Here is a 137,614-nt window from a genome sequence, read left to right as displayed (position 1 = left end):
GGGATACTGCATATAGCCATTTTCCTGCTTCTCCCTCCTTTCTCTAGAAGTCCTCCAGAAACCCCTGCAACAACTGCATCATTTGCCTGTTGAGTACTGATGTCAGGCTGTCTCCGTCACCCACTTCCTCCCCTAAACCAGTGCCTCCCCCTCCAGGCCCCTTCTCTGCCCTCTCAGGCTCGCTTTGTCCTACTCCGAGTGAGGCTCGACCTCCTCCCAAGGCTCTCCCAAGTGCTTCTGCCGCTCCTGCCCCAAGCTTCCCTGCCTTGCCCACTCTTCCCTCTCACCCTCTCTGTTGGCCAGATCCCACGCTTCCCAGCCCCCCTGTAGGCCCTACGCCCAGAAGCCCCTGCCCCTCGCCGGCTGCCCAGTGCCTGGAGTGCTGTCATTTGGCTGTAGGACACCTCCGTGGGCCCCAGTTTCCTCCTCTGTAGAATGGGGTCTCTGTGTTGAGGGAAGGAGCAGGGAACCGCCGTGGGATGCCCAAGTCCCAAAGCTCTGCGCCAAGATGAGTCAAGGCCCCTCACCCCCCAGGACCGGGCAAACCGATGCGGGGAGCGGTGGGCAGGCGCGCCCCCGCGCGTAGGAGAAGGCACGCCGGCCGGGCAGTCTCAGCGATGCCCCGCGGAGATAGGGGCCCGGCCTTATGTAATGGGAGATGGGGCTGATAAACGCGATCCGCCCCGCTCGGCCCTCCTCCGCGGCCTCGGGCGGTGGCGTTGCCCCAGGGAGGGATGAGAGCGCCGAGCCGACTCCACCGAGCTGCGAAGCGCCCGCCCCCGCCGCTGGTGCGCTCGGGTCCCAGGCCGGGCGAGGGAGCGGCCAAGGTGGGACTGATGGGACCCAGCGCCAGGCGGGGCTGCAGCGCCCCAAGCGGCGGCGCGCACCGGCGAGGGGGGCGCGCGGTCGGGCCCGTGCACCTGGCGGGGGATCTGCTGGCGCGGAGGATGCGGCCCACCTTTTCTCCCAACCCGCTACCAAAGGCATCGGGGCCGCGCCATCCGACCGGGGCTCGGGTGACCGGTCCTGGCCTTCAGCCCCGAGACGAGCCCCCACTGGCTACGTCCTCCGTCTCTGTTGGTATTTCTTGACTTCCAAGGGGGCTCCGTTCACACCCCGGATAACTTGTGAGCAACACTAACTACGAACGGGCTGCTCCACGCCCTCAACACACATGGATGGCTTGCAACTGTCCTACAGCCCGAGGCGTGGGCGCCCGATCCCGGCCTCGCAGGTGCAGGATGCGCCCTCGTGGACACGGGGGAACCCGCCCGGGAGGCGCGGCCGGGACCAGGCGCGGCGGCCTCAGGGCCTTGCTCTCGGCCCGGGTCTGATCGCAGGGGTTGAGACCGCCCTGCCTCGGGAAGAGCCCGCTCTGCGCGAAGTTCCGCAAAACATCCTTTCCCAATTTTCGCCCACGTTGTTTCTCCTTTGGAAAGAAAAGATCCCCAGTCAGTGGCGAGTTGTTTCAATAATTTAAAACATCTAACTTAATAGGTTTTTATTTTTATGAAGGTTATACGTGTGTGCAATTAAAAAAAAAATCATTCACGGTGGTTGATTGTAAAAAAACGGCAGTTTTGAGTATGAGTTCCCGTGGGTCTGTTGCATTTCTGTATGACTTGTGAGCGACGCATTAAGTGCCCCTTTTCGTTCCTCAGTATCTTTTTAAGGATGTTTGTATAACATACAGCCTTGGACACAGCAGCATCTTCTTCACCAACAAAAGGCAGGCCGACTTACTGTCCATTGTTAAAACTTCATTTTCCCTGAGCTCAGTCTTCTTTTCCTGCAGTGCAACCCACTGGGTGCCCAGGTGCTGGCTGGCTTCCTTGGTACCATGCTGTGAGAATTGGGGTTCAGAGGACAAAATAAAACAATAATACTGTCGTTGTACATAATAACTTCTGTCTCTGTTCTCCAGGTGTTGTGTCTTCTGCCAGCATCCATGAACTTGTTAATTGGTTACCATGCAAGTTAGATAAAATCTCAGAATCTTCAGTTGTTGACAAGCAGCCCACCCCCCACCCCATTAGCTTCTCCAGAGGAACCATGATTTTAACTGTTTCTTTTGGTATTTACCTCCTCCCTCTTTTCTAAATTTCTTGATTTTCAGGCGTAGGCATTTTCTGTGGCTTATGATGAATATTTAATTCTCTTTCCTCCTTGCTATCCTTCTTCCATTTGCATCCTTCCCTTTTTCTCATCCTCCTAGTATAGTAGATGAGAATTTGGGTCAATCAGAAGCCCTGTTCACCATTTGCATAATAATACCAATATATTCAGGCGCCTGGGTGGCTCAGTTGGTTAAGCGACTGCTTTCGGCTCAGGTCATGATCCTGAAGTCCCTGGATCGAGTCCCGCATCGGGCTCCCTGCTCAGCAGGGGGTCTGCTTCTCCCTCTGACCCTCCCCCCTCTCATGTGCTCTCTCTCTCTCATTCTCTCTGTCTCAAATGAATAAATAAAATCTTAAAAAAATAATAATACCAATATATTCAAAGCCGGAACATGTAGTTAACTACCATTGCTTTTATTTCCCTTCAAAGCTTTTTTCCTCTGGAGTCAATAATAAGTTTTTCTGTTTGCTTCATTTTTTTCTGTTTCTCTGTGATCTGACCTTCAATTCCTGGCTGCTTTTATAAATCTCTTCTCAGCAGATTTGGGTAAATGAGTTATTCTCAGAATCACATCTTCCCGGGAAAGTGTGCCCTGGAGCCTGCTGCTGACCTTCTCTGGCTGCGTGGACAGCGCCCTCTGACAGCCTGTGAAGGCTGTAGTCCTGAGGTCTCCTGTCGCCCCTGTCCTGGGACTTCCTTTCCCCTCTCCCCTGTGCGACCCTCCTGATCCTTGCATCCCAGGTCTTCCTTTTTCTTGGGGAAACACATCCTAACAAACACAGAATTTCAGGCAGGAAATAATTTTCTTTCAGAATTTTTAATGCCTTTGCTTTTGCATGCTGTCTCCCAATATTGCCATTCAGAAGTCCAAAAGCATTTGAATCCAGATCTTTTCTAACTGTCTCTCTGGAAATTTGTAGGAAATTTTCTGGGCTCCCATGCTCCAACTCTTACAGTGATGCACCTCAGGGTAGTTTTGTTTTCATTTATGATGCCAGATGCACAGTGGGCCCTTTTAAACTGAAAACATGTCATTAAGTTTTGGGCAATTTTCTTTCTTGTGAAAAAATTAAAACTTCTGTTATTTTATTTTATTTAAAAATGTTATGTAAAGTCATTGTTTTATTTTATTTATTATTATTATTTTTTTTTAGAGCAGCTTAAGATTCATAGCAAAATTGAGCAGGAAGTCCAGAGTTACCATATACCCCTGGCTGCACACACACACGGCCTCCCCAGTTACCCACATTCCCTGCCAAAGTGGTACATAAATCTACAGTGACACATCATTATCACCCAGAATCCATAGTTTACTTCAGGGTTCACTCTTGGTGTACATTCTGAGTTGTAACAAATATGTAATGGCAAGTATCCACTGTTATAATATCATACGGAATAGTTTAACTGCCTGCAAAATCCTCTGTGCTCCACCTGTTCGTCCTTCCTTACCTCCTAACCCCTGGCACCACTGATCCTTTTACTGTCCCCATAGTCTTGCATTTTCCAGAATGTAGAATGTCATATAGTTGGAATTGTACAATGTTTAGCCTTTTCAGATTGGCTTCTTACATTTAGTAATATGTATTTAAGTTCCTTCATGTCTTCTCATGGCTTGATGACTTGCTTCTTTTTCGTGCTGAATAATATTCTGTTATCTGGATGTACCAAGTTCATTGACGCATTCACCTACTGAAGGATATCTTCGTTGCTTCCAAGTTTTGGCAATTATGAATAAGGCTACTGTAAACATCTGTGCAGGTTTTTGTGTGGGCATAAGGTTTCGATTCATTTGCATAAATACCAAGGAATGTGATTACTAGATCATATGGTAAGAGTATGTTTAGTTTTGTAACTGTCAAGTGTCTTCCAAAGTGGCTGTACCATTTTGTGTTCTCACGAGCAACAAATGAGAGTTCCTGTCACTCGACGAGGGGCTTGATCTCACGACCCAGAGATCATGACCTGAGTCGAAATCAAGAGGCTTAAAGTGACTGAGCCACCCAGGTGCCCCAGCTTGTCATTTCTTTCTTTTGTGGACTGTGCCTCTGTGTTGCACATAGAAAGTCATCACCACCAAAACCGAAGTCATGTAGATTTTCTCCTATATTATCTTCTAGAAGTTTGATAGTTTGTGTTTTATATTTAGGTCTGTGATCCATTTTGAGTTAATTTTTGTGAGAATGTGTAAGGCCTGTTTCTTTTTTTTTTTTTTTTTTTTTGCCTGTGATTATCGGGTTCTAGTACCATTCATTGAAGATTGTTTTCTTCAGTGAATAACCTCTGCTCCTTTGTCAAAGATCAGGTGACTCTATTTACGGGGGTCTATTTCTGGGCTCTGTATTCTGTTCCTTTGACCTATTTGTCTAGTCTTTTCCCAGTGCCCCACTGTCCTGATTACCATAGCTTTACAGTAAGTTTTGACATTGGGTAGTATCAGTTCTCCAGCTTTGTTCTTTTCCTTCAGTATTGTGTTGTCTATTCTAGGTCTTTTGCCTCTCCATCTAAACTGCAGAATCACTTTCTTGATATCTACAAAATAACTTGTTGGGATTTTGATTGGGATTGTATTGAATCTATAAATTAAGTTGGGAAGAACTGACATCCTGACAACATTGAGTTTTTCCTGTCCATAAACTTGGACTATCTCTCCATTTATTTAGTTCTTTGATTTCTTTCATCAGGATTTTGTAGTTTTCGGGTGCCTCGGTGGCTCGGTGGATTAAGCATCTGCCTTTGGCTCAGGTCATGATCCCAGGGTCCTGGAACCAAGCCCCACATCAGGCTCCCTGCTCAGTGGGGAGCCTGCTTCTCCTCCCTCTGCCTGCCATTCTCTCTGCTTGTGCTCTTTCTGTCAAGTAAATAAATAAAATCTTTTAAAAAAAGGATTTTGTAGTTTTCCTTATATAGATCTTATACATATTTGTTAGATTACATATATAAATATTTCATTTGGGGGTTGCTAATGTAAATAGTATTGTGGTTTTAATGTCATATTCCACTTGTTTATTGCTAGTACATAGGAAAGTGATCAGCTTTTGTGTATTAACCTTGTATCCTGCAACACTACTGTAGTTGCTTTTTAGTTCTAGGTTTTTAAATTTGACTCTTTTGGATTTTGTACTTAGATAATCATGTCATCTTTGAACAAAGACAGTTTTACTTCTTCCTTCCTAATCTGTATACCTTTTACTTATTTATTTTTTGGTCTTATTTCATTAGCTAAGAATTCCAGTACAATGTTGAAAAGCAGTGGTAAGAGGGGATATCCTTGCCTTGTTCCTTATCTTTGTGGAAAAGCTCTGGGTTTCTTCCCATGAAATATGATGCAAGCTGCAGGCTTTTGTAGCCTTTTTTTTTAATCAAGTTGAGGAAGCTCTCCTCTATTCTTAGTTTATTGAGGGTTTTTTTCTTGACTTGGTGATGGATTTTGTCAAATGCTTTTTCTGTGTCTATTAATATGATCGTGTGGTTTTTCTTCTTTAGCCTGTTGATGTGATAGATTATATTAATTTATTTTTGAATATTTAACCAGCCTTGCCTATCTGGGATAAATCCCACTTGGTTGTGGTGTACAATTCTTTTTTATACATTTTTGGATTTAATTTACTAATATTTTGTTGAGGATTTTTACAAAGATCTTCATAAGAGATATTGGTGTATAGTTTTCATGTAATGTTTTTGTCCATTTTGGTATTAGGTAATACTGGCTTCATAGAGTGAATCAGGAAGTATTCACTCTACTTCCATCTTCTGAAAGAGATTGTAGAGAATTGATATAAGTTTTCCTTAAATGTTTGGAGAATTTACCAGTGAACCCATCTGGGCCTGCTGCTTTCTGTTTTGGAAGGTTATTAATTATTATTAAATTTCTTTAATAGATATAAGCCTATTCAGATTGCCTCTTTCTTCTTGTGTGAGTTTTGGCAGATTGTATCTTTGAAGGAATTGGTCTATTTCATCTAGGTTATTGAATTTGTTGGTAGAGAATTGTTCATTGTATTGCTTTATTATCCTTTTAATGTTCATGAAGTCTGTAGTGATATCCCTCTTTCACTTATTGGTAATTAATGTCCTCTCTTTTTTCTCTTAGCCTGGCTAGACAATTATTGACTTTATTGATCTTTTCACAAAACCAGGCTTTGGTTTTAGTGATTTTCTCTATTGATTTCCCACCTTTAGTTTCATTGATTTCTACTCTAATTCTCATTATTTTGGAATGCCTGGGTGGCTCAGTCAGTTAGGCATTTGCCTTCAGCTTGGGTCATGATCCTGGGGTCCTGGGATCGAGTCCTGCATTAGGCTCCTTGCTCAGCAGGGAGCTTGCTTCTCCCTCTGCCTGCCATTCCCCCTGCTTATGCTCTCTCTCTCTCTGAAAAATAAATAAAATCTTTATTTATTTTTTAAGATTTTATTTGCCAGAGAGAGCGAGCGAGCACACAAGCAGGGAGAGCGGCAGGCAGAGGGAGAAGCAGTCTCCCCTCTGAGCAAGGAGCCCGATGTGGGGCTCAATCCCAGGACCCTGGGATCATGACCTGAGCCAAAGGCAGACGCTTAACCGACTGAGCCACCCAGGCATCCCTTAGATGTTTGATTTTTTATCTCTCTTCTTTTCTGATATATGCTTTTAATGCTGTAAATTTCCCTCTATGCACTACTTTCACCACATCCGACAAATTTTGATAAGTTGCATTTTCATTTTCCTTCAGTTCCATTTAATTTCCCTTGAGATTACTTTTTTGACCCATTGTCATTTAGAAATGTTTTGTTTAATCTCCACATATCTTGGGATTTTTCAACTATCTTTCTGTTACTTTCTAATTTAATCCCATGAGGTAGGCATTGTATGATTTCTACAGATGGTGTCCAACTTATAGTGGTTTGACTTATGATTTTTTGACTTTATGATGGTGTGAAAATGATATACATTCAGTAGAAACCACACGTCAAATTTTCAATTTTGACCTATTCCCAGCCTATCAATATGTGGTGTGATGCAGTCTTGTGATGCTGAGCAGTGACAGTTGTATTTCCCAGTCAACCACACAATCACAAGGGTAATTGACAGATACACTTCAAACCATTCTGCACTCAGACGCCATACTGGTTTTTATTTTCAGGATGGTATGCAATAAATTACATGGTATGTTTAACAGTTTATTATAAAATAGGCTTTGTGTTAGATGATTTTGCCCAAATGTAGGCTAATGTGTTTTGAGCCCATTTAAGGTAGGCGAGGCTAAGCTATGATGTTCAGTAAGTTAGGTGTATTAAATGCATTTTTGACTTACAATGTTTTCAACGTACAATGGGTTTATCAGGACATAACCCCATTGTAAGTTGAGGAAGATCTTTATTCTTGTAAATTTGTTAAGGTGTGTTTCATGGCTCAAAATGGTGCTCTATCTTAGTGAACTTTTTGTGTGAGCTTGAGAAGAATGTGTATCCTGTTGCTAGATGACATAGTCTATGGGTGTCCATTAGGTGCAGTTGACTGATGGTGCTCTTGAATTCACTATATCCTTAGTCTCTTCTCTGGGATATTTCTGTAAGATTATCTCCCATCCCAAGGGTATTATACTCTTCTCTGAATATGTCTGTGTGTCTAATAGCACCATATTCTTGTTTCACTGATGGGATATCTTAGTAATCTGAGGATTTTACTGACAGTTTTTTGTTTGTTTGTTTGTTTTTAAGTGTCTCTCTTGCTAGGAAGTCTTTATTTCCTTCACATTTTTTCTTTTTAATTTAATTTGATCTTTTTCTTTCATGTTACAGGTTTTCCCTGGATCAGGTGATCTCAGTGCTCATATTTAAGAGTGGGGGGTTAATAGCAGACTGGAAGCTAGAGAGAGAATGTGTGTGTAGGGGTGAGGGAGTTCACTGTAGGGCCACTGGCTTGGGTTTCACTGGGGGACCTCCCATGCCAGATTCTTTGGGTCATTTTTTAGCAGGCTGAGCAGACTCCTAGAGAAGAATCTCCCTGTCTCCAGCCTGGCTAACAGCATTTTGGCAGCCAGGGGCAGGTAGAAGGCTGGGCGTGGGGGATCTTAGCATCTGTTAATTGTTCACTTAGTGCCCTGATTTCAGCGTAAGTAGGCCACCTTCGACTGTGCCTAGTGCTTCTTGCTCCAGATACCCTCTTCAGAAAAAAAATACTTCTGTCTTCTGTTGGAGAGGAGGACTTCACCTTTGAGGAATGGAAATGGGGATCAAACTGCTTTTTTTTTTTTTTTTTGGTAAAGATTTTATTTATTTGACAGAGAGAGACAGCGAGAGAGGGAACACAAGCAGGGGGATTGGGAGAGGGAGAAGCAGGCTCCGGCCCGAGCAGGGAGCCCAATGCGGGGCTCGATCCCAGAACCCTAGGATCAGGACCTGAGCTGGAGGCAGATGCTTAATGACTGAGCCACCCAGGCGCCCCTCGAACTGCTTTTTAAACCATGTTTCAACCTATTTTCACCACTCCTCATCCAGAGGTGCTTGGTCTTCTGCCAGCTCCCGAGCATGTGGGGGCATCTGTCTCCATCAGTGTAGGCCTCAGCTCTCTGCAGCTTTAGGAATCCCTTTTCTTAGGTTAGCCAGATTGTCTGCCTGTGTCAGTCTGCTTTCCACCTTTCAAAATGCTGTTGCTCTTGCCTTTTTCTCCCATTTTCGTGGAGTTAAACCTTTTAAAAATTCAGTTCCTGTCATTTTACCAGATCATCAGGTGGGAAATTACATGTCCATTCACTGACGTGACTTAGAATATATGTTTTCAACATAGAGAATTTGTTGAAGGGACAAGCACTGAGAAGCAAACACTAATCTTTGCACCCCTGGCACTGATGACCCCTTAGGATGTAGTCACAGTCCTTTTTTAATGCACATTCATGTTTTGTGACAAACATGGGATAATACATTATATAATTTTCACCTTTTTTTTTTTAAAGATTTTATTTATTTATTTGAGAGAGAGAATGAGATAGAGAGAGCATGAGAGGGGGGAGGGTCAGAGGGAGAAGCAGACTCGCTGCCGAGCAGGGAGCCCGATGCGGGACTCGATCCCGGGACTCCAGGATCATGACCTGAGCCGAAGGCAGTCGCTTAACCAACTGAGCCACCCAGGTGCCCTCACCGTCTTTTTTCACTTAAAATATATGAAGAACATTTTCCCATATCAGTGTTCTGCCCTTTAAAAAATTACACAAAAATGTTTTGTGTGAAGTGCAGATATGCAAAGAAAGAAAAATACCCCATAATGTCAGCACCCAGAAACAATCATCACTGTAATGATAAGTACTTTCTCCCTGAGCTAAAAGTGAAATCTTGGGGCGCCTGGGTGACTCAGCCCGTTAAGCATCTGCCTTCAGCTCAGGTCATGATCCCAGGGGCCTGGGATTTAGCACTGTGTTGGGCTCTCTGCTCAGTGGGGAGTCTGTTTCTCCCTCTCCCTCTGACCCTCAACCCCCCCCCACTTATGCTCTCTCTCGCTCACTGTCTCCCTCTTTCAAATAAATAAATAAAATCTTACAAAAATAAAGGGATTTGCAAAATAAAAAGGCATATGTATATGTTGTTTTTTTATACATAAAACATGAAGGGGGAGTTAAAATGAAGTTATTTTAGAATGTGTTTGAAATTAAGTGACCCTCAACTTAAAATGGATGGCTGTATGCTTAGGATATTATATATGAACCTCATGGTAACCACAACCAAACCTATAATAATACACAAAAAATAGAGAGAAGGAAAACTAAGCCTAAAGAAATTGATCAATCACAACAGAAGAGAGCAAGAGAAGAAGAAAGGAACAGAGAAGAACTACAAAAAACAACCAGAAAATAATTAACAAAATGACAGTAAGTACATACCTATTAACAATTACTTTAAATGTAAATGGTCTAAATGCTCCAATCGGAAGACAAAGGATGACAGAATGGATTGGAAAAAAAAAAAAAAAAAGATGCCTCTACGTACTGCCTACAAGAGAGTCACTTCAGACCTAAAGATACGTACAGACTAAAAGTGAAGGGATGGAAAAAAATATTCCATGCAAATGGAAGAAAGAAAGAAAAAAAAAAGCTAAGGTATCAAGACTTACGTCAGACAATATAGACTTTAAAACAAAGACTGGGGGCACCTGGATGGTCATTGGTTAAGAGTCTGCCTTGGCTTAGGTCATGATCTCAGGGTCCCAGGATCGAGCTCCATGTCAGGCTCCCTGCTCAGCAGAGAGTCTCCTTCTCCATCTCTCTCTGCCCCTCCCCACCCTGCTTGTGTGCTCTCTCTCTCTCAAATAAATAAATGAATAAATTCCTTTAAAAATAAATAAAACAAAGACTGTAACAAGAGATAAGAAGGGATGATAAAGGGATCAATCCAACAAAAGGATATAACAAGTGTAAATATCTTTGTCTTCAACACTGAAGCACCTAATACATAAATCAAATATTAATAAACATAAAGAGAGAAATGAGGGCACTGGGGTGGCTCAGTCATTTAAGTGTCTGACTCTTGATTTCAGCTCAGGTCATGATCTCAGGGTTGTGAGATCGAGCCCCGCATTGGGCCCTGTGCTGGGTGCTTAAGATTCTCTCCCTTCCCTCTGCCCCTCAATAAAAGGGAGAGTGAGAGAGAGAGAAATGGAGAGTAATATAATATTATTAAGGGACTTTAAAACCCCACTTACATTAATGGATTGATCATCCAGGCATAAAATCAACAAGGTAACATGTCTTTGAACAACAGATTAGACCAAATGGACTATATATATATACACACAGAACATTCCATCCAAAAACAACAGAATACACGTTCTTTCCAAGTGTACATGGAATATTCTCAGGATAGATCACATGTGAGGCCACAAGACAAATCCCAATAAATTTAAGAAGACTGAAATCATATCATGTATCTTTTCCAACCATAACAGTATAAAACTGGAAATCAATTATAAGAAAAAAAACTGGAAAAGACACAAACATGTGGAGGCTAAACAACATGCTACTAAACAACCAATGAATCAGTAAAGAAATCAAAGAGGAAATAAATACCTGGAGACAAATGCGAATGAAAACACAATGGTCCAAATTTTTGGAACAAAGTAAAAGCATCTGTAAAAGGGAAATTTATAGTGACTCGGGCCTACCTCAAAAACAAGAAAAATCTCAAGTCAATAATCTAACCTTACACATCAAGGAACTAGAAAAAGAAGATCAAACAAAGCCCAAATTAGTAGAAGGAAGGAAGTAATCTAGATCAGAGCATCATCATCAGAGATGATACATAAATAGATAGATAGATAGATAGATGATAGATAGATAGATATAGGCAGATAGACAGACAAATGTAAAAGATCAATGAAACCAAGAGCTGTTTCTTTGAAAAAATAAGAAAAGTTGATAAATCTTTGCTCAGACTTATCAAGAAAAAAAGAGATAGGAACCAAATAAATAAAATAAAAGCCAAATTAGTCCAGGAAAGTCACTAAGCAAACAGCAGCAAAATCAAACATCAGCAATTACAAATGCTCTTATTTTCAGACTTGACAGATTATATTATTTAAAACGTCCAATTTCTGGGGCACCTGGATGGCTCAGTCGGTTCAACATCTGACTCTTGATTTTGGCTGAGGTCATGATCTCAGGGTCATGAAGTTAAGCCCCATGTCAGGTTCTGTGCCAGGCATGGAGCCTGCTTAGGATCCTCTCTCTCCCTCTCCCTCTACCCCCACTCCCTCCCTCTAAAACAAACAAATAAATAAACAAATAAAAAATCCAATTTCCAACAAAGGATTATACAAAGAAACAGGAATATAGGGCCTATGCATAGCAAAGGGAAGAGAAGCAATCAATAAAAACTGTTCCTGAAGAATCCCAGGTAAAGACTTTAAGTCAGCTATTATAAATTATGTTCAAGAAACTAAAAGAAACTATGTCTAAAGAACTAAAGTATGAAAATGATGTCTCACCAAATAAAGGATACCATTAAGAAGATAGAAATTATTTTTAAAAACTCCAAATAGAAATTATGGAGTTCAAATAATAATAACTGAAATAAAAATACACTAGAAGAGCTCAACAACAGATCTGAAATGAGATAAGAAAGAATCAGTGAACTTGAAAACAGCTCAATTGAGAATACATCAGTCTGAGAAACAGAAAAAAAGAATGAAGAAAAATGAACAGAGACTCAGACCTGTGACACACTGTCAAGTATACCAACATACCCAGTTTACCAAGCATAATGGGAATCCCAGAAGGAGCAAGGAGAAAGGAGCAGAAAGAACATGAAGAAGTAGTGGCCAAAAACCTGCCAAATTTTATGGAAAACATTAATCTTCCTATTCAGGAAATGGAACAAATTTCAAGTAGAATAAACTCAAGACCCATAACTTACATCATACTCAACAGTGAAAAGTTGAAAGCCTTTCCCCTAAAATAAGGAGCAAGACAAGGATGCTCATTCTTTCACTTCTTTCAACACAGTATTGGAAGTCCTAGCCAGAGCAATTAGACAAGAAAAAGAAATAAAAGGAACCCAAATCAGATGGTAAGAAATTTGCAGATGATGTGATATCATATATAGAACACCCTAAAGACTCCACCAAGAACTACTGGAACTAATAAACAAAGTCAGTAAAGTTGCAGGGTACAAAATCAACATATACAAATCAACTGCATTTGTATGCACTAATAACAAACTCTAAGAATGTGAAATTAAGAAAATAATCCCATGTACAATTGCACCAAAAAGAAAATACCTAGAAGTAAATGTAGCCAAGACCGAGGTGAAAGACCTGTACACTGAAAACTCTAATACACTAATGCAAGAAAATCAAAGAGGACATTAAATCGAAAGTTATTCTGTGCTCATGGACTGGAACAATTAATACTGTTAAAATGTCCCTATTATCCAAAGAAATCTACACATTCAATGCAATCTCTAACAAAATTGCAATGCCATTTTTCACAGAAATAAAACAAACAGTCCTAAAATTTGTAGGGAACCACAAAAGACCCTGAATACCCAAAGTAATCTTGAGGAAGATCAAAGGTGAAGGCATCACACACCTTGATCCCAAATGATAGTACAAATCTATAGTAATCAAAAGAGTGTGGTGTTGGCATAGAAACAGACACACAGATCAAGAGAACAGAATAGAGAAGCCAGAAATAAACCCACGCATCTATGTCAATTAACATATGACAAGGGAGCCAAGAATATACAATGGGGAGAGAGCAGTCTCTTAAATAAATGATACTGGGAAAACTGGACAACCACATGCAAAAGAATGAAACTGGACCACTATCTCACATCACACACAAAAATTAACTCAAAATGGATTGAAGAGTTGAATGTAACACCTGAAACCTAGAACTCCTAGAGGAAAACATAGGCAGTAAGCTCCTTCACATCAGTTGTGGCGATGATTTTTTTGGATTTGACACTAAAGCAAAAATAAACAAGCAGGGCTGCATCATACTAAAAAAACTTAACGTATGGCAAAGGAAACCATAAACACTATGAAAAAGCAACCTACCAAATGGGAGAAAATACTTGCAAATCACTTATCTGATAAAGGGTTATTATGCAAAATATATAAAGAACACATACAACTCAGTAGCAAAAATACCCATTAAAAAATGGACAGTAGGGCGCCTGCATGGCTCAGTTGGTTAAGCAACTGCCTTCGGCTTAGGTCATGATCCCAGGGTCCTGGGATCGAGCCCCGCATTGGGTTCCCTGCTCAGCGGGAAGCCTGCTTCTCCCTCTCCCACTCCCCCTGCTTGTGTTCCATCTCTCGCTGTGTCTTTCTCTGTCAATTAAATAAATAAATAAAATCTTTAAAAAAAAATGGACAGTAGATCAGACTGGACAGTTTTCCAAACACATACAAATGGCTAACAGGTACATGAAAGGGCGTCAACATCACTAATCATCAGGGAAATGGAAATCAAAACTCCAATGAGGTATCACCTCATACCTGTTAGAATGACTATTATCAAAAGATATGAAATAACAAGTGTTGTCAAGAATGTGGAGAAATGGAAACCCTTGTACACTGTTGGTGGGCATGTAAATTGGTGCAGCCACTATGTAAACAGTATGGAGGTTCCTTAAAGAACTAAACACAGAACTACCATATGATCCAACAATTCCACTTCAGGGCACTTATCTGAAGAAAATTAAAATACTAACTCAAAAAGATATCTGTACCCAGTGTTCACTGCAGCATTATTAACAATAGCAAAACATGGAAGCAACCTAAACATCCACTGATAGACGAAATTTTTAAAAAGATTTTATTTATTTGTCAGAGAGAGGGAGAGCACAAGCAGGGGGAGTGGGTGTCAAGGAGCTTGATGAGGGACCCAATCCCAGGATCCCGGGGATCATGACCAGAGCCAAAGGCAGAAGCCCAACCAACTGAGCCACCCAGGTGTCCTGATAGATGAATTTTTAAAAAACGTATCACACACACACACACATGCACATGCACACCCACACCCAGACGATGGAATATCATAATATTATTCAGCCATAAGTAAGTAGGAAATCTTGCCAGTTGAGACAACATGAATAGACTGAGGCCATTAAACTAAGTGAAATAAGTCAGAGGATGACAAATATTGTATCATCTCACTTATATGTGGAATCTAAAAAATAAAAACAACCAAAACTGGGCTCAGATTGGTGTTTCCAGAGGTGGGGGTTGGGGGAGTGGTAAAATGGGTGAAGGTGACCAAGATCGTTAAAAGTGAAATCTTTGCTTTTAAGTATTCAGCCTCCTATGGGAGACATATTTTAAACAAATAATTACAAATACTTCACACAACAATTATAAGTTCATTCATTCATTAAGTAAATGTTTATTGTATGCTTACTATATATACATGCCAGGCACTAAAAAAAACACAGTCCTCACCTTAGAGATACATTCTAGTAGGTGGAGACAGATACATAGATAGATACTATGTCATGTAGTGACAAGTGCAATGGAAAGGAAAAAAGGCAGGGGACAGGCAGAATGGATATTTTATGCTACTCTATATGGGATGGTGAGGTAAATTCCCCCTGAGGTGTTATTGGAGCAGAGACCGAAAGGAAGTAAGGGAGTGACCATGCAGATAACTGGGGGAAGAGGTTTCCACACTAAGGAAAAGCAAGTGCCAAGTCCCTGCCGCAGGAAATGCCCACTGTGTTGAGGATTAGCAGGGAAGCGCACGGAGCTGGAAGGAGTTAGTGGGGAGCGTGGTAAGAGACTGTCAGAGAGGTCGGTAGGACCAGAGCCTGTGGAGCATCGCGAGCCATTGTGAGGACAGGGGCTTTCAGATGGGTAAACTAGAGGGCCAGTGGAGGTTTTGAGCAGAGGAGTTGCATGACTTGATTTGCACTTTTTTCTTTTTCAGAAGAACTTTTTATTTTGACCTCGTTTTAGATGTATAGAAAAGTTGCAAAAATAGAACAGAGAATGTCCTTATTCCTCCATAGCCAGCCTCCTCTAATGGTAAGATCTTACCTACACATAGAGCAGTTACCAAAGACAGAAAAATTGACATTGGCTTATTATTATTATTTTAAAGATTTTTATTTATTTATTTGAGAGAAAGAGCGTGCACACAAGCAAGGGGAGGGCCCGAAGGAGGGGGAGAAGCAGACTCCCTGCAGAGCAGGGAGCCCGATGTGGGGGTCGATCCCAGGACCTGGGGATCATGACCTGAGCCGAAGGCAGACGCTTAACCGACTGAGCCACCCAGGCGCCCCTGGCTTATTATTATTAAGTAAACTGCAGACCTAATTCTGATTTCCACAGTGTTTCCACTAATGTTCTTTTCCTGTTCCAGGATCTAACTGAGGACCCCTCATTGCATTTGGTCATTAGTTCGCTTTAGTCTCCAGCAGTTCCTCGGCCTTGCATTTATTTCATCACCTGACCCTTGTCCAGAGTAGTGACCAGTAACGCTGTCACAGTTTCCTCAGTTGTGACCTTCCTCAGTTTTCTCATAGCCGGAGTGAAGTTACACATTTTTGGCAAGAATCTCATGGGAATGACATTGCGTCCTTTTCTCAGTGCATGTCCTGGGGTTCATGATACTAGGGTGATGTCGACTTTGACCACTTGGTTCCATTGGTTTCTACCAGTTTTCAACCCTGTAGAGTTACTGTCTTCCCCTTTTTATTTCATAGATATGCTGAGGAGGCAGCTTGAGAATATATCATTTCTGTCTCTCCTCAAATGTGTAGCCCCTCATATTCACACCCGTCAGTGGATCTTGCCCCGAGTAGTTTTTACTGTGGTGTTTGCCTAATGGTGTGACTTTTCGATTTCCTTCTTTCCTTTCACATCCATAATTTGTAATTCTACTATAGATGAAAGTTGCCTTTGTCCCTCTTTATCTGCTTAAGTACTTGTTCATATCAGTATGACCTCGTGACCCTAGTACTTTCAGATCTAGACCCTGAAGTGGAATTGTCAGACCTTGTGGTGATTTCCCTTTTGTTTTCCTTGAGGAATTGCCACAGCGGCTCCATCGTCTTACGTTCCCGCTAACAGGGCACAGGGGTTTTGGTTTCTCCACATCTCCACAGCTTTCTCCACAACATATTTTCTGGGTTTTTTTTTTTGCAAGCCATCCTAACAGATGTGAGGTGGTATCTCATTGTGGTTTTGCTTTGTGTTTTCCTAAAGATTACTGCTACTGAACTTCTTTCATGTGCTTTTTGGCCATTAGTGTAGGGTATGGGTTTTAATGGCAGCACCTTCTCTCAATACCGCTTTCTGTCTTAGTTGGTTTGGACTACTGGTAAGAGAGACTGGTATTTTTAATATCAGCAAGTGGCTTAAACAACAATTTGTTTCTGGAGGGAGGGAAATCCATGATTAAGGCACTGACAGATTTGGTGTGTGGTGAGGACTGGTTTCCTGGTTCCTAGATGACCATCTTATTGCTGTGTCCTTACATGATGGAAGGAGAAACAGAAGCACTCTGGGGTCTCTTTTATAAGGGCACTAATCCCATTCAGGAGGGCTCCATCCTCATGACCTAATTACCTCCCAGAGGCTGCATGTCGAAATACCATCCAATTGGTGATTAGAGTTCAACACATGAACTTTAGGGAACACATTCAGTCTGTAGTAGGAAGGTTAGGTTATTGATTTGAGATATTGTTTTCTTTTTTCTTCTTAAATGTAGGCATTTATAGCTATGCATTTTCCTCTAAGCATTGCTTCCACTGCATTCCGTAAGTTTTGGGTGTGGTATTTTCATTTTCATTCATCTCAAAATCTCTTATTTCCACTGTAATTTCTTTTTTGACCCATTACTTACTCAGAAGTCTGTTTTTTTTTTTTTTAAATTTCCACATATATATGACTTTCCCAAATGTCTGTCTGTTGTTGATTTCTAATATCACTCCATTGTTAGAGAACATACTTTTTATTTTTAAAATTTTTAAAAAATTTATTGAGGCTTGTTTTATGGCATAACAGGGGGTCTATGTTGGGTAATGTTCCATGTCCACGTGAGAAGAATATGGAATGTTCTAGAAGTGTCTGTTAGGTGTAGTTGGTTTACAGCGTTCAAGTCTTTTATTTCCTTATTGAACTTCTTTTTTATCCATTATGAAAAGTGGGGTACTGAAGTCTCTATTACTGTCAAAATGGTCCATTTTTCCTTTTCATTCTGTCAGTTTTTGCTTCATATATTTTGCATTCATATATCTGTTGTTAGCTGCATGCATGTTTATAATTGTTATGTCTTCCTGATGGATTGACCTTCTCATCATTATAGAATGCCATTCTCTATCTTTGGTAACAATTTTTATCTTAATATCTATTTTGTCTGATATAGTACAACCATTCCAGATCTTTGGGTACTATTTGCAAAGTATTTCTTTTTCTATTATTTTATTTTCAACCTGTTTGCATCTTTGAATCTGAAGTGTGTCTGATGAATCACTGACCTCTACCTCTGAAACCAGTAATACACTGTATGTTAATTAATTGAATTTAAATTAAAAAAATAAAATGTGTCTCTTGTAGACAATATATAGTTGGGTCATGTCTTTTTTTTTTTTTTTAAATCCATTCTTCTAACCTGTTTTCTGTTACAGTGTTTAGTCCATTTACATTTAGTGCAATTACAGATAATATAGGATATATGTCTGCCATTTTTGTATTTGTTTTCTGTCAGTCTCATGCATTTCTGTTTTTCTTAGTACTCCATTACCACTTTCTTTTGTATTAGGTATTGTGTTAGATATTTTCTAGTACATCATTTTAATTACTTTGTTTCTTTTGCTATACATTTTTTGGGAGGGTTATTTTCATACTGGTTCCCCTGGGGATAATATAATACCATCTTAACTTAGATGAATATCAACCTAATTTGTATTTCAAAAGCTCCTATATAGCTCTGTCCTTTCCTCTTTATATTATTATTATCACATAAATTGCATCTTAAATTATAAGCCCATCAATACAGTGTTTAAATTATTTTGTAATGCAATTATCTTTTAAATCAGATAGGAAAACAGACCAAAAAATATTTATACTTTTATGTTACCTATATATTTACATTTACTGGAGATATTTATTTCTTCATGTGGATTTAAGTTTAGTTTCATTTCAACCTAAAGGATTCTTTTAGTATTATAGGGCATGTCTACTTGATACAAATTATCTCAGTTTTCTTGATCTGGGAATGTCTTAGTTTCTCTTGTTTTCGAAGAATAGTTTTATTGGATATTGAATTCTTGATTGCAATCTTTTTTGGCACTTTTAGTTTGTTTTCCCACTGCCTTTGGCCTCCACTGTTCCTAAGGAGAAATCAGCTATTCATTTTATTGAGGCTATTTTGCTGCTTTCTCTTGCCACTTCCAAGATTTTCTGTCTTTGATTTTTGACACTGACTGTGATGCATCTAAGTGCAAATCTCTTAGAGTTTTTTTCTTTTATTCTTTTTTTTTTAAGAGATGGATAGAGAGGTGGAGAGAGAGGGAGAGAGACAGTCTCAAGCAGGCTCCATGCCCAGTTTGGAGCCTGACACGGGGCTCAATCTTACAACCCCGAGATCATGACCTGAGCCAAAATCAAGAGTTGGACATTTAACCGACTGAGCCACCCAGGGGCCCCACTTTGAGTTTTTTAAAAATTGAGATATATAATTGACATATAACAGGTATTTAGTTTCAGGTGTATGGCATAATCATTCACATTTGTATATATATTGCAGAATGATCACCACAATTAGTCTAGTTAACATCAATCATTATACATAGTTAAAAATTTTTTTTCTGTGATGAGAAATTTTAAGTTCTACTCTCTTAGCATCTTTCAAATATGTAACATAGTGTTATTAACTACAGTTACCATACTGTAACTTACAACCCCATGACTTATTTATTTTACAACTAGAGGTTTCCACCTTTTTAAAAAAAATTTTTTTATTTTACTTTATTATTTTTTTAATTTAATTTGTTTTTAAAGTAGGCTCCATGCCCAGTGTGGATCCCACCACAGGGCTTGAACTCACAACCCTGAGATCATGACCTGAGCTGAGATCAAGAGTCAGACATTTGGGGTGCCTGGGTGGCTCAGTCAGACTCCTTATTTCAGTTGGCATCTTGAGTTCAAGATCCCAGGACCCCAGGATCATGACCAAGGCAGACGCTTAACTGACTGAGCCAGCCAGGCACCCCTCTGTGAATCCCTTTAAATACTTTTTTAGATATAATTGATTTTGCTCCTTTTGCCTTTTAACCTTCATACTAGCCTTTATAAGGGATTGTTTTAAGGGGTGCCTGGCTGGTTCAGTCAGTGGAGCGTATGACTCTTGATCTCAGGATTGTGAGTTCAGGCCCCATGTTGGGTATGGAGCCTACTTAAAGAATAAAATAAAATGCTACTTGTAAGTGATTGTTGTACTACCTTTACTGTACATTTGTTTTTACTCATGAAATGTTTCCTTTCATAGTTTTCTTCTAATTGTGGCTTTTTCTTTTCCACTTAAAGAAGCCTCTTTAACATTTTTTGTAAGACCACTTTAGTGGTAATAAATTCCTTTAACTTTTATTTGTCTGGGAAACTCTTTCTCTCTCCTTCAATTACAAATGATAACATTGTAAGGTACAGTATTCCTAATTTTGGTTTTTTTTTCCCCCCAGCACCTTGAATATATAATGCCATTCCTTCTTGCCTACAAAGTTTCTGCTGAAAAATCAGCTGATAACCTAGTGGGGTTTTCCTTGTACAGTACTAGTTTCTTCTGTCTTCCTGCTTTTAAAGTTCTCTCTTTATCTATTAACTTTGACATTTTAATTATCATATGTCATCATGTGGACCTCTGTGGGTTCATTTTGTTTGGAAGTCTCTGTATTTCCTGAACCCAGATGTCTGTTTCCTTCCCCAGGTTAGGGAAGTTTTCAGATGCTTTTTCTTCAAATAAGATTTCTACCCCTTCCTCTCTTCTCCTTCTGGAACCCCTATAATGCAAATTTTTGTTCACTTGATGTTATCCAAGAAATCCCTTAACCTATCCTCATTTAAAAACTTTTTTTTTTTTTTTTTTTTTGCCATTCACCTTGACTACTTTCCATTAACCTGTCTTCCAGATTGCTGATTCATTCTTCTGCATCCTCTAATATACTGTTGATTCTCTCTAGTGTAATTTTCATTTTGGTTATTGTATTCTTCAACTCTGATTTTTTTTTTCCTATCTCTTTGTTGAAGTTCTCACTAAGTTCATTTACTCCTCACCCCAGTCTGGTGAGCATCTTTAATGACCATTACTTTGAACTCTTTATCAGGTAGATTGGTTATTTCCATTTCATTTAGTTCTGTTTCTGAGGTATTGTCTTTTTCTTTCATTTGGAGCATGTTTCTCTGTCTTCTGATTCGCTTGACTTTTGTGTTTGTTTCTGTCAGTCATGTGGAACGGCTACTTCTCCTATACTTGAAGGGATGGCCTTATGTATGGTCATCCCCTGTATAGACTGTGTAAGCCTGGTACTTTTGGCTGGCCAGCTGGAGCTGTGGCGGGCATGGGCTGGGGTTCCCAGGGCACTTCATGGTCCTGAGGATCTCCACATAGTGGGTACCCTGACAGACAGCTGAAGCTGAAGTGAGTTTAAGCTGGGGATTTCCCTGGGCTCTCCACGCAGAGGGGTCCTTGACAGCTGCAGCTGATGTGGGTGCAAGCCAGGGTGTCCTGGCTGGGTGGCTGGAGCCAAGATGTGTGCAGGGTGGCGGTCGTCCACCCAGGGGGTGCCAAAGGAAGTCATCTGTAGCCAAAGCAGTGTGGGCTGGGAGGGTTTCTGGGTGCCCTGCTGCTGTCACCTTGGCATGATGGCTGGAAGTGTAGTGAGTACTCACCAGGGGTGTCCTGGTGTGTGCCACCCTGGGGCCTCCTTGGCAGGGTAGTTTGGGCCAGTGTGGGATAAAGGCCCAGGGCTCACTGAGGAAGTAGACTGGGAATGGTGCCCAGAACCTGCTCCCATCCACCTTATCAAGGTGGAAGGGGGACATAAACCTTGGTGCTCGCCAGGCCCTCTGAGCCAGAGAGAGTTCCAGCAGCTCCCCTACCATTTGGCAGAGTTCTGGGGCTTGATCTTTTATATTCTAGTTGCTCTTTTAGGCCAAGGTTTTTTGTTTTTTGTTTTTTGTTTTTCCTGTACCCCAGGGCAGCTGAATCTGCTCCTGGTCTCTCAATACTGTCCCTGCCCCTGCAGCTCACAGGGTCAGGGGTAAGTTTCGTTTCAGTACTGTGTATACGTCTGTCTTGTCAGTCTCGATGTGGTTTCTCTTTTTTTGTGCAGAAGCTGTTCATTCAGCCCTCAGTTCTTCAGGAGGAATTGTTCTGTAAGTAGGTGTGAATTTGGAACATCCGTGGAGGAGGTGAGTTCAGGGTCTTCCTACATCATCACCATCTTGGACCTGAAGCCTCCTTTCCTGGACTAATTTTGCAAAGCTATGTTCTTTATGAGTGGTCACTGAATTGTCAGCTTAGTGATGTTACTGATTGGACAGAGATTTCATTTAATGTCTTGAACTAAGTTTCCAAGCCTTTGTTGAAGGGCTGTGTCTGGGTACGTGTCTGTGTGATGGAGAGAATTTGTTCTGTCCATGTCCTCAGTGCTTCAGCAGGCAATCGACAGCCATGCCGTCACCTTCGCTGATTGCATGAGGATTTTCAAGGTCAGAGCTTAGGGTCTTCTCAGGGCCTTCCTGAATATGCACAAAAATGTGACACACATATGAACTTCTAGATTCCCAGAAATACGTGGTAGCTTGTCAAAGCCACCAGACATCTCCTTCTCTAGTTTTTTCTTCCAGGTTTTTTTGGTTACCTTGTTGTTGGCTCCAATTAGTAATGCTGCCTGAGGCAGCTGCAGTGTTAGCTGAGGACCAATGATTGCCTACAGCAGTTAGGGCTGTTTGCAGAGTGAGCTTGAGTCAGGTCAAATAAAGACCAGCCCTGAGGATGGCGATTTTCAGTGCTCCTGTCAGACAGGTCAAATAGGGGCGGTTCTCTGCGGCTGAAGGTTTTGGGGAGCTCCAATCCATTCAGAGCCTTCCAGTCACTGCTGGTTTTCCCAGGTACTGTAGTTATGGGGCTTCTGGTTTTCAAAGCTACCACAGAGACAGGGAGTGGGGCAAAGCCACTGGCTTTTCTGAGATTGTTTTCCTGGAATAAACACTGCTTGGCTTATTGCAAGCCTTTAGTTAATTTCCAAAGTTCTGAAAAAGTTTACCAGCTTTTGCTATTGTTCTCATTGCCTTTATGGAGGACCTGATTTTTGTCAGTCTTGACTATTCCCTACCTACTCCCCACCCCTTATTCCCTTCCTTTACTTCCCTAAAGGAAGTAGAAATTCTTTATATACTAAAGCTGTAAATTTACACTGACACTTTGGATTCAACCCAATACTTCAGGGTTCTTTGTATAGCCTTTCCTCTTTCCTGATAGACAAAATTCTCTAACAGTGAGAAACTTGGTCCTTATTATCTACAGTATATGTGCGTGTTTGATTTTTGTGTATAAAGTCATTTCAGAATTGCTAACCCACACCCCTGAGAGAAACCCATGGAGTTGGTTTACTCTTACAAAGATGACTGCCAGCTGTGTTGAGAATGAAGGGCCGGGCTCAGGGCCAGCCAGTTAGAATAGTTAGGTAGCTCCTCAGATTATTCAGCTTCGAGATGATGGTGACTTGGGCCAGAACAGCATCTGTTAAGAAGGTAAGACATGGTCAGATTCTGGATGCATTTTGAAAGTTGAACCCATAGTATTAAACTGCTGGGTTGGATGTGGGACATGAGATAAACAAAATATGAAGGATGATGGCAAGTTTTTGCCTGAGCAACTGAAAGAATGGAGTTGCCATTAACTGAAAGCCTATGGGAGGTGCAGGTTCTGGGGGAGAAGACTGATTATGGTCATTTGAAGTTTCAGATGTCTGTTAGATATTCAAGTGCAACTCGATGTCCAGAAGCAGCTGATTCTGAGTCAGGAGTTTAGACAAGATCTGGACTGGAGGCCCATCTGAGTAGTCAGCATCGAGGGGATTGGGGAAAGCACTGTCAGTGCCCTGCCTCTATCATAAGAACTTCCGCTGTTGTCTGCCGCCCTTAACTGTATCTTTGTCCAAAGGCTTTTCTTTCTTCGTCCGTGTTTTTATTTTCTAACTGTGGAAGGTGCCCATGGCATGTCAGTAGCCGACCTGCGCTGGGATGGCCCTTAGTGACTCTCGGGGGCGCAAACAGCCCAGCGCTCTTGCCCCCCACGTGGGACAGCTCTGAGGCAAGTGTTGTGCCACATTGCCCAGAGTGTCCTGTGGATTAAACTACAGTTGCCAACTGTGGTAACTGGCTTAAGAACACACTCTTCGTTGGCTGATTTCTCTTAATAAAATTCCCCTAGTCTCCTGTTTCCTTTCCCTGGAATCGTTTCAGGTCCTACTATGGGCAGAACTCAAACGAAGGTAATTTCAAAGCCGTGAGGGAGATGAAAGCTCCAAACAAGTGAGTGCCGAGAAGCCAAGAGGAGCGGACCCAGACCGAGCACCAGAGGGCTGCCCCCCCTGTAGGTCGGGGAAACTACATGTGCAGGGAGAAGCGGGTTCTCCTTCGGCAGCGTGGGGGGTTGGCAGAACGTGGGCAAGCAGTCAGGCGTCGGTGCAAGACAGTGACAGGATGATGGGCTATGGAATCTAAGCTGTAAAAGGAGAGGAAAAGGTATGAGGGAAGCGAGGACCGGAAATCTTGGTGGACTCAAAGAATTGCTAGGGTTGGAGTCCCCAAGAGTGAATTGTCAGTCTTGACTATTCCCTACCTACGTAGGGAACGTACCAGGGGCTTTTTTGGAGACCGAGGTGCTCAACAGTGCGGTCACGGAGAGTTGCAAGTTTTGTTACTGGAAGGACTGGACTCTGGAGTAAGACTACGGAGTGTCTTTTCAGTGCAGGAAAGAACAGGAGCTGAGAGGCCAGGGGTTATGTTATGTCACCATTTGAATGCTGAAATCACTGTGATTATGAAATCAGTCTTGGGGAATGACCACACACTGGGAGCTAAACTTGTCCACGAATAAGGGGGAGTGAGCAGGCTGGGGGCTGAGAAGAACAGAAACAGGAAAGGGTAAACTAAAGATAGGTTTTTCTTGAACAGACCTGGTACTTACTTCTGTGCCAGGCAGTTCTAAGCAGTTTATAGTCATTTAATCCTCATTAACACCCCCCCACCCCCGCCAGGATAGGAGCTGTTTTACCTACGTTAAAGATACGGAAACGGAAGTAAAAGCGAATAAATGACTTGCCCAGGGTCCCAGAGCCAGTGAGTGGTGGTGCCCGGATTTAGCTTATGACTTTGCCTCCTATTCTTCAGTTTCACACTGTGATGCCTATTCATCCCATGTGTTGAATGAGAGTGATCTAGAAGCAGCAATGAAAAGAAGGGCACCTGCCCCACTTCCATGGCCCAGATACAAGGGGAATGGAAGCTGAAATGGGAAACCTTTTTTAACTGTAAATAACTGTTTCATTGCCTGTATTTACCTCGTATCGCCCTGTCGTTCCATGTTGTAATGACTAGAGCTTTCAGAAACATGTTGGTAGAAGATACCATGTTTTTTATTTAATGGGAAAGGCTTCCTCTTTTGCTATTAAGATGACTTTAATTTTGATTTGATGATAAATAACGTTAAGAAAATATTTTGGGGGTGCCTGGGTGGCTCAGTCAGTTAAACCTCAGACTCTTGATTTCTGCTCAGGTTATGGTCTCAGGGTTGTGAGATTAAGCCCCACATCAGTCTCTGTGCTCAGTGGGGAGTCTGCTTGAGATTCTCTCCCTCCTTCTCCCTCTGCCCCTCCCCCCACTTGCACACTCTCTCTTAAGAAAATCTTAAAAGATTCTTCGCAAAAGTTTAGTTTTGCTAAAGCTAGGAGATACTGAATTTTATCAAAAGATGGTGTTTGTGGTGTCTATCAGTCAGAACTTTTTCCTCTTTGGCTTTATTATGGTGATGACTTATGAACAGATTTATCACCTTTTGAAATATTCTTGCATTCTTGAGCTACTAATAATTGTGTATGCTTACTGTATGGCTGGGATTGAAGGGCTTCTAGTTAATTTACAAAGTCCTGGATCTTTGCTCTGAGACTGGTGTTTTTCCTCCTGGTACCTTTGTGGAGATCATGCTAGTTTGATAAATAGGGTAATTTTAGTTTTTCAAAGCAAATTAGGATGGCTGACCCTTGTCAGTCTGTGGACAGGAAGCAGATGGCTTGAGTGGTGGCTCTGCTGCTTGGCTCTTTGATCCAAGGATTGGGTGAGGGTCTGGACCGGGCTTTCTCAGCCAAGGTTCTTCATGTGAATAATGGAACACAGAAAATGGTTCAAGGAACTCTTTTTTAAGTTCTCCCACAGAGAGTATGTAACTATAGTTGCCCTTGAACGATGAACCCTGGGAGCTAGGGGCACCGACCCCTTCAGCGCAGTCAAAAACCCATGTATAACTTTACTGACTGGAAGCCTGATATCAGCAGTTGATAAAACACGTATTCTCTATATTGTATGTATTACATACTGTATTCTTAGCGTGAAATAAACTAGAGAAAAGAAAATACTAAGAAAATCATAAGGAGAAGGAAATGCATTTATAGTACTGTACTTCATCGGGGGGAAAAAAAACCCACGTATATATAGTGGACCTTCGCAGTTCAAACCCATGTTGTTCAAGGATCAACTGAGAGATCACTTTAGATGCACAGAAACGGATGACAATGGGTACAGTAGGAGGTTCCTACTGCTATAATAAATTAGCCCACAGACAAAACAACACAAAGCGATTCTTACACAGTTCGGGAGGTCAGAACCCCCAAATCAGGGCTCTTAAGTCAGTGTCGGCTGGTTCCTTTTGGAGGCTCTGAGGGCAGAGCGTTCCTTTGTCCTCAGCCTCTGCTGGTTGCCTGGAGTGCGCGGCTTGTAGCCCTCCCTCCTCCTCCCAAGCACCGCACTGCAGGCTCGGCCTCGGTCAGCACCCTGCTCCTCGGGCAGCACACACGCTCTGCTTGCACGTGGCTTTCCGTGATTACACTTAGGGCCCACCAGGAAGATCCCGTCTCAAGCGCCTTACCGTTAATCACATCTGCCAAGTCCTCTTTGCCACACGAGGGAACATTCGTAGACCCCAGGGATTAGGACTTCGCGAGCTTTGGAGGGCGTTCTCTAGCCTACGGCAGATGCCCGAGGGCCTCGGGGCTGGATTCTTTGCACCCCCTGGTCGAGGAGCACTGCCCCTACCACGTACTTGGTAGTCACAGGTGGTACAAAACTGCTTGTGCCACGTGACTGAGATTCAGAAAGCTGGACCTCCATGGGCTCGTTCCAAAGCGTGTGACTTGGTAGCATTGTGTGTGTAATGCTTGGGAAAAGCTTCCTGGTGTCAGCCGGCAATCCCAGGATAAAGGTGTGACTGGACTTCGGTTAGAAATGACCTCTGGAATGAGAATAAGCCCTACTCTTCCAGGTCTGGTTGGACCCCACTGGGAGGAGGCCAGCACTTGGTGACTCTTGCTTGCCTTCCACACTGGAACGCACACTGGACGAACAATCAGGATTGAGGGTGAAGCAGAGATGATACACAGGACAGATGTAGAGAGGGACAGACTTCTTCATGATGGCAGATCACGCCCCAAACCAAGGGTGGCCTGCTCTCGATCAGGGCTTTCCAAAGGTGGATGTGCACAGCGGAGAACTTCGTCTGTCTAGAGAGAGCCCCAAGTTTGGATGGCTCCCTGGCAGGGGCACGTGGGGAGGGAAGATGGTAGGTTCTGAATGACATGATTACTTAAGGTTCCTTCAAACCCTGGTGCCCCATGTGACTACTTTGAATTTTACTTGGGGAAACAGTCCCAGTGAGGGCGGTCACTTCCTGGATTTATAAAGTTCAGAGCAGAGTGAAATATTAAAACCTCTTCATTTCTGGTCTTTAGATATGAATGCTTGCTAATAACTCAAATTATCAAGACAGTGAAAACCTACTTCTCAAAAGTCCATTGAAAAGTGGAAGTTGAGTGAAGTAACCTCAGGTACCAGGAAGCATTCATTGATGCTGGGAAGGGAAGCAGGGGAGTGGAGTCCAACTGTGTTGCTATTGAGCCCCCCCCCAGGCCCATCAGAGGCTGCCTGTAGGGGGTTGAAGTTCAGGAAATCAGTCCAAATTTCATGTGAAACAATTTTTTTTTTTAAAGATTTATTTGACAGAGACACAGCGAGAGAGGGAACACAAGCAGGGGGAGAGGGAGAAGCAGGCTTCCCGCGGAGCAGAGAGCCCGATGCGGGGCTCGATCCCAGGACCCCGAGATCATGACCCGAGCCGAAGGCAGACGCTTAACGACTGAGCCACCTGGGTGCCCCCATGTGAAACAATTTTAATGATGGTAGAACCTCTCAGACATTCAAAATCCTAGACGCAAAGCTCCTCTGAGAGGACAGATTTTCCTACTGACTCAGTTGATACCAGAAATAAGCAGTTGCCTGAGGACTTGTGTTTCCAAGGCAAAATCTTGACTACTTTTAATGAACATAAGACAGGGAGCTAACACTACATTTCACAATCTCTGAGCACTGATCGATGTTCTTCTTAATCCTGTAGAATTTCTCCACATATTCAGAACGGCCTAAGAGCTCCACAAAATCTTCATCGTGAGTGATGACCAGGAGCTGGAAGTTACGCTGCTGTGAGCGACTCTTGATTATCCTGAAACAGTATGTTTAGAATGTTTTATTACTGGAGAGCACAAAAATCCTTTCCTTTATATAGAAAGCCACTGAGAACCTTGTTGGAAACCTGACACAATGTGCCAGCCCTGTAGGAAACTGGAGAGGGGTGGGGTGGACCGAGGCCTTCACACCTGCCAGCTAGGAGTCCCGTCTGAAGGGATTCCTCACCTAGGTCTCACACAGGCACTGGGAAGAATACACGATGTAGGTTCTTCCAGAACACACATTTCTTCTTACTAAAGCAGGCAGAAATGTTTTACTTAATTTTCCTTAATATCTGTGCTGTTCGACTTTAGTAGGAGTCTGACTTGTCTGGGGTTTTTGTGACCTGTCACTGATTCTGTCTTGCGAGACACACACACAAAAAAGACCAACTACAGGCAAGGGAAATTACATCTGCGAGCCCCTCTGCCTTCTCAGGAGCTGGGTCTACTTAGAATTCTGCCACCACCAGTCACTAGATGCATCATTAGTATGACACACAGGAGACCTGAGTGGGTGTACTGGGAACATTTTTGCTCAGTATCTATATGCTGAGGTAACTAGCTACGAGACTGGAATCAGGCTTTTTCTTTTAACTAACCATTTATTTATCCCTTGCCTGCAGCTGGATGCACTTAGCTTTCAAAAGCAGTACCCCTTCCGCGCTGGCCACACGAGACTGCGGGACATGGCTGAGAAAGGGGTCCCCGCTATCATCTCTGCCAGAAAGAATGTATCTGGAGCCAGAGTACCCAAAACAGCTGCTCTAGCTTAGAAGAAGGGCCTTTCCTCTGTCAGCAGTCTTTCAGCAATGGGTGCCTATCCCTGGAGCCTCTACCAAGGGCATGTGAGTGTGGCAAAGGTGTGTCAATTCTACTTTCTAGACTCTACTTAACCACTATGACACTTTTTGAATAAGAGCTGTCATTCCTCATAGGGCTGCGGCGATGGGCCCAAATCCACTGTTACCACCTACAAATGTTTTAGCAGGGCATGCTAAGTCCTCTACATGACACGTGGGCACCGCTGGGGGGTTTACAGAAAAACCAAACCAAGCCAGGAAACCCTTCAGTTTCCCTATGAACACACTCGGGGAGATGCAGGATGTGTCTGGGACTGCTGTTCACTACCTAGTTCTTTTTTAAGCATCTGAAGAATTACTATCAAAGGTAAAGCCTAAGATCTGCCACCAACCAGCTTCCCCAAGGAAGACACAGCTAGAGAGGATTTTCACCATAGTTTTTAAGGTAAGATGAAGAGTTCTATCATAACCTGACCCCAAACTGGAGATACTTACTCAACAAGAGCATGTGCAAGAGACTCAATGTTTTCTCGGTCAAGATTTGTTGTTGGCTCATCCAAGGCCAGGATGCCACAGTTCAAGCAGAACGTTTCAGCCAAGGCCAGGCGAATGATGAGTGAGGCTAATACCTGGAATAAAGCACCAGAGCTGAGCTGTACTGCACAGACCTTTTCCTCATGCACTTTTAGGAAAGTAGGCAGACCTGGCCTACTGTCTTTGTCAGGGAAAGGGAGCAATGTCATGGGCTCACTGACCTTAGGTAAATCACTGCTCTTCGATCTGGGAGAGCCTGGCACTGTGACCAGACTCTTAAACCCTTCCAGAAGGTGAGCCATCTGTCAGTGGCAGTGAAATAAAACGCTAAAAGCAATGGTGATCTCACTATCCCCAAATGCACACAAATCTTGTCAGCTATAATGAAACTTGAAGGCACAGGTTTGAATCTGAAATGCATTACTGTTTATCTGTAACTAGTAATTTGAGTAATAGTATAAGATTAACAACGTTAAAAATTCAAGGCCTGGATCTTTTATTTTCCTGATGAGATTAGTTAGAAAACATGGACACATGACAACTTCCAGAGTCCCACACACACCTTTTCTGAGTTATCTTGAAATCTCTATGTTCCGTGGTGCAAAAGGGGCACCAGATACTGCACTTAAATGTCTGCGTGCAGGCAGGGGCTTGCAAATGTAATTTCTCTCGCCTTTTGAGCAAGCTGAGATAGAGAAAGAATATTCCTGGGCCAATGTATCAGGAGTACAGAAGTATGTTTTATTTAAGCTTACCTACAGGAAATCCAAGGAACTGACACTTGGAGGCACTTTCTTGGTTAATAGAAACCCAACACTAAAACCCTCAGATGCAGCTGAAGCCATCTGAGGGCATAAGGGACACAGAATTAAGAATGACAGAGTAGTCTAGGAAGTATAAAATACTTATGTGTGAGCTGTCAATACCCCGTCCCCCGAACCTGCGAACAAAGGGGCATCAGTGCGTGACAGAGCAGTTTACAGCCTCTGACGCCCAGGGCAGGCTGGCAGACCGCAGAAGGCAGGATCACAGCTGGGCCCTTTGGGGAAGACCCTTCCTTCCTGGATTTGAACCCTACTGTGGCTGCCACCTCTACCACCAAGTACTCAGAGTAGAGTTTAAATGAAGCTCCTGGCCCACCTCTACGAAACTATTAGTCTGTCTTCTCCCCCAACACCAAGGAAGCAATTATTGCTAATTTTTACAATTTAGAGTATCTTTAGGAAATCTACTTTGTTCAGAAAATAATTTTCAAAGTATTCTTAATCCAAGGGACAGGTTTCAAACTCTGTATTTTCTTATTCATAATTACCACTGAAAATCAAAGCAAGTAGGAATACTGATTATAGATCACAAATTTCTCATTTTTGCAAACTAGGATTAAGATAATAATCTGCATGTACCTTAAATTGGTATCTGCTGTCTGGGCTGACAACAAAATACATACACACAGGATTGTCTTAAAGCAAAAACTGAAAACTATGGAATACCTCAGAGAATGTGAGCAGCCATTTCGAGAACTGTTAAGATTTTGTTAAGAAAATTGGGGGTCTAGAAGTGTTATCAAATATAATCTGCTTCTAATCTGAAAGGAGGAAGCTCAAGAATCCAGACCATCTTGTTATAAACTTGCACACAAAGGACCCAGCCTCGTTCCCAAGGATGCAGGTCCAATTTTCCTGACTCGTTAAAGCTTTACTCCTCTTTCGGATTTGCTCTGTGCTCCCTATCCAACATAGCCTATTCTGCCACAGCCTCATGTGGAGCTAAGTGGCCCGGCCCAGCAGCTGGGGGTGGTGGTTGTGGTGGGTGGGTGGGTGGTGTGTGTGTGTTGTGGGTGTGTGTGTGTGAGAGGCAGCTGTGGGTGTTATGGCTTCTGGTCTAGCAGACCCTTCTTTTAACATTTTTAAGCAACCTCTACAGCCAACATGGGGCTCAAACTCACAACCCCAAGATCAAAGGTGTATGGTCTACCAACTGAGCCAGCCAGATGCCCCCAGCAGACCTTTCTTTTAGAGGATGTACAGGCCCAAAGGCTAGGCTGAAGGCGGAGAGGGGCAGGGACTCAGTCCTGTGATGGGGCTGCTTTCTCAATGAGAGTTTCATATTTTAATGCCTCATCTGGCTCAACCTAGGATCTGGTTTGGTAATACTGCCTATCATTGTTTCTAACATCCCTCCCCGACCTTTGATTGCTCTGAAATCAGGATGCACTCTTACAATTACAGTTGCATTTTTTTTCTTTCTTGGTGGCACATAAAAGTGTGTCTTACAAGTGATGACACAGTAACTTTATTCCCACAAGGCGTGTTATGAAACAATGGTTGTTAGCTGCTTGATCTGCATAAGGCCTATCACGTGAGAATGCTTCAGACCCCCTTCTCCTAAAGGACCACCCAATGGTGCAGGAAATGCTGATTAGAACTGGACGAGTGGAACGGGATAGCTGAGTCTGATCCACTTTATGTGGCAACACACAGTGCTCCGAGGAGCTTCCCACCATTCCCGGGCAGCCCTGGGTGCTTTCATGGCACCAACAGTACTTTCTCCCTGTCAATTCTCTGTGCACAGGTGGCGCCCGAGGCTCTTGAGATACCTGCCTTTTGTCCAGCACTGCATCGTCCTCGCATATCCAAGGCTGTGTCTCCCTTTAGCATCACCACGCGGTAGTTATAGTTCCGCCTTTTATCAGAGGCTGATACATTTTCATCGGCATCGGACCGAATTTCTATGTATTCAATATCTGACACAAAAAGATTATTATTTCAGAGGAACCTACACTCTGTAGCCTTTTGTCACTTGCAGATACTAAGTAAGCCTTCCATGAAGCAGTGTGTAAAGCTGACATTACCAAACTGGTTGAGGGGGTTCAGGAGGCAAAAGCAAGCCCGATGCCCCAACCCTCAGTCTCAGCTCTGCCTTTCTTAGTTCCCCTATTAAGAGTTTCCTCCTGCTGGTTTTCTTCTTATCGCCTTTCAGCTTATCCCTATCTACACTTCAACAGAATCTATTAGGTCATCAGTTAAATATAATATGTACATAGCCAAATATGTAAGTCCTGTCAGGCTCTGGAATAAAAAACCTTGCATTTTTTTTCCTGCTACAAGATGTTGTCAAGATAAGAATTCTTAGAAAATCTCAAAGAGATGTTCAGAAAGGGGTCCAGGTGATAGTGCTGGCATGATGAGAGAGCCTATGCGGCAAGAGCTAGGGACGAGGCTTTGGAAAAAAGCATTCACGACAAATCATGTCAATTACCTTGTCCACGATAGGTACTTCGCCAAAGGTCACGAATAATTTTGTTGATTTCTTCCATTTTCATACTGTGAAATTTCATGATTGCTCTGGAAAAAGAAGCCATTAGTACTTAAAAGAAAAATAATGAAATAATGATATGTAATAGTATATTTTAAAATTATGAAATAGATAATGTATAATAAAAGTAACATCTTAACAATCTCATGAAATTACGGGTATTTCCAATGATAAAAGCAGAATACAGGAAGAGCTAGAAACAATAACCGGAACATTGCTGCACAGCTACTAGTGAATGCAGCCAGGCGTGCCCCCAGGGACTGAGTGCTGACCCTGCTCCATTGTCACTCGTGACAGGACAAATACCCCCTCAAAGAAGTATTTAAATCCTGTGAAAATCTCAGAAAATTTGGACACCTTTTCTTAGGCTTACTGGAAGGACTGTAGCCACTGAGGCCCACCAGGTACAGGAGGACCTACCTGCGGAATAAAGGGATGGCAGGCGAATTAGAGACGGGAGGGGAGGTGTACAGGGTCCCCTAGTCTATGGGGACATACGCGCAACTCTGAAATGTGGCCTTTTCATTTCTGTTACTAGTAAGGTTTACCGAAAGTCAGCCTAGCCTCTTCGGGTGTTTTAATTCCTCAGATGTTTGAACTTTTCACCAACCAGAAGGGATGGCTGAGAGAGCAATTTAGAGACTTAAGCTGAGATGAACCTCAAAACTTCTATTTTTCCTTCCTAGTTGAAGACTAAGAAATCCTAACTCCAAATATATGCATTAATTTCCATTTGTCCTGTCAGCCTCCCCACCCCCACTCCACAACATACTTAAAAAACTAGTACTTTCTAAATACTAAAGAGAAGGAAAGAAACGTTTGTAAAAACAAAAGTAGCCTGTTAAAAACTTCATTCTTACTACAGTCACCTTTCCTCAAAAAGCCCTTAGGTTCTTTGGAAATGGGTTTATGAACTAATAAATGTTGCATCAGTGACAAAAAGGCAAACATCACTGCCATGACCATACAGAGGATGTGAGGTGGCCCTACTTCCATTTGCAAACCTCTTATCTGATATATACAAAAAAAGAAACTGAACGTAATGCTACTGGCTCTGCAGAATCATTTCATGATCTTTTGGTTCACCAGCAAGAAAGAAAGAAATGACTCAACATAAATACATTTTAAATATCAGATGAAGGATTTTTAAGTAATAAGACTGGAAAAAACCATATTGTGCTTGCTGGTGAGAATGCTGCAAGCCTCCATTTTCTCATTCATAGGTCGATCCCAGCCTGACATTTTACACTCCTGTCAAAAGGACTGAGACCAAATTTCTAAGTATTTGCCAAATAAGCAACAAAACCCCTTGAGAATGTTCTTAGGACCAATCATGTAATCCACAGCTCTTCATACATTACAATCCTGATTTTTTTTTTAAAGATTTTATTTATTTGACAGAGAGAGACATGGCGAGAGAGGGAACACAAGCAGGGGGAGTGGGAGAGGGAGAAGCAGGCTTCCCGCGGAGCAGGGAGCCCAATGAGGGGCTCGATCCCAGGACCCTGGGATCATGACCTGAGCCGAAGGAAGACGCTTAATGACTGAGCCACCCAGGCGCCCCCTATAATCCTGATTTTTCAAATAATTAAAAAAAAAAGGTTATCTTCGGGGCACCTGGGTGGCTCAGTCGGTTAAGCGTCTGTCTTCAGCTCGGGTCATGGTCCCAGGGTCCTGGGATCAAGCCCCGCATCGGGCTCCCTGCTCAGCGGGGAGTCTGCTTCTCCCTCTCCCACTCCCCCTGCTTGTGTTCCCTCTCTCGCCGTGTCTCTCTCTCTGTCAAATAAATAAATACAATGTTTTTTTTTTTTAAAGTCATCTTTCCATTCAACTTAAAGATCTTTCATAACTAACCTAAATGATCATACCCAAGGTGGAGAACAAACTCCATGTGTCCAAGATGCACACACACAGCCCCTGCCATGGGTTCCTTGCACAACAGAGGTGGTGCATCCTTATCTGCGAGAGAGAGAGCACTGCAAGTAGCAGCTCTAGTCCTGAGGGAGATCTGGACTCCCAAAGGGGTGTGTCATGCTGAGCTGATGCCTAATGTTGTTGGCCAGACCATAAACTAATCTTTGCATCATCTCTCTCCAGTATGGAGTTTACCACCCCACTTGCAACAGCAGGGGATGATTAAGATAACCATTAGTTGTTAGTACTAATGACCATTTAAATCTGTGAGGCATAATTATGGTAAGCCATTATGTCATTTAATCCTTACAACAATACTGGGAGTTAGCTTTAGTTATCCCCATTTTACCGTTAAGAAAACTGATACTTTAACAATGAATTTTTCTGAAAAAGAAATTGATCCCACCTATAATAGCATCAAAACCAATAAAATACTTATGTACAAATCTAACCAAGGAGGTCAAAGATCTCTACTCTGAAAACTAAGACACTGATGAAAGAAATCAAAGACACATATAAATGAAAAAGTATCCCATGTTCATTGATTGGAAAAATATTGTTAAAATACCAAAAGCCATCTATAGATTCAGGGCAATCCCTGTTAAGATCCTACTGGCATTTTTTACAGAAATAGAGGAAACACTCCTAAAATTTATATGGAACCACAAAATACCCCAAATAGCCAAAGAAATCCTGAGAAAGAAGAACAAAAAGCAGGACGCATCACACTTTGATTTCAAGCTATAGTCTTGAAAACATTATAGCACTGGCATAAAAATAGACAAATCAGGAGAACAGAATCTAGAGCCCAGAAACAAACCCAAATATAAACAGTCCAACTAAAATGTGCCAAGGGAGCCAATACTCAATGGAGAAAAGGTCATCTCTTCCAATAAATGATGCTGGGATAAATGGATATTCTCATGTAGAAGAATGAAACTGGACCCCTATGTTACAACACTCACAAAAATTAACTCAAAATGGATTAAAAGCTTAAATTTGAATATAAGACCTAAAACCATGAAACTCCTAGAAGAAAAGATGGGAAATAAGTTCTTTGACATGATTTTTTGGAAATCATACCTGAAGCAAAAGTAACAAAACAAAAAATAGGGGTGCCTGGGGGGCTGAGTCAGTTGAGTGTCTGACTCTTGATTTTGGCTCAGGTCATGATCTCAGGGTCATAGGATCGAGCCCCACATTGGGCACTCACCAGGGAGTCTGCTTATTATTCTCTCTCTTGCTCTCCCTCTGCCCCTCTCCCTGCCCTTTCTGTCTCAAATAAATAATCTTTATTAAAAAATAAATAAATAAACAAGTGGGACTACATCAAACTGTACCGCAAAAGAAATCATAAATAAAAAGACAAACTACAGAATGGGCAAAAATATTTGCAAACCATGTATCTGATAGAGGGAGTTAAGATCTAAAATATACAAAGAACTTATTAGGGGCGCCTGGGTGGCTCAGTCAGTTAAGTGTCTGCCTTCAGCTCAGGTCATGATCCCAGAGTCCTGGGATGGAGCCCCAAGTCAGGCTCCCTTTTCAGGAGGTAGTCTACTTTTCCCTCTGTCCCCCTGCTCGTGTTTGCTTGCTCTCGTTCTCTCTCAAACAAATAAAATCTTATTTTATATAACACACACACACACACACACACACAGAACTCCTATAATTCAACAGCAAGAAAAAAGTTGACTCTTGAACAACACGAAAGTTAGGGGTGCCAAGTCGTCACACAGTTAAAATTCAAGTGTAACTTTGCCCTAAAACCTAACTAATAGCCTATTGTTGACTGGAAGAAGCCTTACCCATAACATAAACAGTTGATTAACATATACATGTTATATGTATTACATACTAGAGTCTTAAAATAAAGTAAGCTAGAAGAAAGAGAATGTTAAGAAAATTACAAGAGAAAATACATTTATGGTACTGTACCTTATTTACTGAAAAAGATACACATTTAAGTGGACCCACACAGTTCAAACCCATGTTATTCAAGGGTCACCTGTAACCCAATTAAAAAAAAATGGGCATAGGACCTGAACGGACATTTTTCCAAAGAAGATACACAGATGGCCAATAAAGTACAAAAAAGTACTTTTTCTGATTTTACATAAAAAGATGTGTCACTAGTCATTAGGGAAATACATATTAAAACCACAATGAGATAATACTTCATAGCTGTTAGAATAGCCATCATCAGGGCTCCTGGGTGGCTCAGTTGGTTAAGCGACTGCCTTCGGCTCAGGTCATGATCCTGGAGTCCCGGGATCGAGTCCCGCATCGGGATCCCTGCTCGGCGGGGAGTCTGCTTCTCCCTCTGACCCTCCTACCTCTCATGCTCTCTGTATCTCATTCTCTCTGTCTCAAATAAATAAATAAAATCTTAAAAAAAAAAAAAAAAGAATAGCCATCATCAAAAAGACAAGAGATAATAAAAGCTGGCATGGATGTGGAGAAAAGGGAACCTTTGTGCACTGCTGGTGGGACTGTAAACCAGTGCAGCCATTATGGAAAGCATTATGAAGGTTCCTAAAAAAAATTAAAAATAGAACTACCATATGATCTAGCAATTTCCACTTCTAGGGATATATTCAAAGGAGATGAAAACAATATGTCAAAGAGATATCTGCACCCCCATGTTCATAGCAGCATTATTTACAATAGCCATGACATGGAAACAACCCAAGTGTCCATGGGTGGATAAAGATGTTATATATTCAATGGATTATTATTTAGCCATTAAAAAAATGAGGAAATTCTACTATTTGGGACAATATGGAAGGACTTGAAGGCATTATGCTAAGTGAAGTAAGTCAGAGAAAGACAACATTGTATGATCTCACTTATATGTGGAATCTAAACAAAACAAAAACACCAAACTCACAGGAAAAAGGGATCAGATTTGTGGTCACCAGAGGTAGAGGATGGGAGGAGGGAGAATTGGAGGAAGGTGGTCAAAAGGTACAAATTTCCAGTTATAAGTAAGGACTAGGGATGTAACATACACCATGATGATTGCAGCTAACACTGCCATATGATATACAGGAAAGTTGTTAAGGGAATACATCCTTATAGTTGTCAACACAAGGAGAAATTTTTTTCTCTCTTTTTTTAAAGATTATTTATTTATTTGACAGAGAGAGACACAGCAAGAGAGGGAACACAAGCAGGGGGAGTGGGAGAGGGAGAAGCAGGCTTCCCACCGAGCAGGGAGCCCGACGCGGGGCTCGATCCCAGGACCCTGAGATCATGACCTGAGCCGAAGGCAGACGCTTAACGACTGAGCCACCCAGGCGCCCTGCTTTTCTTTTTATTGTATCTATATGAGAAAATGGATGTTAGCTGAACCCATTGTGCTAACTAATCATTTTGCAGATATGTAAACCAAACCATCATGTTGTACATCTTAATACAGTGATGTATGTCAATTATTTCTCAATAACAGTGAAAAAAAACCTGAGGTCTCATGACATTAGCAACTTGGTCACAATTAGAGAAAAGTGGTTATGATGTTAACAGCCCTTGAATATCATAATTAAAATTAAAAAGGCAGCCAAAATGCCATCTTGAAAGACACCAGGCTCAGATAATTTTATGAATAAGTGCCAGCTCTATATAAAGTATTACACAGCAAGGAGAGATATAAGAAAAAAAAGGAAAAAAAGTACAGGCCTAATTATTTTGCTTATGAATACAGATAAAAATATTCTAAATAAAATCAAATTTAGTGGTAAGGCATTAAAAAGACCAAGTAGTATCATGGTATTAGTGGTATCATGATCAAGTAGCATTTATCCCAAGGAAGCAAGACTAGTACAACAGGAAAAATAATTTAACTAACTGCATTAACAGATTAAAGAAAAAAATGATTATCTCAGTAATTGTCAAAGTATTTGATATAAACACTGAGTTTTGATAAAATATTCAGAAAGTGAAAAACAGAAGAAATTTTTTTAACTTGACAAAATGACTATCAGAAATCCACAGCAAGCATCAAATTTAATGTTAAAATAGAAAGGAGTACTTCTAAAGAACAAGAGAAAGATGCCCCTTCTTATGGCTACTCTACAATAATGTCCTAGAAATCCCTAAAAATTCAGTAAGACAAGAAAAATGAGGGGAAAACAACTTATTGTTTCTGCAGATGATATAATTGTGCACTCAGAAAATCTAAGAAATCAACTGAAAAATTATTAAGACTAATAAGGTGGTCAGATATAAACATAAAAAAATTAATATTACGTAGTAAACAAAATCCAATAGGAAACCTAATAGAAAAGAAGATCCTATTCACAGTGGTAATAAAAATTATGAAATACCTAGGAAGAAATCTTAACAAAATGGTATAGGATCTAGAGGGAAAAGCTATAAAAGCTATAAAACCTTACAAAAGAACAACCCTTACCACAGAACAAAAAGAACTGATTAAGTAGGAGAAACTTACTGTTGAGTGTAAAATGGGAGATTTAATATTGCAAAGAGGTCCATTCTCCCCAAGTAATCCATTAAATTAAATGCAATCCAAATAGAACTTCCAGTAAGATTAAAAAAAAAAAAATTGACATCCACAAGGTAACCCTAAAGTTAGTATCAGATAAAAGAATAAATCAAAGTACTGGGACAGGAATCAAGATGAAATAAACCCCCCCCCCAAAATAGAGAACTTTTAGTCTATACCTGGTATTTCCCACCAGTGGGAAAAGTTTCAATAGTTTGGGAAGAGGGAAAGATTACATCTCTATTTTTACTTTTTATTTTTTTAAAGACTCAGAGAGAGCAAGCGAAAGAGTGAACACACGCACGCACACACACACCCAGTAGGGGGAGGGGCAGAGGGAGAGAAACTTGAGCAGACTCCAGGCTGAGCATGGAGCCCAACATGGGGCTTGATCTCATGACCCTGACATTATGACCTGAGCTGAAATCAAGAGTCGGACACTCAACCAACTGAGCCACCCAGGTGCCCCATACATCACCATCTTTATTAAACCTCAAAATCCAAATGAATTAAAGGATTAAAAGTTAAATAAAACTATAAGAATAAATTATTAATAATTATAAATAAATAAATAAATAAATAAAACTATCAGTTTTATAATCTTAGGACTGGAAAGCCTTTCTAAGGGAGAAGCCATAAAGAAGAAGGCTTAACGATTTGCCTACCTAAAGATTAAGTCACTAAAAGTACCATAAAGTTAAAGGTCAAATGGGAATAACTGGGAATAACTACTTGCAATGTATGAGAAAAGGATTACATCGAAAATCTATTAAATCTATTAAAAAAAAAAGTGGTACAACTCACTAAGAAAAAGATAACCTAATAGAAAAGCTGGTAAAGAGATATGAACAACAATTCTCAGAGAAGAAATACAAATAGCCAACATATGAAACGACGTTTAACCTCACTAGTAAACAAGGAAATGTAAATTCAAGTGGGAACATTTTTTGTGCAACAGACTGGCAAAAATTAAAAAGGTTGATAATATGAAATGCAGTCATGGAGAAATGGGTACTTTCACACACTACTGGTGGAAACACAAATTCTGTGTTTTGGGAAGGCATTTTGGCACTAACAAGTTGAAGATGCACATACCCTCTGTCCCAGTAACTCTGTTTCTTAGAAGCTATCTTTCTGGTCTATCTGCCCATGTGCGCAAAGACTTATGCTGTAGCATTAGCTATAGTATCAAACATTTAAAAACTTCCTAAAAGTCCACTGGTGGTTAAATCAAGCAGGTAACATCCATTTCACAGAGTATTATGTAGCCATTAAAAATAATGACATACCTACATATATATAAAAGATTTTCATCACATGTTCAGGGACAAAACAGAAAAATACCTACAGTGTGATACTATCCACACAAAACAAAGACCTATTTGTGTGTACATAACATGCAAAAAGCATGGTTAGGGAAATGACAGTGTCATCACTGTAATAATATTTAAGTGCGCAATAAATTCTAGTCATTGTCATGGAAATGAACTGAAGTCTAATATGAACCGAGCTGTGTAGTGTACACAGTAATGGACAACAGGGCAGCATAAATACCTGCAATACAAGGCTAAGTGGTACAAACACCATGGAGCGTAAAGGAAGGAAAAATTACATCATTCGGGAAGGGCTTCAACAAGGTAACGTCCCACAGAGGAGCAGGATCACAGGAAACTGTGAGGCGTCTTAAGGGAACAAAATGGTTCTGTTTGGGTAGAACACACTGAATAGTGAGAGACAAAATGGGGAAGACCAGATGTGGAGAGTATTTCTTCATATCAGAAGTGAATAGGGGGCGCCTGGGTGGCTCAGTCGGTTAAGCGTCTGCCTTCGGCTCAGGTCGTGATCCCAGGGTCCTGGGATCAAGCCCCGCATCGGGCTCCCTGCTCAGCGGGAAGCCTGCTTCTCCCTCTCCCTCTCCCCCTGCTTCTGTTCCCTCTCTCCTCGTCTGTCAAATAAGTAAATAAAATCTTAAAAAAAAAAAAGAAGTGAATAGGGACCACCGCCTTTAGGAAAATAAAGCCTGGTAGAAGTGTAATGGGTGGGAAGGGACAGTACAGTGCAGAACCCTGTGGGAGCTGACTAACACAGGCCCGAAGATTAACTTCACAACACACCCTGTAGCCCCTGGACTTTACAGGTAATGAATATTTAAGAATGACCTTGAAAATTCTTGACCTGTAGTAAACTATCATTCTGCTCAGAGATATGTATTTCACTGACTGGAAACTGTTGCGGGTAAGTGGTCATCTGAGTAGTTGCACCAGCCCCACCGTGTGCCTGGAGTGTGTATGTCACTCAGTTACGTTTATCCTCACTCCCGTGAAGTAGTAGGTTTTGTGAAAAGTGACTCCCAGAAGAAAGTGAAAAGGTCCAAGGTCGAAGACAGTAGTGGTTTATAAGTTATTCAGTCTTATATTTAAATACTCTTTTGCATGTGGAAAGAGTTCCTTAAAAATTTCAGTAATAATCAGTCTCATTTTAAGAGGACAAATGATGGCTTTAGTGGTATTTATATTTTGATGCTCTATCAAAGTCTTAAAATGTGATCCTCACACACGACAAGGGCTTAACACATTATCCAAACCCACAGAATGTACAACACCAAGAGTGAACCAAATGTAAACTACAGATTTGGGGTGATCTGCTGAGGGATGGTAACGGGGGGCTGGGGGGGGAGGCTACGGTTGTGGCACAAGAGATTGGTGGAGAGGGGGAGGGGATATGGCAAATCTCTGTACTTTCTGCTCAGTTTTCTATAGACCCAAAACTGCTCTAAAATAGTGTATTTAAAAAGAGAGAGAGAAAGAGAGAGATCTGCGCCAGCAGAGCACGTGAGCTGTTTCCATCCATGTCCCTCATCCTTTATATGCCAGGCTGACTGGACTGTCCTTCAGCACCTCTTTGCACCACGGCTTCTGCCCAAGCAATGAGATAATTTTTTATTTTGTTCTAAGTTGTCTAACTACCTCCCACACTTGCCCCCCACTCTTGGACCTGAGTTACTGTCTTCTTAAGTATACATGGGTTCCAACTTGATGTCACAAATGTAGCTTATTAGGCCTCCCCAGGACAGTAGCTCAGGGTTTTTGTTGCTTCTCTGAGTCCATTTTTTAAATAATTTTGGGACCCAGCCATTAGCAGAGAACTGAACACCTGAAAAGGAGTCATTCCAGAAAGCAGGTATCTTAAGGGTTGGAAAAATGTCACCTAAACAGACCAAAACCTTACCTGTCAGGAAAAGACCTTTCCAGTTCTTACCTCCTTCATTATTTAAACCATAACCATGGCTCAAGATCCTGAGATAGAAAACTACCATTCTGCAAAATTTGAAGTGATACTCAAAATCCGAGGAGCACATAAAATAGCAAGTGGAAGTGGATCTCCCCCCTGGTCTCAGCTAGTTCACTGCATAAAACATTAAGTAAAAGGGCCAAATACATGAGTCTTATTAATAAAAAAAATTAGTTCAGAATTACGATAAAAACTACTAACTTAGTGAAAATTTACCACGTTGGAAAAAAGCAAGAAAGATTATACTTGCAAAAGACATTTTCCAACATTATCCTCATCCTTGTATTTAAAGGTGTACCAAATTTTGAGATATATAAATTGCTAAAAAAAACTGGCTATGACCACTGCTATTTGTGATCACACTGGATACTCTTTCCTATTGCTCTGGTACTTACCACAGTGACAACTTCCTGTCTCCCTATATTTCGGTCAGTGGAAGCACTCTTCTACAAGGGAATGATGAGTGTCATGTTCTACTGAGTATCATGTCCCAAACTAACAGGGACTTTCACTACTTAGCAAAACTCAAAATCTGTTATTTACCAAACTGAAGTTGTACATTTAAAAGAAAAAATGACCTCTTTTTCTAGATGAAACCCTTAAAGACTATTAAACTCATTTCCTGTTAAACTTAAAACTATTGAACTAATTTCCTTTAGCCACACTCTCAAATACCAGCTTTTAAAATTCAGGCAGTGGTTCAACTACTGTTGAAAGATAAGTATTTGGTTAAAGAAATCTGCAGTGAGTGAGAAATGAGAAACCAGCTATCTTTTGGTTTTGCTTGATGCTAGTGAGGTTGCTGATGTGGAACTGTACTGTATTCACTGTGAGGGCAAGAATGGTGGCTGTGAGGTGAGCCCTGAATCAAGCCCTCATCCCTAAGCTCTCCTCAAGCACAAGGAGCCAGGCTCTGAACAGACTCACAGAGCTGGCTGCCTTGGCTGTAAAACAATGAAAGTTACGTGTTTTCACGGAGTTTCATAAGTGTGACTTAACATGCAACATTCTGTATTTGGGGGAAAATGACAGTGGAAAACTTGGGGCACAGGACAGAACACTGTACTCTGAATGATATATTCCAAAAATCACAGGGCACTGGGTGGCTCAGTCGGTTAAGTGTCTGCCTTCAGCTCAGGTCATCATGATCCTGGGGTCGAGCCCCACATCGGGCTCCCTGCTCAGTGGGGAGTCTGCTTCTCCCTCTGCCCTTCCCCCCACCCCCGCTCTTTCTCTCAAATAAATAAAATCTTAAAAAAAAATCATTTTAATTGATGCCTTCTTTTTAAAGGGGTAAGGGGCAATATATTCTAAAAGGTACAGTTTTCTTCCCTTCTCATCTAGTATGAGTGTCTCTGACCACTGGCAAGCTTATAATCAGTGATGTTTTTAGATGATTACTAATAACAGATGGTAATCGGCTTTTCTTGAAAATGCACTGCTAATTTCCTGTGTTACCCTAAATAGACAGCTGAATGCAACAATTACACTGATTACATGCTTCATTCTAAGAGGTGAAACAATGAGGGAAATTTTGGACCTTTCTTCTAGGTGAGAAGGCAAATTTAAGGCTCACAATATGAACCTTAATAAGGCCACCATTTGCCAGCAAAGCCCCCAAAGACTCAATTTTGGGGAAATCTGTACCACTTCTTTTCTTCTCATTTAGAAGAATCCATCTGATTACCAGATAACAGAACTCGGTAAACAGCCTGGCTTTGTTCCTTAAGGCAAGCCTAAATTGCTGGAAAGCACCTCTGCACCTCCCCGCCCCCAACAAACTCCTCCTGACCGGCCCCATCAAGCCCCCTCACACACCCTCACTCTGCTCAGTGTGATGGCTCTGGCACCGAGGTACTTTTTCTCTACTGAAGTGCCCTCTGTTCATTATCCAAGGCCAAGGTCAAATACATCAAATACAGACTGTGGAGTACCTACCATGGGCTCCCCTATTGGACCATTAGCAGTCTGCAGTAGGGACAGGATATGATATTCCTGTCTTCCCATAGCCTGACAAGAAAACACTAACAGGGATTTCTGAATGAACATGTGCCTGATAGAGGGAATCCCTTTCCTTCCTGCTGTCAAGGCGTCCTGGGGTATGCAGGGATAGCTGGAGGGCTCCTAGGTATAGTTTCCTATTCAGTTAACACATATGAAACCCCAAGTCTGCAGGTCAATGTACTATGAGGAGGAGTTACGTTGTAGCAGAAGACATACAAGTAAAATTTAAAAGAAGCATCAAGCAAAACCTACCTTGGCCCCACAGTCCCTCTGCCTATCACCCCACTTTTCAGCTCCCCTTCACAGAACTTGTTAAGAATTATCTCTACTCACTGTCTCCACTTCTTACCCCATTCTCTCCTCATCCAACTCCAAAGCTTCAGTTCAAGCCACTGAGATTGCTCCTCAAAATCATTAACACCTCCATCTGTCAAATTCAAGGATCACTTCTGAGTCCTCATCTCATCTGACCTCTCAGTAACACTAGATTCTTGAAATAACTTTCTTCACTCGGTTTTCAAGATACTGTACCTTTTACATGTTTCTCCTACTTCATCAGCTATTTCATTAGATTTGTAAATCTCTTGAGTCTTGGGACCCTTCCCTTCTCTATCTACAGTTGTCTCATGTAATCTCACTCTGTGGTTTTAAATACTACATATATGCTGATGATTCCCAAATTTATACCTTACTCCTCAATTCTAGATTACACATCCAACTGCTTTAAGTGCCTACAGGTGCCTTACACTTAAACTGTCTAAAACAAAACTCTAGATTTTCCCCTCCCCAATCCTGCCATTTCAGGGAATGGCACTTTGCTCCCCCAACATCTTATTCCTCAAGTCAAAATATGTAGGAGCAATCTCTGATTCTGTTCTTCCCTTTTCCTCCGCTACGTTCAATTCAGAAGCAAGGCCAGTCAACTCTATATCCAAAACAAATCTTGAGTCCATCCACTTCTCTTCATTTCCACTGCTACCTCCCTAGTCCAGTCCACCACCATTTCTTGGATTATGACAACAGTCTCCTCACTGGTCTCCTTGTTTCTATTCTTGCCCCTCTACGATCCATTCTCCAAACATTCTTCAAACTATGAATCAGATTATATGACTTCCCTGCTTCAAATCCTCCAGGGACTTCCTATCATACAGAGAATAATTATCGAACTATTTACCAAGGCTACAAGGGCACCACACACTCTGGAACCATCTATCTCTGACCTCATTCCCCTGCTTACTATATTCTAGCCATGCTTCCTTTCTTAATCCTTCAACCCCTCCTGTTCGAACTGGTCTTGGGGCCTATGCATCAGCTGGTCTCTCCACCTGGAAGGCTTGCGTCTCTGCTTTCTGTGTGTATGTTGCTCCCTCTCATCAATCAGGTCCCAGCTCAAATGCCACATTCTCAGAGAAGATCCTGCCTTTGAAAGGGCTTAAAGTGGCCCCTCAATTACCCCCATCACCAAAGTTAATTTTCACTGGGTAATCCTGGACAGTCTTCTTAATCTTTTTGATAAATACTTGGCCTTTACAGGGTAGATGCAATAATTCAATTAGATTATAGCTAACAAACAGTAAGAATTCAATCAATATTTTTTTTTTTAAAGATTTTATTTATTTATTTGAGAGAGAGAGTGAGAGAGAGCGAGAAAGAGAGCACAAGAGGGGGGAGCGGGAGAGGGAGAAGCAGACTCCCTGCTGAGCAGGCAGCCCGATGCGGGACTCGATCCTGGGACTTCAGGATCATGACCTGAGCCGAAGGCAGTCGCTTAACCAACTGAGCCACCCAGGCGCCCAAGAATTCAATCAGTATTAACATCCCGTCTGTACAGCTCCCACCCTTGAAAAATTTAGTCTCAAAGAACGTTTTTTTTTTTAAAGATTTTAAAGAGGATTTTTAAAAAATTGGTAAACACGAGGGTTTATCCAAATAAGCACTGAGGATGAAACCACTGTAGTGATTATTACTAATTTGGGATGATATAAAAACACTGCGAGGGGCACCTGGGTGGCTGTGTCGTTAAGCGTCTGCCTTTGGCTCAGGTCATGATCTTGGGGTCCTGGGATCGAGCCCCGCATCGGGCTCCCTGCTCAGCGGGAAGCCTGCTTCTCTCTCTCCTACTCCTCCTGCTTGTGTTCCCTCTCTCGCTGTGTCTGTCAAATAAATAAAATCTTAAAAAAAATAAAAAATAAAAACACTGCGAAACTAAAATACTAGACAATAGAAACACAGCAGACAAGATCAGTTGTATTCAGGAAGAAGATCAAAACAATTCACAGTAGAGCCATGGTTTTAAAACTCTGATGTGCACTAGAATCACCAAGAAGTGTTGTTAAAACACTGCCTGTTGGGCCTTGTCCCCCAACATTTCTGATCTGTCTGGAGTAGAGGCTGAGAATTTGCATTTCTAACAAGTTACAAGGTGGTGCTGATAATGCTGCTCCAGGACCTCTTTGAGAACCCACACATTTGATTTTAAGTCAAATAATCAAATACACATATTAAAAATTTAAAGCGGGGGGGCGGGCGGCGGGGTGGGCAGGGGGTACCTGAGTGGCTCAGTTGGTTAAGTGGCCAACTCTTGATTTCAGCTCCGGTCATGGTCTCAGGGTTGTGAGATTGAGCCCCATGTCTGGCTCTGTGCCTGGTATGGAGCCTGCTTGAGATTCTCTCTCTCTTCCTCTTCCCACCCCTCCCTTCCTCTCTCTCTCTCTTAACAACTACAACAAAAAAAGTAAATACCCAAATAACTAAAGGAGACTGTATCATTTATAACCTAAAGAAGGGGAAAAGGAGGAATAAACAACAATAAATCAATTCCAGAGAAGCCAGGTGTAAGTTGAAAAAAAAGGGGACAGAACTAAATACAACTATATTAAGTCATCACTTAAAATGAATTAAAAGGACAATTTTAAAAAACTCTGCTATTTGTTGAACATATCATAAGGTTGTAGTAATTAAGGCAGTCTCAGTAATGGCAAAGAGTTAGACAAAGTGACTAGTGGCACAGAACAGAAAACCCAGAACCGACTTGTACACATAGGGAATTCTGATATATAATGGAAATGACACTGCAGATCGTTAAGAAAAGGATTAGCTACTCAATAATTAGAGCCAGGATGGCTGGTTATCAAGGGAAAAATGAAACTGGATTCCCACCTCACAATGTATACAAAATTCAATTTAGAATTAAATACTTAAATGTACTTAAATGTAAAAAGCAAAACTAAAACTTTTAGAAGAAAAAATAGCAGTAGGACAGGATTTCTTAAGACACAAAAAGCTAAATAGACAAGATTTGTAAATTCAACCACCTTAAAATCAAATCTGTTCATTAAAAGGCACTGTAGTAAGACAGTGGAAAGCTAACCATAAAATACTTAAGATATTTATAATACATGTAACTGAAAAAGAATTAAGATGCAGAAGAGATAAAGAACACAGGCAGATCAGTACCACCACCAATAAGACATTAAAAATGGGTGAAAGACACAAATGCTTCAAAGAGGAAAAACAAAATTAAATATGAAAAGATGTTTAGCATCATTAGAAATCAGGGCATCGCCGATGAAGACCACAATGGTTTACCACTGTACACCCACCAGATTCACAAAATTAAGAAACTGACAAAATCAGTGTCAGAGGATGCATCAGAGAAAACCCTTATATTTTGCTAGCACTGCAGATTAGTAAAACTATCTTGGAAGACAATTTTACATTATTTTGTAAAACTGAGTGCAAAAAGTTTTACGTGTACATATACCCTAGAGAATCTCTTACACCTTTGCTCCAGAAGACCTCACAAGAATGTTCCTAGGAGCAAAGGTTGATTAGTAAAGACCATATACCATACAGTATGGTATATTCCCATGACAGAATTCTGTACATCAGTGAAAATGAATGAACTATAGCTCTAAGCAACATGAGTATGTAAAAACAAAACAAAAAAGGCAATTCCTAGAAGAGTACACAGAATACTGTTTTTAAAAGCTCAAAAAATAAAATAGAACCCTACATATGATTTTTCTTTTTTTTTTTCCCCAAAGCACAGAAAGCAAAAATCTGTGTCAGTAGTTATAGGGAGTAGGGGATGACAGAAGGCTGAGATGAGAAGGAGGAGCATCTAAGTGGATCCCAGTTAGTGACAATGAAGAGTTCTTGGAATGGCTATGCAGGGTGGTATCCAGAGTACTCCTTAAGATGAATATGCTGTAAAACTTAACTTCATAACTTAAGTAAGCATGCATGTGTGTGTATATACACACCACATATTTTCCCATTCTTTGATATATATTAACTATATTTAAAAACTAAAAAAGAAAAAAGAGGAAAACATGACTAAAATATGCTAGTTGATACTGACTGCAGTGGGAACCAAATCCCCAGTCCAATACTTACTGATCAAGGGTCTTATAATAAATGTCCAGATCCTTGTTCACAAGCTCTGTTGTTCTCATAACAATCATCATTTCCCTGTACTTTTCCTCCGCATCCCGAAATTGAGGTTCTCGAAGTTCTCTCTTAAAATGAATAATTTCTTCCTCATAGCCTTTCTGTCGCCCTATTGCCAAACTGTGATTTCTTTTTATACTGTCTATTTTTTCTTCCAACTTCTGATGTTCACTATAAAAGGTAAACATGACAATTAAGGACCATTTTTAGCTTTTAGCAGCCTGAAGTGGAAAAGCCCAGATCTCTCTAGATATACAGTAAGTCTCTCCTTGCTTTTTATTTAAGGCTTTAGTACGAAAGAAAAATTTCTTGCTTCCCAAATCTCTGAAGCATCCAGATTTGTGAACAGCTGATTTCTGTGTGCTGAACAAGGAACTCTCATAACACATGAACACTGAGCAAGGTGGTCCTCACTTTTAGACACTAACCTAAAAAAAGTACTCTTGGTGATTAAATTACAAATTCACAAAATTCTGATTGTGAACTGAGAATGCACAATTACCAACGTTGAGAAGTTACTGAGTAATAGGTGTCATCATTCTGTTCACAATACATCAAAGACAAAATACAATTTCATCTCAAACTACTAGTTTCTGTGTTAATACTTAGTAAAGGTTTGTACTCTACGAAAACAAAATTTCACTTGCACAAGTATAAGCATAATAATGACCAAAAAAAGTAAAATACACAAACTTTTCTGGTAACTAGGGAGATAATACAGATTTGTGTGCTTTAAGAATCTTATTCACTTAACAATTACTTATTAAGCACCCTCTTATTAAGCAATGCTCCGCAGTTTATGGATATCCATACAGAACTGGCCTTATTATCTGTTTTGCTGACATTTCTGTTGCATTCTAGTTGAAGACAGATTTGGAAAAGAGGAGTTGTACTTAGTAGTCTGAATGAATATAAAAAATCATTGTAATGTACCAAACATAGAAGAAATTTAAAAATATCTGGTTTTGGTCTTCAGTAGCAAAGAATAAGTTGTTTCAATTGTATCTTCTAAAAGCTTCACTCTTTCAACTTCCCACTGAGAGCACTAACATTACAATGTTAAAGAGCTGAGGCTTGGCAGCTAGGATATCCAGGTCACATTTCAGGCTTTTGTCGTAACTTCCTGTGGATTTTTTTCTGGATCTCAATGTCCTAATGCTTTAGAAATGAGACTGAAGATGAAAAGCTCTTTCAGTTATAAAGTCTGATTTCTTCAATATATGAAAGATATTTTAAAACAGCTAAACCAAGAGTACTTACAGTAACATAAGATTAAACCATTTGTTAGGTTTTATAAAGTAAATTAAAATTTCATTACAACATCTTTTAAAAAAACTTAGGTATTCTTTGATTCAGATTTAAAGTCAAGAAAACAAATGAAAAATCTGTAAGAAGTGGCTGAACGAATGGCCTATATTTAGCTACGGTGATTCAAAAATCTATTTGGCTAGTACAGCCTTTTATACCAGTCTAGTGCCTTAGCATTGACCAGTTCCTTAGAGAATTCCTAAGGCAACTCTAAGGCACACAAGGCAAGAACAAAATCATTTCTGCTCTAGCAGAAAGGTAGCAACTAAAGTAAGTATCAAGAAAACTAGATGAAAGAAGCAACAGACTAACCTACCAAAAAAAAAAAAAAAAAAAAAAAAGCAGCTCTGGTTGGCCTGCAATTACGACTGGGACCATCTACAATGGGTCTCCAATGACAGATCACTTTGGCAATAAGTCCACTGGCAGTATTAGAGATTGTATGAGCTGGGACACAGGCTTGGTCCACAGGCCATATGTGCTCTTTATGCTTGATACCATTATCTTGTGAAGCAGGTTAGCAGAAATCTGGGACTTTGCATATTTAATCCTGCCCATCAATGCAGTAGGACTACAAATTCTCTATCACTTCTTCAGTAATTCAATTCGTAAAGCATGACATATGGTTGAATAAAAACTCTGTCCACCTTCCTGTAAGTCTCACGGGACATTTATGCTAAGATTCTTTTTTAAAAATACGTATTGAATATTCTTCACAATTCAATAAAAAGACTTTATTTAAACTAAAGACTGCTTTTAAAAACATACTTCTTCATTTGTAAAACCTGCATTTGACCCATTTCCTTCAAATGCTGTTTTCTTTCTTCTTCAACTTCTTTTAGTTCCTCATTTCTTTTTCTTAAAGTAAGGTTATCCTGTAGCCATCTCTCTTGTATCTAAATAATATTAAATTGGTTAACAAAAATAATCAAGTTACCAACATGTGATTCATAATACACAATTGCTGAAAGGTAGTACTGATTCTGCCTTCACTTAGAATCAGGTTAAACTCAAAAGAGGGAGAAGCCAGGGTGAGGCTTGGAATAATCTGGACAGCCCATAAATGCACAAAACAGATATTTAAATGATGAAATAAAAGAATATAACTAAAGGCTATACCCCATTGGGATCATCTTGCATAGGAACCCCACAATAAAGCTTACCTTACGTAAAAGGTCACAAGAGAGCAACAGACTATCAAAGTCTCAACTCACTTTTTTTTCCTAGTTGTATTTATCTTTTTTTTTTTAAGATTTTATTTATTTATTTGACAGAGAGAGACACAGCGAGAGAGGGAACACAAGCAGGGGGAGTGGGAGAGGGAGAAGCAGGCTTCCCGCAGAGCAGGGAGGCCGATGCGGGGCCCGATCCCAGGACCCTGGGATCATGACCTGAGCTGAAGGCAGACGCTTAACGACTGAGCCACCCAGGCACCCCTGTATTTATCTCTTAACATTTGCCAAGGCTGAGATACTGTTAGGTATGTTAGATAAGATCTTTACCTTCAAGTTGACAAGTTGACAAATGATAGTCACAAGGCAGAAGTTTCACAAAGATAGTACTATCTACATACCTGATGACACTTTCCCTGGGCATTGAACTGAACTGAAAATATAAGAAGTTGACTGGTTCTGAGTAGGTCTGTCCTTAAAAGAGACCCAATCACGCAGCAGCACCAACACCAACAGAATTATTTCAGTAACCTTCCTGGTGATTATGAACTATGTTGTCAAGAACCAAATAGGAAACAGTTTATAAGCTGACTCTTCGGAATGTAGAAAAAATAATTACCCGCAGAAATAGATTTGGCTCATAAAAGTCTGAATACAGAAAACTCTTCCCAAGTTCAGAGTCCAGACTTCTCAAAGAGGAGGCTAGGACCCTCCTGTAATAACCCTTCCAACTGAAATAAACCCAGTGTTATGGAAGTGGGAGGGAGGGGAAGACCTTTGGCAGAATCTTGCTGCCAACAGAAACGGCACAGGACTTACTAAGGAGTAAGGATTTGGGAGGTGGGTCAGAAGAAGGGAAGCCAAGCACTTCTGTCACACGCTTAATCTTGCCCATCTATGCATCACCATTTTGAGGTGTTTTTGTTTTTGTTTTTAAGCTGTCATTAAGGTCACTTTCAGTTTTCCTGCAAATAGTAGTACAAATACATACAACACATCTATCAAAGGGCATTCCTATAAGCAGTTAAAAGTAACGGAAATGGTATGGTTGTAAATGTCCTTTTGTTGCCAGGCAACCTAATGTATCACTGCAGCTGTTGTCACTCTCAAAAAGTCTTCCCTAGGAGACCCCACTTGGGCTTCTTCCTTATTAGGCACAGAAACTAGGCATTTCTTTCTTTCTTTTTTTTTTTGGTCAGCTTCTAGTTGCTCTTAACGATAATTTTGAAAGACAGTACACAGCACAGTAGTTAAACAGCACAGGGTTTTAAGTTAGGTACACTTAGGCTTAAATCTCAGCATTACAACATTTTTTTTTTTTTTTAAGATTTTATTTATTTATTTGAGAGAGAGAATGAGAGAGAGAGAGCACATGAGAGGGGGGAGGGTCAGAGGGAGAAGCAGGCTCCCTGCCGAGCAGGGAGCCCGATGCGGGACTCGATCCCGGGACTCCAGGATCATGACCTGAGCCGAAGGCAGTCGCTTAACCGACTGAGCCACCCAGGTGCCCAGCATTACAACTTTCAAATTTGATGACTTTGGGCAAATTAGCTTAAATTCTGAGCCTGTTTACTTGTATAAATGGTGATGATAATACCACCTGTCATATAATGCTGATGTGAAGATTAAATGAGTGAGCCTGTGTGTAAAGTAATCAACACAGTGCCTAGCTCAGTAATTGATAGTGAAATGCTTTTTGGATCAAATCTGTCCTTGTATTTTAAGCAGTGAGAATTCCAATTATAGTCTACAAAATACAAAGTTCAGAGAAAGAAGAAAGAAAGCCAGATACAATTAAAATACAACAGAATTGTTTTTCTGTATGTAATACTAGCAATCTGGCAATGTTACGTCAAGTTCTACTTCTGTTACTCACTACTTTTGTGACCTCAGGCAAGGCAGGTCACCTCCAGTTCCTTTCATCTAAAAAATGAAGGAGATTATTTAACTTCCAAATTTCTTTTCTGTGGACTAAATTTAGTAGAGCTCAAGCATGTAAAGAAGGTACTGTTAGGCTCAAAATATTTAGCTCAGATGACAGTTAACGTACACAGTGGGGTACCTAAAGCAAACCTAAAAATTAGCTGCATTCTAGGTAACTGTGATGGAGTAGCACACTGAATTGACTGCAGTTCAAGATCTACGAAGTCTAGCTGGGAAAAATGCCATTAATTACAGAGGATGGCCTGAAAGTTCTGCAATGCTCTGGCTCAGTGACTGTTACATCAGAACCCCTGGGGAACTTTAACAAGGCATAGTTGCTTCTGCCCTTGCCCCAGAGATTCTGACTTATTGGCCTGTAATGGAGACATAAACATGTATATTTTTAATAGCCCAGGTGATTTTAATTGAGAAGTAATTCATATACCATAAAGTTCACCATTTTAAAGTGTGTAATTCAGAGGTTAGTATATTCACAGGTTGTGCAACCATCACCACTGATCCCAGAACATTTAACACCCCCAAAACAAACCAAGTACACATTAGCAGTCAATCTATTCCCTTTCTCTCTCCTTCCCTTAACCCCTGGCAACACTAATTTGCTTTTTGTCCCTTTGGATATTCACATTTCATATAAATCGAATCATACAGTATGTGGTCATTTGTGATTGGATTCTTTCATCACGTAGCATGTTTTCAAGGTTTAGCCATGTTGTAGTATATATTACTATTTCATTCCTTTTCATGGCTGTATAATAATATTCCCTTTTACGATGTGATGGTTAATGTTACACGTCAACTCAGATGGGCCACAGTGTGCCCAGACATTTGGTTGAACATTATTCTGTGTGTGTCCTGGAGGGTATTTCTGAATAAAATTAACATCTGATTTGGGAGAATGACTAAAACAGGCTGCCCTCCCTAATGTAGGTGAGCCTCATAAAACAACTGACGGCAACCCGAATAGAAAAACACTGAGTAAAAGGTAACTGCTCCTGCCTGAATGTAGGAGCTGAACAGTCGTCTTTTCCTGCCTTTGGACTTGAACTGAAACCTCGGTCTCCTAGTTCTCAGACCTTGAAACTCAGACTAGAACTACACCATCAGATCCCCTGAGTCTCCATCTTGCCAACTACAGATCCCGGGAGTGCTCAGCCTCCATAATCATGTGAGCCAATTCCTTATAATAAACTTCTTTATATAAATTTGTGTATGTGTATATATCCTGTTGGGTTCTGTTGCTCTGGAGAACCTAATACATAATGGATATACCACACTGATCCATTCATCAGTTGATAACCATATGGGTTGTTTCCATATTTTAACTAATGTGAATAATGCTGCTATGAATACTCTTGTACAAGTTTTTATGTGAACATGTTTAAAATTTTCTTGGTTGTATACCTAGGAGTGGTAAACCCAGGTGATTCTGATGGGTACCTCTAGCTAACCTCTGCTCCCCAAAACACTCCAACATTTATTTTAGGCTTCAATCACACAACCTGCTGAAGACCCTCAGTAAGGGAAGATAAAAAAAAGATGCTGAAACACACTGTGGGGGGGGGGGGGAAGAAGAAAAAGAAAAGAAAAAGCCCCATGAGGTTTGTTAAAGACAACTTAAAAAAAAAAAAAAAGAACTTGGGGTGCCTGGGTGGCACAGTCGGTTAAATGTCTGACTCATGATTTCGGCTCAGGTCAAGCGTGACCTCAGGGTCGTGAGATTGAGCCCTGCAGTGGGCTCCACGCTCATTGTGGAGTCTGCTTGAGATCTTCTCTCCCTCTGCCCCTCCCACTCATGTGCACTCTCTCTCTTCTCAAATAAATGTTAAAATAAATAAATAAAAATCTTAAAAAAAAAAAAAGATTTTTTTATTCGTAAATAATCTCTACACCCATCATGGGGCTTGAACTCACAATCCTGAGCTCAAGACCCACATGCTCCACCAACTGAGCCAGCCAGGCACCCCTAGATGGCAGAAATTTACTTCTAATATTCATATATTTGAAATACCTGGCACTATGGCCAGGGGCCCTGCAGACAGCTGATATGGCTAATCTTCAAACAGATTTTAAATCAGCATTTATGACCAAATGATTAAAGTGTTCATATAGCAAATTTTGTTAATAACAGCAGGAATAGAGAAATGGTGTAAAGGAATGATGAAGATAATTTCTCAATGTGATTTTAATTATAATGGTAGAAATTAATTTCCTTCATAGGGAAAATGATAGAGGAATCAACGGGAAAATGACTGGAAATATATAGATATCTTACTTACAACTTTTATGATTATTATACTTCCATCCTTGTTTTGTGTGAATTTATCTTACATTAAGAAAGAAAAGGGGCGCCTGGGTGGCTCAGTCGGTTAAGCGACTGCCTTCGGCTCAGGTCATGATCCTGGAGTCCCGGGATCGAGCCCCACATCGGGCTCCCTGCTCGGCGGGGAGTCTGTTTCTCCCTCTAACCCTCCTCCCTCTCGTGCTCTCTCTATCTCATTCTCTCTGTCTCAAATAAATAAATAAAATCTTTAAAAAAAAAAAAAAAAAAAGAAAGAAAGAAAAGAAAGTGAGAAAAAAATAGAAATATATGTAGGATATTCATTGCCACCATTTGCAGTAAGAAAAAAGTGATCAACTTGTGGCACACCCACAAAACGGAGTATTTCGTGATCATTAAAAAGAATATGGTGGGGATGCCTAGGTTGCTCAGTCAGTTAAGCATCGGCCTTCAGCTCAGGTCATGATCCAAGGGTCCTGGGATCAAGCCCCGCATCAGGCTCCCTGCTCAGCGGAGAGCCTTCTTCTCCCTCTTCCTCTACTGCTCCCCCTGCTTGTGCTCTCTGTCAAATAAATCAATAAAATCTTAAAAAAAAAAGTCATGAACTCTTAATATAAGTATACAAAATTATTTAAAAAAAATGGTGGATCTGTGAGTTGACTTGATATATAAGATCAAATTGCATTAAGTGAAAAAAGCAAGGTGCAGAATATGAATAGTATGATCTCACACATAAAAGTAAATATACACATACACACAGATATATTATTGATCTATCTACCTGCTGATATGAGTAAGAAACTTCTTTAAGAACAAACAAAAAACTGTTAACAGTAATGACATCTAGGAGTGAGCTGAGAATAGGCAGAAGGGGAGAGAGAATTTTAATTTAAACTCTTTTTGTTTAAATATTTATATTTAAAATTAGCTTTGGGGTGCCTGGGTGGCTCAGTCAGTTAAGTGTCTGACTCTTGGTTTTGGCTCAGGTCATAATCTCAGGTGCATGAACTCAAGCCCTGCACTGGGCTCCATGCTGGACATGGAGCCTGCTTAAGATTCTCTCTCCCCCTCTACCCTGCTCACGCTCTCTCTAAACTAAATAAATAAATAAAGCCTTTTATGTTTATACTTTTACCAAATGGGTCTTTTATTAAAAATAAAATTGGAAAAAAGGAAGAAAAGGCTATGTTATTAGAATTGCTTTTCTCTACTGTGTGCATTTCTACTCAACGGATCTATTGAAAACAAAAGTAGAAATTAAAACATAAACAGAAGAATGTTATTGGTATGATATCATAAGCCACTAGCAAAAAAGACCTACCTTCTGTGTATCAATATCTTGTCTCATGATTCCCATTTCTTTATTTATATTTTCTTTGTGTCTCTCGCATTCACTTAGTTGAGCTATTACTTTATTAAGTTCATTTTCTTTTTGCTACAAAAAAGAATATTCTTTAAGCACAAGAAATAAAAGTATAAACAAATAAATAATTTTAAATTTTAAATTACCTTCTTATAGTCATCTTTCCCATCTTGAATATAATTCTCAATGTCTTTCATATAACCATGAATATTTTTAACCTTTTCTTTGATATCATTCATCTGTGGGAAAATATAATTCTAATGTTTATACATTGGTTGGGACCAGGGCATTTAAGAAGATTTATAGCCAAGGAAATACATATCAAGGTAACAAAAACTTAATAGGCAAGCACAGTGGAACAGTGGCTTGGAAGTTGGAGCCTTGGGTTCCACTTTCCAACACCACCAAATTTTATAATCTGAGAAATTCCCTGTATCATCTATGGGACCAGATTAAATAGTCTCTCTTCTCAACTTCTATTTTAGATTAAGAAGCAAAATAATTTTAATCTTTATTCTTTTTTTAACAAAACAATTGTTTACGTTAACATATAACGTATTATTTGTTTCATGGGTACAGATCTGAGATTCATCAGTCTTACATAGTTCACAGCACTCACCATAGCACATACCCTCCCGAGTGTCCATCACCCAGCCACCCCACCCCATCCCTCCGACCCTCCACTCCAACAACCCTCATTTTGTTTCCTGAGATTAAGAGTCTCTTACAGTTTGTCTCCCTCTCTGGTTTCGTCTTGTTTCATTTTTTCCTCTCTTTCCCTACAATCCTCTGCCTTGTTTCTTAAATCCCACATATTGAGATCATATAATTGTCTTTCTCTGATTGACTTATTTCGCTTAGCATAATACCCTCTAGTTCCATCACGTCGTTGCAATTAATCTTCATTCTAACAAGAATTTTTAATGTCTAATATGTCACAAATCTGCAAATACTATTTACCTTACCATGTTTTTAATTTCATATGAAATACTAGGGTCCAACATGGTTCTCTGAACATTAAGTTTAATATATGTATTTGATAATAAAAATATAAATGAAATCTTACTTTATCCTGGGCTATTTTGTTGCTTTTATTTTTTTTGTTGATTAATTCTTCTTTTTCCTGCTGGAACTTCTCCAATGTTGTTTCCAAAGGGCTTAACTGCTCTTTAGCATCCTAAAAATACAAAACATAGTGCCTTATATTCCATTATCTTATTTCAGGTGTCAGATTTTATAGTCATAATAAAAGCACTTTCTATGTGTCAGGCTTTAAAAATTAACTCATCTGCTTTTTCCAACAACCCTATGAGGAGCCCTACCATTATTTTCATCCCTATTTCAGACTAGTTTATTTGGGGTCACAACAGCCAGTAGTAAATGAAGGATCCGGTATCCAAATCTTGTCCAACTCCAGAGTCTTTCTCTTAACCTCTATGCTATATGGCATTACCACTAACTTGGTTCCTAATCCAGGCCATGTGCCCCCAATTATATGAGCATGTGGCTTTAGGTATAAGTTTTTATGAGTTTGTAGGGGCACACGTCAGCTCTGTGTGACCAAAGAAGAGGTTCAGTTCAGGCCTCTCTTTTACAGACGGGAATATGACTTTTGATACAGGACACTTTTGTCCCTAAGCTTAGTTTGCTAAGGGCTAAGTAGTACATATTTTATGGTATAAAAACATATTGGTACATTGATGTTGGTGTGTCCACACCTATTTTGGAAGGAAAGGGGCTTTGAAGTGACAAACTATTTTACTAATCAGGAGTCTACATTGTTCAGCCTTATAACATCTCTATAGCATAATTACACGATTACCACTGTAGAAAACAATGATACTCAAGCTAAGATAATGACTATTTAACGAACCCATAAAAGAAGAAACAATTCCTTAGTATTACTTCAGGGTAGATGTATTTTTGTATTCATATTGAGAAAAGGTATGGTGTGGTAGGAAGTCAAATGTAATAGACATTGAAGAGCTACCTGAAAATAAACCCTGCCTCCTACTAGCTGCATGACCTTGGCTAAGACATGAAGCATCTGTCTCAATCTCTTTTTTATAAAAAGGGGACTAAATCACCTACCTCAACAGGGTTACTGAGACACTGAACTGTTTAATGTCCAAGGGCTTCATAAAGAGTAAAAAAAATTACACAAATGTAAGATACTACTATTTTATATCATACTCTAAATACTTCTGTAACATTTACAGTAATTAATGACAGATTCAGTAATATACTTAGTGCTCACTGAATGTTTGTAATGATGAAAAGCTAGGTAAGACTTTTATTTCTAAAACTGTTCAAAAATTTGATTTGGTCTTAGATGTGATTAATCTAGATGAGGGATGCCAAATGGTTTCCATTCCAGGTAGTAACTCAAAGCCTGCTTACTACAGTGGGAAGGATTCTGAGACTACACCTGGAATCAAACAGGAAAAGTGCTAAGACTGAGAGGCAGTATCTTCCATGGATACAAGATCTGCAGGTGAGACCAATATCCCATATAAACAGGACTCCTTATAGGTAGTTAACCAGACACCTGACCACCCCCAGTAACAGGAAGTTCACTAATTAACCAGGCAGCCAATTCTTCCTTATTACAGCCAAAATCTTCTCAGACCCTTTACCTATTAGTACAAGTTTGGTCAACACAGGAACCACAAAAAAAAATTATACTATTTTTTATTTAATTCTCACAATAACCATAGTTTTAGTCACTACACCAATAAAGAGCATTTCACATATTTGAACTAATTTAAAAAACAGGTATGTGGGGCTCCTGGCTGACTCAGTCAGTAGAGCATGAGACACATGATCTCAGGGTCGTGAGCTCAAGCCCACGTTGAGCACGGAGCCCATTTAATTAAAAAAAAAACAAAACAAACAGTTTTGTATGAATCTTCTTACCTTTATCTCTCTGAATAAGGACTGAACTTCAGTGGATAATTCCACAGTCTGCTCCTCTAGCTGCTGACGACGTTGTAAATTAGTAGATATCTGAAGTTTCTCTGATTTAAGTTCATTTGTTGTACTTTTTAGGTGTTGAATCTGTTCCTGCTGGTCCTGTATAAGCTTACGATTCAATTCCATCTTACTGGAAACTACACAAAAACATTCACACAGTGACTAAAGTAAGGATACAGAAAATACTACGGACAGCTAGCTTCCATTTTTATAGCTCTATGGAATTCACAAAGGCTCAGCTTCCATGGATCCCACCCACTGCAAGAAAAGTGCTACAGAACCCCTCCTGGCCACTCATGGACCATAGGGTAGTTATGACTAAGAAAAAGTAGAGCTCATCAGATATCCATCATTCAAAATCTCCCATCGTTCCAAATCTTTTGTGCAAAGCAAGGAAACAAGTGAGGCTTTGAGAAAAGAGGGTGAATATACTATGAACTGGAAGAAAGACAGTTCCTTGTCCACATAACAGATATAAAATTTATGATAAAAAGCATATGCTGGGATGTTGAAGTCTTTATGGGTACATGAAGAAACAGACTATATTACCTGTATCTAATTTGTGTTGCTTTTCTTGTTTTTCCTGGTTTACTTGTTGAACAGTTCTATCCAAATCTAGTCCTTGCAGTTTAGCTGCTTGTTGTGCAATTTTTCTTTCAACATCTTTAAGTTCCATCTTAAGAATAAAACAAAGTTATTTCTTTTTTTTTTTTTTAAAGATTTTATTTATTTATTTGAGAGAGAGAGAATGAGAGAGAGCACATGAGAGGGGGGAGGGTCAGAGGGAGAAGCAGACTCCCCGCCGAGCAGGGAGCCCGATGCGGGACTCGATCCAGGGACTCCAGGATCATGACCTGAGCCGAAGGCAGTCGCCCAACCAACTGAGCCACCCAGGCGCCCCAAAATTATTTCCTTTAACAAACTTACTACATTATCATTATTCAGTATCTTTAAAAACTATTATTTTAAAATCTGAATTTGTAACTGATTTCAGATTTAATTTTAACAACGTTTAAAAGAATAAAATGGGGTGCCTGGGTGGCTCAGCTCTCTAATACATAAATAAAATCTTAAAAAAAAAAAAAGAATAAAATGAATTTTAATAATTTAAATATATAAACAAAAGGAAACCAACTAAAAATGAAAACAAACAGGACATTTCTTAATTCTCGTATTTATGAATAAACAATCCAAAACCAGAAACGTAAACTAAGCAGTACTCCCCTCAGATTATCTGCAATTCAGGACCGGGAACTCTAAACTCAACCCATACCTGTATACTATCTGTTTGTTTTTAACACTCGCACATTTCACATTCAAACCACCATGAAACAAGTTTTATTTGGCCTTCAAGTATAATAAACTTACCTGGAACCTCTCCATAATTGTAACATCCGTCAGGCAGACTTTAGCACTGTCTTCTTCAGGCATTATTGTGCCCAAGAGTGTTTCCTGTTCCTCTATGTCATTCTTTAAGCGCTGTATGTCTCTATTGACATTCTGCAGTTTGTTTCTTAATTCTGGTATTTCCTTCTCCTTCAAATCAATTATGCTTTGCCTAAACAGAGAACACACAATTAAAAATAAGCTCTCTAATGTTTTCTTATCATGAAACGGAGGTTATGCATTTTTGGCAAAAGTATCATAAGTGATTGTATCCTTCTCAGGGCATCATATCAATGGGCACATGATGTCATTATATTTTATTACTGGAGATGTTAATCTTACTCACTTGGTTAACATGGTGTCAGCCAGTTTTATCCACTATAAAGTTACTATTTTTGTCTTTATAATTAATAATGATCTTAGGAGAAATATATTGGGACTATGTCAGTATCTTGCTTCTCCTCAAACTTTTGCCGATTTCAGTATCCAATTCAGTATCCCCGCTGCTATGCCGATCCCCAGGGGATATATTCCAAGACACCCAGTGGATGCTTGAAATCATGGATAGTACCATGGATAGTACCAAACCTTACATATACCGTTTTTTCCTATAGGCATATCTGTGATGGAGTTTATAAATTAGGCACAGAGATTAACAATACTAATAATTAAATAATGACAATATACTGTAATAAAAGTTATGTGAATATGGTCTCTCTCACAACATCTTATTGTACAGGGGCACCTGACTGGCTTAGTTGGTGCAGTGTTCGACTGGTGATTTCGGTTCAGGTCATGATCTCATGGGTCATGGGATCGAACCCTGAGTCAGGGTCTGTGCCAGTGGGGAGTCTGCTTGAGATTCTCTCCCTCTGCCCCTACCCTCATTCAAGTGTGCACACTCTCTCTCTCTCTGAAATAAATAAAATTTTAAAAAATATCTTTTGTACTGTACGAGGCCTCCCTCCCTCTTAAGGTAATGTTATATGATAAAACGCCTATGTGATAAGAAGTGAGGACAATGACGTAGGCCTTGTGACTTCAAGTTGGGCTACTGTTAACATAATGACAGGTCAGGAGGATCATCTGCTTCTGGACCACAGTTGACCTCAGGTACCAGAAACAGTAGAGACGGAAAGCACAGATAAGAGGGACTACTGTATTACTGTGATGTTTGCCAAACTGAGAGATTTTCTATAAATTAACTGACTATACTGACCAGAAGTGTCAAGATCATGAAAGACAAAGACTCTGAAGAGCTGAAGACTGCAGGAACCTAAGGAGAAATAACAACTAGTTGCCATGTGGGATCCTGGGTTGGGTCCTGAAACAGAAAAACATTAATGGAAGGACTGCTGAAATTCTAATATGCTTTGTAGTTAACAGAGACACACAAATGTTAATTTCTTGATTTTGATAACTTATTTATGGTTATATAAATTGTGAACATCAAGAAAAGTGAGGTGAAGGGTATAGGTGGATTCTCTGTACTCTTTTTGTAATTTTTCTGTAAGTCTTAAATTATTTCAAAATAAAAAGTTAAAACAAATAATGGAAAGGAAGGAAGGAGACCACTCAACCAAATGCTACATGGGTTTATAGTAAAAAAGCTGCTAACCAGTTTATTGCTGCTACTACTGTGAATGGATTACAATTCCTGTGGCAGGTACTGGCTCCCTATCTATTTTTGTTGACACCTCTGAAACAATAAAACTTGTATTTAATCTTAAAAAAAAAAAGCTATCAACCTGATTTCTGAAAAATTCTAAATTCTTAATTATAAATTAGTACAATAAATTAATTTCTAATGGAGTCAAAGGAAAAACCAGAAACTCAAGGGTTAGCTCTTGCAAACTGCTACTACTTAACGATTTTTTAAAAAGTCCACACTATGACCAAGAAATGCCAACCTGAACTGATCTGGGGCGACAGAAGACCTAGTTTGTTATGCCACTGAGATGAAAAAATTTCCTGAGTAAATTATGAAGGTATACAGATTATGAATAGTTCCATACCCACATTACTTCCTGAACCCTGTGGTCATAGCCCAGTTGGTCTTAAAGTATGTTCCCAGTGCCTAAAAAGTGACATAGCTAGGACAGCCTAATGACAGTCAAGCATTCACTTGAATGGGGACATCTTTGTGGAGAATTATAGGTATCCATTCAATTTTAACCCTATTTTTACATTTTCACATGTACACTTTTAAATAACCTCTTATCAGTGTGGTCTGGGGTTTTGGTGCCTTCTTTTCTGATGATTACCTAAGATGCTAAATGCTAAAATAAGTATAAGAAAGAGTGAAGATGTTTCCCAAAAGAAGGGGTTATTGAGATCTATTAGGATTCTATTTTGTTTTGTAAAATTTTCACAAACTCAGTTCATCTGTTTTTGTGACAGCATTCTCTTTCCAAGGGGATTTTATGTAAAAGAAACCAACAAAGATATGGTTGGTTGAAAAAATCTTTCAAAGAAACGGAGCAAAATACTGAGTTTTTATTTAACTGAAATGTTATAATAAACCTGACTCAGTACTAATAAGCAAAATGATAAACAGGTATATTTTAATCTGAGATTTCATTCACAATGGTAGTCTTACATTAAGTGTTGATGAACTTTGGCCTTTAAATGAAAATATTTTCAGGCGCCTGGGTGGCTCTGTCATTAAGCAACTGCCGCCTTTGGCTCGGGTCGTGATCCCGGGGTCCTGGGATCGAGCCCAGCATCGGGCTCCCTGCTCCGCAGGAAGCCTGCTTCTCCCTCTCCCACTCCCCCTGCTTGTGTTCCCTCTCTCACTGTGTCTCTGTCAAATAAATAAATGAATTCTTAAAAACAAATAAATAAATGAAAATATTTTCCTCAGAGAGGGTAAGCCAGATGTGGCTCCTCACTAGCTCTTTGAGCTCACCTTCAACCACTTTTCCCTCTGGCCTCAGGGATTCCGTACTGCCTGGAACACTCTTCTCCTGGACAAATGCATGGCTAGCTCCCTTACTTCTCTCAGGCCTATACTCAAATGCCACCTTCATAGCAATTCCCCTCTCACCAACCCTCAGTTAATTCTCTACTTCCTTATCCTGCTGTATTTTTTTTCCAAGGCACTGATTTACCTGTCCGACTACACACTTATTTTTCTAGCTTCAGGTTACCTTACTTTGTGTGTCACGGTGACCAGGATGGCACGTAGGTGCCACTCCAGATCCCAGGGTACTGTATGGATTAAAGTTAGCCACAAATACTTTGACACTCCTCCCAATGAGAGGTGGAGTCTGTGTCCTCTCACTGAATCCTGGCAAGCTCCAGGACTCCTCTGACCAACAGACAATAGCAGAAGTAACAATGCCAGTTTCTGGGCCTATGCCTTCAGATACCAGGAGCTTCCACTGCCTGTCTTTTGGACTTCTTGCTCTTAGGATCCTTCATTTGGAAATCCAACCACTATGCTATCAAAATCCCAAGACACACATGCAGGCAATGCTAAGGTACTGTGTTCGACAGCCCCAGGTGGGCTCCCAGCCAACAGAGTCACTGCAAATCATTTCAGTGAGCCACCTTGAACACTGAGCCTAGGAGAGACTCGAGATAACCGCAGTGAAGGTCTGACTGCAACTGCATTATCAGTTTCCAAATGGTACTCACTCATGTGGTTGAAGGCCTCAGTTCCTTGTCAAGTAGGGCCCTTCACAGGGTGGCTCACGTGGCAGCTGGCTTCACCCACATTCGATGAGAAAAGGAGAGCAGGCAGCCGTAGTGCCTTACAGAACCTAATCTTGCTATCACTTCTGTCATAACTTACCAGTTTCACAGACCAGTCTTGGAACATGCGAGACTATACAGGAGCATGAATACCAGGAGGCAGGGATCACTGGGCATCATCTTGGAGGCTGGCTATCACAAAGCATATCTTTGTAGACTCTTCCTGAAATTCCTCTTCCCAGTTTTCTAGACAACATACCCTCCTGGCTTTTCTGCTTCCAGAGTTGTCTCAGTCTTAACCATTCAATATATTAACATAAGATTAATTTCTTAAAACACGTTTTCCATTAAATCCCCTATCAGTGAGAGTTGTAACTAGGCCTGAACATAACACAGCCCTATCTTCTCAACTTATGGGAATCCATCTCCCCAAATGGTTCCTCCGACTTTAGATCACCTTTCTATTGCAGCACAGCTCAGACTCTCCTTCCCTTTACACAGAGTGCTCTCATTTCTCTCTACATTGTTAACGGAGTCGAACCAACTTCCCTATGCTTCACATTCCCCTCCTATTATGGTCTCAAAATCTTATTCTCATTCTGTAGTCAACTGGCTTCTCTCCTCCTAACTAATGTATTTATTTGTCTGAGCCAATTAAGAACTTTATTAGGCCCAGCTTTCTAAATATTCAATTCTGAGAGCTTGTCTCCTTACTCAGACCGCTCCTTGAAGATTATGTCATACTGGTCTCTGTGACTAGCTTTATGATCTATGTTGTGGAAGACCCCAAGGCATCATCATATACTTTCTGACGATTTTATTTATAAACAGACCATCATTTGGATTTCTTGAATAAGTGAGAGAAAAATAAGAGAAATCATGATGATTCATTCTTTTTGAAAGCAGGAAAGACATAAAAATAGAGTTTAAAATTCATCTGTTGGGGGAGGTTTTTAGTACTTTTAATTCTTTTGAATTTAGAAAGTGACAGAACAGCAAACAGTTCTCAATCTGTCAAAATTTCTGCCCTCAAGCCAAGTCTCAGGAATTATATTAACACACACGCGTGCACACACACACACATGCACACACAGAAAATAGTAAAGATTATAACTACCCTGTGACTAGTTTAAGAAGTTTGTTTACTTTTAAATAATTTTTTTTTTTTAAGATTTTTACTAACTTGAGAGAGAGCAAACACAAGCAGGGGAAAGGGGCAGAAGGAGAGGGAGAAGCAGACTCCCCGCTGAGCAGGGAGCCCGATGTGGGGCTCAATCCCAGGACCCTGGGACCATGACCTGAGCTGAAGGCAGACACCTAACTGACTGAGCCACCCAGGGACCCCAATAATTGCTTTGTCTTATAAAGAACACGAGATGGGGCACACTGGCTCAGAATCTTGACTTGAACTTTTATTCATTCAACCCATTACTGAACACCCACCACATGCCAGGGACTGGAGGGGCACCTTTTACATTGCCGCTGTTCATGTACAGTACCAGTAAATCCCTACTCTCACCTCACGGGGACAAGTCCCAGCATTTCGTCACGCCGTTTTTCTTTTTTCTTTAGTTCAGATTCTGTTGACTTCAGTTTATCTGGAGCAAGCCGCAGCTTAGACTGCAAATCACTGATGACTTCCTGTAATTCAGCTTCTGTCTGAAAAACCCTCTGACAGACAGGGCAACATGATTGGTTTTCATCTGTTAGCTGAGTAATGAATTGGGAGTATACTGCTGTGGCTCCAGCCAGCATGGCTATTTTAAGAAAATAAATGTATTACCAGTGAGAAAAAGATAAAATACAGTTTTGTCATTATGGTTCTATCATTTTCCATATATATAGGATCATTTATAAACATATTATGAAAGAAATAAAAATCCTCTCATATTTACATATTCTTTGAAAGGGTACGATACATTCAGATTTGTATAAATTACTTTCTGGTAACACACAAAAAGTGTAACAAAATTTTGGGAGCATACTGTGTACCAGAAATTGTTCTAAGAGCTTTATACCTATAATCTCATTTACTCTTTTTTTTTTTTTAAGATTTTATTTATTTATTTGAGAGAGAGAGAATGAGAGACAGAGAGCATGAGAGGGAGGAGGGTCAGAGGGAGAAGCAGACTCCCTGCCGAGCAGGAAGCCCGATGCGGGACTCGATCCCGGGACTCCAGGATCTTGACCTGAGCCGAAGGCAGTCGCTTAACCAACTGAGCCACCCAGGCGCCCAATCTCATTTACTCTTAACACCCCTAAGTGGTAGGTAATTATGTCCTGAGATGAATCTGAAGTAAAGGAATCATTTGATAATTTGCCCAAAGTCACAAAACCATTAAGCTGTAGAACCGGGATTGAAACTTAAGCCCTTTGCCTCCAGAAGCAAATTTTTAAATCTCCCATCCTTATTAGCTATTGATAAGTGAAAATTCAAGTGTCAAAGCACCTTGATAATATAAAGAAGGTAACTTACCTCGCTGTTTTGAGGATTTTTCAATTTCTTCTTTAAGCCTGTCTAAATCACTTTCAAAATCCTGGCTACCACAAACATCAAACAGCTTGTCTTCATAACTGGACAACTGCTCTTCTTTCCTTTTTAGTTCATTATTTATATGATTTTTATTTTGCTCAGCTGAAGCTAGTTCTTTGCTAAAATAAGAACAAATATGGATTACAATTTTACTACATGAGAAATGAGTTTGAAAAGTTTGAGGAGGTAGATACAAAACAAATTCTGCCAATAAATATTACAAAGGTTTGCTGTGACTAAGTACTTTTTTTAGAAGTCAAGGTAATAGTCCACTTCTGCCTGAACTCCATCCTGGACACTGATCACTTTCTAAACCTGGTCATGGGCCTGTGTGATTCCTGGGGCTTCACGGTCTTAGATCTTAGGTTAGGAACCTCAGCAAGAATATGCTTGTGGGACATACTGGAGAGAGAGAGAAGAGAAAAGGAGAACATTCACCTGATTCCCTTTGGACCCTTTCACAGTATCACTTCCCTTCACTCCTGTAAGAACTTCTCCTTTATCCCTTCCTTGTTGCTGTTATCTACTTACGTCATCATCCATTTCCTCTCATTCATCAAAGACTTTGCTCACTAATACAATTCATCTCTATTCCAACTTTTTTTTTTTTTTAAAGATTTTATTTATTTACTTGACAGAGAGAGACACAGCGAGAGAGGGAACACAAGCAGGGGGAGCGGGAGAAGGAGAAGTAGGTTTCCCGCAGAGCAGGGAGCCCGATGGGATCTTGGGATTCCCGCAGAGCAGGGTCCTGGGATCATGACCTGAGCTGAAGGCAGACGCTTAACGACTGAGCCACCCAGGTGCCCCTCTCCATTCCAACTCTTAAATATCATCCTAGCCAACCTTCACACCAACATAAATCAGGGTTTGCAGGTTATGATGCACTGGGAAAGCCATGTAATCAATATAATAGATCATATTCGTAATCTTAAAAAAAATTAAAAAGAATAAAATACATTGGAGCAGACTGAGCATAATTAGGACACATGCTATTTTGAGAAACTTGTTTCAGATGAATGTGTATGAGTGCATGTGTGCTACATCTTGATACTTCCCATTTTGAGAATCACAGTAAAAATAAGGCAAAAAGAAATAACAATATAGGTGATGCTTTGACCATCCTAACCATGGAGCCATGCTCATCAACATCACTATCTTAGCACCTAACAATGCTGACCCCCTCCTTGAAGGTCTATTTACTCAAGGTGTCAAGAACTACTCCGGTCTGGCTCTCACCCTAGCTCCCTGAATTCTAGTTTCCTTCATTTGCTCCTCTTGCGTTGCTTACCAACAGTAAACGCTGCTGCTTCCCAGGCATCCGACTATAACCGTTTTTCTTCTTTGCATAACCCCTTTAAGGTGATACGGCCTATACAAATGACTCTAATTATTACTTACAAAGCAACAACTTCCAATCTCTTGAACTTCAAACTCCAATAACCTATTCCCTAAGACACATTTCCCTAAGAAACAAATGAAACATGGCCAAAGCCAGATCCACTACCTTCCTCAAATATCTGTACAGAATTTTTGACTCTTTTACCCAACCACCAAAGTGACATTAAAAAACGTGATCACGTCTTTATTGTGGCAAAAACCAAACATTATATAAAATTTACCATCTTAACCATTTTTTAGGTGCACAGTGCAGTAGTGTTAACTATATACACATGGCTGTGCTACATATCTCTAAAGCTTTTACATCTTGTAAAACTGAAACTCTGTAACCATTCCCCTTCCCCCGCTCTCCCACTTCCTGGCAATCATCTTTCTACTTTCTGTTTTCAAGAGTGACTACTTTGGGTACCTCACGTAAGTGGAATCACACCGTATTTGTCCTTTTGTAACTAGCTTATTTTACTTAGCAATAATATCCTCAAGGTCCATCCAAGTTGTAGCAGGACAGGATTTCCTGCCCACCCCCACCCTTGGGTAAGCTTTACACTCATCGTGGGGCTTGAACTCACAATCTGGAGCAAGAGTCACATGCTCGACTGAGCCAGCCAGACGCCCCCAGGATTTCCTTTTTTAAAGCTGAGTAGTATCATTATACACAAACACACACTGAATCTTTATCCATTCATCTGGCTACTGAGAATAATGCTATAATGAACATGGATTTGCAAAAATCTCTTCAAGATCATGTTTTCAATGCTTTTGAATATATACTCAGAAATGGAACTGCTGGATCATCTGGTAATTCTCTTTTTAATTTTTTTGAAGATCCTCTATTTTCTCTATCAGCTGTACCATTTCATACTCCTACTAACAATGTACAAAGGTTCCAATTTCTCAACATCCTCGCCAATATTTGTTATTTTGGTTTTTTTTTGTTTTTGGTAGTAGCCATCCTAAACTGGTGTGAAGTGATACATCATTGTGGTTTTCATCTGCATTTCCCTGATGAATTAGGCACTTTTTCATTTGCTCACTGGCCATTTGTATATGGTCTCTGGAGAAATGACTATTCAAGTTCTTTGCCCATTTTTAAATCCAATTATTTGTTTTTGTGTTGTTAATTTTAGGAGTTATTTACATATCCTAAATAATAATCACTTATTAGATAAGTGGTTTGAATATTTTCTCCCATTCCGTCAGCTGCCTTTTCCCAGTTGTTTCCTTGCTTTGTAGAAGTTCTTAAGTTTGACGTAGTCCCATTTATCTATTTTTGCTTTTGCTGCCTGTGCTTTTGGTGTCAGGCCCAAGAAAATATTTATCAATTTCAATATAATGAAGCCTTCCCCCTAAATTTTCTTCTAAGAGTTTTATAGTGTCAGGCCTCACTTTTTATAAAGGAGAATTTTAATCCTCTAAGTTCTGCAAACTTTCAAGGAACAAAAGGCCCAAATTAATGTCATCACTTTACTTGACTGATAAAATACAGCAGAACCAAAGTCAATTAACGTAAGACATACCACTTTATAACAATAAATAATAAAACAATTCAAGCAATGAAAAATGAGAATCTGTAGTACATCTCCAAGAGATCTGTAGTACATCTCCAAATGTGACAATTACTTACTTCAATTTGGCAAGTCTGTCCCTGGTCTGATTAATTTCTTTTGATTTACTATGAAGCCAGTCTTCAAGCTGTTTTTTGTTGGGAAAATATCCTAACAATGAAGTTAATTCATCACTGTGTCGAGATTTTATTTTTCTGATTTGTTCATCTTTGTCAGCCTATAGAAAAAAAAATTTTTTTAACCAACTGAGCCACCCAGGCGCCCGAAAAAAAAATTTTTTTAAATAAAGTCCAAGATCTCCATATTGTATCAAGAACAAAAATAAATTCGAATTCACAACTCTGAGATCAAGAATTACATGCTCTACCAACTAAGCCAGCTATTAACAAAAATAAATTCTAGACTACAATTCTAGGCTTAAAAAAATAAAACAATGAAAATGAAAGAAGAAAATGCAAAATTTCAGAAGTCTCACAGTGGGAATTGCCTTTCTGTGCCATAAGAGAAAAAAGTAACAAGTCTGACAATAATAAAAATTAAAACTTCTGTATATGATAAATATTAATAGCAATGGGCATGTGTATATATACTTCTGTATTATTTTTTGTAATTAGAAAACAGGTTTTTAAGCTCCAAAGTCTTATAGAGTATTAAGCTCACTTAACTCCTAAAATATAATGCCAACACCACTTAAATATTTCGTAGTGCATCTATTACAAATGTAAATTATTTTAAATACCAGAAAGTATAATTAAAACACAAAGAAAGGTCATACTTTGTCTTTGGTCAGCATCTCCATCTGGGTGCGTGTTGTTGTATGATGGTTTAACTGTTCCATCTCCTGGTCCAACTTACGCAGGGTCCTGTCTAGGTCTGCTTTCTCATTTTGAAGACTTATTACTTCTGTTTTTAGAGCTTCTACATTGCTGTTTTTCTCAGCCTTGCTTAACTCACGTTCCTTATTAATAATTCAAACATACAAGTTTATATGTTTTGTGTTAAAACTATGACAAAATGTATTAGAAATCAACTACTCCTCAGAATGATCAAGATATTACTGTTTGCTTTTATCCAAGAAGAGAAAAGCATTTAAGAAATAAGATTTTTAAGGAAAATCTTATAAAGTTATCTTACTAGGTTATAATGGTAGAGAAATAGTAAACAAATCTGGGAAGGTGAAACAGGAGGGAAAACTCAGAATGTAGTGTAAAACTGAGAAAAATACATCTAAGTATACAGTTTAGTAACTCTTTAGTTGGTATTTAAGTATTTATCAAGGATCCATGGAAATTCACTACATTGTCTGGCATGTAGAACCCATAAAATAGTGTGATGTGATCTCTGACCAGTGCTTTCCCATCACAAGGCAATATTGTGACAAACTGCTAAACTGACAAAAATGTATGCTAGATGCTAAGTTACAGAGCAAATAGAAATGTTTACTTAAATTACCAAGATGGGTTCTGAGAGGGAGATCTGCCCCATTTTAGGATGCCTACTTGGTGGCAGAGATATGAAGGAAGGGGACAGATTAGAAACGAGGAAGAGAATTTGGAAATTCATGAAAATAGATGGTCTAAGAAAATTTCTATCGAACAAAAAGTGGTAACATGGCAAGAATCATATAAAATCTACAATGTGTGGAACCTAGAGTGAAAATACTTGTTTTTTTAAACTTAGGTAAGTGGTTCTTAACCAAGGTACTCATAACAATCACCTGGTTTTGTCTGGAACACACATTTCTATTCCCCACTCTAGAGAGAACACGGACTGAGTGGGGTGAGGGCAAAGGGAGAGGCAGACTCCCCACTGAGCAGGGAGCCCGATGCAGGGCTCAATCCCAGGACTCCGGGAACATGACCTGAGCTGAAGGCAGACGCTTAACCAACTGAGCCACCCAAGTGCCCCAAGTCTTTTTTTTTTTTTTTTTTTTAAGATTTTATTTATTTATTTGACAGAGAGAGACAAAGCGAGAGAAGGAACACAAGCAGGGGGAGTGGGAGAAGGAGAAGCAGGCTTCCCGCGGAGCAGGGAGCCCGATGCGGAGCTCGATCCCAGGACCCTGAGATCATGACCTGAGCTGAAGGCAGACGCTTAACCGACTGAGCCACCCGGGCGCCCCTAAGTCTTTTTTTTTTTTAAAGATTTTATTTATTTATTCATGAGAGACAGAGACAGAGAGAGAGAGGCAGGGGGAGAAGGAGGCTCCCAAGGAGCAGGGAGCCCGACTCGGGACTCAATCCCAGGACCCTGGGATCATGACCTGAACTGAAGGCAGACGCTTAACCAGCTGAGCCACCCAGGCGCCCAAGTCTAAGTCTTTTTTATTTTTATTTTTTTTAAGATTTTATTTATTTGACAGAGAGAGACACAACGAGAGAGGGAACACAAGCAGGTAGAGTGGCAGGGGGAGAAGCAGGCTTCCTGTGCCCGATGCAGGGCTCGATCCCAGGACCCTGGGATCATGACCTGAGCCGAAGGCAGACGTTTAACGACTGGGCCACCCAGGCGCCCCCTAAGTCTTTTTTAAAAGCTTCCTACGTAATTCTAATTTTCAATCCACCAGTTCCAGAATCAAGGAGTTGGTATGATTATAATATTCACGTTTTCATTTTGTATGAGATTCACAGACAAGGTTGATGTTTTTATTGAAATGCCATAATCTTAAGATTAGCAACAGATAATATACTTCAGAATATAAGATTCTAAACGTCTTACACCTTAAAATTATTAGATTACTCAAATAATATCTTACAGCTTTTGAGAGCTCCTGGTCCAGTTCAAGAATCCTGTCCGAAGATCCTTCCAACTGCTGTAATTCATACTTCACATTTCTCAGCTCATTCTGCTTCTTAGTTAGGATTTCTGATTTTAGCTCAATTATTCTTCCCAGTCCAGTTTTCTTATCCCTTATCTCATCTATCTGTTTTTGTTTCAGAGTCTCTTTTTCTGTAAAGTCATTCTACATGAGAAGAATGAGCATTAACAATTTTTTTCACTGAACAATTTACTAATAAAGTTTCCTGAATGCAAAATTAACACATGCACACTAAGGAAAATATAGGAAAGTACAAAAAAATGCAATGACCATCACCCAGAGATAATCATTATTAACTATGAGCAAACTTTTTATGATTACCTTTAAAAAGAAATTTTGGAAGACAAACACTATATGATCTCACTTATATGTGGAATCCAAAAACAAAACAAACCCAAAGAACAAACAAACTCAAAGAAAAAGAGATCAGACTTGTGGTCACCAGAGGCGGAAGGTGGGAGGAGGGAGAATTGAAGGAAGGTGGTCAAAAGGTTCAAATTTCCAGTTATTAGTACTACAGATATAATGTACACTATGATGACTACTGCTAACACTGCCATATGACATAGGAAAGTTAAGGAAGTACGTCCTGAAAGTTCTCATCACAAGGTAAATATATTTTCTTTTCTTTTATTATATATATATATATATATATATATATATATATATATATATATATATATATATGGGGAAACGGGTATTAGCTGAACCTACTGTGGTAATCGTTTCACAATACTCGTGCCATATGCCTTAAACATAGAGTGGTACCTGTTAAATTATTTCTCAGTAAAACTGGGAAAAGAGAAAAAAGAAATGCAACTTAAAATCAGATTTAAAATGTAACCTGTATTTTCTTCATATTTTTATCCTTAAAAACTTCAGACAAATTGCTTCCGTGAGGTTTTTTTCTATCTCGTAAAGATTCTATCCTAACACTAACCCAAAATTTTGACAATATGAGGTCCACCCTAAAATTAAAACAATGTAACTAGAGAATCTGATACCAACAAAAGAATATAGCAATATTTACCATCAGCTGGCTGGCAATTTCTGCTTCCCTTTCTTGCCTCTCTCTCACAAGTTTGTGAAAATTTTTAATATGTCTTTCATTGAATGGTCCACGCTCAAAGCCATCTAATTCTAGCTGTGTTGCCAAAGACTGAATTAATGAATCTCTCGCTTGGATAAGTTCTTGATGGCGATCCGCTTGTAGCTGCAGACGACCTTTAAAAAACACAACCATAATAATTCAGTTTTCAAGTGATTATTTTTAAATTAAAAAAACTGTACATTCATAAGCAGCTATTTAAAAAAACAAAAAACAAAAAACAACAAACACCCACAGCAGAATCTCTTATAACCTTTGCCAGTTTCCCCCACTGGTTAACTGTGGTTTTGTGACATAATAAAAAATATGTATTTAGTCTTTGTCCTTGGTTCCTGGCACAAAGCACCCAAAACTCTTAGAATTTCTGAGTGATACAGGTGAAAAGAGCATCTTTTGTTACTCATTCTAAGTCCTTTTCAGCCATACTTGAGTTTATTCTAATGAGGTGACTCTTAAGAGGATGGGAGCTGGTAGTCAAAGGAACAAACTATGTGATTAGAGAGTAGGAACTTTCAGTAACCACCTCCTCAACTCTACAGAGCAGCTGAAGATTGGGTTCAATCACCAATGGCTAATGATTTATTCAACCATGCCTATATAATGGAACTTCCATAAGAACGATGAACAACAGCATTCAGAGAGCTTTCAGGTTGGTGAACACATCAAGGTGCTGGTTTCATGTGTGAGTGATGCAGATGGAAGGCGTGGAAGCTGAAGACCTCTTCCCCATACCTTGCACTATGCATCTCTTCCATTTGACTGTTCCTGAGTGGTATCCTTTATAATAAACTGGTAAAAAGGTTCCCTAAGTTCTATGAATCATGGTAGCAAATTATTGAACCTCAGAAAGGGTTTGTGGGAACTCCTGATTTATAGCCAATTGATCAGAGATCAGAAGTGTAGGTGACAGACAACTTAGGACTTGCAACTGGAATCTGAACTGGGTAGGCAGTCTTGTGGGACTCCACAGGGAAAGCACTGACTCCAGACAGTGTCAGAACTGAATTCTCTTTTCCAAGAATTAGAGAATTGCTTGGTGTGGAAAAACGCACATATCTGGTGTCAGAATTGTTGTGAGTAAAAAAACAGTGCTTCCTTTAGTAATATTTTGCAATACTACAGTATAATTTCATAGTCAGGATACTGACACTGATACAATCCATCAGTTTTATTCAGATTTCCCCAGTGTTACTTTTATCTATTTGTGCATATTAAGTTCTATGTAATATAATCAACTGTGTTAGTTCATACCTCCACCATGACAGTGAACATAATGAACAGTTCAACTACCACAATAAGCTTTTGTAATCATAACCATACTTATTTACTTATTTTTTTTGCTCTTGTTGCTTTTACAACCATAACCATACTAACCTTCCTCCTGTTCCTCCTCCTACTCAGTAACCCTGGCAACCAATAATCTGTCCTCTGCTTCTGAAATTTTGACATTTCAGAGATGTTATATAAATGGAAGCATGCTGTATATTATCTTTTCAGATTGGCTTTTTTCACTCTGCATAATTTCCTGGAGATTCATCATTCATGCAGAAAATGCATAATATTATAATAGGAAAAAAGACCAAGTTAACATTTTGTCCTACCCTGCTCAACAAGCAGTTCTGATTTTTCCTGATTGAGAAGCCTTGATTCTTTATTTAACTTTTCCAGTTCACGCTGACAGTCTACCAGTCTCCTTTCTTTCTCCCTTACTGTTCTTTGGTGATTGTGATATAAATCATTTAGTTGCTCATCAGTCCCTTGAAAAACCTGTGCAGAGAACAAAATAAAGAGCTTTAATGAATACATACAAGAAGTTATCACTCTGAAGTACAAACTATGAACCAAAGCTTATTCAATATCCTTCCTTTTAACATATATATGGAAATAACACAAACATCAAGATTTGTATTTTTTTCTGAAATGGGTGGCAAAATGGATTCAAATGAGGTTCATTATAATAATCTCAAAATTTTGAAGAACAAAATTCTACCACCACAGACCTTCTCCATTTTCTGTTCCAGTTCACTATTATCTTTCTCCATTTGCTTCTTCCGGCTATCCAAGGCTTTAATTTCATTGTCAAGTCTCATTATTTTAGAGAGATTTTGTTCAATTTCTTTTAGACGATTCTGAAAACAAACAAATACTGTACATAAATTTCACTACAGTTTATACTGCAAATGAATGGAAAGGAGTAAGATGTCCTGGGTTAGGTACTTAGTAAAAGTGACCTCTCATTTAGTGCTAACAATGCTAAAAATTATAAGAAGCAAAGAGAAACCAAGGATCAGAGACATTAAATAATTTGCACAACTCCTAACAGCTACTAAGACAAAAAAAAAAAAAAGCAGTAATTAAACTCTTCTTTTTTTAAAAAAATATTTTATTTATTTATTTATTTATTTATTTATTTATAAATCAGAGAGAGAGAGAGAGAGAGTGAGCACAAGCAGGGGAAGTGGCAGGCAGAGGGAGAAGCAGGCGGCAGGCAGAGGGAGAAGCAGGCTCTCCGCTGAGCAAGGAGCCCAATGTGGGACTTGATCCCAGAACCCTAGGATCATAACCTGAGCCAAAGGCAGCCGCTTAACCAGCTGAGCCACCCAGACGTCCCTAAACTCCACTTCTAACTTCAAAGCCCACGTCTTGCCCTCAGCAGCTCCCACAGGTCATTCATTCACTGGGCAGCAGAGTCACATTATGTAAAGTACCACTTTATAAAAACTTAAATCTTTAATAGGCTGTTTTTAAAAAACAGATCTACTGTGTGGGCTAGAAACTCATGAGTCACGAGTGCATTCTGAGGCTGAAGGCAAAATTTACACGGAAAACTATATTCTGACTCAAAGTCTGCTCAAGCACACAGAACTCTGAACAACTGAAGTGTGACAAGTGATTTCACTGGCGGGCTTCTAGGGACAGCTGGTTGCCTAATCTCCTAGGAATATGTGCAACCAGATTCAGTGTTCTCTTCCTGGAGTGATACTGAAGATACTCTTCTAATGTTTGCCTCTATAATTCCAAGGCTGACCAATTCCTCTTCTGAGATATTTTTAGAAACTTATTAAACTACCACACTATTAGAGCGCTTAGATATCAACTGTAAGCTTTCACTGCTGCACCAAAATGCACCCTTAACTTTAATGTCATTTAATAAAATTATAGTAATACCATATCTTGTGATTTGTAGTATTTTTTTTTTAAAGATTTTATTTATTTATTTGACAGAGAGCGAGAACACAAGCAGGCAGAGCAGCAGGCAGAGAGAGAGGGAGAAGCAGGCCCCCTGCTGAGCAGGGAGCCTGATGCGGGGCTCGATCCCAGGACCCTGGGATCATGACCTGAGCCGAAAGCAGACACTTAACCGACTGAGCCACCCAGGCGCCCCCTTGTGATTTGTAATATTAACAAGTAGCATGTAATCACCATAAAAACAGGAACTTTGTTCACTAATGTATCCCCAAACACAAGAGACTGGTGTTCACTATGTGAGGTAAATGGAAAAATGAGTAATTTCACCAATAATAATTCGTAACTTTCATTGATTGAACGCCTACTATATTGAAGACATTGTGCAAAATGCTGCTATACATTCACTCTAACCCTTATGAAACTACTTGCTAAGCAGGTGACTTGGAAGAATCAATGTGCATAAAGTCACATTCTTAATGATGAGAGAGGTAAGACTGGAGGCAGGGTGGTATAATGGTTAACACTGTAGGCTATGGGGACTGAAACAAGGTAAACCTCAACTTCACCTTGCACCATATAACCTTGAAATGAAGCATATACTTAAATGTAAGAACGCAAACTATAAAACTTCAAGAAGAAAACACAGAAGAAAATCTGTGTGATTTTGGGTCAGGCAAAGATTTCCTAATTAGGAAACCAAACAAACTGTACAAGCAAAAAAATGATAAATTAGATTTCATCAAAATTAAAAACTGCTGCTCTTCCAAGAGCAGTTAATAAAATACAGTATTTGCAAAATGCTTATATAAGGGCTTGCATCCACAATAAAAAGAAATCTCACAGCCACAAAAGACAAAAATCCCATTCAAAACAAGCAAATATCTGAACAGAAACTTAGCCAAAGAAGATACATAAAAAGATACTTAACATCCATAAGCATTAGAAAAATGAAAATTAAAACTACAATGAAAAAAAAAACACTCAGAGATACTACCATGCATCTACTACAATGGCTAAAATAAAAAAGACTGACAATACTAAGTAGTGACAGGACGTAGAGCAACTGCATTCTTAGATGTTGTTGGCAGGACTACAAAATGGTACAGTCACTTTCAAAAGTAATTTGGCAGCTCATAAGGTTAAACATACACTTCCATATAACCTAGCAACCCACCACTAGGAAGGTACCCAAGAGATTTGAAAAGATCTCTCGAAAAGCCTGTACACCAAAGTTTATAGCAGTTTTATTCCTAATAGCTAGAAGCCGGAAAGAGCCTAATATTCATCAACTAGGGAATGGATGAACAAATTGTAATATATCCACACAATCTGCCCTGGATATTAACACCTCAGCTGTGGTACTACACTCAGAAACTTCTCAGCTTCTATCACTGCCTCTTGCTGGCATTATCTGGGCTGGATCTATCGTGACACCTCTATTGGCTTCATTCTTTAAATCCAGCCAGTCCACTAAGTCCGGAAAATTCCTTCTTTTTTTTTTTTTTAAAGATTTTATTTATTTATTTGACACAGAGAGAGCAAGAGAGAGAGACAGAGAGCAAGCACAAGCAGGGGGAATGGCAGGCAGGGGAGATGCAGACTCCCTGCTGAGCAAGGAGCCCGATGCGGGACTCGATCCCAGGACCCCGGGATCATGACCTGAGCCGAAGGCAGACGCTTAACAACTGAGCCACCCAGGTGCCCCCAGAATACTCCTTCTTTGAAATCTGCTGTCTTTAAAATTTATTTTAATTCCAGTGTAGTTCACATATAGTGTTATGACATCTGTTCAGTCCCTGCAGCACAAAACCCAGGTTCTATTCCCAGAGCACACCACCTAGTAAAAGAAGCCAGGACAAACAGAACAAAAAATATAGCAGAGTATTTAAAGCTGAGGTGTTAGTGTGAAATGAGACAATGAAGAAGTCGGGTTATCAGGTATACAAGAACCATGAACTTCTGTATGGAAGAAATAAGTATGCCAGAGGTGTTTTCTGAATTTGAAAACAAGTTTCTCAAGCAATTTCCACCCGAAGGCAAAATAGGGCCAGGGTCAGGACAGAATGTGGTGGGACGAGAATAAAGTAGTTTACAACAGAATTCCTAAAGACAGAGGGAATCTATAAAAATGAGAAAGCATGAATGCAGTATTTGAAATGAAGCTGTCTTCTAGATGGCTCCAGGGAAGGTGATCTGACTCAAACCTTATGTTTAGTTCCATGAAGGGAATAAACCTAACCTTGTATGTCAAACCAAATCAAAACCAAACCAAACCTTTGAAATCAACCACTTAATAAATATTTACTGAACCACCTGCTATGTGCCAGGCACTGAGCTACGCTATGAGGACACAGAGAATAAAATTAAACCCATGGAGAACTAGTCAAAACTAAACACAAATAAAGAAACAATATATATATGTGTGATGAATCACTAAATTCTACTCCTGAAACCAGTATTACACTACATGTTAATTAACTAGAATTTGAATAAAAATTTGAAAACAAACAAACAATACCTCACTATTTGCTACAGCCTTAGAATCCTGGCATCACTCAACAAATACCAGTTATCTCTTTGCCATACCTTCACATTCTTTCCTTACAATAAATGTTCCATTTCAACTATATGGATTTCATTGATACTGTTCAAGAACAGCTTGCTTTTTCACTGTCCCTACATCTCTAATTACTTACCCATTTATGATCAACAAAATCATATCCCCAATTCACTCCAATGTAATCCCCTCTGGCCATCTCAGACAAAATTCTCTTTCTTATTCCTCAGAGCCTTACGCCTCTTGTCTTTTCTACCTTATGTGTGCCTGTCATCTTTCTAACCATGCTGCTTCTAAAGAAGATAAAATGTGTTCCAGGGTCTTGGGTATTACCATACAACATCTATACACAGTAATCATAATAACTCATCCTAACATTAATCATAATTTATCATTCTTTTGTCTATTAAACTAAATTCTAAGTCCACTGGTTCTCCATAATCTGAATGCAATTCCCTCTCTCATTTTATCCTGGTTTACTTAACCTAGGCTCTTCCTTACGTGATTCTGTTTTGATAAGCTGCATGTGTGAAAATATATAAAAATGTGGATGTAAATACATTTATAATGTATTTATACAAAAAAAGAAAAACTGCTGATAGGCTGTATTTGGAAGGTCAGAAATGAGTTGGAAGAGCACCTCTTACTTTTCAACTCGTATTTTCCTATAATTTTTTTTCACTGTGAGCACATACTACTTTTAAAAGAAAAAATAAAAATACAAACAAACATACAACGCCTTCTACTGTCAGTTTGATTCTTTCCCATCCTTTAAGGCCCAATTCAGCCATCCCTCCTCCCCTGAAGGCTTTGTGACAGATTTCTCTTCAAGACCATCCCCCCTTTTTTAACAGCTTTACTGAGATAGATTTCACATACCATATAACCCATCTGTTTGTGTATTTTTTTAAAGATTTTATTTATTTATTTGACAAAGAGAGAGAGAGAGAGCGCACAAGCAGGGGGAGTGGCAGGCAGAGGGAGAGGGAGAAGCAGGCTCCCCGCTGAGCAGATAGCCCTATGTGGGGCTTGATCCCAGGACCCAGGGATCATGACCCGAGCCGAAGGCAGACACTTAACAGACTGAGCCACCCAGGTGCCCATAATCCACCTGTTTAAAGTGTACAATTTAACACTATTTAGTATATTAATAAAGTTGTGCAACCATTACCACAACCTAATCTTAGGGTATTTCAACTTCCAAAAAGGAAACTACGCCAATTAGCAGTCACTGTTCATTCCTCTCTACCACCTACCCTACACAATCAATTTTCTGTCTCTCTAGATTTGCCTATTTTGGACATTTCAAATAAATGGAATCGTGTAATATGTGATCTTTTGTAATTGGCTCCTTTCACTTAATGTGTTTTCGAGGTTCTTGCCTGTTGTAGCATGTATCAGAACTTCATTCCTTTTTATGGCTGAATAATATTCCAATGTAAGGGTATGCCACATTTTATTCAGCAGTAAATGGACAACTGAGTTGTTTCCATTTTTTGGCTATTATGAATAATGCTGCTATGAACGTCCCTACACAAGTTTTGTACAGATGAATTTTTTAAATTTCTCTTGGGTAGAAGATTTTTTTTTTTTTTTAAGATTTTATTTATTTATTTGACAGAGAGAGACACAGCGAGAGAGGGAACACAAGCAGGGGGAGTGGGAGAGGGAGAAGCAGGCTTGAAGCCTGATGTGGGGCTCGATCCCAGGGATCATGACCTGAGCCGAAGGCAGACACTTAATGATTGAGCCACCCAGTCACCCCTGGGAGTAAGATACTTAAGGAGTAAAATTGCTGGATCATATGTTAACTCTATGTTTAACATTTCAAGGAATTGCTGAACTGTTTTCCAGTGTCGGATGCATCATTTTACATTCCCACCAGCATATATGAGGGTTCCAATTTCTCCCTATCCTTATTAACATTAATTATACATCTTTTTGATTTACAGCCACTCTGTGATTTTGATTTGTATGTTCCTGAAGAATAATGATGTCAAATATCTTTTCATGTGTCTTTGGACACATAGATACCTTCTTTAGAGAAACATCTATTTAGATCCTTTGCACATTTTCAGTTTGTTATTTTTTTAATTATTGACTTTATATAGAGTTCGTTATAGATTCCAGAAAAAGGTCCCTTTTTAGATATATGACTGGCAATTATTTTCTCCCTTTTTGTGGGTTGTCGTTTTGCTTCTCGATGATGTAGTCTGCAAAACAAGTTTTTTATTTCGAGGAAGTCCAATTTATCTATTTTTTCTTTCCTCACTTGTGCAACAGACACCACCTTTTAGCTCCTGAAGAACCTATGCTTTAAACGATATTATTTGCATAGCTCTTCAAATTACTCCTTTGTGACCCTATCTTCTTAAAAAGTTTCCTTGTTTCTCCTAATAGATTTTAAGTTCTTTAAAAGCAAGGTCCAAGTTTTTGGCCTCATCATCCCCAAGAGCACCTGGCACAGTGCTACGCAAAAAACAATATTCACTAAATAATGCAATAATGTCAATGGGTACTGGAACAGAAATAAAACCAAAGCTTTTCTAGTTCACAATTCAAAAATCTATACCAGGAGGTTGGAAGATGGCAATGGAGTAGGAGGACCCTAGGCTCACCTCACCCCACAAATACAAGTAGATAACTATCAAATCATCCTCAATACCCCAGAAATCTATCTGAAGTCTGGCAGAACAAACGCCACAACTAAAGGTAGAGAAGAAGTCACAGTGAAGAAGACAGGAAGTGCAGAGATGCAGTTTATGGCCCCTGGGGTGGGGAAGGAGAAGCAGTCACTGAGAAGGGTGAGAAGATAGACTAACACTCAGGGAAGCACACAAGAGAAAACAAATCCCCATAGCAATTCAGCTGGAAAGCAAGAGGGCCTGAATTTTTTGAGTTTTTGCAACTAGTGGAGCCTGGAGTTTTAAAGGTCAACGTGTTTGGCTCTGGGAAAGCTCAAAGGGCATTGGGGCTGCTCTTGGAGAAAATGTGGGGCAAACAGCCACGGAAACAGCAATTTGAAGAGCTCCTGGGGCACACAGTGGGGAGGTTAGTTGCTCCTCTCAGAGCATGTCCTCAAGAAGCAATGTTCATTCAGAGACCACTCCGGGAACAAAGGAACTGGCAGGCACCATTTCCCTCCCCATCCCTAAGCATAAGCAGAGGGCCATCTGCAGGAACCAGCCCAGCCCTGACACCTGCTACCTAACTTACTTACACTAAGCCATGCCCCCCAACGCCCCAGTGGAACCTCTGCTCCCAATCACCCTCACCTTAGTCCCAGTGCAACAGGTCCCCTCCCCAAGAAGACTGGCCCAAACCCCTGCCAAGATCGCATCTCTCAACGCAGGAGTTTTGCGGAGCCTCGGTTCCAGTGGCAGTGGTGATAGATCTCATTTCACAAGCAGAACAGAGTACACCTAGTTAAAGTACACCTAGTGCCACAATCAGGCCAGGAACCCAACAATGCCCACAACAGGTAGAGACAGCCTCTGCAAATGACTGGTTTGAAGGATAAAGGGGCTAGGATACAAAAGTGGAGCACATGAAGCACACATAGGAGATGCTTCCAGAAGCACCAGGCTCCAGAGAACAGGGGACACTACACTGCAGGGCACTACAGGACGACCTCTTCTTCATAAAGGCATTCCCCTCAAAAATAGGAAACACAGCTGACTTTCCTGATACACAGTAACAGGCACAGAGACTTAGACAAAATGAGAAGACAGAAGTATTTGTCCCAAATCTAAGAACAGGACAAGGCCACAGCTACAAATCTAAGTGAAACAGAAATAAGTAACATGCCTGTTGGAGAATTTAAAGCAATGATGATAAGGATACTCACTGGACTTGGGAAAAGAGGGGAAGACATCACTGAGAGCATTAACACAGAGATAATGAATAACATAGCAGAGATAAAGGGCTCAATAAATGAAATGAGAAACACATTTGATGGAATGAACAGCAGGATGGAAGAAGCAGAAGAAAGATACAGTGACCCACAAAAGAGACTAATGGAAAGTCATCAAACTGAATAAAAGGAAGAAAAAAGAATTATGCAAAATGAGAACAGACAGGGACGCCTGGGTGGCTCAGTCAGTTGAGCGTTTGCCTTAGGTTCAGGTCATGATTCCAGGGTCCTGGAATCAAGTACCACATCGGGCTCCTTGCTCAGCGAGGAGCCTGCTTCTCCTTCTGCCTGCCACTCCCCCTGCTTGTGCTCTCTCTCTGACAAATACATAAATAAAATCTTAAAAAAAAAAAAAAAGAGAAAAGACTTTGGGAACTCAGCGACTCCACCAAACATAACGTTTGTATTATAGGAGTCCCAGAAGAAGAAGAGAGAGAAAATGGGGCAGAGAATTTATCTGAAGAAGTAATAGCTGAAAACTTCCTTAATCTGGAAGAGATTAAGGAGATAACAGATTCAGGAGGCACATCTTTTCTGACCCCAAAGCTGTGAAACTAGACATTAGTCACAAGAAAAAATGTGGCACTAAATACAGAGATTAAATAACATGCTACTAAACAATGAATGGGTCAACCAGAAAATAAAAGAAGAAACAAAAAAGTACGTGGAGGGGTACATGGTAGGCTCGGTTGGAGAAGCGTGCGACTCCTGATCTCAGGGCTGTAAATTCAAGCCACATGCTGGGTGAAGAGATTACTAAAAAAATAAATAAAACTTTTTAAAAAAGTACATGGAAACAAATGAAAATGAAATACAACAGTTCAAAATTGTTGGGACATAGCAGAAGCTGTTCTAAGAGGGAAATTTATAGCAATAGAGACCTACCTAAAGAAGACATGTCTCAAATAAACAACCTAACCTTACACCTAAAGGTGCTAGAGAAAAGAGCAAACAAAACCCAAACAAACCTCTTCCCCCCTCCCCCGCCAGTTCGTGATTTCTCTCTCTCTCACAAATAAATAAATACAACCTTAAAAAACAAAACAAAACAAAAACTCCCAACAAACAAAACTCCAGGACCACATGGCTTCACAAGTAAGTTCGACATACCAAAACCAGATAAAGACACCATAAAAAAAAGAGAACTACAGGCCAATATCTCTGATGAACATAGATGTAAAAATCCTCAACAAAATACTAGCAAACCGAATCCAACAAAAAATAATCAGGGCACCTGGGTGGCTCAGTCAGGTAAGCATCTGCCTTTGGTCTCCCTCTGCCTCCTCCCCACTGCTCATGCTTCGTCTTTCCCTGTCTCTCAAGTAAATAAATAAAATCTTAAAAAAAAAAAAATCATTCACCACGATCAAGTAGTATTTATTTCTGGGTTACAAGGTTGGTTTAATATTTGCAAATCAATCAGTATGATGCATCACATCAGTAAGACAAAGGGTAAGAACCTTATGATCATTTCAATAGACGCAGAAAAAGCATTTGACAAATACAACATCCATTCATGATAAAAACTCTCAAAAAAGTAGGTTTAGAGGGGACATACCTCAACATAATAAAGGCCATCTATGAAAAACACACGGCTAACACCATCCTCAATGGGGAAAAACTGAGAGCCATTCCCCAAGGTCAGGAACAAAACTTTTATTCAATATAGTAATACAAGTCCTAGCCACAGCAATCAGACAACTAAAAGAGACAAAAGGCCTCCAAACTGGTAAGGAAGAAGTAAAATTTTGACTATTGGCAGATGACATGATACTATATATTGTAAATATATGGTATGCTATATACATACTATCGTCAACATACTAAACAATACACAGTGTACATACTATACATATATGTGTATACATGTATATACTCACTACATATATGTATATAATACATATGTACATATATAACCAGAAAGACCATCAAAAAACTATTAGAACTGATAAACAAATTCAGTAAAATCAAAGGAAACAAAACCAATTATATTTCTATACACCAATAATGAAGCAGCAGAAAAAGAAATTAAGAAAACAATCCCATTTACAATTGCACCAAAACCAGTAAGAGACCTAGGAGTAAACCTAACCAAAGAGGTGAAAGACCTGTACTCTGAAAACCATAGAATACTGATGAAAGAAAATGAAAATGACCCAAAGAAGTGGGAAGACATTCCATGCCCATAGATTGGAAGAACAAATACTGTTGAAATGTCTATACCACCCAAAGCAATCTACAGATTTAATGCAATCCCTATCAAAGTACCAACAGCATTTTTCACAGAACTAGAATAAACAATCCAAAAATCTGTACGGAACCACAAAACCCCAAAGAGCCACAGCAATCTTGAAAAAGAAAAGCAAAACTGGAGACGTCGCAATTCCAGACTTCAAATTATATTACAAAGCTGTAGTGATCAAAATAGTATGGTACTGGCACAAAAACAGACACACAGATCGATAGGACAGAAAATCCAGAAATTAACCCACAATAATATGGTCAACTAATCTTCGACAAAGCAGGAAAGAATATCCAAAGGAAAAAAGACTGTTCGACAAATGGTATTGGGAAAACTGGTCAGCTACATGTGAAAGAATTAAACTGGACCACTTTCTTACACCATACACAAAAATAAAATGGATTAAAGACCTAAATGTGAGACTTCAAACTATAAAAGTCCTAGAAGAGAGCACAGGCAGTAATTTCTCCAACACAGGCCACAGCCATTTTTTCCCACACAGGTCCCTTCAGGGAAGGGAAACAAAAGCAAAAATAAACTATTGGGATTACATTGAAATAAAAAGCTTCTGCACAAAGAAGACATCAAAACTAAAAAGTAACTTATGGAATGGGAGAAGATAAAACATATAAAGAACTGATACAACTCAACACCCGAGAAACAAATAATCCAATTAAAAAATGGGCATAAGACATGAACAGACATTTCTCCAAAGAAGACATCAAGATGGCAGACACATGAAAAGATGCTCAACATTACTGTTCATCAGGGAAATGCAAATCAAAACTACAATGAGATACCATCTCACACCTGTGAGAATAGGTAAAATCACAAGATGGTACTGAGGATGTGGAGAAAAAGGAACGCTTGTGCACTACTGGTGGGAATGCAAACTGTGGCAGCCACTCTGGAAAACAGTAAAAAGTTAAAAATAGAACTACCTTATGATCCAGCAATTGCACTACTGGGTATTACCCAGAGTATACAAGAACACTCATTCAAAGGGATACATGTTTATAGCAGCATTATTTACAATGCTGAGATATGGAAGCAGCCCAAGTGCCATCGACTGAAGAATGGATAAAGATGTGATATATAGAGACAATGGACTATTACTCAGCCATAAAAAAAGAATGAAATCTTGCCATTTGCAACAACATGGATGGAACTAGATAGTAGAATGCTAAGTGAAACAAGTCAGAGAAAGACTAATTTGATTTCACTCATACATGGAATTAAGAAACAAAACGAACAAAGGCAAAATAAAAAAGGAGACAAAATAAGAAATACTTTTTTTTTTTTAAAGATTTTATTTATTTATTTGACAGAGAAAGAGAAAGAGCAAACACAAGCAGGGGGGAGCGGCAGAGGGAGAGGGAGAAGCAGGCTCCCCACTGAGAAGGGAGCCCCATGTGGGGCTTGATCCCAGGACCCTGGGATCATGACCTGAGCTGAAGGCAGGCGCTTAACCGACTGAGCCACCCAGGTGCTCCAAGAAACAGACTTAACTATGGAGAACAAACTGATGATTACCAGAGGGGAAGTGGGTAGGAGGATAGGTGAAATAGATGATGGGGATTAAGGAATACCTTTGTCATGATGACCATCAGATGATTAATATAAAAACTTTTTTAAATGAATGAATGAATAAATAAATAAATAAAAATTAAAAAATAATCTATACTAGTATTTAGAGATGAATTTAAGAGCCAAATCAGTTAACTTTTACATAATTAAAAAAAAATTCTTCTACTATTTGAAACCTAGAAAATGGCCATTTTCAAGGATGCTCTTACTTATTTAGGCTAGGAACACTTTAAGAGCAAGGACATAACTGTAGTTCTCCTTGTACCTGTAACCCCAAGCACAGTATACCTTGTATGCCCCTTGCACACAGGAAATAATAAATGTTTAGGAAGCGTACATTTTTATTTATGGTCTTTATGGCCTTTCTTATAAACCACAAGAGTTTAGAAAACTGTCAGATATATCAACATGTTATGCATCAATTCCAAATTTTATGCAATGTCAAGAAAATCCTGAAAACTATAAAAATTCCCTGGAAAGATGTGTCAATTAAAAAAAAAATCTCAGGGCACCCGGGTGGCTCAGTCCTTAAGCATCTGCCTTTGGCTCAGGTCATGATCCCAGGGTCCTGGGATTGAGCCCCGCATCAGGCTCCCTGCTCAGCGGGAGGCCTGCTTCTCCCTCACCCACTCCCCCTGCTTGTGTTCCCTCTCTGGCTGTCTCTGTCAAATAAATAAATAAAATCTACAAAAAAAAAAAATCTCCTTAAGAATACAGTAATGTGGAAGGTTGGGTCATTATTCAACAACTAAAGATGTACCTCAGTAACTTAGTATGATGGTACGAATTTGTTTACTCTCAAATTCAAGCTCTTTGGGCAATTCTAAGACTAACCACCCAATACAGAATTAAGATATTAACCATAACATTATAGAGTGATATTTTTTTCAAGAAATATATACAACATCCAAATTTATATAAAAATAAAGTGCTTTAAGGGATGCTACCATGATAAAAGGTGACCTTCTTACCTTCAATGGATCAAGTTCGTTCTCATAGGATTTGACAATTTCCTTTGATGATGTTAACTGGGCTTCCTTACTAGTAATCTGGTCACGTATCTCACAAGCTTTTTCCTTATTTTGCTTCAAATATTTTAGTTCTGTTTGACATTCTTTTACTTTCTGACCCTGTGTCTGTCGTACCTGCCGCAGTGTTTCCAAGGCTTTTATGTACCTTTGGAGATATTAAATAAAAATCAAACTTCTGTCCAAGGGAATTACAGTAGATTTAAACAATGGAATATTACATAGTTGTTAAGATGACATTTACAAAGAGTTATTAATAACTTAGAAAATGCTTAGGATGTAATGGTAAATGAAAAAGTTACATATAAATTATCAACAGGTCAATAAAGATGTACAGAATGAAAACAGAAAGGAAATATGCCTAGTGGTTGTTATTGGATGACAGGTAATAACTAATGACTTTTTTACTTTTAAAACATTTTCTCTTTTAAAAAAGAAGCATCCAAATTGCAACCATGGCTCAATAACTTAATGGGTTTTTATAAAGTCTCGCAAAAGGTTACAAACCTTGTTGCTGAAAAAATCTCATCAAATTTTTGCTTCAGAGCCTTTCCTTCACTTAAAGGCCAATTAGAGTCTTCTTGGTGACAAAAAATGACATTATTTAGCACAGACCTGGAAACCCCAAGAGAACTTATCATCTCTCGGTCAATTTCTGCACACTTAGAGCTGACACTGACCTTCTCACCATGCCTACAGAAAACAAAAATCGAGAATTTATGTAAAAAAAAACAAAACCCAAAACCCCTCCATTTGTACCTGTTTAATCATTCCTTTACACTGTACTTGTTAAAAAAAAAAGAAAAGAAAGAAAAAGAAAAAAAAAAAGAAGGAAAAAAAAAAAGTCCTCTCATCCATCCCATTACAATAGGTTCCTCATGGTAAAAAGTTTAAATGATTCAGCAGTTCAATGATGAAAAAGTATGTAAAACAGCACAGGACAGGAAATGAGGCCAGAATTAATTTTTTTTACATGTTTGGACTTCGAAATACAGTAATTTAAAATATTTATAGACAATAAACAGAGGAAACTATCTTCCATCCCCAGAATTTAAAAATAAGAAAAGAAAGAGACTTAAAAGAATAAAACAGGATGATCCACAGCAGATAGGCAACAGTGCCTTAAACAAAGACATCTAAAGACTGTATTGTTTAGATAGGGACTGTTCAGTAAGAGACACACTGTAAAGAGAGAACAAAGGCAAACTTTAGTGATGCTCACCGAAGCAAATCCAAGGAGGATTCTTAATCAGTAGACCTCAACTTCTAAGGTCACACTGACAAAGCAATCCAACAGACAGAAGTATCTTAGGGTCTTTTAAAAGATAAGTTCCCCTCAAAAAATAAAAATAAAAAATAAATAAAAGATGAGTTCCCTACATAATTATAAGTAGGGCCAGGAGCATCCCTGCCCTTGGATTCCAAGAGATGTCTCAGTACCTTTCATAAGAAGGACATATTCAACATTTTCTTTCCTATCTTCTGTGCAGAATGTGTTAATAACTAGATTAGGTGGGCAGAAGTAGTGTCTGTATTTACTATCATTTATATATTCCAATACGTGTTTTGAAAATACTACACTGAATACACCGAGAATGTTTTGTAGGGGTATAGAATGGACACAGAACAGGAGGTTATTACATTAGACCAGGGAAAGATGATGGTAGCTTGAACTAGAATGGTCATTGCACAGATGGAAAGACTCAAGAGACATTTAGGTTAAATCCATAGGACCTGATAATGAGGTATCAAGAGAGACAGGTTACTGGTTTGTGTCAGTGGACTGACGGGAGTGCCATTCACTGCGATGAGGAGCACTGCAAGAGTATCAGGTTGTGGGAGGTTTTTTAGGTGTCAAGGGGAAAGACTCATGAGCTTGGTTTTGAACTTTCTGAATCTGAGGTATCTTTGAAAGAGCTGGTAGAACATGAGAAAGGCAATTGCGTACATAAGTCTAGAAATAAAGGTCTGGAGACCTAAATCTCTGAGTCACCTATGAATATACAGTAATTTGAGCAATGGATATGGATGAGATTAACTAGGAAGAGAATATAGAGCAGAAATAGGAGAGGATCTAGGAGCCTGTCCAACTCCTACCTTTAGTGGCTGGGTAGGATGCGGCCGTGAAGAAGAGAACAGTGTCGTGTCATGGAAGACTATTAAAGATTTTCAAGAAGTTATTAACAGCTACCATTTACTGAATTACAGTGCACAGAACAATGGCCCTTCAAAGATACTTACATTCTAATCCCTGGAATTTGTGAATCTGTTGGGTTACATGGCAGGATAACGATTATAGATGGAGTTAAGGTTGCTTATCACCTAGACCCTAAATAGAGGAATTACCCTGGATTATTTTGGTGGGTCAACACAATCACAACGGTCCTTAATTGGGAGAGGGAGGCAGAAGAGAAGGTCAGAGTGATGTACGGTGAGAACTCTGCCCACTATTGCTGGCTTGAAGGAGGGCCATGAGCCAAGGAATGTGGGTGGACTGTAAAAGAAAGGGCACGGAAATAGATCTTCCCTGGATCCTGCAGAAAGGAACACAGCCCTGCCAACATCTTGATTTTAAGCCAGTGAGACCCAATTCAGATTTATAAATTACAGAACTATAAGATAATAAATGTGTATTGTTTTAAACCACTAAGTTTGTGGTTTGTTTCGCAGTCATGGAAAACTAATACGTGAGCTCTTACTACCTGTTAAGTGTTTTATATGCATTAGCTCAATCCTTAAAACAGCTAAGATATATGTAGTTATTATGAATCTCCATTTTACAAATAAAAAAACACAGGCTTGCTATGAGATCTATTTTGTAAAGCAATAGCATTATCCTAATTAACGCAGAAGGTACCTGTGACCTTAGTTAGAACTGTTTCAGTAGAGGAATAGAATTGGGCTGGAGGAGGAGTGAGGAGGAAGAACAGAAATGGAGACAGTATCAACAACTCTTCTTGAGAAGACTGGCTGGAAAGGGGAAGTTGGAGGCAGACAGTAATTGGCATGGAATGAAATTCAAGGGGTGTGGGAGAGACCTGAGTGTGTTTACATGCCAAGGAAACAAACCTGCTTAAGGAGCCAGTAGCTAAAATCCTGCCTCTAGCAAATAATAGGTGCTAAACGTTATTAATTAAAGGAATTACTTCATTAGTTGGAACAAATAAATGAACAAGTAAAAGGGAGGGGCAAGGAGACAATTAAGTAATGTGCTCAACAAGGATAATAAAGCTTTGAAGCCAGGGCAGGCTAATTCCAAAATCCATCCCCATTACAACATACCTCCCTCCAACAAAGGTAACAGTCGAAAGGGACGAATTCTCTTTCCTATTGGTATGCTTCTCATCTCACCCACTCCTACACATGATACTAGCATTTTCCATTCATTCAATCTATATTTGAGTGATTGTGCACCTTCAACTGAGCAACTGTTCAAAAATTACTCAAAGGAATGTAGCATTATCACTAAATTTTTAATGGGATCATTCTGTTTAACTGATAAATAGATCAAACAACAAATGTTCATAGCGGATGAAGCTATACATATGAAGGGGCAGGGAGTACACAGGAACTCTACTTTCTGCTCAGTTTTGCTGAGAACCTAAAACTACTCTAAAAAATAAAGTCTGTTTAAAAAAATTAACATGCTCCCCTAAAATAACGGGAAAAAACCCATTAGGTTCTTATGAACCTAAATGACTGAAAATGAAGAGATATTCAAATATAAATAAACACCTACTTTGTTCTAGTAATGACTCCTTCCAGGGTTTTAAATTCTGTCTTTTTGCTTTTCTGAGTACACACCATAGACCTCTGTACAGCTATAAGTTCTCCATTGACATCACGAAACTGCAGACGAATCTGGGCTCTAACATCTGTTTCTTGAGCAACCTTTGAAGATAAACGGAGAAAAATTATGCTACCTTAGTAAGTATCAGAACATTTGTTCTAAAAGAAAAGACACAAGCAATCTTACCAAAAATTAGAACAAAAAAAAGAAAAACTTAAACATCCAAAATGAGTGACAGTTTTACATGCTACTCAATATATAGGAAGAAAAGGATACTCTTTAATTGATCTACTAAAATTGTTTATTTTCTGTTATTCAGTATCATTAGGAGATCAGGTATGTAGATTTTTCAAATAAATAAATTTTACCTTCTTACCAAAGTGTTTTCCAACAGATTTTTAAAAGCATACACAAGCTTACAGAAAAGTAAAAATACAATATATAGAACTTTTCTCCCCTGAACCAATTGAGATTAAGTTGCTGATTTGATGTCCCATCAATATGTCCTATAAAATAGGGACACTGTCAAACATAAAAATCAGGAAATTTAGAGTGATGTATTACTACCATATGGTCCCCAGATTCCATTCAAGTTTTGCCGATTGTTCCAATATGCCCTTTACAACAAAAGGATTATATAGTGTATGACAGGTCAGAATTATATATTGTATTACACACTGTTCAGAATTACCTATTGTTGTCATGCTTCTAGTTTCTTTCAGTCTGGGACAGTTCCTCAGATTTTCCTTGACTTTCATGACTGATAACTTTGAAAATTATAAAACAGTATTTCAGAGACTATTTCCCAAAATTTGGGTTTGTCTAATATTTCCTCATGACTAGAATAAGATTATGCACCTTTGGCAGGAGTATTACAGAAGTGACGTGTGTTCCTTTCATTGCATCTTGTCAAATGGGACATGATTTCAATTTATCCCACTATTGGGATAATGGTGGTATCTGTCACACTTCTCTACCATAAAATTATTTTTTATACTTCACTATTAATAAATATTTGGGAGATACATGGAGACCATGTTAATATCTCATACCTCATCACACTTTCTTCCACTAGTTTTAGCATCTATTAATGTTTCTTACCTGAATGAACTATTTCTATGATAGCTATCAAATAGTAATTTTCTAGTTCCATTATTTCTCCTACATTTATTTGTTAAGATTCTACTATAAGGGTTTTGTCTTTTCCTCATTTTTTATTTTCATTTAAAAAAATATTACTATAGACTCCTACATTCCTCACTTGGACTCCAATTCCCAAACAGGATGCCACAGTTAGCTTCTGTGGATGCCTTCCTCCCTCAGCTTCACCAACTGGCTTATGTACTGAATGAATTAGGGATGAAGGAAGGTGCTGAGTTTTTACCATGAATACTGAATTTATTTTATTTTGTTTTTAAAGATTTATTTATTTTAGAGAGAGCGTGAGCTCAAGCACAAGCGTGTGGAGAAGAGGAAGAGAATCTTCAAGCAGACTCCCTGCTGAGCAGGGAGCCCACCATGGGGTTAGATCTCATGACTCATGAGATCATGACCTGAGCAGAAACCAAGAGTCCGATGCTCAGCAGACTTAGCCACCCAGACACTTCATGAATTTAAATGTTTTTGTACTTACTGATGCTCATATGATTTTTCTCCTTTATTCTGTTAATCAGTGGCAAACTACATTGATCGGTTTTCAAATGTTAAACTTGCATTCCTAAGATAAACCCAACTTATTCATGGTATATTATTTCTATTTGCATATTAATGAATTTGGTTGGTTACCATTTTCCTATGGATTTTTGCATTTTTGTTCATCAGGGGTATCCATAGTTCTCCTGTAATGTCTTTGGTTTTGGTATTAGGGTACTGTTAGCCTCATAAAATGAGTTGGGACATATTTCCTCTGCCTCTCTTTTCTGAAAGTTTGTGTAGAATTGACATTATTTCTTCCTAAAATGTTTGGTAGAATTCAGGGAAATCATCAGGTCCTGAAGTTCTCATCATGAGGTTTTAAACTGTTAATTTCTTCAATAGGAATATTTTTTTCTTGGGTGACCTTTAGTAGTTGGTGTCCTTAATAGAATTTGTCCATTTCATCTAAGTTGAATGTACTGGCATAAAGTTGCTAACAATATTGTCTTATTACCTATATAGTGCCTGTAGGATCTGTAGTGATATTGCCTTGTTTACTCTGAATATTGATAATTTCTGTCTTCTTTTTCTTGATCATGCTGCTTAGATGTTTATTAATTTCATTTTTTTTTTTTTAAGAAAGAAACAAGGTTTCACTGGTTTTCTCTGTTGTCTTTGTATTCTATTTCACTTATTTTTGCTCTTATCTTTATTTAATTTCTCCCCTTTGCCTATTTTGAGTTTAATTAGCTTGTCTTTTTCAAGCTTCTTAAGATGGAAGCTCTCAGGTCATTAATTTCAGATATTTTTTCTTTTCTAACACTTGATTCTATAAATTTCCTTTTTTTTTTATTATGTCAGTCACCATACAGTACATCATTAGTTTTTGATGTAGTGCTCCATGATTCATTGTTTGCATATAACATAGTGCTCCATGCAATATGTGCCCTCCTTAAATCCGATCACCAGGCTAACGCATCCCCCACCCTCCTCCCCTCTAAAACCCTCAGTTTGTTTCCTGGAGTCCATAGTCTCTCATGGTTCATCTCCCCCTCCGATTCCCCTGCTTCATTTCTCCCTTCTCCTAACGTTCTCCATGCTATTCCTTATGTTCCACAAATAAGTGAAACCATATGATAATTGACTTTCTCTGCTTGACTTATTTCACTTAGCATAATCCCCTCCAGTTCCATCCATGTTGATGCAAAAGTTGGGTATTCATCCTTTCCGATGGCTGAGTAATATTCCATTGTATATATGGACCACATCTTCTTTATCCATTCATCTGTTGAAGGGCATCTGGGCTCTTTCCACAGTTTGGCTATTGTGGACATTGCTGCTATGAACGTTGGGGTGCATATGGCCCTTCTTTTCACTACATCTGTGTTTCTGGGGTAAATACCCAGTAGTGCAATTGCTAGGTCAAAGGGTAGCTCTATTTTTAATTTTTTGAGGCACCTCCACATTGTTTTCCAAAGTGGCTGTACCAACTTGCATTCCCACCCACAGTGTAAGAGGGTTCCCCTTTCTCCACAACCTCTCTAACATTTGTTGTTTCTTGCCTTGTCAATTTTTGCCATTCTAACTGGTGTAAGGTGGTATCTCAATGTGGTTTTGATTTGAATTTCCCTGATGGCTAATGATGAACATTTTTTCAAGTGTCCGTTAGCCATTTGTATGTCTTCTTTGGAGAAGTGTCTGTTCATGTCTTCTGCCCATTTTTTTTATTATGTTATATTAATCACCATACATTATTACATCATTAGTTTTTGATGTAGTGTTCCATGATTCATTGTTTGCATATAACACCCAGTGCTCTATGCAGTACGTGCCCTCTTTAATACCCACCACCAGGCTAACCCATCCCCCCAACCCCCTCCCCTCTAAAACCCTCAGTTTGTTTCTCAGAGTCCATAGTCTCTCATGGTTCGTCTCCCCCTCCGATTTTCCCCCCTTCATTTTTCCCTTCCTGCTATCTTTTTTTTTTTTTTTAAATATATAATGTATTATTTGTTTCAGAGGTACAGGTCTGTGATTTAACAGTCTTACACAATTCACAGTGCTCACCATAGCACATACCCTCCCCAATGTCTATTTTTGACTTATTTGTTTTTTGGGTGTTGAGTTTGAGAAGTTCTTTATAGATCTTGGATATCAGCCCTTTGTCTGTAGTGTCATTTACAAGTATCTTCTCCCATTCTATGGGTTGCCTCTTTGTTTTGTTGACTGTTTCCTTTGCTGTGCAGAAGCTTTTTAATCTTGATGAAGTCCCAAAAGTTCATTTTCGCTTTTGTTTCCTTTGCCTTTGGAGCCGTGTCTTGAAAGAAGTTGCTGTGGCTGATGTCGAGGAGGTTACTGCCTATGTTCTCCTCTAGGAGTCTATAAATTTCTAAGCATTATTTAGCTACATCCCATAAATTCTTCTAAGTTATGCTTTTATTTGAAGTATTTTCTAATTTCCCTTATGCTCTTTTAATCCATGGGTTATTTAGAAGTGTGCTACTTGAGATTTTCCAGTTAGTTTTGTTACTGATTTCTAGTTTAATTCTAGTGTAGTCAGAGAACACACTCTGTATGACTTCAATCCTTATAACTTATTTACACTTGTTTATGGTTCAGAATATTTGTGAATGTTCTACGTGTGCTTGAAAATAATGTATGTTCTGTTGTTCACTGGTGGAATGTCCTATAAATGTCAATTAGGTTAATTTGGTTAATAGTGCTAAAATTTTCCATATCCTTACTGACGACATTTTGCCTCCTTTTCCTGTTTTTCTACCAGGAAGGGTGTTGAGATCCACAACTATAGTCGTACATTTGTTTATTTCTCCTTTCGGTTCCATAGATTTTTTATCTTCTATATTGAAGCTTTACATTTAGAATTGCTGTATCTTCTTGTGAACTGACCCCTTTATGATCATAAAATGTCTTTTACCCCACTAATATTACTGGTTCTGAAGTATACTGTCTGATATTAATATAGCCACTTCAGTTTTCTTATTAGTTGGCATATTTTAGTATTTTTTTCCCCATCTGTACTATATTTAAAAAGTTACTCCTTTTGCTTTATTTGGGTCTTTTATCTTGCATTTTTCTCATTATGCTTATGTTTTCCTTTACAACTTTCTACACATTTATAAGATTTGTAATAATGTTTTAAGGCTGTCTGATAATTCTATCATCTCTTTCATTTTTGATCTGATTCTATGACTGAATTTTCTCCTGTTTATGGGTTCCCTGCTTCTTTGCATGGCTGGTAATTTTTTACTGTGCATTTTATATTGTTGAATAAAGAATTTTGTTTTACTCCTTTAATGAGTATTGAACTTCGTGCAGGCATGCAGTTGAGTTTCTTAAGGTTTGATCCTTATGAGCCTTTGTTTTTAAAGATTGTAAAGGGGACTAGAGCAACCTTTACTCTGAGACTAATTTAGTATCATTTCCCCTTAACCTCAAGAAACTCCTTTAACATTTCTTGTGGCACAAGTGTGCTGATGAACAAGTAACTGTCACTTCTAAAAAAAATCTGAAAATGTACTCCATTTCATCTTTATTTTCTGAAGGATATTTCTGCTGGATATAGAATTTTAAGCTGAATTTTATTCTCCAGCACTTTGAAGATATCACCTCATTATCTCCTGGCTTGGATGGTTTTTGATGACAAGTGAGTTGTTATTGTTTTTCTCCTCTGCATAATGTTTTACTTTTTCCTCAGTCTGCTAAAATCCTTTTATCTTTGGTTTTCAGTAGTTTGAATATAACATAAATGTGTTTTACACTATTTGTGATGTGTTGAGATTCTTGGGTCTTTTTTCATTTTCTGTTGAGATTGTTCTCTACACATATGGCCATGTTTTCCTTTAAATTGTTGAACTTATGTATCCTTGTCTGCTAATTCCAAAATCTGTTACCTCTAGATCTGTTTCTCTGCATTTTTTTCCTCCCAGTTATGGATCACATTTGCTTCTTCATATATCCACTAATTTTTTTTTTATTACATCTTAGACTCTCGGACACTGTAGATGCTACACTGGGAGTTTGGCCTGTGTCAACTTCCTTTAGAAAGTACTGAGTTTTGTTTTAGCAAGCGTTAATTTATTGGAAACACACCTTGATTCTGTCAAAGCTTATTTTAGATTTGTTAGGATGGCCTTTCTGAGGTCTCAAAAGAACACTAGGGTTCCAGAAGACCTCCCTACTCTGGCATATCAAAACTCAAATGTCACCCAGCAGTGTGTAACCTCTAGAATATCCATTCAGCTCACAGTCCCACTCCACTACCCCACTAGTTGTTCTCTGCTAGCCCTCACTGAATCCTGTCCTGGACACACGTAGCTTAGTATCTAGCCAAAGATTCAACAGTCCCTTACACTGATTTCTGGTGCCCATCTCTGCAAAGCAATCCCACTCCTGTATCTTTCCTATGATCTTCAGTCACCTCAGTAAACCCACACTTCTACCTTTGTTTCATCTACCTGGCAATACCACAATTCTCTGTTGGGTTCTAATTCCATGTATAGAAAGCTAGAATGAATGCGTAGTCACATCATCTATTTCTCTATTCTCAAGATCACAGCCCTGCAGCATCTGTTGTCCAATACCTAAAAACAGTTGCTTCAATTATTTGTTCCAGTTTTATAGTTATCCTGGAAGCAAAAGTATAATACTTATTAATCTACTGTAACCAAAACACAAGTCCTGCATCCTGCCTTTTTTTTTTTTAATCACAGACTATCTTTTGTTGGCCTTTTAATAACTTTTTGTCATAAATCTAACTTTGATATTAATTCATCAAATCATTAAAAAATGATCAAGCACAAATTTATTAAGCACTTAGAACTTCCATGTGTTGTTTTGGTTTGAGAACGAAGGACATTTTTTCCTGTGACATATGGAAGACAGGTTAAACAGAAGAGTAGAAGAAGAAGTGTTAAACATCATCTTAAGAGACATACAGGATGCTCTGGAAACACAAAGCAGGCGCATCTAATCTACCTAGTAGAGCTCTGGGAAGGTTTCCTAAAGGAAGTGAATGCTTAAACTGAGAACTGCCAGATGGGCAGGAGTTAGGCAGATGAAAAGATATGAGTCACTGAACAGTTAAAGTAATTTCAGAAAGTATGGTGCAGAAAGTAGGGGAAAGGGGAGTAAAGACAGGAAATGGCTCCAGTAATTAAGAGCCTTCTGAAACATGTTAAGGGCTTTGGACGTAAGGCAATGGAAAGTCAATGAGGAGTTTAATCCAGGAGAAATGCATGTAGTAGATATGCATTTTAGACAAATCACTTAGCCTTCAGGATAAACAAACTGCCCTGAGGCAAGACAGGAGGTAGGAAGTAACCCAGGAGAAACGGGAAGACAGCCTGCATAAGAGCTTCAGAACTGAGGATGGAGTTGAGGGAGAAGTCGCTGGACTGGCTGCTCAGAAGTTGCAGGACTCAAATTAATATATAGAAATCTACTGCATTTCTATACATTAATAACAAAAGAGCAGAAAGAAAAATTAAGAAAACAATCCCATTTACAATTGCACCAAAAAGAATAAAATGCCCAGGAATAAATTTAACCAAGGAGAAGAAAGACCTATACTCTAAAAACTATAAGACAATGATGAAACAAACTGAAGATGACACAAATGGAAAGATATGCCATGCTCATGGATTGGAAAAATACTGTTAAAATGTCCATACTACCCAAAGCAATAGAGAGATTCATCGCAACACCTATCAAAATACCAACGGCATTTTTCACAGAACTAGAACAAGTAGTCCTAAAATTTGTATGGAATCACACAGACAAGACCCTGAAAAGCCAAAGCAATCTCGGAAAGGACAAAGCTGAAGGTATTACAATCCCAAATTTCAAGAAATACTACAAAGCTGTAGTAATCAAACAGGATGATACTGGCACAAAAACAGACACACAGATCAACAGAATAGAAGCCCAGAAATAAACCCATGCTTATATGGTCAATTAATCTACAACAAAGGAGACAGGAATATACAATAGGGAAAAAATAGTTTCATCAATAAATGGTGATAGGAAAACTGGACAGTTATATGGGAAGCAATGAAACTGGACCACTTAAACCATACACAAAAATAAACTCAAAATGGATTAAAGACCTAAATGTGAGACGTGAAAGCATAAAACCCCTAAAAGAAAACATGGTAATCTTGAGGACATCAACCCTAGCAACATATTTATGAATATGTCTCTCCTCAGGTAAGGGAAAGAAAAGCAAAAATAAACTAATGGGATTATATCAAAATAAAAAGCTTTTGTACAGCCAAGTAAACCATCAAAAGAACAAAAAGGCAACCTAATGAATGGCAGACAATATTTCCAAATGGTATATCTGATAAGAGGTTAGTATCCAAAATATATCCAAAAAACTCATACAACACCAAAAAACCCAAATAATCAGATTAAAGAGAGGCAGAGCACCCGAATAGACAGATATTTTCCCCAAAGACATACTGATGGCCAAAAGACACATGAAAAAATGCTCGACATTACTCATCATCAGGGAAATGCAAATCAAAACCACAAAGAGACACCACCTTCACTCCACTCCAAATGGCTAGTATCAAAAAGGCAAGAAGTAATAAGCGTGGGCGAGGATGTGGAAGAAAGAGAACCCTCGTGCACTGTTTGGTAGAAATGTAAATTGGTGCGACCATTGTGGAAAAAAGTATGGAGGTTCCCTAAATACTAAAACCAGAAATATTATATGATGTAGTAATTCCACTAGCAGGTATTTACCCCCCAAAAATGAAAACATAATTTGAAAAGATAATAATGCACAGCTATGTTTATTGCAGCATTATTTACAAAAGCCAAGATATGAAAACAATCAAAGTGTGCATCTATAGATGAATGGATGAAGATGTAGTATATACATATGATGAAATATTACTCTGCCATAAAAAATGACATCTTGCCATCTGTGGCAACATGAATAGATCTAGAGAGTATTACGTGTAAAATAAGTCAGAAAAAGACAAATACTGTATGATTTCACTTATTTGTGGAATCTAAAAAACAAAACAAATAATAAAAAAAAATAACCAGAAACAGACTCATATATATGGAGAACTGGTGTTCACCAGAGGGGAGGGAGGTAGGGGAATGGGTGAAACGATTCAAGAGGATTAAGAGGTACAAACTTCCAGAATAAGTAAGTCAGAGATGAAAAGTACAGCATAGAGAATGAGGTCAATAATACTGCGATAACATTTTAGGGTGATGACAGATGTTAACTACAGTTATAGTGCTGAGCTTTGCACAACCTAGAGAACTACTGAATTACTACGTTGTGCACCTGAAACTAATATAACACTGTAACAACTATACTTAAACTGTAGAACTTAAAAAAACAACATACAACTTAAACAAAAAAAGGAGCTGCCTCTTGGGATATAGATGTGTCAGTGAGGAACTGACAAGATGTTGATATTCAGCTTTGAAAGCCCAGGGACTTGATGCTCTCATTTCAACTCAAGGAAAGTAGTTGCTGAGGTCTTAATCCACAGTAGTTAAAGGAATTATGCATCTATGTACTAGAAAATGAGTTAATTTTTTTTAAAGATTTATTTATTTATTTATTCATGAGAGACAGAGAGAGAGACCGAGAGAAAGGCAGAGGGAGAAGCAGGCTCCCTGCTCAGCAGGGAGCCCGACGCGGGACTCAATCCCAGGACCCCGGGATCATGACCTGAGCCGAAGGCAGACGCTTAACCATCTGAGCCACCCAGGCGCCCTGAGTTAATTTTTTTAAACATGCCCTACCAGCAGGTCAAATAAACATTCATTCTCCTTGGCATCTACCTTTCTAGGACTTAGCTACCAGTCAAGTATTAAATTAGTAAGGAGAATTTTAAGCAAAGGCTGTCTTGTAGCATTTCAATCACGATATTGTTGGTGAGCATACTGAGGAAGAGTTTCTTCAAAAGGAGTAATTCAGGGGATACCTGGGTGGCTCAGTCGGTTATAGCATCTGCCTTCGGCTCAGCTCATGATCCCAGAGTCCTGGGTTCCAGTCCCGCATCAGTCTCCCTGCTCAATGGGGAGCCTGCTTCTCCCTCTGCCTGCCGCTCCCCTTGCTTGTGCTTGAGCGCACTCTCCCCCCACCCGTCTCTGACAAATAAATAAAATCTTTTTTAAAAAAAGGAGTAATTTAGATTTTTTAAGGCAATGAAATAAATACATTTTAGAACAATTTCTATCCAAAAGAATAAAACAAAACAATTTAAGCCCTTCCCTTTCCAAACAATCTAGTTGGAAAACCATAAGATAGGGTAGAAGAAGGTATGTATTCATGCTGGCTGAAGGTGGGGGGACATGGCAACTCAGCCTAGAGCAAGATGACTGCATAGGCTGAGAAGGGTGTCCACATGGGCAGACAGCTTGCCACAGGGTTTCAATAGTCCAAGGGTGTCAGAGTTCAAACAGGACGAAAAGGGCATCCATGAGTAGGGATGAGCCAGCTCAAGGGGAAGGTGTCCACTTTGGGGGAAAACAATGTAGGAATTCAGAGCTGGACAATGTTAAGGAGGGAATCCACAAGAAGGAAAGTGTGCTGGGATAATTCAGATTCCCGATGAGAGAGGACATCCCTGTAAGAGTCCACCTAAAGATTATCAGAGATTGAGAAGGGTGAGTAAGATACCCATTGGGAGAAATGGGGAGGTAATCTAGCATGGGAAGTCAAAGCAGGATGGGAAACCATCCATATGAGGGGACCAGCATGAGGAGTTAGAGCCCAAGCAAGGTGAGGAGGGCGTTCACATGGGGTAGCATCAGTCCAGCCTGGGGTGTTGGGAGCTCTACTACAGTGATGGGAGATTCATTACAAACATGGGGATTGATCAAATAAGTAAATATATTAAGAATATAGTCAATTCCTTGCTTCTCACTGTCTTCACTCTATTTACCAGGCAATGGATTAAATGCTACTTTCCAATTTACTCATCCCTTGATGAAATCCAATTTTCCAACTTGCTCAGTGCTTACCATTGAGCCACTGAACTAGACAGAAAAAACACAACCATGATGACTGGTCTTCTTACAAACTTTCACCCACAAACCTCAAGTGACCCAATGACACCATCATGTAACCCTGTAACACTTCCCTAATCAACTTACCTCTGAGCTAAAAACTACCTTACACTTTTTCAAGCCTCTATAAACCCCTTTTCCCACAGTCAGCCAACAATTTCACTTCTTTTTTCCACTTAGAATATAGAAACAATCCAAAGACAACTGATTTATTCTCTCACTTCTAAATTTAACAATTATATATGTGCCTGCCATCCTCTTACAATAGATAAACAGCTTGTACTCCGATTAACTCCTTCAGTCAAGCAATGGATCCTATCTCTTCTTGCCTACTCCAGGATTTAACTCTGCAATTATCCCTTCTCCTGCATCAATTTTTTTGCTCTGTCCAGGGTCATTTCTATCAGTCCAGAAATGCTCTATCCCATATATTTGCTTTATCCCATATTTATCCCACATGAGTTAAATCCTATAGTGCTTAAAAACACATATATGGGAGCGATATGTGACAAAGAAACAGCTGTAGAAATAAGCATCTGGTTAATTTACAGTATCAACCAGAAGCAAAACAAAGCTAATGAGATGCAGACAACAGAGCTGAGCTTCTGAGGGTTCAGGTCAACCGAAGAGATGTGAATGAGGTCAGAGAATGAATGGGAGGGACTGAGGTAGTCACAAGTTTGAAACAAATAGAGGAGAAAGGGGGAAGGTAAGCAAATGGAGCAATATAGAAGTCAAAGTTCCTAAGAAGAGAGAAACAACTGAAGACAGGTAAGAAAGATTGGTGAGGAGCAGCCAAAAAACTCAGGTGTTTAAGATAAGGTAAACAGTATTAGGTGCAGGGACAAATTAAAGCAAGGAAAAGAAAAGAGAAGCTAAATATATAAGAGGAACTGAAATGATGAGAAGAACATAGTAGGATGGGAAAATTGAGGGGATGTGGGCAATTCAGGTGAGGGGAATGACTCCCTCCGTAACGGCAGGTATGAATGACTCAAGAGAGAAGAGCTGAGGGCGCCTGGGTGGCTCAGTCGGTTAAGCGACTGCCTTCGGCTCAGGTCATGATCCCGGGGTCCTGGGATCGAGTCCCGTGTCGGGCTCCCTGCTCTGCAGGGAGCCTGCTTCTCCCTCTCCTACTCCCCCTGCTTGTGTTCCCTCTCTCGCTGTGTCTCTCTGTCAAATAAATAATAAAAATAAAATCTTTAAAAATTAAAAAAAAAGAGAGAAGAGCTGATGAACAAAACAGTATGGGTGGGAGCTCAGAACTGGGAAATGAGAGCAGCTGAAAAGCAGGTAGTGAGGAAAACTAAACGACCAAGGCCAGAAGAATCAGAGGGAGGACATGAGCAGACAGCTGAGAAAAATAGCTCTAGAAAGACAAAAGCATTAGGAAGGGGAATGGGTGACTGACAGACTGAGATTGTCAGAGATGCTAGAGCATCAATCAACACAGAAACATCCAGAAGAACAACAAAAATATGTAAGACACAACAAAACAATAGTCAACAAAACTCTCCTTGATCCTGCAAACATTTTCAGCTACTTCCTTCCTTCCACTCAAAGCAAACTCATAAAACAATTCTGTGTTTCGCTTTATCTCCTGTTTTTCCACATTACTGAGACTGTTTTTGTCAAGATGACCAATGGCCTCCATGTAGCCCAACCTTCCTGACTTGAGCTAGCAACATATTTGACACAGCTGACGTCTCTTAACTTCTTGTTAATACTTCATCCTCTTGTCTTCCAAGACCCCCACTCTCCCAGTCTTCCCTACTTGAGCAGTTATTCTTTTAGCATCTTTTGCAGGTGCCTCCTCCTTGTCCCTATTGCTACATGTTAATGTGCTCTAGTTAAGATTTTCCATCTCGGACACCTGGGTGGCTCAGCTGGTTAAGCGTCTGCCTTCAGCTCAGGTCATGATCCCAGGGTCCTGGGATCGAGCCCCACATTGGGCTCCCTGCTCCGCGGGAAGCCTGCTTCTCCCTCTGCCTGCCGCTCCCCCTGCTTGTGCTCGCTCTCTCTCAGATAGATAACATCTTCAAAAAAAAAAAAAAAATCTCCCATCTCTCCTCTATATTCACTCCTTATTTGGGCCCATCTGGTTTTAAAATAACCGTATACATCAATGATGCCTAATTTTCTTTCTCTAGCTCAGAACTCTCCCCTGGACATACTTCTGTTTGCCTACTGGACATTTTGGGTATCTCACACACATCCCAGATTCACACGTTTAAACCAGAGCCACCCAAAAGTCCTTTTCCAGAGTTTCCTCATTGTGATAAACAGTGACACTACTTTATTTGATTTTTCAAGTCAAAAAACTTGAAGTTATGTTTGATGCTTCTACTTCTCTTATACACCATTACTCAAACCATCAACTCATCTGCTGGTACTCCCTTGAAAATGTGTCCCAAATCCAAGCATTTCTCAGCATTTCTACCATTACTACCTTAATCAAAACACCAATACATCTCACCTGGATTATCACAAATCTCCTTTATTAGTCTCTACCCTTACCACCTACAAATAGTCTTCTCTCAGCTGCCAGACTGATTGCTTTAAAATACACACGATGCGCTTCTCCTGCATTATTTCTTCCAAAAGATTCCTGTTTAAATGAGAACAGAACCCAAAGGCTTGCAGAACCTAGTCCTAGCTCTCTGATTGAATTTTCTACCAGGCATCTCACCATTTTGCTCCTCCTTGTGATTCCTTGAACACATCAAGAATGCACCTACTTAAGGGACTTTGCACTTAGTATTAACACTAACTGGAATGTTACTCCCAGACTGTGAACAACTCATTCCCTCTAGAATGAGTATTTAAAAGGTGACTCTGATTGCTGTGTGGAAAAGAGAACTTTGAGAATGAGGGCAGGAAAACCAGTTTGAAGACTATCAGAATAACTCAAAGGGAAGAGGAAGGTGGATTAGACTGGGAAAGGATCAGTGAAGATGGAATAAAAGGACAAGTGCTCGCTTCAGCAGCACATATACTAAAATTGGAATAAAGGGACACATTCTAGACATATTTTAGTGCAATGGATAGGCCTTACCCTGGGAGAACCACCTTCATGATCATGGTATCTCCCTTGCCAGGTAAGTATCCATGGACATACTTGAAAAGACTAACTACGGACTGCTTATCAACTGGCAACAGGGGGAGATAAAGCAATCAATCAAAGGATAACACAGGTTTTTGGCATTAGCAAATGTGTGGATGGTGATATCATTTATTAAACTGGAGAGTATGGAGGTAGTACCAGACTTTGAGACCATGAGAGGAATAGGGGGAACAGGGAACCATGAGTTCTGTTTTGAACACGTTAAAGAGATGTCCATTAAATATCCAAAGAAACAGCTGGACATATGTATCTAGAGTTTAGGAAAGAAGTCTGGGCTAAATATATAAATCAAGAATAATATGCACATAACCAGTACTTAAAGCCATGAGAATGAATGAGATCACCCAGGAAGAGTAAGGCAAAAACAGACTCAGTAAAGGAGACTAAAATATGGCCAGTGAAAAAGGAGGCCTGAGATAATGGTGCTATGGAAGCCAAGAGCAATGTTTTTTAAAAACGGAATAAGAAGCTGTATCAAATCTTCTGAGAAGTTACTGAGAATTACAAAATGACCACTTTATCTGGCAACATGAAGATTATTGGCAGCCTTATAACAGCAATTTTAGTGAGGGGGAAAAAAGAAAATCTGAACAGAGCAGGCTGGGGACAAAATGGGAAGCAATAAAACGAAGACGATGAGTACATACAACTCTTGTGAAGTGAGCTATAAGCCTGAACGGAGGTAGTAGCCAGAAGGTGATCTGGAGTAAAGGGAGAGTTTTGTTTGTAGACTAGAGCTACCAAAGCATGCGGATATAAATGATCTTATGAAGAGGGAGAAACTGCTAAAACAGAAGAAGGTAACTGCAAAGCAAAACGCTTGCATTGACAAAAGGGACTGATTGGTTCTAGCCTCCAAGAACAGTTGGTTGCCTTTGGATAAAACAGAAAACAATTTACCCTTAATACAAAAGAAAAAAACAGTACCGGTACAAACGAAGGGTAGTTTGGAAGATTTGAAGATTGGAAAATGAGGTACTTTTTGTCCGATTCCTAATTTTTCAATAAATTACAAGGCAAGATCATCAACTGAACAGAGCAGATTGCAGGTTTAAGGAAACAGAAGGCGTGAAATCGTCATTGCACAGAGGGCTCAATGTACTAAATGATTTTACTATCTCTAAAAGAAAAGCTTATAAATTTTTACACAATTACAGTTACCTTTAGTCATATAAAAGTGGGAACACCTTAAATGACCACCAATAGGGGGTCAACTGAATAAACTATACAATATAAACTCAGTGGATTAGTAATTTTAGTAATTAAAACCAGTGAAATAAAAGTGTGTGTATACATATTAACATATGTGTAGCATGTCACTAAAAATTTGATTCACACAATAGTATAAAATGCTACCGGTGTTTTGAAATATTTACATTTGAGTGTATTTATATCCACACACAAGTATGTTTTTATAAACACAGAAAAAAGCCTGAGAAATATACAACAAACTATTAAGGAGGACTGGTGGGTAACTGAGAGAAGCACATGAAACCACTATATATATAAAACAAGAAAAAACTGTAAGCCAAAATATGTAGTATAGAAAATCTATGTCCTTTACACTCAGTAATGGTATAAACACTGTAATTCCAAGATTTGTACACAAAGACTTAAATTATGGCACATTTTAACGAAAAACTAAAAGCAATCTAAGAAAATTATGCAACTATTAAAAATGTTAATAGGTTACACGTTTTAAGTAGGAAATATTTCAGACATACAAAAAGTATGAAGAATAAAAGAAGCACCCATATGCCCAAAACCTAGATTAAGAATTTAATGTATTCTTTAATGACAGGGGACCTTATGATAACATTAAGTGGGAAAAAAACATGAGAATGCAAAACTAGGGTATGACTTTAGCTATGTAAGACTATATGTACAGGAGAATAAAATACATGAAAATGTCAACAGTGGTTGTCACTGGGTGCTAAGACTGTGTGGACTTTCCTATCTCTTTATATTTTTCCACTGCCAGGTTTTCTACAATAAGCCTTATTTTTATAATTATAAAAATTTTATTTTGAAAATACTTAAGTTCAGGGCACCTGGGTGGCTCAGTTGGTTAAGCGTCTGCCTTCGACTCACGTCATGATCTCCAGGCCCTGGGATTGAGCCCCACACTGGGATTCCTGCTCTGCAGGGAGTCTGCTTCTCTCTCTCCCTCTGCCCTTCCCCACTGCTCATTCTTTCTCCCTCAAATAAACAAATAAAATCTTAAAAAAAACAACTTAAGTTCACTAGCACCATTACCTTGGGATCATGAACAAATGTATTTCCTTTGGTTCCAGGAGGAAAATCTCCAGTACAAATATATTTTAGACATTCAATGATGGTCTAAAAAAAATTAAAAATTGTATTATTTAGTAATAAGAGAACCAGAGAAGTTTATCATAAAATGTTAACTTGTTACAGAAACTATAAAAGATGTAAGATAAAATTTGATATTCTAAAACCTGTAATATGGAAAAACTTAATTACAAAGGTATACTAATATAAAAAATTATTATTTAAAAAGTCCTCTATTTCCAATTAAAACCTTTCAAACTAATTTAATAATAACAATGGCTAATGTAAAATACGGTTACCATAATTGATAACACCGTTTTTGTATAAACAAAATTTGCTGAGGGTAAAACTAAAAATATTCTTACAAAAAAAGAGGTGATAGATGTGTTAATTAACTAGATAGGAGGGATCCTCTCACAATGTACAGTATATTAAATTACCCCGATAAAGGGGTGCTTGCGTGGCTCAAATGGTTAAGCATCTGCCTTCGGCTCAGGTCATGATCTCAGGGTCCTGGGATTGAGTCCCACATCGGGCTCCCTGCTCGGCGGGAAGCCTGCTTCTCCCTCTCCCACTCCCCCTGCTTGTGTTCCCTCTCTCGCTGTGTCTCTCTCTGTCAAATAAATAAAACCTTTAAGAAAAATGAAAATAAGAATAAATTACCCCGATATACTTTAAATATCCTATAATTTTATATATGAAATCACACCCCAATAAAGCCAAAACTTTTTAAAGTTAAATTTTAAAAAATGGCTAATAGTTACACAGGACTTACTATGTGCCAATATTACTAACCACCCACCTTTACATACATTAACCACTTAATTTTCACATTAATCTTAGGTTGTAGAAAACTTTATCTCCACTTTATGAGAAAACTAAAGCACAATGCATTTGGCTCACTCTTGCCCAGTCGCACAGCTAATAAAAGGTGAAGCAAATTATATGTATTTGGACAGCTAATGTTCATAAACACTATGCCAGTCTCCCTTCCAGTAGAGCACTTCATACAATTCTAGGTACACAACAGGCATTCAATAAGTAACTTTTTCACGTAAGCACAAGTAGACAAGAGTGTGGCATTCAATGCTCAACTCGAAACCTCTCTTTCTGTATCCTTTTTGCTTCGTTTAGTCTTCTCTGTTACACAGACAACGCCCTGCTTTTTCTCAAGCCACCCTTGAAGAGTAGACAGTCTCTTGGGCACCTGGGTGGCTCAGTCAGTTAAGCCGCTGCCTTCGGCTCAGGTCATGATCCCAGGGTCCTGGGATCCAGCCCCACATCGGGCTCCCTGCTCAGCGGGGAGCCTGCTTCTCCCTCTCCCTGCCTACTTGTTCTCTCTGTCAAATAAATAAATAAAATCTTAAAAAAAAAAAAAGAGTAGACAGTCTCTTGGCTATCCTCTTCCCGTAACTGCATGCCACTCCAGGGTCCAACTCAAATTTCTAAACATTCCCTGGGCCTTAAAAAGTCAAAGTAAATAAGCTGTGCTCCAATTTTCTATTATGACTAGGTCAGAGTCCTAAACTCTTCTCAGAAGGTCCCAGTTTATCATATAACTTTTTAAGTAATTCCTATAATGGGACAACTGCCAGGAAGTGAATGCTATGTTTTGGGAGCAAGGAGAGTGTTTAAAAAAACAACAGTGCAGGGCGCCTGGGTGGCTCAGTTGGTTAAGCGACTGCCTTCGGCTCAGGTCATGATCCTGGAGTCCCGGGATCGAGTCCCACATCGGGCTCCCTGCTCGGCAGGGAGTCTGCTTCTCCCTCTGACCCTCCCCCCTTTCATGCTCTCTCTCTCTCAGTCTCTCTCTCTCAAATAAATAAATAAAATCTTAAAAAAAGGGGCGCCTGGGTGGCTCAGTTGGTTGAGCGACTGCCTTCGGCTCAGGTCATGATCCTGGAGTCCCGGGATCGAGTCCCGCATCGGGCTCCCTGCTCAGCAGGGGGTCTGCTTCTCCCTCTGCCCTCTTCCCTCTCCTGCTCTCTCTCTCTCATTCTCGCGCTCTCTCTCTCAAATAAATAAATAAAATCTTAAAAAAAAAAACAAACAACAAGAGTGCAGACTAAAAGGCTTCGTACAAGAATTAAGTTCGCTGAGTGAGCGAGCGGGATTCTCAAGTAAACCTTGTCCACCCAACAAGCCTGGATACCCTGACGAGACTGGGACTGGTCGCCTCCTAAGGTCGCCGGGGCTTGCAGGCGACACCAGGCCACGCCCAGGGGCCGGGGCCCCACCCGGAGGCCCACGCACTTCCTGGGGGCCCGAAAGCTGAGCCACAGGAACGCCTCCCCTCTCGTCCTTATCATTATTCTGCGCTCCCCAGATATTTCATTCTCCAGTTCGCAAGATGCGGCGGCCCGTAAACTGAAGGGGGCTCCTAAGGACTTACCGTCTTCCCCGCCCCATTGGGTCCAACCAAAATTGTGAGGGGGCTGAAAAAAGTGATAATTTGCTTATCTTTGTCCTCTATTCCAAAACTCCGCACGCCCAAAATGCTCATCTTTTCGATCCGGGACATGTTTGCAAATGTTTCTTTTCTCAACACCTGGAGCCTAAAGCCCCGTCCCACCAAGACTTAGCTGTGACGCCGGAGCAGGGCGAGCACCGGCCGTGAGGACCCGCGAGTCTCCGAATTGGGAGGCTCCAGGCAGGAGCGAAGGCTCTGGCTGGAACTCTTCCTCCCACACCGGCTTCCTTCCCGCCTGACGAGCGAGAGCGGGGGTGGGCCGGGCCGGGGCCGCCCGCGGTAGACACGAGACGCAGACCCAAGGACCCCGCAGCAGGGCGCACTCACAGATTCCCGCCGCGGCCTCCCCGCGGGTCACGTGGGTCGCTAGGACCAGCGTGCATTTACGCCGCAGGCCAGGGGCACGCCGGGAAGTCGGAGGCTCGCGGTGCGCGCGCAGCTCTGGCTTCCGGGAGCCGGTCGGGCCCGGCGGGTCTTTTGCTGGTGGCCCCGGAGTTCGCCTCCTTGCTGGGTGCGGGGCAGCCCTAAGCCCTAACTCTGAGGACGGCAAACGCTTGTGACAAACTGGTTATCGAAGTGTGATCCTGGGATGCCTGGGATGAAAGGGAGTGCGATGTCGGCGAATGTCAAAACTATTTTCTAAGAATATAAAGACGTCCCTCCGTTTTTCATTCTCTTTCGCTCTGTAATGTACGCACATGACGTATGGTGACGCCATCGCAATGATGGCTGAAAGAATGTGTGCTTGTATATTTCTTGTGCTAAAAAAAAAAATCTCAATTTTAATTTCCCAATTGAGTAAATATTGATAGTTATAACTCACATCAAAGCTCTTTGGGGTTCGCAGTAATTTTTAAGAGCGTAGGTGTCTAAGATCAAAAGTTGGGGAACTGCTGTAGACCAAAAGCCAAATGCTGTTACAAAACTATAAAACGTTATGCAAATATGATGTGAAAGAAATCCCTTCCTCTGAGTACCACCACAAGAATAGACACCTTTAAAATAAGAGATTCGGTTATGCAAGATGAACAATGAGAGACGTCCTGTACCGTAATGCCTATAGTTAACAATACTATATTGTGTAACAATACTATATTGTGTACTTAAAAATTTGCTGAGAGGGTAGATCTTGTGATAAGTGTTCTTATCACATAAACAAAAATAAGTTAAAAAGAAGGAGGGTGCAAACTTTAGGAAGTAATGGATATACCAATGGCACTGACTATAGTGATGGTGTCACTGGTGGTGTATACTTACCTCCAAAGCCATCAAGTTGTATATATTAAGTATGTACCGCTTTTTGTATGTTTAAAAAAATTTAATGTTTGTATGATAAAAAATGTTAAGTAAAATAAGAGAAACAATGACTGAATATTGCTTTTTGGAACCCAGCTTATGGAGGGCTATCACATGCAAGACCTACAGGAAAAATGACAGAAATTACAAAACAATAGTGGAAGACATTAAAATCAAAACAAAAACTTTGGATTCTTGATCTAGAAAAATGTAGGAAATGGCCTCCAATCACAAAATCCCCAATCATTTACAGAACTTAATACATAAACTAAAATATTCATGTCAAAGGATGCAAGTGGGGAAAGCCAGTGAGTACTCTCTTGCTGTACCAAGGAAGAAACATGAAAGCATCAGTTATCATAATACATATTTTAAGTTACTAATGGAACACAACAGGTTGAACTTATACAGTAATGCTTTATGTAACAATGTAATCTTAAAAATAAAAGATGAGAACCCATTTTTAAATTTTTAAAAAGATTTTATTAATTTATTTGAGAGAGAGAGAGAGCATGAGCAGGGGGAGGGGCAGAGGAAGAGGGAGAAGCAGACTCCCTGCTGAGCAGGGAGCACAATGAGGGACTCTATCCCAGGACCCTGGGATCATGACCTGAGCCAAAGGCAGATGCTTAACCCACTGAGTCACCCAGGTGCCCCTAGAGCCCATTTTTAAAGTCAGTTTATTTAAGCATTATTTACATATAGTAAAAGTCTCCCTTTTCCAGGGTACAGTTTCATGACTTTTGACAAATGTAAACAGTTGTGTAACCACCAAGGCCATTTTTTTTCTACCACCACACATTTGCATTGCTTGGATACTTGGACATCAATAGGAAGAAAAAAGCAAATCTGTATCTTATTTAACTTACCACTGGATAAGTTTCAGGTGGATGAAGATCTATATCTTTCTGGCAGCAATAAAAGTAGAGCCCAAGGATGTAATTACCCCCCTTTTTTTTTTAATTTTTTTTTATTAAAGATTTTATTTATTTATTTGAGAGACAGAGAGCACATGAGAGGGGGGAGGGTCAGAGGGAGAAGCAGACTCCCTGCTGAGCAGGGAGCCCGATGCGGGACTCGATCCAGGGACTCCAGGATCATGACCTGAGCCGAAGGCAGTCGCTTAACCAACTGAGCCACCCAGGCGCCCCTTACCCCCACTTTTAAAGGAGAATTTTATGACCCAAAGTAACATAAGAAATTAACAATGATTGAGACAACCAGACTTTATATGTCTCCTGCTGTGATTTTTTTTCAAGTATAGCTGACACACAATGTTACATTAGTTTCAGGTGTATAACATAGTGATTCAACAAATTTATACTATATGCTATGCTTACCGCAAGTGTAGCCACCATCTGTCACCATACAACTTATTACAATACCATTGACTATATTCTTCTACTGTCACCTTACCAGGAAGTACCCAATATTATTTCCTATGTGTTTGGTTTTTAAAAATTAACTTGAATCTAATCACACTTTTACACTTAGCCTCCAGTTCACAGGAATTGGGATTAGGTTAATAACACCCAAGAGGGGCGCCTGGGTGGCTCAGTTGTTAAGCGTCTGCCTTGGGCTCAGGTCGTGATCCCAGGGTCCTGGGATCGAGCCCCTCATCGGGCTCCCTGCTCGGCGGGAAGCCTGCTTCTCCCTCTCCCACTCCCCCTGCTTGTGTTCCCTCTCTAGCTGTGTCCCTTTCTGTCAAATAAATAAAATCTTAAAAATAAAAATAAAAATAACACCACAAGGATGGAAAAGGTAAATCTGGAAGGTGGAATGTGTTATAAGACACTGGCCCAGGCTCTCAGATCAGTGTCATTAAAACAAGGACTGCTGTAGATTCTAAAAGACTTTTAAAAAAGATTTATTTATTCATTTTAGAGAGAGAGTGAGAGAGCAGGGGGAGAACAGGGGGAGAGGGAGATAGAGTATTAAGCAGACTGTGCTGAGCACAGAGCCCAACTTTAAATAAAATAAAATAAAATAAAATAAAAGACTTTATTTTAAAAAAAGATGCAACATATGATCCTGGTTTGGATCTTTGTTTGCACATAGAGATGTGAAGGGAATTTGGGGGATACATAGGGAAATTTGAATGTAGTCCAGAAATTACATGCTAAAAAACTGTTATTGTTAATTTCATTATATTTGATGCGACAGTATCTTACTATGTAAGAAAATGATTCCTTTTTGAGATACATATGAAATGTTAATGATGGAGCATCATGCTTTTCTGTAATTTACTTTAAAATACTTCAGGAAAAAACAGCAAATTGAAGAAAAAAATTGACATGACAAAGTAGCCAGATTCCATGACAAAAAAAATTCGACTTTGTAACAGTTTTATAGGAAACTATAAGACTAAGAGAACAACCCGAGGAAGGGGGTAGAAATGAACTGCAATAAAAATGATTAATCCCTAAAATAAAAAGAACTGAAAAAGCAAACTAGTCAAGTTCCTATTTCTCAGTAAGCTATTACTGGAAAATGTTTTATTTTGCTTATATCATAATTAATGAAATGAAAAATAAATCTACTATGAGATACTATTTTATACTTACTAGTGAATCTCTTTTTCTGTATAGTACTTTCTGACACAAATTCTTTTTCTGGTATTGATATTGATACATTAGCTTTCTTTTGATTACTGTTTGTCCAGTATATCTTTCTATCCCTTGATTTTCAACCTTTTAGTGTCATTTTACGTGAAGTATATCTCCTGAAAACAGCAGAGAGACGATTTTTGGTAGAATTTTACAGTATCTGCCTTTCAATAGATGAGTTTACTCTTTTTATTACTGTGATTCATGATAAATTTGGATGTATTTCTCATATCTCTTTCTGTGCTTTTTCTTTGCTTCCTTCTCTCCTTTCCTGGTTTCTGGATTGATTGAGCTTTTTTTGGCCCTTGTTTTATTCTACTGGCTTGGAAGTTGTACATTCTATTCCTGTTCTTTTAGTGGTTCCTCTTATATTTTTCACATGCCTATTTTGAAATCTAAAGTTAATATCTTTTTTTTAATCGAGCGATAGTAAAATTTATTGAGGGATAGTACAAAGTTCCCGAAGAGAGAGGGTACCTGACAGGGTTGCCCTAAATTTAATATCATCAGGAAATTTCTAAACAGCACAAGAAAAATAAAATGCATCAACTCTGATCACTGTATCTCCCACATTATAATTGTTTACTATTTGTGTTCCTCATTGTCTTGAAATCCCCTAAATAAGTTATTTTTTAACCAGCATTATTTATTTAGGCTTACCAACATATTTATCAATCTAGTTGATTACCTCGGCTTCTTGCATCACACCTTTCATGGGGGTTCATCTTGCTCATTACATCAGCAAAATGATTAAACCCCAGTGCTAAAGAACTTTCAAGGAAAAAAATCTATCCCGCAGTGCTGATAGCAGGATTAAACAAAGCTATGTTTGTGAAAGTGCTTTGAAAGTTGTAAAACACTAAAAATGCAAGGGATTTTTTTTTGTCCATTTAATATTTTCAGAGGGGTGATCTGGTAAAATGTAACAAGAGCTGTAAAAACGGTCACACAAGTTCCTTGGCATAAGGAAATATTTAAAAAAATTATACAAAGAACTTTCTGGTAACATTGTTTATAGTTGTGGAAGACTAGAAACAATCCAAATGGTGAAGTGAGCTGTAGATACCAATTTCATCTAATAGCAGGTAACCTTTAAAATAATAAGTAGATACATGAAAGAGAGGTATTTATAAGCAAAAAAGATAAACACAAGTGGCACATATTCATTGGTTACAACTCTGTGAAGCTATATCTACATGTTAGTAAGGATCAGAAGAAGTCATCAAAAAACTGACAGTTGCTATGCCGAGGGAGGAAGTTCTGTGTTTTTCTTTCTGTAATGTTATTTATTCAATAAAAAGAATTATTTTAAAGATATCCTTGGGGATTGAAAGCATCAAGGTTAGAATAGGGTCAAAAAAAAAAAGAAAGAAAGAAAGAAAGAAAGAAAAAGAAAGAAAGAAAGAAAGAAAGAAAGAAAGAAAGAAAGAAAGAAAGAAAGAAAGAGATGCTATCATTTTACATTTAGTCACCACAAAAAAATTTATGGCATTATGCCCAGTTGATTGATTAGAATCAGTTCATAGAAAAGTCATTTGACCTTAAATGACTACACAGTTAGTAAAAACCACAGCTATCAGTACTTTTAAAAGTATGTTGCCAATTTGGAAGCCGCTAATAGAGATAAAGGTTTTTGGGCAAAAGTTTGGATGTTACCCACGAATACAACTTTTCAATACTATTCGAAATCCTTTTACATAATTACTAGTAATTCATAAAAATTCCAAGTACTGATTGCTAATTTTCTACTCTCCTAAAATAATATGGGTTTTTAAAAATGCCATAGTAGTTCACATTGACTTAGTCTCTACAGCTGAGCCTTAAAGTTTTGCTTTATCTTTTTTTCTAGGAGTCTGCTTTTTCTATTACTTCAGGCTCCCAGCCTGAGGGAATAGACTCCTTGAGTTTCCATAGTATTCACATTAATTTGTTCAACTAACACAGCCACGTACCTGCTTATTCATTCAGTTTTTTTTCCCAACAAACATTGAGTGCCTACAATAATAGGCTAGTCCTTGAGGACAAAAAGGTTAATTAAATAAAATCTTTCTACTCAAGTAGCTCACAGTCTAGTGAAAAGGTCCTGAATGCATGACATTTACAGGATGCAACGTCTTTTTAATAATGAAAGTAAAAGCAATCATTAGCTTTTCTCAACTTGCAGTGTTTTCTTTTAAAGATTTTATTTATTTATTTGAGAGAGAGAGTGAGAGAGAGAGCACGAGCAGGGATGGGGAGCCAGAGAGAGAGGGAGAGGGAGAAGCAGACTCCCCGCTGAGCACAGAGCCTGATGCGGGACTCGATCCGAGGACCCTGAGATCATGACCTGAGCCGAACCGACTGAGTCACCCAGAGCCCTTGGGTGACTTTTATTTTAAAATAGTTGTAGAGTTGCAGAAGTTGCAACAATGTTATAGAGAGTTCATGTGTACCCTGCACCCAGTTTCCTATAGTACATTTGACACAACGGAGGAACCAACATTGGCACAAGTATTAGACTCCACTGTTTTTTTGGAATTTCCTTAGCTTTATCTATTGTCCTTTTTCTGTTCCTGGATTTCACCCACGATACCATATTACATTCAGTCACCATGCTTGGACTCCTCTGGGCTGTGATAGTTTCTCAGACACTGCTTCTTTTTGATGACCTTGACAGTTTTAAGGAGTGTTGGCTGGGCATTTTCTCCCTCAATTTGGATATGTATGATGTTTTTCTCATGGTTAGATGGAGGTTACCGGGTTTGGGGAGGAAGACCACAGAGATAAAATGCCATTCTCATTACATCATGTTAAGAGTAGTTGCTATTAACTTAACTTATCACTGTTGATGTTGACCTCGGTCTCCTGGTTGAGGTTTGCCAGGTTTCTCCATTGCAAAGTTCCTCTTCTTATAATCTCCTTCCCATACTGTATTCTTTATTTTTTTAAAGATTGAATTTATTGGGGCGCCTGGGTGGCTCAAATGGTTAAGCATCTGCCTTCGGCTCGGGTCATGATCCCAAGGTCCTGGGATGGAGCCCCACATCGGGCACCCTGCTCCGCAGGAAGCCTGCTTCTCCCTCTCCCACTTCCCCCTGCTTGTGTTCCCTCTCTCGCTGTGTCTCTCTCTGTCAAATAAATAAATAAAAATCTTAAAAAAAATAAAGAAATAAAGATTGTATTTATTTATTTGAGAGAGAGAGACAGAGACAGAGCATGAGCGGGGGAGCGGCAGGCAGAGGGAGAGGGAGAAGCAGATCCCCGCTGAGCAGGGAGCTGGACACGGGGCTCGATCCCAGGACCCCTGGACCATGACCTGAGCCGAAGGCAGACACTTAACCGACTGAGCCACCCAGCTGCCCCCCACACTGTATTCTTTAAAATGAAGTCACTGTGTATCCCACACTTCAGGGGGATGATGCTCCACTTCTGTGTGGGTGCAATATCAACAAAAATTACTTGGAGTTCTCCTTCTGCACAGGAGATTAAAATAATAAACTTTTGTATGGAGTTTTACATTAATAAAGGTCTTCTAATTTTTTTTAATATATATATATTTTTAAGATTTTATTTATTTATCAGAGAGAGAGAGACAGAGGCAGGCAGAGGGAGAAGCAGGCTCCTTGCTGAGCAAGGAGCCCAATGTGGGACTCAATCCCAGGACCCTGGGATCATGACCTGAGCCAAAGGCAGACGCTTAACCGACTGAGCCACTCAGGCGTCCCAATAAAGGTCTTTTAAATACATTATTTTATAGTCTTTGCTATGAGAGAGTTTGAAGTCAGGTTTGGGAGATCAGTCTCACAGAGGAAAAGTTAATGAATTATGACAACATTTTTAAGAAATATAATTGTGCACACCCATGTTCATAGTAGCATTATTCACAATAGCCAAAAGATGGAAGCAACCCAACTGTCCACTGACAGGTGAATGAATAAGCAAAATGTGGTATATGCATATGATGGAATATTGCTCTGCCTTAAAAAGGAAAGGAAGTTTTGTCAAATGCTACAATGTGGATGAATCCTGAAGATATCTTAAGTGAAATAAGTCAGTCACAAAAAGACAAATGCCATATGATTCCACTTATGTGAGTTACCGAGAATAGTCACATTCATAGAGACACAAAGTAGAAGCATGATTGCCAGGGGCTGGAGAGAGGGGAAATAGCTGTTGTTTAATGGACGTAGAGTTTCAGTTTTGCAAGATGGACTGTACAACATTGTGAGTGTACTTAATACCACCGAACTGCACACTTAAAAATGGTTGAGATGTTAAATTTTATGTTATGTGTATTTTTACCATAATAAAATATTTTTAGGAGAAATATTATTTTGAATAGAAGGGGCTTTTTAATAACTAGCCCTCCCACTTGACCTACAGTTACACTGCAAATCAGAGGTTGCACACTGGTACCCTATATCATTGTGGTTTTTTTTTTAATATGAATTGCCAGCATTTAAAAATCAGGAGGTTATACATAATAATCAGGCTTTTGGATTCTTTAAAAATTGGGATGATCTAGCAACAGAAGTCCAAGGGTGTCACATGGCAACAATCAGCTGAATCTGAGGAGCATCTTCCACCTTTAGACAGGTCATTCAATGCTGCAGTTTACTTAGTCCCACCATCTCTGTTGTGTCACACCTTGTACATTCCATTGATTTGCACAGCCAGCTAGCAACTTGGGTGGGGTGAAGCCTGCTTCCAGCTACAGGGAGAGCCAATCAGTATAACCCATACCCCTCGCCACAGTTCAAGGGTGAACATGAGGTCCTTTGTCATAAGGAAGCTGAATTCTAGGACTTCTGATTGAGCTATCAGAAAAGCACAAATTTCTTTCTCCTGCTATTCAGGAACAGGATACATACAGATCCAGGAGATTTGACGTCATCTTGGGACCACAGTGGGAGAGCTGCCTGACAATGGAGCCAAGGAAGAATCACCAAGGCAAGCAAGATATAAAGGAGCCTCTACCCCGGACCATTTGGTTGTATGATCTAATAATTCCCTGTTTGGCTTCAACCAGTTGGGGTTAGGGTTTTGGTCACTGGCAACAGAAAGGATCCTAACATAGTTGCCAGTGAACTTGACCCTGCTAAGTTTTGATGGTCTCTGCTCTAATCACCATCTTCCCATAAGTATTTTTAAATTCCTTTTAAGACAGATCAGTCTAGTAACAACAGTGATAGAATTTTGTCAACCTGAAAAAGACTTTCCCAATATTTATACATTCTGGTATAAAATTTAGTGGTGTGCATTATACTTCTCCTTTTTACACGTATCTTTTAAGAGGAAATTCAATCTTCTAGTTTTAGGAAATGCAAATGTGAGGCAATGATGTATCAACCCAAAGATTTTCTTTGTAATAGAAAATGTTTTTAAAGGGGGGGATGTAGGGATTTTTATAATTATTAAAAGATAAAGGTAAAATTATTTTTTAAGATACAAGGCATTGGAAACATTTCGTATTACGAAATGCCATTATTAGGTATTCTCTATCTGATTGTTAGAAATTATTCATTTCCTCAAAGATAGAGAATAAATTGGTTGGGGATGCAATCTTGTACTATGCACTTTCTTTGCCCAAGGCAAACACTGAGCATTTGACAGCTATGAAAATGCTTCTGCATTTGAGTTTGCTAGCTCTTGGGACTGCCTATGTTTCTGTCACTGCTGTAGAAAGTACCATGAATAGACTGGTTGCAGAAACGTTGACACTGCTCTCCGCTCATCGAACTCTGCTGATAGGCGATGGGGTAATTTTCTTCTTGATTCCTATTTAAAAAGCATGGGTAATCATTGGCAGTGGTTGATTTTTAAAGATTTGTTATTAATAATGAAATTATGAGTGTTAGTAATATGTAATGGGTAACCATGTTACTAGGAAGCATTATATTAAAAGTTATGAATCTTACAATATGTTAAAAATGAATGTATTTCCTTTCCTTTTCAGAACCTGATGATTCCTACTCCTGAACATAAAAATGTAAGTTAAATTATGATTTGACAAAACAATTGCATGAATCAGTTTCATATTTTAAGCTACAAAGCATTAGTTAACATTGGAATGATTTAATTTCATCTATTTTGTTTTTATGTATGTGGATGTGAGTGTATGTGCTTATGAATATTAGGAATGGTGTTAGGAATGACTCTACAATATTAAGTAGAATCCATTAAGCAAGTGGATCAGGCCCTTTTTTGATGTTGTCAATTCTCCATCTCAAAGAGCCTCATATCAAGCGTTCTTTCCAGAAAAATTCCATACTGGGTGAGAGGTGCCTCCTAGTCTCCATTCGCCTCTATCTTTGGCTTTTCTCACTTTAAAGTCTTTCTGAAAGTACTAGCAACTTAGGGTTATATATTTAGAATTATGGTCAGTAGACATTCAAATATACAGTGAAGTCCTATGTTAATAGTCATTTCTTAAATGATTTTAACTCTAATAGAATTGTATACCTTTGAAGTATGTCATGGTCATATTAAAATGTTAAAGATGTGATATCATTAGTCTAAACAGAATAAAATTACCAGCCAGAACTGTCAGAGGAAACTCTGATGTGAGGTAAATCAGTAATATAGTTGCATTATACTTCTTAAACACTTTTTCATTAAGCATTTAATTTATATCATTTGTCAGACCCCTCAGTAATTATATAAATGTCATTTACTTATAGAAATTATAGCTCAGGGCGCCTGGGTGACTCAGTAGGTTAAGCGTCTGCCTTCGGTTCGGGACATGATCTCAGGGTCCTGGGATCGAGCCCCACATCCGGCTCCCTGCTCAGGGGGGGAGTCTGCTTGGCCCTTTCCCTCAACCCCCACGCCACTTGTGCTCTCTCTCTCTCTCAAATAAATAAATAAAATCTTACAAAAAAAAAAAAGGAAGAAATTATAGGTCAGTATGAGGTGGTTTCCCACCTGGAAAAGAAACAAGCGAAATACTCTTGGGAGAAAGGAACTTGTGTAAACTCCACAAAACAAAGTCTAAATTTTTGGACCAAATTTTGATAGCTTGGTTTTTTTTATTATTTTTTTAAGATTTTATTTATCTATTTGACAGAGAGAGACACAGTGAGAGAGAGGGAACACAAGCAGGGGGAGTGGGAGAGGGAGAAGCGGGCTTCCCGCGGAGCAGGGAGCCCGATGCGGAGCTCGATCTCAGGACCCTGGGATCATGACCTGAGCCAAAGGCAGACGCTTAATGACTGAGCCATCCAGGCGCCCCGATAGCTTGTTTTGATTATTTATATTTTTAAAAATTTTCCTCACTTAGCACCAGTTGTGCATTGAAGAAGTCTTTCAGGGTATAGACATACTGAAGAACCGAACTGCACAAGGGGAGGCTGTGGATAAACTATTCCAAAACTTGTCTTTCATAAAACAACACATAGACCTCCAAAAAGTAAGTTAAAGACATTTGGTGGAAACTTAAGTATATTTGTCTGGCTGTGCCTGTTTTGACAAGAACTGACAGTTTTCCTACAATACCTCTTGTTTGTTCTTTTCACAGAAAAGGTGTGGAGGAGAAAGATGGAGAGTAGAAAAGTTCCTAGACCACCTGCAAGTGTTTCTTGGTGTCATAAACACCGAGTGGACAACAGAAAGTTGAGACAAAACTGACTTATTGTAGTGAAAGATTTTGGAGAAGAAGAATGTTTTCTTTTGCAATAAGATGAGGGCCAAACCAGCAGGGGGCCTTAATGATCCGTAGACTTAAACTTCAGAGGCAAAGTAGATATTTCAGGCATCCTACTACTTTACCACCTCACACAAGCAGAAGGCATAAAAATAAAGTGTTTGAGACATATTTCAGATACCCGATCTTTGAAGTATTTTCCTCCAGTTTGCTCCAGGCAAAATAAATATGTACTTTAACCTTATTTAACACAACATTCTGTAAAATGTCTGTTAACTTAATATTTATTTATGAAATGAAGAAGAATTTGATAAATTAATATTTATATCAGATTGGGCTATGTTCCAATAAAACAAAAATAAACAACTCTGATTCAGTTTGTTGCTGGCCTCTGTCCTACTTTTTTTTTTTTTTTAGATTTATTTATTTATTTGAGGGAGAGTGTGAGCTGGGGAGGGGCAGGGGGAGAGAATATCCATGCAGACTCCGTCTGAGCACGGAGCCGGACACAGGGCTTGATCTCACCACCCATGGGATCAGGACCTGAGCCAAAACCAAGAGTCCGACACTTAACCGACTGAGCCACCCAGGCACCTCTGTCCTACTCTTGAAGTGAGCACCGTCTGTGTGAAAACACACTGAGTTTGGAGGGAGAGTCTGCATCTGTGCTGGTTGAGCATTCCCGTATCCCTGGTGACGGAAGTCGTGGGGTTGCTAGGCGAACCACAGGCAGAAGTGATCCAGCAGGTCTTAGCGGGGATGTGGGCTGCAGGAGCATGGGGGGGGGCTGAGCATGGTTTCCTCGCCGCAGTGTAGCGGAAGAAGGGAGGGTGCAGGTTAAATGGTAGGTGATAAATGAATGGATGAATGAATGAATGAATGAACCTTCCAGGACTGGCCGGAGAATTAAAATGACTTTCAAAGATTTTCCTTGGAGGAGGATAGTGTAAAAATCTGTAACTAGGTCTCTTCTTGGCCAGTGAGAAGAATTTGGCAGACCAATCCCACTGCCAGTTCAGGGAGGGAGGCAGAAACCCTCTTGGTGGAGCCCAGAGCACTGTGGCCAGGGAGAGTTCTTCCTCCTCTCCCAACAAAAGGGCCCGAAAAGCTGGTTGGCAGTTATATTCAGAAGACTGGGTTCTAGAGGGTCCTATCATCCTGTATCCCCAGGGGTAGAACTGCAGCCATCCAGTCTGCCTGCTTATGACGATCGGTACCATAACTGAAGGTTCTTCTGCTTGAGGAAATTTCTCAAAGATCCAGAAAGTATGTTCTTGAAAATATATTTTAAAACTGAGATAGAACTGGAGGAGAGATCCAATAAGAATATTCAACTATGCCATTGACTACTTCATCTACTGATCACAGGGTCTACACTGCGTGCTGGGATACAGTTACAGGTATAGGCTGAGGCTCCGTATCGATGGGCGCCATTACCCCAGGCATTATCTGCACGGCTTGTACGGATCACACTCGGCTGTTTGTGTGCGGCAACCACTCTTATTGTGTCTGGGCACAGGGGAGGGGCAGGGCAGTCGGACATAGAGTCTCAGGTTGGAGAGTGCGAGTCCTTCTGTGTAAGAAGACAAGTTTTCCTTCCAGCACAAACCTAAGTATGGTGGTTAATGCTCTGCCATGGCCCAGACCCCCAACTGTGTGTCCACCCAGCCCTGAGAGCTGGAGCCGAGCCAATGAAGAGGAAGATGGGTCAGCACAGCACCATGCTGACTGTTCTAGAACTGACAGGAAACAGGAAACTCGATTTGTGAAGAGACTGATTGTCAACTTAATTCAATTCAGCAAATATTTATTGAGCTCCCATCTGGTCCAGGACTGTTTTAGGGACTAGGATCCAACAGTGAATAAAGCAGACAACATTCCCTGCCCTTGTAGACTTATATTCTCTCTCACACAGTAAAATGCCTGAATGTAATCAACAAGCTAACATATTAGATTGCAAAATATTTTTAAATTTATGTTTTTGTATTTAGTTATTTAATAAATGGTGGTAATATATTTATTTAAAATTTTTTAAAAAGATTTTATTTATTTATTTGACAGAGAGAGACACAGTGAGAAAGGGAACACAAAGCAGGGGGAGTGGGAGAGGGAGAAGCAGGCTTCCTGCTGAGCAGGGAGCCCGATGCGGGGCTCGATCCCAGGACCCAGGGTGCAAGCACAAGCGGGTAGGAGCGTGGGGGGTAGGGGCAGAGGGAGAGAGAGAGAGAGAATCTTAAGCAGACTCTACACCCAGCACAGAGCCGAACACAGGGCTCGATCACGACGCCCCAGGAAATACTCAGACTTTTCAAAGATTGATTCATATGAGGTGTGAGCTCACACTGACACCTGGAAAATCCAAATGCCACCTTGATATTCTGGCTGGAATGGAAATCGCTTAGGACAAGTGATAAAAGGAGCTTTGGCATGAGTCTTTTGTATACCTTTTGATTATTTTTTCAGTTCTTTACCATATATGTGGGATAAATATTCTTAGCGCCTGGGAGAGCCTTCATATTGGTTCTCTGACCCATGAAGTAAGGGACAAGTGGAAGGCCTTGAAACTATCTGGACCCTGTCAAGATAGAAAATCAAAGACAAATACTATATTCCTGGTTGACTGCCACCATGAAAGATTTGAAACATGCAAGAGGTATATATTCCCATTCAATTTATCCTTTGTCCTCTGCAAAGACCAGAACGACACTTTCAATTCAGGCTGTGGCAGACTAGCTTGTACAGACTAGCCCTGGAGCTAAACAATTAGGAAAGATGGTTAAATAGTTTCAAAAATCAATTTAAAACAATTAGATGACATGGCAATGAAGACTTAAGAGACTGTAAAGAAGGTAAGCTTAGAAGTGGGCCTCACATTTGGCATAGCTTTTTGCTTTGAGGCATTTACCGATTAGTAAGCAGTGGTCTAGAGGTTGAGGAGCTGAGCAACAGAGAAGCCAAGAGAAAAGCTGTGGCTGAGGGACCATGGGTAAAGCAGAGTTTTAGGCAGTTTCATGGGTATGGAGGAACAAAAATTGGAGTTTAGGGCCCAGGAAGTAGGAGAGGTTTCTGTAAATACTTCCAGGCTTTCCACTGGGACCCCTGAAGAATTATACTTTAAGAACTAACTGAAGTAGACCGGTCCTTTAAAACCAAAACCCATCTTTCTTTTTTAGCTGTATCTCAGACTAAATTGAGATGACCTGTTCTTACCGTAATTGCTTGCTAGAAGTGCATCATTTCTGGAGGAAGATACCATCATCTTGTGTAAGACAATGACTGTATAATTCGTTCTTGCATTTTAGAACTTCCTTCTGAGATGGGTTTTCTCCCACAACTACAATTTATCAAAGTTCTTTTAGTGAGAGTTTATTGGTAATACATTCTCTCAGTTTTTATTCCTCCTAAGGTGTTTTAGCTGATTTTTTTTTAAGATTTTATTTATTTATTTATTTGAGAGAGAGAATGAGAGGCAGAGAGCACGAGAGGGAAGAGGGCAGAGGGAGAAGCAGACCCCCTGCCGAGCAGGGAGCCCGATGCGGGACTCGATCCCGGGATTCCAGGATCATGACCTGAGCTGAAGGCAGTCGCTTAACCAACTGAGCCACCCAGGCGCCCTGTTTTAGCTGATTTTAAAATGAGCAAAAGACATGAACAAATATTCTGCCAAAGAAGATATATATATATATATATATATATATATATATATATATATATATATATATATATATATATATATATATAGTAAATAAGCATATGAGGGGCGCCTGGGTGGCTCAGTTGGTTAAGCGACTGCCTTCGGCTCAGGTCATGATCCTGGAGTCCCGGGATCGAGTCCCGCATCGGGCTCCCTGCTCGGCGGGGAGTCTGCTTCTCCCTCTCCCACTCCCCGTTTGTGTTCCCTCTCTCGCTGTGTCTTTCTCTGTCAAATAAATAAATAAAATCTTTAAAAAAAATAAGCATATGAAAAGATGCTCAATATCATGTATCATTGTGGAATTGTAAACAAAAATGAGATATCACTATGCACCTATTAGAATGGCCAAAATCCAAAACACTGATAACACCAAATACTGGCAAGAATGTGGAGGAATAGGAACTCTCATTCACTGCTGGTGGGAATCCAAAGTGGTACAGCCACTTTGGAAGTTTCTAATAAAAACTAATCATATTTTTACCAGACAATCCAACAATCATTCTCTTTGGTATTTACACAAAAGAAAATATATACACACAAAAATCTGCACATAGATGTCTATAGAAGTTTTCTTTTCTTTTTTAAAAAGATTTTATTTATTTATTTGAGAGAGGGAGAGTGGGAGAGAGAGAGAGAGCACAAGCAGGGTGAGGGGCAGAGGGAGAAGCAGACTCCCCACTGAGCAGGGAGCCTGACATGGGGCTTGATCCCTGGACTCCGGGATCATGACCCAAGTCGAAGGCAGACACTTAACCAACTGAGTCACCCAGGTGCCCCTATAGCAGCTTTATTTATAACTGCCCAAACCTGGAAACAACCAAGATATCCTTCAGTAAGTGAACTGATAAATAAATTGTGGTACATACAGATGATGGAATATTATTCAGCATTAAAAAGAAATGAGCAATCAAACCATGAAAAGATACAGAAGAACCTTAAATGGATATTACCAAGTGTAAGAAGCCAATCTGAAAGGGGTTGTAAGATTCCAATGCTATGATATTTGGAAAAGGCAAAACTACAGAAACAGTAAAAATATTAGTGGTTGCCAGGAGTTAAAGAGGAGGGAGGGATGAAGAAAGTGCAGCACAGAGGCTTTTTAGGGCAGTTAAACTCTTCTGTATGATACCATAAATGCAGATACATGTCATTTACATTTATCAAAACCCATAGAAGGTACAACACCAAGAATGAACCCTAATGTAAACTATGGACTTTGGGTGATAACGACGTGTCAGTGTAGGTTTGAATCTCAGCTGTATCGCCTATTAGCTGTGTGACCTTGGCCGGTAACTTAAACTCTCTGAGGCTTTGATTTCATATCATAAAGAAGGAATACTACTGTCTTTCATTGGCTTGTGATGACAATTAGTTGAGATAGTGACATAAAATGTCTAGGAAAGTCTAACCCATTTGAAGAGATCAGTAAATGGTAGTTTGCTTGCCTCCTTCGGCATAACACTGGAACATTGTGAACATTTATTGAGGGCCTATTGTGTTAAATACTAGTGCTACTCTCCAGTATTTCTTTCTTAAAAAAAAAAAAAGATTCATTTATTTATTTGAAAGAGAAAGCACATGCGTGAGTAGGGGGATGGGCAAAGGGAGAGGGAGAGAAACTTCAAGCAGACTCCCCACTGAGTGCAGAGCCAGTCCTGGGGATTGATCTCACAACCCTGAACTGAAACCAAGTGTCAGACACTTAACCGATTGAGCCACCCAATCGCCCCGCTCCACTATTTCTGACTTTTCTCTTTTTCTGGGCACATGGGAGAACTGTATTTTCCTTGCCTCTTGAAGTTACTCGTGGCAGCGTGACTTACACTAACAATGTGGTGTGAAGTACTTAAGAACTGATGTGTGATTCTCCTTGTTCCCTGTCAAGGGAATTGCAAAAAGCAGTTTTGATATGGAGTCACCATAAGATGGAAGTATTCTGGAACACCGAGCCAACCCACAGAGGACAATTGCTCTGAAAGGTTGCCCAGAGCCACACCCACAGAAGACTTTGTGTAATTTAGAAACAAACCTCTGTTGTGTGCTGCCCCTGGGATTCCGGGATGATTTGTTACTGCAGCACCACCTAGAGATTCTGACTGATACATACACAGAGATGTATCAGATGGATCTGACAATGTTGCAGCGTAAAAACAAGAGCTCTGACAGAGGAATGTTCGAAGTCATGCAGGGCTCTGAGAAGGAGCAACTAATCCTGCTGGGGTAGGCAGGGAAAGAGAGAGGAGGCAGCATTTGAGCTGGACTGTGAGAGCCAAGAGAGAGGGATGAATGAAGACAGGAAAGTTACACTTTCCCTGCTTGGGAAACGATGGATGTAGAGAGGCACTGTGAGCAGAGGCACAGAGGTGCGAACATTCATGGGACTATTCTGGGAAGAATAAGACTAACATTCCCTACGGAACGTTTTCCACATGGAACATTTCTTCATAGAATGTGTGTCCTTCAACACAATGCTTTTCTACCAATATCTATGTAGGAAAAATATTATACTTATGTCCCCCCAACTCGATGCATTTTTGAGTGAAGTGGTGGTGGGGAGCTCAACAGAGAAAGTCTTTACTTTCTTTCCACATATAATTGGCAGCATATCGAGGTTCACAGGAGATAGCTGGAAAGGCTCTGAAGGTCAACCCGGGAGACATGTAGTGTGTTATATAAACAAAGCAGCCATATTAGTGATTTCGTGGTCAGGAAGTAGTGTTTTAAATATTTTACCACCATGGGGTGCCTGGGTGGCTCAGTCGTTAAGTGTCTGCCTTCGGCTCAGGTCATGATCCCAGGGTCCTGGGATTGAGCCCCGCATCGGGCTCCCTGCTCGGCAGGAAGCCTGCTTCTCCCTCTCCCTCTGCTGCTCCCCCTGCTTGTGCTCTCTCTCTCTGCCAAATAAGTAAATAAAATCTTAAAAAATAAAAATAAAAAAATAAAAAAACCACACACAAAAAAACCCAAGAATATAGATTTCTGAGCCCCACCCTGGATCTATGTCTGGCTCTGTGCTCAGTGTGGAATCTGCTGGAGATTCTCTTCCTCCTCCTCTGTTCCTCCTCCCCTACCCCTGTCACACATGCACATACCTGCTCTCTGTCATAAATAAATAAATAAATAAATAAATAAATAAATAAATAAATAAATAAATAAATAAAGTTTTTAAAAAGAGTAAAGTCTGAGTATGTCCTTTACCAGTGCATGGTTATTCTGATGAATGGTTCTAGGTCTCTTTGGTAAAGGATTGAAGAAAGAAAGTTTACTCCGTGAAGTAGGATTGTAGGGTCCCTCCCATTTAATGAATGCATGCTGAGATCTGGGAAATGGATGAAGGGTCTGATTTTCCATTGTGGTGGCTCTTGCACGCCTCAACCCATAAGCTCTTGATTGTATCTAACTACCTATATATTGAATAGCATGCTGATTGATCATCCATCTCTCTTGCCTCTTGAAATGCTTTACTGTATTAGCCACCACTATAAATCCCAGGGTCAAAGGGACCTTACATAGCCTGACTGCTCATTGCAGTAATTATGACCACTTTGTTTTTGATGGTTAAGTGCTTCCAACCTGGCCTCTGCCATTCTAGGGATTCCATCTTGCCCAGTGATATTAGGGAGCCCATGTCAATGGTAACATCCCCCACCTTCAACCCAGCTTATGGAGAACTTCTACTACCAAGCTTTGCAACGATGCCTGTTTCTCCTCACTAGTGCATCTTGTGCTGTATTAGTGAAAGGAGTGTTCTCTGTGCCCTCCAGAGAACATAGTCAGATAGTGGGTACTCAGACCATACACAATACATCTATCTAGCATTCCTACTTCCTGAGCTATCTGCCCTCTTCCTCAACACTATGGAAAGAATGTTCTGGCATCTCCATTTCATATTCTGTAGACCACCACCAAGTCAGGCTTCAAAGAGCCATTCCAGTAAACTGTTAGGATCCGCTCTGGGTGTTCTTGCCAAAACATTAAATGCTGCATCACAGTGAGTAGCACCCCCCCCCTCCCCCCCCCCCGCCGCCAGCAATGAATTCAACTCTATCTACTCAACTCTATATTCTTCTGGACTAACAAGATCCACTTGGCTTTGGATTCTGACAGTACATATCTGTAAGCTCCTGCACTCCCTCTCTCCTGAATGTCAGCTGGGAAGCTAATGCCTCTCAGCTTCAAACACACCTTCTATACTCTGCTAGAACTGTGATCCTGCAAACCCATTTCTGCTTTGCCAGCTGATTCTCTGTTAGGATCTGTCAATAGGGGGCGCTAGACTAGGAGGCTGGAGGAAGAAGGGACTTGCTCCTTCCTGTTTGCTTACTATTCGTTGTTTTTGCCTCCTATTCTTGTCTTTTATATTCCTAATCCTAATCTTAGTGTTACCCTGGCAACAGCCGTTCATTCCAGTAGCAGCAAGCGGTTACAGTTTGCAGTTTTGCCAACATTCATTCAAACAACCTTAGCATACTTCATCCCCCCCCTCCCAAAATCCCAGCACCACTCAACCAGCACCTTCCCCCCAGAGATCTGGATCCCATTCCCATCGGCCCCTTTTCTGAGCTCAGAAACACCACCAGCCACAGAGTACTGCACCCTCCACAGAGCTTGGACCTTTAGGTCCAGGGGTTCCCTTCCCTAAGGTTGTATGTTTTAATAATTCTAACCTCTTCCCTTTGATCTCCAGCCATTGGGGCGGTAGCATCTTCCCACAAAGCACCACCTTCATAATACCTTATTGTTCCCTTTCTGTCTCTCCAGTTATCCAATACCTGCTTAACAATTATTTATATTCAATTCTCTCTATTAAAATAGCTGGTATAGCTTCTGTCTTCTGATTGGGCCCAAATTGACACAAATTATTATTATTTTTTTAAAGATTTTATTTATTTATTTGACAGAGAGAGACACAGCGAGAGAGGGAACACAAGCAGGGGGAGTGGGAGAGGGAGAAGCAGGCTTCCCGCAGAGCAGGGAGCCCGATGTGGGGCTCGATCCCAGGACGCTGGGATCACGACCTGAGCCGAAGGCAGATGCTTAATGACTGAGCCACCCAGGCGCCCTGACACAAATTATTTTGAGCTCTAATTCTGATTACTAGCCTGCAGACAGTGGGGAGTGTGAAGAGGAGAATAAATGTCATCTTGGGAAGCACCTGTGTCAAGAGAAATAATTTTTCTGTCTCCAAGCAAGGAGGAGCTAGTCCACTTTGGCAAGGGGGAAAGAGCTGCTTCTGCCGGTTAAGGAGAACTCAGAAGAACTTGGGGTTTCAAGTTGGTTTTCTCACCCACGTGTTCCTATCCCAGATCTCATGGTCCCACACTCTTGCTATAAGGGCCACAACTTTGCCATAGAAGAGTGCCAAAGTTGCACAACTATTCTCCTCTGAAGCTCTACAAATAATCAGACCCTGAACCTAATTCTCAGCTCAGTCTATGGCTGCAGGAGATAAGGATCTCCATTTTTTAAAAGTTTTTATTTAAGTAATCTCTACACCCAGTGTGGGGCTCGAACTCGACCCCAAGATCGAGAGTCACATGCTCTTCTGACTGAGCTAGCCAGGCGCACCAGGGGTCTCTTTTAAAGTTGCCATGGAAGTCTGCTAGCATTCAGAGCGTACCTTAAATTGGAATTAGATTGCTCTGAGCCTATCGCCCTTCTTTGGTAAGGTCTCCACGGCTGTCAGAAGAGCCATTGTGCTCCGCAATTGCAGTTATTTGCAATCCTTGCAATTAACATAGCTCCCGTATATCTCACCCACTTCATCTTCCATTGCCTTGCTCTCCATCTGCCCTTCACCCAAATTAACCAGTTAAAAGCTTAAAAAAACTCCAAAGCCACTGCATGCCAGAAGTTACTCTCAAACTGCTTAGCACCAGCAATAGGTTCCTATTATTTTAGAGAGGTGAGCAACTGAACTTCAAAATTTCATTCCAAGGGTTTGTTCCATCTGATACCAACCGTCCATAGCCGGGGTATCCTCAGAAAGCAGAGCCTGAGGCAAGCATTAAAGCACCGACACTTAATTTGGGAGTTATAAGCCTATATTGGTTAGGTTGAGGGAAAAAGGGAGGTGAGGCAAGAAAGACGTGCAGCAGTGTGGTGTGATACTTCAGTGTATTGGGCACAACTTCATACCAAGGTGTGAGCAAGCATAGCAAATCTCTCTGCAGGTATGTGTGCTTGTCCCAGGGAATTTCTGCAGGAGTGCTCAAAGAAGGCGGCAGAACAGCACAGAGAAAGGCCAAAGGAGAAGGGAATTCATACGCCAGGCTCCCTTTTGTCTGCCACACCCCATTGGTCAAATTCTCCTCTATTGAATTATTGGATCAGTGGCAGCCCCTTGGAAGCCAGCCTTCATTCCACACAGCGGGGCATTTCACCTGTGTCTGGAAGCATAGGGGTGACTTGGTGTGAGTGGGGTGCTGACCAAGAGAGAGAAAGGAGGAAGTGGAGGAAATCTGAGAAGGCACACAAATATGTGCCCCATACAAATATAAATCCCAAAAACTGATGCAAGAATACAAAGGGTTCTATGACCATTACAGTAATTTAATTAATCATTTAAAATATTTCCAGGTACCTGGATGGCTCAGTCGGTTAAGCATCTGCCTGTGGCTCAGGTCATGATCCTGGTGTCCTGGGATCGAGTCCCGCATCGGGCTCCCTGCTTCTCCCTCTGCCTCTCTCTCTGTCTCTCATGAATAAATAAATAAAATCTTTAAAAATAAATAAATAAATAAAATATTCCCACAAAGAATGCACAAAGGATAGACAGTTTTATCAGTGAGTCCTTCCAAACCTTCAAGTCACATGTAATTCGAAACATATATAAACTCATACAGAAAATAAACAAAACATAATGTCTTCCAGCTTATTTTGAAAAGCTAATATATGTTAGTAAAATCAGAGGGGGATATCACAACAAAAGAAAATTATGATGCTATAGTCACTCATGAACATGCACGTAAAAATTGTAAAGAAAATGTTATCGATCCAAATCCAGAATGTATAAAAAGATATTACATAACAACAAAATTGAACTTAATCTAGGAATTCAAGATTCAAAATTAGAAAATCTATTAATGTAATTTACCACATTAAACAATTAAAGAGATAAATCACATATCAATGCACAAAAAGCATTACTGAAATTTAATATCCACTTATTATAACTACTTTTAGCAAAGTTAAAATAAAACGGAATTTCTTTAATCTGGTAAGTTTACAGCAAATACTGTGCTCAATGGTGATACATTAAAAACATCCCTTTAAAAGCAGGAACAACGCAGGGGTGCCTGGGTGGCTCAGTCGGCTAAGTGGCGACTCTTGAGGTTGGGGGATCAAGCCCTGCCGTGAAGCCTGTTTGAGATTCTCTCTCGCCCTCTCTCTCTGCCCCTCCCCATCCAATAAATAAATAAATAAATAAATAAATAAATAAATAAATAAATAAATAAATAAAAGCAGGAACCAATGGAAGAATGTGCAGGACCACTTTATGTGCACTGCACAATCCCAGGGAGAACATCTTACATCATAAACATTGTGGATTTGAATATGTATCATGATCATTTCCTACCAGATGGAAGTAAAGGGTATTGAGGAAGAAGGCTTTTTCCAATTTGCACAGAAGCTTTATATGGGCTACTGGTGGTCCTGGATAATGTTAACTCCATTTTGTTTAAAAACTGTGACTGCAAGTACTGGCCTTTGCAGCAAGATTATAAATAGTACTAATAAATATGAGGATTGTAACAGGAGAAACAAAATTCACATACAGAAGAAACAAAATTCACGTACAGACACAAATAACTGCGCATATATATATATATATATATGCAGATGATGCAAAATGACAAAATAAAACCCAAAAGAAGGTAGGGGTAGTAAATGATTATAAGTAATAAGAGTTTATTAAACTGCTTGATCAATATACAGAATCAATTACATTGTTACACATCACTAAAAAATAGAAATATAATCTTAAAGAAGATATCATTTATAACACTTAGAAAACTACAAGGTGCCAAAGAGTAAATCTAACAAAATGTGAAAAACTTTATTGAAAGTTGATTTAAAGCTTTATTGAAATAATTTTAAAAGGACCTTAACAAACACAGAGACCCACCATGACCATGGATACAAAAAGTCAATACCATAATTTGGAACCTGATCTATAAATTCAATACAAATCCTATCAAAATCCCGACAATTTTTCCCATGCTACTTACAAAGCTGGTTCTAAAATGTACACGGGAGAATGAGGGTCCAAGAATAACCAACACAATCCAAAAGAAGGAGATCAAAGTGGGAGATCTTGCCCCATGAGATATCAGACTTCAATAATTAGGTCAGCAAGATCTTGATATAGGGTAGAGCAGTGGTTCTTAGCAAAGAGCGATTTCCCCCCTGGGAGAACATTTGGCAATTTTGGGTTGTCACAGCTGGAGAGAAAAAAGAGGCTACTGCCATGACCTCATGGGCAGAGGCCAGGGATGCTACTAACATCCAACATTACACAGGACAGCCCCCACAGCAAAGAATTATCCTGTATAAAATGTCATCAGTGCCAAGGGCGAGAAATTGCAGAGTAGAGAGAGAGACCAGTAAATAACTAAAAATTTTTTTAAAGATGGGGTGGGGTGCCTGGGTGGCTCAGTTGGTTGGGTGTCCAGCCCTTGATTTCAGCTCAGGTCATGATCTTGGGGTCATGAGATGGAACCCCACGTTGGGATCCATGTTCAGCGGCGGAGTCTGCTTCTCTCTCTCTCTCTCTCCCTCTCCCTCTGCTGCTCCCCCTGCTCGTGCGTGCTCTCTCTCAAATAAATAAATAAATCTTAAAAAAAAAAAAAAGAGAGAGAAGAGTGCCTGGCTGGCTCAGTTGGTAGAGTGTGTGACTCTTGGTCTTGGGGTCATGAGTTCAAACCTCACATTGGGCGTGGAGCCTACTTTAAAAATAAATACGTAAATAAGTGAATAAATAAAATAAAATAAAAATATAATCTTGGGGTGAGCATATCTATCAGGAGACAGCTGGAATCCTTCTAGGAAACTGGGTAATTTGAGGAAATTTTATTTAATAATGGGGCCATTATAACAGTGAGAACAGGGTGTAGGGAAACCAGGAGGGAAAATGCAATTCTCTGAGGCTAATAACAGGAGCTGTAACAGGAGAGGGATAGCTGGTGAAACTCCAAGATACAGAGGGCTGTGGGGAAAGGGCCACCGCTAGAAGCTGGGATCTTCAATCAAGGACACAGCTAACCTGCAGCAGCCTTACAAGGACAGAACTGGGAGGACAAACATGTTGACTTCACTTAGCTCCCACCCTTAGTTTGCCTGTTGGGGCTCCTCATGGTCAAACCCAACGGGGAGCCCAGGAGCAAAGAAGTCATTAATGTAGTCCAGACAAATCTGCCCCCAGAACACAGAAGAGGCCAAATTAGTGGATCTAAAGGAGCAAAGAAGAGCGAATGGAAGGATTTCATAAATAAACCCCCCAAAGCACAGATCATTAAAGAAAAGATATATACACTCAACATTCAACAAATTTACTGAGTAAAAGAAAAGACAAGTTATATTTGTGTTATGTATAAATGACAAAGGATTCGTTTTCAGAATGAGTAACAAAGTCCTCTTAATAAGAAAAAGATAAGTCCTCAATAAGAAAAAGATAAATAACCCACCAGGAAAAAAAAAAAAGGTAAATGCATGAGTAAGCATATTCTCAGAACAGGAAGCACAGATAGCCAATAAACATAAAGAGATGTTCAACCTTATTAGTACTCAGGGAAATACAAAATTAAACCACAATGAGATAGCATCTCACACCCACCAGACTGGCAAAAATTTAAAAAGTCAAGATATTACAAGTCTTGTCCAGGATGTGAAGTAAAAGGAATTCTTATACATTGTGTGTGGGACAGTAGAAACTGGTACTCTTGAAGTGCAGAACTAAGAACATTGAAGACATGTGCACTCTATGACCCAGAATTTCAATCTGGTAGACATTCTAAAGAAATTCTTGCACATGGACATTAGGAGATTTAAGAAAGTATGTTCATAACAGCCATTGGGTTTTCTTCTTTTTTTAAAAAAGACTTTATTTATTTATTTGAGAGAGAGAGCGTGAGTGCACACATGCACGTGTGCACGCAGGGGAGGGGCAAAGGGAGAAGCAGACTCCCCCCTGAGCAGGGAGCCTGATTTGGGGCTCCATCCCAGGACCCTGAGATCATAACCTGAGCCAAAGGCAGACGCTTAACCAACTGAGCCACCTACGTGCCCTACCATTGGGTTTTCTTTAACAAATTTTTAAATTAAATTAAATCAAACTAAATTAAAATGTTAAGTAATCTCTATATCCAACATGGAGCTTGAACTCACGACCCCAAGATCAAGAATTGGACACTCTACTGACTGAGCCAGTCAGGTACCCCATCAAATTTTTAATTTATTTATTTTTAAGATTTTATTTATTTATTTATTTATTTATTTATTTATTTATTTATTTATTTATTTATTTATTTTTAGAGAGCACAAGCAGGGGGGAACAACAGAGGGAGAGGGAGAAGCAGGCTCCTCGCCAAACAGGGAGCCCGATGCAGGGCTCAATCCCAGGACCCCGGGATCATGACTTGAGCTGAAGGCAGATGCCCAACCGACTGAGCCACCCAGACACCCCCGAATTTTTTATTTTAAAATAATCTTAGATTTACAGAAAAATTATGAAGAGAATGCAGAATTCCCATCAACTCCCACCCAATTTCCCCTACTATGAGTGTCT

The 137,614-nt window shown here is 39.7% G+C and overlaps 2 protein-coding genes across 3 annotated transcripts; one reads left to right on the top strand and one right to left on the bottom strand.

Moving 5' to 3' along the window:
• Nucleotides 1-28,015: 28,015 nt before the first annotated feature.
• Nucleotides 28,016-111,970, bottom strand: RAD50 (RAD50 double strand break repair protein). 2 transcript variants are annotated; one of them, XM_045892411.3, is made up of 25 exons: nt 111,534-111,970; nt 109,106-109,189; nt 92,980-93,131; nt 89,748-89,933; nt 89,184-89,388; nt 76,725-76,853; nt 76,326-76,491; nt 74,647-74,840; nt 73,554-73,760; nt 71,574-71,756; nt 70,858-71,015; nt 67,776-67,951; nt 66,819-67,056; nt 61,586-61,775; nt 60,767-60,893; nt 60,161-60,354; nt 58,311-58,421; nt 57,391-57,483; nt 57,203-57,316; nt 51,256-51,383; nt 49,126-49,350; nt 32,958-33,043; nt 32,300-32,442; nt 29,661-29,794; nt 28,016-28,358 (listed from the first exon to the last, which is right to left on the bottom strand). In XM_045892411.3, exons 1-25 carry the CDS (start codon nt 111,660-111,662, stop codon nt 28,175-28,177), a joined length of 3,936 nt encoding a protein of 1,311 aa, XP_045748367.1. In that variant the 5' UTR covers nt 111,663-111,970; the 3' UTR covers nt 28,016-28,174. The 2 variants fall into 2 exon arrangements, with proteins under 2 accessions (XP_045748367.1, XP_045748376.1); XM_045892420.3 differs by lacking the exon at nt 109,106-109,189.
• A 9,099-nt stretch (nt 111,971-121,069) lies between these two features.
• IL5 (interleukin 5) lies at nt 121,070-123,107 on the top strand. The gene is made up of 4 exons (XM_045892443.1): nt 121,070-121,251; nt 121,449-121,481; nt 122,772-122,900; nt 123,009-123,107. The coding sequence occupies exons 1-4, from the start codon at nt 121,108-121,110 to the stop codon at nt 123,105-123,107; spliced, it is 405 nt and encodes a 134-aa protein (XP_045748399.1). The 5' UTR covers nt 121,070-121,107.
• The last annotated feature ends 14,507 nt before the right edge of the window (nt 123,108-137,614 follow it).

Source organism: Mirounga angustirostris, unplaced genomic scaffold (assembly GCF_029215605.1).
Source record: "Mirounga angustirostris isolate CCGP_5_RB_7025 unplaced genomic scaffold, mMirAng1.0.hap1 SCAF_7, whole genome shotgun sequence".
NCBI lineage: Eukaryota > Metazoa > Chordata > Mammalia > Carnivora > Phocidae > Mirounga > Mirounga angustirostris.
Note: the sequence above shows the minus strand (reverse complement) of the source record. Positions and strands in the feature narration are given on the sequence as shown.

Excerpts from the sequence above, each read along its gene's own strand:
- IL5 (XM_045892443.1), top strand. The coding sequence starts at position 121,108 with ATGAAAATGCTTCTGCATTTGAGTTTGCTAGCTCTTGGGACTGCCTAT. Across the intron at positions 121,482-122,771 it reads CTACTCCTGAACATAAAAAT|CACCAGTTGTGCATTGAAGA; the intron begins GTAAGTTAAATT and ends TTCCTCACTTAG. Across the intron at positions 122,901-123,008 it reads AACACATAGACCTCCAAAAA|AAAAGGTGTGGAGGAGAAAG; the intron begins GTAAGTTAAAGA and ends TTCTTTTCACAG.
- RAD50 (XM_045892411.3), bottom strand. The coding sequence starts at position 111,662 with ATGTCCCGGATCGAAAAGATGAGCATTTTGGGCGTGCGGAGTTTTGGA. Across the intron at positions 57,317-57,390 it reads GGAAAGATGACTATAAGAAG|CAAAAAGAAAATGAACTTAA; the intron begins GTAATTTAAAAT and ends TCTTTTTTGTAG. Across the intron at positions 33,044-49,125 it reads TATTATAAGACCCTTGATCA|AGCAATCATGAAATTTCACA; the intron begins GTAAGTATTGGA and ends TTCTTTTTCCAG.